General features: G+C 43.5%; 3 protein-coding genes and 2 long non-coding RNA genes across 5 annotated transcripts; 3 read left to right on the top strand and 2 right to left on the bottom strand.

Annotated features, from left to right (window-relative positions):
• Positions 1-64,838: 64,838 nt before the first annotated feature.
• On the top strand, positions 64,839-84,145 carry VSTM2B (V-set and transmembrane domain containing 2B). Its single transcript, XM_065641048.1, has 5 exons — positions 64,839-65,177; positions 65,833-66,017; positions 67,621-67,650; positions 68,591-69,002; positions 83,705-84,145. The coding sequence occupies exons 1-5, from the start codon at positions 65,105-65,107 to the stop codon at positions 83,791-83,793; spliced, it is 789 nt and encodes a 262-aa protein (XP_065497120.1). The 5' UTR covers positions 64,839-65,104; the 3' UTR covers positions 83,794-84,145.
• Positions 84,146-85,761: 1,616 nt separating this feature from the next.
• LOC135992089 (uncharacterized) lies at positions 85,762-91,371 on the bottom strand. The gene is made up of 3 exons (XR_010606684.1): positions 91,111-91,371; positions 87,438-87,570; positions 85,762-85,847 (listed from the first exon to the last, which is right to left on the bottom strand). It is a non-coding gene; the product is annotated as an uncharacterized LOC135992089 (long non-coding RNA).
• Positions 91,372-99,951: 8,580 nt separating this feature from the next.
• Positions 99,952-102,046, bottom strand: LOC135992090 (uncharacterized). Its single transcript, XR_010606685.1, has 2 exons — positions 101,965-102,046; positions 99,952-100,136 (listed from the first exon to the last, which is right to left on the bottom strand). It is a non-coding gene; the product is annotated as an uncharacterized LOC135992090 (long non-coding RNA).
• A 2,365-nt stretch (positions 102,047-104,411) lies between these two features.
• Positions 104,412-107,045, top strand: POP4 (POP4 homolog, ribonuclease P/MRP subunit). Its single transcript, XM_065641120.1, has 7 exons — positions 104,412-104,436; positions 104,534-104,586; positions 104,732-104,955; positions 105,577-105,654; positions 105,855-105,916; positions 106,267-106,368; positions 106,689-107,045. Exons 1-7 carry the CDS (start codon positions 104,430-104,432, stop codon positions 106,823-106,825), a joined length of 663 nt encoding a protein of 220 aa, XP_065497192.1. The 5' UTR covers positions 104,412-104,429; the 3' UTR covers positions 106,826-107,045.
• Positions 107,046-127,071: 20,026 nt separating this feature from the next.
• PLEKHF1 (pleckstrin homology and FYVE domain containing 1) lies at positions 127,072-135,564 on the top strand. The gene is made up of 2 exons (XM_065641247.1): positions 127,072-127,147; positions 132,591-135,564. The coding sequence occupies exon 2, from the start codon at positions 132,603-132,605 to the stop codon at positions 133,422-133,424; it is 822 nt and encodes a 273-aa protein (XP_065497319.1). The 5' UTR covers positions 127,072-127,147; positions 132,591-132,602; the 3' UTR covers positions 133,425-135,564.
• Positions 135,565-144,179: the final 8,615 nt, after the last annotated feature.

Genomic DNA, 144,179 nt, shown 5'->3' with positions numbered 1-144,179 from the left:
TCTGAAAATACTGTATTCAATTCCCTGAGTTCTGGAATAATTACAACAACATGTCACAAATAGATGCCTGGCAACGCGCAGCTTCACTAGACAGAGCGACATCAAGGCTGCCCCTGGTGCATCTCCTGCACCGATGTGTAACGACCAGGGATGAGCTCGACACAGATAAAACAGGAGGAAAGGGTCCTGTGCCTCAATAGGCACAAATACTGGCTCAAATGAAAACTTATCTACTGTTAAGCAAAGGAAATGTAAAATTAAATTATCCCGGTGAGTATGTAATTTAGAAAGTTTTAGTTATACATCAAATGATTATTTGAATAACATCTAAATGTAGGAAAGTCCTCAACAGAGATCTATGTATTGAAATAGAATTTCATATAAAAATGCCATTTCAGGGTAGTGGCAAACAGGGATTTATGAGTTTTTGATGCTGTACATATGTGACTGTGTGTCTCGCATCTGGGGGAACTGAGTGCAATAGGAAGGAAATATTCACCTTCTCAGAGGCTAATGATGAGGGACAGCTGCAGTGCCCCCTTACAATAATGGGGAATGTACTGAAAAAGTACAAGTTTTTTTTAACATTGAGGAAAAGAAAGTACAAGATAAGATGTTGAGAAGTATTAAATGACATTTGCACAGGAGGCTTATCCTCCAGGCTCCTGTACCATTTTTGAAAATGTGCTCAAGTGTTTTTTTCTTTCCTTTTTTTTTTTCCCTCCATTTCTAAATGCATCTATCGTATTTGTTGTTTTTAGAGCACCCATAACCTTAACATTTGGGTGCAAGGTCTGGCAGCAATCAGATGTCATACTCCGCCATTCACTTTCCTACATGATATATTTTATTTTACAATGTTGAAGGAATACAGAGCAAGTTTTCTATTAGCTTTAATTCTTCTCCTTCCCTTGCTGTGTGAGGGCAGTATACCTCTCACAGGATATTTTAAAGTAACTGCAACAGTTTTTTCTGGGTAATTCCATGACTGAATGCCTGCTCACATCCTCCCCACGTTTTTCTTAATATCAGATATTTTTCAAAGACTGGAAGGCAACATTACACAGTAAAAACAGCTGACATCTTTGATTTCTCTCTCCCCATCTCTCAGTGGAGGAGGTAGCATTTGTGATCCCTGGGCAGCGCAGCTGTTACAAAGCTTTATGGTGAATTGTCCTTGTTTACATTACTTCAGAACAGCATTTTTGTAAATCTTTTCCTTAAATTGTTTATTACAGAGTCCTATCTTAAACTCTGGCCCTCCCTACACACTAAACTGAATAGAAGGTCAGGCTCAACACTTACACCTTGCAGTAAGTGGGGTCTGGTCAGAGCGCTGTTGCTGATTGTGGGGCTTTTTCCACTGATCTCAAGGGGCTACTGATCAAATCTCTGTATACTTATGGACTGGAGCTCAGCTTCTCCCAGTGAATAGCTTACAACATCTATAGTATTTAGGAGCGTGACTTTTAACCTAGATGATGTCCTCTGCTCCAAAATATTTTCTGAGAATATTTTTTCTAATGTCTCTGTTTTTCACATTGATGTCAGTCACTCAGATACATTTGTATCTGCTTCTGGCAGAGTTAAAGCTTCATCTCCTGCAGTCTTGCTCAAACAAGATTTTTCTTTTTTCTTTTATTTTGGGAAGGGTAGAGAGGTAAGGTCCTATGCTTTTGTCTCCAATATTCTATTAATGCTCTTGGCCATTTGGGCACTGAGGCATGACTTTGTATTAAGAACTGGATTACAATGCAATGTTCTTTTCTTGGTTTTGGTATTTTTGCCTACCTTTTTCCTTCTTTGTTCCTGCATTTTTCTGATTCCCAGACTACTAAAATGTACTTCTTGTGCAGTGCCATTTTTTTCCTGTTTCTTTCTCTTACCAATAGCACTTTAACTTCAGTGAAGTCAAATTATAAAATAAGTTATGCTTTAACATGATGCAGATACTACTAGCTGGTGGATATTATTTACCTCTGAACTTTAGAATTCTACAACACACCCTCAAATATTTTTCAATTTTCTTGGACTTATTATAAAAGCCTTTTGTTTGGCTAAGCCATATCTGACACATGAGCAGCTCTGTTGGACAGACCTTCCTTAGTCTTGTGAAAATGCAGCATTATTAGGAAATGCCTAAACTGAGACCAGTCTCCTGCAAGAGAGCAGCATCATGGTGGAGCCATATGCTGATGTTTTAGATGAAGATCACACTGAATTGGTTTTCTTTAACTGATTCTAGTTATTTCTTTGGGTGGATCAGGAGCAGCTATCACATTAGATCTCCCTGTTTCTATAATGTTATTTTCCTTTCTTTCTTTGCTCTTTTATTTTCTGGCTTCTACTGGTCGCTGGGTTGCCATCTTCTTAAGTGTGGCTAGCACAGGTGTGTTGATTTTGATCTGTTCAGAGAGGAGAGAAAGGTGAAGGAATGAAGGAGGGTTTCTGAGGAACTTTGATTTCTTCATAGTCCATAGGATGAATGTAGGGAACTGTGGAAGGCAAATGAATTTTCGTCTGCAAGCAATGGCCGTCCCTGACAAGACTCTATGTGGATAAGCAATAAAAGGTTATGGTAAAAAACCACAATGATGAAAGTTCTTGTGACAGTTAGCCAATTTCCACAGCAAAAATTAATGCAAATATATGCAGAAATGCCATCAGTTCAAGCTTGTGCTCTAGATATTGGAGGATCCAACATGGAAAGGTTTCTGCTGGTTTGAGATCATGTGGTGGGATGTCTTCAGATCCCCAGGGTATATTCACAGAATCACACACAATCACAGAATGCTTGGAAGGGACCTCTGCAGATCATCTAGTCCAACCCACCTGCTAAAGCAGGTTCACCAGAGCAGGTCACACAGGATCACATCCAGGCAGGTTTCAATGTCTCCAGAGAAGGAGACTCCACAACCTCTCTGGGCAGCCTGTCCCAGTGCTCTGGAACCCTCAGAATAAAGAAGATTCTCTTTGTGTTTAGATGTAACCTCTTGTGCTTCAGTCTGTGCCCATTGCCCCTCATTCTGTCATTGGGTACCACTGAAGACTCTGGTCCATCCTCTTGACACCCACATTTGAGATATTTATAAGCATTGATAAGATCCCCTCTCAGCCTTCTCCAGGCTGAACAGACCCAGCTCTCTGTCTTTCCTCCTAAGAAAGCTGCTCCAGGCCCCTCATCATCTTTGTAGCCCGCTGCTAGACTTGCTCCAGTAATTCCTTGTTGTTCTTAAACTGAGAAGCCATGAAGTTCAGGATCCCTCCTCTGCTCTTCAAAGATTCAGGAAGGCCTATGGACAGGATGATCTGTTGGCTTGAAGGCCTCTCTTGGATAGCAAATTTCCTTGTAGGATGGCTGTCCTTTCCTGCAAGTTTGCCACAGAATATTTTTCCTTCAGCTTTGTGGTACATATTTCTTTCTTCAAACTGCTCAGAACCAGAGTGAAAATGAAAGCATGAAGCTGCAGGTGGTGCTTTCAGTAGTTTCGAGATACACACTTGTCTGCCTGAGCGTACATTCGCTCTCTGACTCTTCTAAAACCCATCGAGCGCTATACTCAATGCAGTGAAGAAAATGTATGGTCAAGTAAAGCAATCAGTGTTATCTGAAGCCTACTGAGTCTTTGCCTTTATGCAAAACTGTCGCTGTACCATTAACCTTAAATGGCTGGTAACTGCTAAAATGTCTATACTCTTTGCAAACTGGAGACACAGTGAGGTTTCCTGACTTCTCTGCATATTCCAGCATCTCTGCAGTATATAAAAAGCCTCTGTGAACACTCACAAAGGGCTAGTGCCTCAGCTGAGGCCCATTGACTTCACTGGAGCTTTGCCAGCCTCCACTAGCCGAGAACCTTTTTTCTTGTATTTTCTAAAGATACTATTGGGAAAACACTTTTGAAATCCGGTGAACAAAGTTCAGTCAATTAAAAAAAAAAAAAAAAAAGAGAGAGAGAGAAAATAGCATGTGCAGCAATGGAATAAGTGAAATTGAATTCAGAGGTGACTGCTGCTGGTGGATGTTTTTCTATCTGATAATACTGATTTAGTAAAATGGGAACATTTCACAAAAATGCATCCAGTTTTATCAGAACACTATGGGAAATCACTGGAACTTTTTACATCAAAATTAGAACACAGCATTTTGTTTCAGCTGTTATGCAATGAGGATTGAAAAAATCCTTCTGGAAACAAAGCAGTTTGACCCTTCTGAAAGAAAATACTTCTGCAATCTCATTTTGCTGTAAATTGTAACATTTCAATGTGTTACTCAGATCTGGCAAGAAAACAAATGCCAAAATTCTTCATGGAAGGGTGATTTAACACAACTTTAGTAAGAAAGCTGGTTTAATAGGAAGTGTTGCCTTGGAAAACTGTGAAAGAAATAGGCACCCTTGTTGTTAGCAGAGATATGCATTACAAGTGAAACCCTTACAATTGCTTTAGCATAGAAAGTGATATAATATTAAACAGTAGCACAGCATTTCAAAACAACGTGTCAGTTTCCTCTGCCTGTGTTTAACCACCACGAGGTTCACAAGGTCTCAGTCTAACTGCTGGACTCAGGAACAGAGCATCAGCATAAGCATATCTGACTTTTCTTAACAGATTTCTAGATGAAATATAAGAATGCAATAGGCAGTGTAGATTCAGAGGCGAAAGGGTGTCTACATCTGCCAGCCGCACCAAGAGCTGGGACAGGAAGAGGGATTGTTCACTTGACATCCTCTATGGACAAAATTGGTGAGGATCATTATTTGGAGTATTCAGCACTTGAGTTCCTGGTATTTTTGTGCTGTTTCCCCACAGTTCATTTTCCTGTGGGTAAACAGTTGTGGGAGGAGATAATACATCACCTCTGCACAGTTATTGATGCTAGAAATTTGATCTGTTCTCTGAGACAGGCTATGCTGGCAAGGCAGGTATATTTAGAGATCTTATATTGGACAAGATGGGGTTTTTTTCTTTGAATAATGTAAACCATTTATCTTTTTTTCTGCCTCTGGAGAGAATATTTTCTGTAACTTAAAAAAGGCAATAAAAATACTGATCTGAAAATGACACCACACCTTGGAGGTGTGCAAAGTTCTCCTTGTACCAAAGCTCCTTTGGAGTTGTTCCCCTGGGAGATTTCCCTAAAAACTACAGGAGTGGGCCCTCTATTAAGAATAAAGATAAGTCCAAAGTGCACTTGCATGACCTTGTATTTTAAGAGGCTTCATTCACTCAATTTGGGAATTTATTCCTCCCTTCTGTATTGATAAAAAGTCTCTCTTAGTTCAAACGAAATTGATTTGTATTCATGGTACTATTTCAGAGTTCTCAACTCATAAGGATATTTGCATACTGAAGTGGAGCTGATTTTGTTCTAATTCCATTAATTTTATTTCACATTTTTTTTAGATATAAGGACTAAAAACTTTTTTAGATCAGAGGATCATTACAGAGAGAAAGGATCTTAATATTCTTCTTCTATTTCCTACCTGCAGTGTGGTGGGAAGATGAAAGTTAATCTCCAGCCACTCCACTGGGAAGAGTCACTGAAGCATCGTTTGTGTTTGCGAGCCCCACCTGAAACAGTAGGTGATGCATCAGATTCCTTCACTAAGTGAAATTTTCCTAATTAGTTTTAGTTTTGTGCATATTTATTTGGTAGCATCTAAATGTGCCTGGCTTGGTCTGCAAAGGGCATGGAGTTAAACAACAGTACAGCCAAATCTGCTGCAGTGTCCCCGACTCTGCATTCGCATCCCATTCTGTGCTGTTGGTGTTTGTGCTATGGGGTATTTGAGAAAATGCATCTTTCTCTGAGCGGCAGAAAGGTCACAGAAAACCTGCCGAGGCTTTTCTTCTGATAACCTCTAGGTGAGCAGTGGCGTTCTGGAGATAGGGCAGACTCGGAACCTGAGCTCTTCACACACTGTCAGCCCTCAGGACTTGCAGCTTCCACTGTTCAGATAGGATGTTCTGAAAATATCAGGCAGTCGTCGTCTTTGTTATCCTGTGTGTCGAGGCAGGAGGAGTGTTACTCATTTTGCTGTGCTTTCTGTGTGTGCTTATAGTAACTGGAAAAAATTGTGGGCTTCAGTAAATCCTAGTCAAAACACTAATCCTGGCCTCAGTTATAGATATATAATTTCACAACCCATAATGTCAGAGTATGAAAAAATTATGCAGGAAATGAAGGACTTCTTTTGTTTAAGTGTCTGTTCTGACCTCAGGGCCCATCATAACTATGGGAGACAAAGACAACTCTCTTTCTCTATATAAATATGTCTTTTGTTTATATATGTTAACTTACAGAGTTAATTTTAAATGTATATATCTGTAATGATTATGCAAGGAATAGAACTCCCAAATGCTTTTTTTTTTTTTAATTTAGAAGGATGACTCACAATTTCCTGAAAAGTAAACCTAAGCAATAAAACCTATACTTATCCTGAATTTGGAAAAAATTGAGGAATATGCAAGAACTGAAGATTTGCCTTGCTATCTCTTCCTAAACCTCACTGATAAGTATGATACTAGACTAAAAAAAGCAGTAAAGTGACCTCCATTTGCCTCAAAAGCCCACGCTTAGATTGCACTGATGCTTGCCCTCGATTAATGAACTCTTTAGGGATTATGCAAAAATCAAACTCCATAGTCCCCCGCTTCTGTCCCCCTTCGCACATCCTAATCCCAGGTTTAGCTACAGTCAGATTGGCCACATTTACCCATGAATAACAGATGATGGGATCCCTGTGATACCAGGTCGCATAGTAACTCTTGAAGGCTTCTGGCATTCCAGCAGCCATCAAGTTCTTCTGTTGCCCTTCTACCTTGAGCCCAATCCTAAACTAGTTTTTCAGACAGCATTTAGATTTTTACTTCTTTTCCTTTCAAAGTTGCACCCGGTTGGATCAAACACACTGTTTTGTCCCCCAGGTAAATACAGCCTTTTTTAGTGATTCAGTCCACTGAATTCAGTGAAGCTGACCCACATTGGTAGGACCGTGCTCACCTGCAGGTTTCCAGCCCCCCAGAGGACACTTCTGTTTCTCGTGCAGGCTCTGCTTGGTGCTGCTCTGGGTTAATGAAGATGCATTTCCAGCACTGAGTGTGCTGCCAGCCTGGAGGAGCCCATGGGGAAAGGGAACAGCTCAGGGACAAAGGGTCTAAAGAGCATTTTACAGTGGCTCTATATAGTTGCTAGTGCTCTGATACGTGTCTTGTGAAAGTGTCAGAAAGTTGTTCAAGATTGCTGTTAGGTTTGGCATGTCAAACTGCCTTCCAGAAAATATACACTGGTAAGCAAATGCCAGTAAAATTGCAGATGTGGGATGCATTCATGTGTGTGGGAGAAGGAATGCAACCTCAGTAGCTCTAGAGTATTACTGGTTTTGTAATTTCATCCATTTGTGCCATTTAGCTGTTCTTCTTTGGTTTGGGGATTTTTTATCCTGTCTATTTTTTACTGTCTCCTTATTTGATTTTTTGGTCTCTTTAGTACTTGTGAGTTACCTTTGTTAATTAATTGGTGTATAAAATATTAAGGGAAAAATTTCTGTAATACAAGAAGGTGGATACAGGCACAGATACTCTCTATTATAAGAAAAGGGTGGTGTGAGAACAGGGTTGCCTGTTTGGCTTAAATAACATCTCCCTGTTTCTGTAAAATTGTAATGTAGACAGGCTAAATATTGGTTTTGGAGCTGGTACACATACAGACTAGGCTTTCCACAATGCATTGTCTCAGCCAGCAACAACAGCATCAAATTCCCTAAGCATTCGAATTATTTGTCAGCCCAGGGGCTTTACAAGAGAGCTCTCTGGTGAAAAGTGTGCCCTTCTCCCAGGTCCCTTTTCACAGCAAGTTGGACCATTCCGCACGGCATGTGGATCTGGGAGGGCTGTGTGCTCTGGGGAGTAAGGAGTAGGGCTTTGGCAACAGGCTTCTGATTGCAGATTTCTGTGCTGATTCGTTCTGAAGGTCATTGTTCATGGGAAACTGTTGACTAGGGTTTTATTTTGCCTTTTTGAAACTTTATTAAAAAATAGTATTTTATATTTTTAGGAAGTCAATGTGTTTTTTATATCAAGACAGTTATCTCAGTCACCTTCTCTTTGGAGTTGATTTTTCTCCTCTTGTACTCCAGTTTTGTCCTTGACTCTTCTTTCCGTTTGGGTTCTATCACTGGATTTTGAGTAGAATCTGTATTTTGTATCCAGTAAGGCCTATCCATGTTTGCTTTATTTTCTACCGGCAAATGCCTTTTTTCTAATTGCTTTGTGATTAAGTGAAAACTATTAACAGAGCAGTTCTGATGTGAGCAGAGATGTCTCTGAATCTTACAGACCTTAACTAGCGCGTGCTTCAAAAAACAAGCTGACATGTCTCTTTTGAAACTATCAGTGTAGATACTTCTCGTTACTTAGGTCAATCTTGAAGAAGCCCTCTCAAAGGTTGTTGGACATTGTGGTGTTATGAAGATCTGTTGTCTCAGGAGGCTGCACAGGATGGGACAAGAAAGTGTATGTGGAAGTTGCTACAAAATGATGCTTACAGTGAGCTGATACATCTCTGCTAGTTATCTATGGGCTGCTCATTACGCTGCCAACTTCCAGTGTCCATCAGGGCTCTCCAAGGACATTATTAAAGGGGTAGAGAAGCTGGAGCTGTCTCTCTTGGCAGAGTAAATAAATTCCCATCACTTTTGTCAGATAAACCCATTTAAAATGTGAAACTTACCATTTGGTTAGCTTCCCATACTCTTGGCAACTTCAATCTGTGTTAAATTGTTTGATGCCAGGTGTGTCCAAGGGGTGTGCAAATGCACTCTGCCACTCCTCAGGAAATAATCTTTTCATTTTGTTCCTCTGAGGCTGCACGTTGTGTGTCAAAAATAACAGTTTGGTGGTACAGAGCAGTGTGGTATGAAGCAGTTTGAAACTTTGTTGACTTAAGTGCTTTCCATAGGAATTCAAGGGACTGCAACCATCCCCCAAAAAACTGTCTTCATAAGCAAGCAAATAAATTTAGGTCATCATATTTTAAAAAATGCCATGTTTGTTCTGTTTATGAAAGAAAGTAGAATAAAAAGAAAGGAGCATTTTTGTTTCGCTTTACTGCTAAGTAGACTGTCTGACCTCTGGCTGACAGAAAAAGATGCAATTTCACTGCGAAAGAACTTATTTCATTCAAAAGTGATGAAATGTCATTGCTGGAAAATGCAGAAAAGATTGCATAGGACAGATTCTGGATGGCTTGTGTAGGGCAGTGATCCCAGATGGCCCTCGCCATTTTACAGCATCACAGCAGCATTCATGGGGGGGAGCAGGAGTCTTGACGTCTATGTCAGCCGCAGATACAACAACTGCATCTGACAGATGGGTCATTCTCTGCAGGCCTGCAGTAGGTCACTGCCATTTTAAAATTCTTGGGGTGATTTGGAATTGCTTAGCGTCCACCACTTGATAGGCCGGCTGGCTATTAAGTTTAGTTGCAGACACGCTTTGATTGAAATATGTCAGCACTGAGTTGTGAACTGCCAAAGTTTGTAGTTGAGATAGATGATCTCGCATTAATCAGTTTTTTGGCCTGGGCACTGACCCCTCTGCATTTTGAATTGCCTAAGGAGACCCAGCCATTCGCCACAGCCCTCCCAGCTGCTGCAAAATCCTCCGGCTGTTTACAAGACTTTAGCCCTTGTAAACATTTGGGCTGTGGCCTCTCTGCTTTCTCTTCTAAGGACAGCAAAACGAAATAACTTCTTCTCTCCTTTTGTACTTCTGCATGGACAGTGATTAACTTGCTGGCTTTTCTGGGCTTGTGTTTAATGTATTGTAGCAGCTCTTGTGCTGCACGAGTGCAGTTGTTTTGGGCGATTCATGCAAGAATGCTAGAGCAAGCTTTTGTAGATGGTACTCTAGGCTGCTGGTCTGTTATCAAAGCTCAATTTGTAATCAAGTTCTTTGTGCCAGAGCTGAATTTGGCTTCTCCTGCTCATGTTGGTTGTCCCAGTCTTTCTCCCCTGAATGTGAATTTAGGTTTCTTCAGACCCAGTTCTTGTGCCAAAGTTTAAACAGAGAAGAGGATGTCACTGGCACACAGGAGACTTGCTCCTCCAGCCTGGTAAATGCTTCTGTTGCGAGGAGTGGTTGAGAGGTGATGATCAAACATAGAGTGCAGCTGCAACCCTGGTCTCTTAACTGCCTTTCTTTAACCACCAAGATATCTGAAGAAGAAATACATAAGCTCTCCAAGTAGATTAAGTAATAATGCTTGCTTTTTTTTTTCTTTTTTTTCCTCCAAAGCTTATTTACTGTGATGATTAAAGCTAAAACCATTGAGAGGACTTGACCTATGAACTGACTCTATTATTGAATAAGCCAACCGGCTTATTTCTCGCAAAGCCAAAATACAACATTTGCAGATGTTGTGAGTGTTCAAGCAAGCTAGAATGGAAATGGGAAAAGGCTTCCTCTCCAGCACTCTTCAGGATCAGAACTGAGCATTTGCTATTCACACTGACCTATAATAGATTATTGGCTTTGGGTGTCTCTTGCTACATGTCCCGTGATTCACCAATTTTCTTCTTTTGCTGCTCATCAGTTCTCCACATACCTGGTTACCACTGCATTCATTTTCTGCAGTTTGAAAAAGCAGAGTCTGTACCATCACCCAAGGATGTTTTAGCATCACTGCCAAGTCTGAAAAACACCCCACTTTATTAGAAAAGTAGTATATCCAGTACCCTTCTGCTATGCAGTGAGAATTTGAAGCTTGGAGCACCTTCTCTTGTTCTGGTTATTGGCTTGGTTATTGTCTTTTAAGCAATCTCAGAAGGAGATACAAACCTATACAAATTTACAGGAGGCAGTGGAATTGCGTCAATAGAAAAGAAATCTGAATCAGTTCTTGAATGGACAAGAAACATTTTGTAGTAGTTAAGAAGTGCAGTCCTTAATTCATTATTAAATCCAGCTGTGCCGTATAAAGGAACAGATTGCTGGCACCTAACCAGTAAAATAAACACCTATTTTTCATGGCAGTTGTGGATTGATGCCCCATGACATCTTCTAAAAGTCCAGGTCTAGAAGCACATAACCATAAATTGTTCTATTGACACTATTAGTAGCAGTTTTACAGATGTAGTTAAACTGCTGCAAATAAAATCTTAATTGCCTAATTTTGTGGAAATTATGGGCCTAGATCCAGGCATCTACATCTGCAGTACGGTGTTTGGAAAAAGGAACTTATACTTCATTCTGTAGCATTGAGAGTAGTTCGAATTTGAGTGCTCTGCAGTTGCTAAGTCAACAAAGTTAGAAATCATTGAAATTCTTGGGAATGAAGGTTGGGGAAGCCTGGAGAAAAAATGTCTGAGGGAGTGACTAGGGAGTAACAAGCTGAGCTTCCCTGGTTTGCTTCTCGTCCCAGCCGAATAGCAGCTTTGCATCCGTGGCCATGCCTTTGGGTGCTAATGGTGTATGTCTCCTGCTAATGTTGATCAGAGGTAGGGGGAACCTCCTTCTCCCAGGTGGATGTCTAGAAACTCATTTACCTGGCCTTTAAGAGGATTTTACAAAGCAATTGTTTTGTCGATTTGTGTCATAGTAATTTCCAATAATTCATAGCTCATTGTACATGGAGACCAACTGCTTTACTTCAGGTAATTAATTATGTTAAAAAAGAACATTCACCCTTTTACATGGCTTTGTTTTCCCTTCTTTTTTCCCCTTGTCCCCACTACCTGCTCTTGATCTATACTACAACATTTTGATGGATTTGCTACTTTTAGCAGCTTTGTGCAGTCCCCTTGCGTGGGGCTCCTCTGAACCCCATATGGACACTCAAAGGTTATGTTGGGAATGCTTTCCTTAACACTTAGACCTAAATGTTTTCATTTTCTAGAGCATCCACTAGAACAGTTTTCCCTTAGAGGAGTCTCTGGTTATTTGTGCTTGAAGCAAAAGTTAGTGAGAAGTCTATTGACCCTTTAAGGCACCAATATTCTGCTATTTGCTTGTGGTTCTTTACTTGATAAATTGTTAATTTAGGGTGAAATCATACTCTTTAGTGGCTCCCTGTTCATAAATCACAATCTGACGTTTTTCCTCTGGGGAAAGATTGCTGTTTGCAGTATGCTCTGCTACCAGAACAGATGACAATATTAGTTTATCAGGAGAAACCTATATTTTAAAACCAAATCCTGATGCAATAAATTCCCAGCTGTCTGTACTGCTGCTTGAATGTTTTTATTGCCAGACCATCTCTGTGATCTTGAGCTCAGAAGCCTTTGTATAGAAAGCAGAGAAAACCAAAATGGAATGTATGATCAAATGGACAGAAAGGGGAAACCAGTATTTCAATTTGACAATGGTTTACAGTCCGCACAGGTATTGTAGCAGATTACTTACGCTGATGAGAAATCACACACCACTTTCAATTAAGCAGCATTAAATCAATAATTAGATTTTACTAAAGCTGGAATCCAGCATTTTCAAGAATCTGTTAAGCTGTTCTTGTTTTAAATTGCTACCACAAAAATCGAGGCTAGATTTTTAGAGGTGTGTTTAAACCTGGACTCTTCCAGAATTGGAACTTTACGTTGTATATTGATGTATTGCCTTTCTAACTAGCATACAAGGCACATTGAACTTGTGTGAGGTCCCTACACATGTGACTTGCAATTGCTCTTTGCAGGAGGAGTGAGACAGAGAAATTATAGGGTTTGTCCTCTGTCTCTTAGATGACAGAAGTGGAAATCTTAATCTCAAATCCTTGTGCTTAACCGCAGAATGTCCAACCTACCTTGATGCTGCCGAGACAAGAACTAAGAACCTCAGCCTGTGGTTTTTGCTGGGCTGTTGGTGGTGATACATCTGTGTGAAGAACAGTGGAAGAAGCTTCTTTCCCTGCTCCCCCATGCAATACGCTTTCCCCATCTGTGGCTGGGTGGGTTTGTCTCTCCTCCTCTTGGCTTACACCTTGCCAAAATGGCTGGGAGGTTGTGAATGATGGCTCAGCCCACCCAGGTAGCTGAGATGCAGACGTGTTCCTAGCAAGGTCAGCTGATTTTGGGAGGGAGATGTAATGCACTCTCTGCTCCCACATGAGCCTGGGCTCCCATAGGCCACCAAAGTTTGAGCAAGCAGAGAGAGTCTTTGGGATGGAACCCATGAGCATCCCGTGGGACCTCGCCACCCTTTCTTCATTGTAAAACAGGAGCAGTGTGAGAAGCAGTACTCCAAGCTTCATTTTGAGCGGACTTGTGTTCTCTTTTCTCAAACACTGCTTTGGAGAAAGTTGGGGAGAAATGATGAAAAAGCAGGAGGAAGGAAGGAGAGCAGTTCTGCTTCTGACACCAGCAGCTTCTGTGTCCATTCCTGCCCTTGCTGCCCCCCTTCTCTGTCTGCCAGCCAGTCTCAGAGCTCTGTTGCTCATACCTTCTTTCTCTGCCATTATAGATGGTGCTGCTGGTGGGCTTGTCTGCAAATGCGTCTTCAGTGTGTACATCAGGATAGAGAACACTTGGGTGAGGTGCTCTCCACTTTCCCTGTGCCCTGGGCCTGGGAGGGACAGGGACTCGGCAGCTGCAGCAGCAGTGCTGGGCTCTTCAGTCATGCTAAACGCATTTTAAAATAGCAAAAACCACAGGTTCTTTTGTATTCCAGTAGAGTACTGCTGGCGTAAGAACATTGTTCCCATGAGTCTGGAAATGTCTTTACATCCTTAATGTGTCTTTACTTCAGAGAAAACAGGCATGTGCAATTAATTCTTATATGTGTGCTACTTGAGCCTATTCGAAATCACGTGTCTATATGTGCAAGGTAATTAATCTCCATTCTTTAGAAGTAAGAGAGCCAGGGAGGTTTTTTCCTTTTTGCAGTGGCAGAGTAAGGATTCAAACTTAGTATTTTTTTTTCCTCCCAATCCTGCGCTGTTTTTTCCAGATCACACTGCTTGAGAAAGCAAAGTCCTCATATAGAGGACCTTCAAGAAATAAAAACATGAATTATAAAGAAAGATGTATTTTAATGATGACCGGTATATAGCACAAATCAAGGAAAATCAAACAGCAATTTCTGATAATTCACTTATTTCTAGAAGAGAAATTGTCTTTCTGAAGGATGCTGTCATGATGAGAGCAATAAAAAATGGTCGCCTATTGAAACTAAGACTCATGCTCCAGTGCAAGTTGCCTCATGAAAATAGTTTGCAGTACAGTTGATGTGCACTGGGTTTGGTTTTCTCTATGGCTGCCTGTTTAAAGCGTCCTTCAGGATAAGAACTTAAGTGTATAGCTTTAGGGTTTGCAAATTTTATTCACCAGCTAGAACGCTCTTCAGTGTTCAGAAGGAAATATAGGAAAGAGAGAAGGAAGACCAAGTGACAGACTTGGTTTTGTGCAGTATCTTCTTTAACTTTGCTTCCAAAAAATCATTTAGCTCCTGAGAAACAAGGTTAATGTGCCCAGACAGTTTGATACAATTGCTGTTATTTACCACTCATGATGTAACTCATAAAAATGTCTTGCACCATTTATATGGAGTCTGTTGTACTTGATATAAAAAGGTGGCAAGAAGTTGTTCCATGAAGACTGTAGTTTGTTCCTCTGGGAGTCATGAAACTCAATTTGCCCTGAACGTAATTAATATCTTCCCCATTATGAACTCAAGGAAGGTCCATATAGCCTGAAATGGCAGCAGACTAATCATCAGAAGAGACACAGGGCTGAGACAGTCATATGCTGGGTATTCATTTAGAAAATGAACTTCAGGAAAAATGAGAGGCACTAACGTCAAGTTTTGTGGCTGTGCCCTACCACCTATGCAAACAAAAGATGTGACTTTCCCTGACCTACAGCGTTTTTTTTTTCAGTGCAGTGAGTTGTTTCAGCAGCATCGCTATCACATTCCGATTGCACACAAGGGGCCAAAATCCCTCCTTGATGCAATCCCCTTCGCTTAGCTAAAGGAGCACCATAGTCGAATTTGGCTCATGCTTTCTGTGAATTGGGGCTTTTTAAAGGAGATGCAACTATTAAAAGGAGACATCAGCACAGCGTCCCGCCCCATCTCCCCAGAATATTTTTTCTCAATAATTGTGGACCATGGCATTTATCACCAGGAAGCTGTGCCCATATTTTTGCCAAGTGTAATGCGGGCTGGCCAAAGCCTTCAAGAGCACAGTGTCACTGGTGGCTCACTGGCAGGAGCATGGTCTGCAGCAGCTGGGAAATCCAGGAGGGAGCTTTTAACCATTAACAATCAGTGAAAAAGGGCAAAGTGACCAAATGGGCCTGATGTGGTTTGCATTCTGTTTGTGTGACAGTGTGGGGTGACAAAACAGTACATGGCCTTGGAGTGAAGCCTTGATTAGCAGACTCAAGTGATGGTGTAGTTCCAGGGGGGAGATACTGCATGGTCATCTACCAGAGACCTGAGAAGGTTAAACTGTGTTTTGTTCTTGGACATTGAAACATGGCCATGGCAGGCAGGCATAGCAGCAAAAGGCTATCCTGGATTGAGAGTTTCTGCCAGGATATACTGAATCTCTGGGGCATTTTCTTATTTCAGAGTGGGTCTCTCTCCTGGGCAACTTAAGTATCACATTCACTTTCCCAGCAGACAACGCAGGGCTAGATGTTCTCCAGATTTGAGTGCAGTGGAATGGTACAGTTGCAGTCACTCTGGGGCTCATCTGCTATCCCTTGAACATGTCCTGCTTATCAGTTTCCACTTTTATCACCATTTCTGCTCAGGGACATTGAACAAAACATTATTTAGTGTTTCATCAAAATGAGTTCTCTAAAGAGGTTTCAAACTTGTGTCTGATGTCTTCAATTATTAGACTTGACAGTTTTATAAGAGAATCTCTTCTCTATGTTGTTCTGGATGAACCAGTTCAGACTTCTTCATGGTTCTCATCCTGCTGACATCTCTGTGCAAGCACGTGGGAGTGATGTGGTGAGCTAGATGTAGTTAAACCACAGTGGAACACTCCCCCAACCCTGAGAGTCGGTTCAATAATACCCAATGTATTTACCAATGAAGTGAGAAATCAAGGCCTTTCCTGTGTGTTCTGACCAATCATCTGAAATGTTTTAATCCCGTGAAGGGGACTGACCTGTGACTAAGAGTGCTCTGAGGCGAGAGCCGGAAGGAGCCTGTGGTGTGATGTGATCTCTGCTGTCGGAGTTGGGAGCTCATCAGCACACAAAGGGAGCTTTGGGAGGACTGATTTGTGGGGGCAAACCAGGTGGGATGCTGGCACAGGTATGTGCTATTCCTCTCATTATAGCTACCTCTCCCTCCTATGAGTTCATTTTCTAGTTGCTGCAGGCAATGAACTTGTAAAGTGTCAAAACTTTGATAGGTTGTAGCATCTCAATGTGGCATAGGATACTGAACATGCAGACCTCCCATGGAAGCCAAGGAGGGTTCAGCATGCTTTAATTCTGACTGGCTTCAGAAATTAGGACGAAGTCCTTCATTTACCAGTTATCTGCACTTGTCTGGCATTGACCAAGGCTGCTGGTGTTATCCTATTAGTATAGGTCAACAGCATTAATTGGTTGTCGTGCATCTTGCATATTGAGCATGCAAAACATGGACCGTCTTGCCAAGAATAGAAGCAGAGGCAAATTAGAGAGTGCTTATGTTGGGGTAATCATAAGATGCTTCCAGGTAATTTTAATAAATTAGTTGTTCAAGTCACTCAGCACTAAATTAATATGTCTAGAGCAATGTGCTGTATTTTCTATCAATCATTTTTTATTTTTCTTAATTATATTTCCCCTGCTTTAGCTATTGCCTTCTAGCTGTGGAACCGTTATGCTTCAGCTGCAGTAGGTACAAAGATTAGAATACAAGCAGTGCATTTAGCTCTCAGCAGGAGACCGAGCTTAAAAATGGTTCCGTGAGTGAGTGCACAACAATGTTAAATGTGGAGCATACTGCAGATTGAGGAGTGGTTCTGAGAATCCTCTTCAGCTAATGCACGAGGAACACACCCAGGGCTAAAGAGTATGCAGAGGTAATACAAAAGACAGTCCTGGATACCTAGTGGGCTATTTTAGTGCAGAAAATTGAGGCCACTTGGCTTTTACTAAACATCAGAGCTGAAAGTTATTAATAAAATAGGTTAGTTTCAACATAGCACAGTGGTATTATCAGAAGTCTTTGCAGCTAAAGAAGCCATAGGAAATGTCACTTGCATGTTCAAAGGCCACTTTTCCCTTTCCCTGCCACTGGTATGTCGAGAGCAATTCTAGTGAAGTCCAGCCAGTTAGACTGGCAAAGAACCAGTCCAGATTATCACTTCAGAATATAAGGCCCTGATTCTGCAAATCTGTCCTGTCTTCGCAGAGAGCTTCTGAGATTCTGTGCAAACTTACAAATTACCTGCATTGTGCTCTTTACAGAATTATCTTCTCCAGTAACATCTCTCCAAAACTTTATATCTCAACATGCTTAAGCATGGGAAGATAGGATTGCAGGCTAGGGAAACAGGAAGTTCAGCAGAGAGTGCTGAACAATATTGAATGTACGAACACAGCTTTATTAGCTCTTTCTTACTTCTGGAGACAATGACTTGGCAGGGCACATGCAGAGAGATTTGGAAAAAATCTGGGAATGCAATGCAGAAGCCCTGGCTTAGAGCCATCCAAGCCTGCGGTTGGAATACATTTTCCTTGGGTGTGCTCCAAAGGGAGGGGAATGTCTGATGTGCTTGGGGTTGGGGGAGGGATGTAAAAGCACAAAAATTGCAAAATTGGCACAAATGTGCTGAAGATACGAGTGAACAATTCATTCTTAACTGGCACCAATAAAATCTTTATGATGAAATAGCTATATTTAGATTTCTTCCTGCTTCTCAAAGCCTTTTCTGCTTGGTTTTATTTTTTCCCCTTTTCTGAACCTGTGAAATTTTATATGTTTGAATTGGTACTAATGTTAACACTAGGCTAGTGCATCCTTTAAAACAAAACCTACATGTTGGCTGAGCAACAGCAAGTGTCCTAGTTTTTATTGTTTATGCATAATGTCAACTACAGTGTTGCCTCAGTATTAAGGTCCAGCCCTACAGTCTAGATTTACTGTTTGCATTTGCTGAATCACTCTGTATTTACATATGTTCTGTTGGGTAGTACGTATTTAGCAGAATTGTCTTCCTGTTTGTATATTTAATAATCTGGCTAAAGGTAAGATATATAAGCGAACTGTAGCAGTCTCAGTTCTTAAAGAAGTACTGTTTAACAGTGCTTCACTGGCATCTGTTTAATTCAAGTGTTATGTTTTCAGTCAGATTGCATGATGGATGTTTAGGGGAAACACCAACCTGGTTTCAGCCGAAGTGCATCTCAAGTTTGAGTTTTCTTTGCTGTTTTTTCATCTTGCAATGTGTCTTTTTTTTTTTTTTTTCAGTGTGTCACTCCGAAATACATATGAATGCTTCCTATCATGATTTCTGGCCATCTGTGGAGTCTAGTGGGGATTTCATAGGCTATTTCTATTAAAGTTTGTCATTTCTTACACATTTCCTGGAGGACCAAAGTTGTATAGGAGATTCTAGAGAAATGCCTTTGTAGTTCTGAAGTGCTGAAAAGAAGAGCACATAGAGAACAATATGACAAAACAAAAGCTTAAGTGCCAGTAGATTGTCCATAAATAGTTGATAAAGCTGACTATACCTTTCTGGAAAGCAAGGCAGTGTGTGCCTACTATTAAAATGAAGTTGACTATTCAAAAAGTAGATGCAGGTTATCAAGACAAATATTTTAAGAGCAAGAAAGTGAAAAGCCTCTCAAGAGAAAGAGTGGAAGATCCTTCACACAGATCTTTATAAGATGAGATTGGTCAAAAGTAATCAGTCTAGGCTCAGAGCTGCACTGACTAGGTAATGGAAGACAGCCCCAGGTCTTTTCAATGTCTAATTATTATGCCTCCATGAATATTCTCCAAATTCAGGTCACTCAAATCATTAGGTGCTGATCACAGATAACATTTCCTAGCCTATTTGCATTTCGCAGTGTGTGCTCAAAGGGTTAGTGATTGTGGATGCAAATTTAAGAAGACTTGTGGATGGAAGAGCTCAGATAATTCTGCATTTCATTGAAGATCTAAGGCCACCAATTGTCCAATGTGCCCGAAGCTCTTAGAAGCACAAGTCCTAATTTCCCATAAATGAACTATAGATGTTAAATTTTAAAACAATGGTTCCCATCTTTTAATTTTAAAGCTTCTAAAATTTCTATTCACAAATCAAAATCCTTCTTATCCTTCTAGAATTTCTTATGCTTAGCAAGAATAAACGAACTGTTCCCACAGGCACAGTATTTACAGCTCAGCATGTTGGTTGTTTCATGAGCAGTGATGAAACCAATAGATCTGTTGTTAATCTAACCCTATCTGACTGAAAAGAAGTTTTCAAAAGTGGAGTCAACAGACCTGCCATTGCAGTGTGAAGTTCCTAAGAACCAAAAGACTAGTTTAGCATTGTAAATCCTAGCATCCCATTTCAAGAAACACTTTGCTTCTTAAAGATAGTTAGGCATTTGTGATATTTCCGTTACATTTACCTCCAAGGATAACACTGTTGGTGTAAAGTTCTCCTTTATGTGCTCTTTGTCCTGTTCCAGGCTGAATATGGGCTCTGGTAATTCAATGGCAGATGAAAAAGGTGCATGTTATCCTACAGCAGTTTGGTTTCTGTTTCTCATTATTTGACTTAGCATCCAAAACAATTTTTGTACCTATTTGCTATGGTAGTTGATTTTTCATTTCTTCCTTGCTGGTTTTTATTGTGAGAAAAAAATGCTACCACAAGAAAAAACAGCTTTCGTGTATTTCTGGTCTAGCCAAAACCATCTTTCATTTCCATTTAGTGCTGCTAGCTCTTGAAGTTTATAGTGAGGCCCTTGTATGCAGAGCATAAGAGCAGCTTATATCAATTGGAAATACCCAGGGGGCTTTAAGATATGTTTTGAAATGACCTTGAAGTTGTAGTTTTGCTGTTCATCTCAGAAGTCTCTTGTAATGAAGTGAATACAGAGAAAGTTTGCTGTAACAATTAATGGTAATGTGGTCATGCACCAGAGTGAGAAGGTGTCACAGAACTAATATTTACACTGCGGTCCTTGTTGAAGACCTGTGGACAAGGGAAAGCTGTGTAGAAAGTATAGTTGTGAAGCTAAACATTCAGGTGACCTTGAGAGTTTTGGTGTTGAATTTCCATTCACAAGGTGTAGAGAGGTTATACAAGCAGAAGAGGCTTGAAAGGCTCTCGGCTGCTAAGGCCATGAGTGCAGAGCCTCCTCGACACCTATTGCAGTGTGCAATTCCTCACCTTCTTCCTCTGCACTCAACACGAACATGCCAGCCTGTATTTTCTGTTTAGAATAATAACACATAAAATACCACAGGTATCCTATCCAGCTGCTCTGCCAAGCCCAGCTATCTTGTCTGTGGCCCTCACAGGGCATCATTCACTCCAATCGTTTACAGCTTCCCAAAGTTCTTCTTTCTGTTTTGTGACAGGTTTTATGGCTTCATTTCAGACATATGAGACCTCCCCAGGACATACTGACTTATCACTGAATGGTCTGAAAAACAATAGATAGATCCCCCAGCTTGCTCAGCCAGAGGTCCAACATCTAACAATTACAAAATTGCATTATGCAGCAATTCTGCAATTGCAGAGCCAGGTGATGTCATGCACTGAGTTGCTGCCACAGATTGAAAGGATGCTTTGGAAAATTAGGCTCTGTGAAAGTGGGTACTGACGATGCCTTGGGACTGCAAAAGCTCGCACTCCTCTTTCAGATCTAGAAGTGAGAAATGGCATAGTATCTTGAACGATGATCTGAGCTTTAAAAACTAATGCAAAACTTGTGCCGAGTCCATTTTTTAAAACTACTTGAAACATCATGTATCAAAGTAACTGGAAGCTAAGCTGAGGAAAAACCTTTTGTTTTTTGCTAAGCAAATTCATTGCAGCTTAACTGGGAAAAGTTTGCAGGAACATTTTTCAGTGCGAGACTGTTGCCTGAATTTGTCACGTTCCCTGAATGTGCTGTCAAGATGAAAAATGTCACCAACAAATCAGCTACAGAAGTTCAGGAACATGAGAATTGGTTAGTTGGGGGGGGGGGTGCCCCCCTTCCCCCCTCCTATTTTTTTTTTTAATGGGAGAAGAAGCTAGGGTTTCATTCCTCCTGAGGTTTGTGTCAGCTTCTTCATAGTTTGAATTAGGAGTAGCAGGAAGAGCCAAGTCAAACCTGGAGGTGGGCAGTGTACGTACTGTTCTGGCTCTGTTGGAATCAAAGGGGTTTATTTCAGAAGAACCAATATGACTATTTAATAATCTGTCAGTATGTATCACCTAATACATTGTTAAGCTCTTTGTACTCCCAATAGTGTCTGGGGGTGATGGAAACCTGGCTTAAAGTTAGTGCCATTCTTTGGTACTTTCTTGGTGTGTTAGTGTTTGCCTTTGGCTTTTGATGGTTTCACCAGAAAAGAGCTTGGAAATTTGCTCACGAAATCAAAGGAATTTTCATACTGGCTTCAGTGAGGGCAGTGACAATCTGGGTCTGCTGCAAAGTTCTCCTCAGGGAAGAAGCTGCTAGAAATTGCCAAGTCACATAGGATACACTGAAGGGGAACTCTGAGCATTTTTCCCCTCCCTTGCAACTGCTATATAACACTGGAACAGGCTGCCCAGGGAGGTTGTGGAGTCTCCTTCTCTGGAGACATTCAAAACCTGTCTGGACACATTCCTGTGTAACCCCATCTGGGTGTTCCTGCTCTGGCAGGGGGATTGGACTAGATGATCTTCTGAGGTCCCTTCCAATCCCTAACATTCTGTGATTCTGTGATACAAACTTTAGCATTTATAGCCTACATACATGTGTTCTCATTGACAAGACCCACTGAAAGAGAGATTTATTTTAACTGGGTTAAAATGAAAATTAGCATACATTTTTGAAATTGCTGGTGACTATAACAAATGAGAAAGTAACTTGGCAAGGCTTGGGTCTGTGGGATCAGAAATAATATTATTATGTAACTATTGGGATACTTTGCCTTTTTTCTTTTACTGAAAGGCCATTTTCCCATGCAGACCTCTCCCGTCACTGTGAGAGGCATGTCACATTGGGGCTGAGAGGGGCAGAGGACCCCTCAGTGTAGAAGCTGTAAAGCTAATCCTATCAGAAAGAGAAATCTGTCCCTTTTAACAGGGACTTTCATCTGAGTGGAGACAGCTGCATTCTGTAAATTGACTCTGAAAAACCTTCAGAAGAGTATTCTTCAATTATTCACTGGGCAGGAACTTTTCCTATTGCAGTAGCTATCATGTCTTTGACATAAAGTTGTGAGAGAGTCATGTTATAAAGTTCAAGTATCCTATTTATATTAATTTTTTCTGATTTGTTTCCTCTGCCTTCTGATTAAAACTTGTAGCCACTGTGATAGAGGTGCACTGCTGGAGCTGCTTCTTTCATATGAAGGTACCGATAATGTCAGGAAAACAAATGGAAGAGAAAAGCTGTCTGATTGAAAGTAAATACTTGGAGCAGTTTCAGCAGTCCTTTGGGTGGGAACTAATATAAAGTTGCTTAGTAAATCAGTAAACAAGTTAAAATGTGCACCAAAAAGATAAAGAAGTAGAATACCATCTGAAATGAAGTGCTCCCAGGAAATAAATCGAACAATCAAATATGTGAGGAGTTGGACAGAATCTCAATCCCCTGTGCTGCAGAAGGCAGACATGACTTTCCTCTCACACTTCCACATCTCTGAGGTTGTTGGCCTTGATTGTAAATATTTTGTAGTTCTGTCAAGACTTACTTAACCTTTATGGCCCATGTGCCTTGATTACAGTCTTTTCACTGGAAGATTGAAAATAATTTGAATCATCACCATTACCACTGTATCAGTACTGCTATGAAGCTCATGCTTATGTTTGCATAAGTCTACAATAGATGGGGATAATGATAATTTTAAGATTTTCAGAGCTCAGGTTTTCCAAACTTTACCAAATGTATTTGTTTCCACTAAATAAAGCTGCAATAAAATTATGTCTCTAATAGGACTTAGACTTACAAAAAGCAAGAAATTCGTAGCTTAGTTTCTGTGGAAACTGAGCACTCAGAAACCCACTGTGCACCTTTGAGAAATCTGTAATAATGCTTAAGCTGCTCCTGCCCCATTTTTTGCATCCCTGGCAGAGTCTCATAGTTTGGATTTGGCTTATGTATATCTTCTGGGTTGTAGGAGCCATGTAGTGAGTCTTATTTCAATTGTTTGAAGCTAGACGCTATTTCCCATATTTATCTTACTAGAATATTCTCACATTAAAAGTCAAAGCATTAAGATGGAAAAATGTTTCACGCTCATGGTTATGTTTTCAGTACCACAACACAGTTTTACCTGCTCCCGTGGATTGATCCAGCACCATGGGAACAGCAAACGCAGGTTTCAGACAGGTGACCTAGGTGTCCTGTTTGAAGGCTTATAGTCGGCAGTGTTGACCAACAGCTGTTTAAAACGTAGGATTTTTACCTAGAAATTAAGACAGATGAGATAAAAAAAAAAAAAAAAAAGGCACCAAACTCCATGTGTGTATGGTGTTATCCAGTCTGATGCTTCAGTACGTGCTGAATGGGACACGCCTTCCTCTTCAATCAGAGGAAAGGTCTAGGCCAATTGGCAGTCTTCTGGGGCTCACCTGCTTACTAGTAGAAGTTGCACTGGTGAAATATTGCTGCTCAGGAAGGCTGGATAGACACAGTTTTACCAACAGCATTTGGCCTCTTGATATCTCTTTAGACTAGAGAACAGTGTGTCATCCCCATGTTCCCAGGTGCCCCTGACCACACACCAGCTTTGAGGAAACATTGGCAGCATGTACCCTTCCACGCCACCCCCCTGCGCCCGCGTCGTGGCGGCTCTGCTGCAGCATGCAGTATTTCAGATCTGGTCCCTTAAAAATCTCTCTCTGCAAAATTAGTTTAGGTGTCCATTTCCTGCTTTGTGCCTTGTCAAAATATGAGTGTTGTTTTGTTTTTCTTTACTGTTTGTGTACTTCATATATCTTTCACACTCCAAGCAGAAGTTGTTCAGCAGCTTGTCAGAAAATGTTCCGCTTTGCTCTCCTGTATCCTGACCAGCCCGAAGGGGATAGTGCCAGTCCCTGTGCGTGCCGTGCTTGCGTCAGCTCTGGGTAGTGGTTGGTGACCCCCGTGCTCACCATATGCGTCAGAAACTTTTTCTAAACCATAGAATTAAACTTCTGTCAAGCACTATGTGAAGCAATCAGCACCACTGAGCAATTCTGCCTGGTTAGCCCCTGAGAATAGACAAGAATAAATAATGATTTGAGGCCTTTCACTCAGCCATAACCACGCTCTGTGAGCGAGTCAACAAGACTAGGACTATGGCCAAAGCCTTTAACCACTAATCCAAATCAATTTCATCTCTTCCTCAAATGTTCCATGATTTGAAACCTTTTTGAACAGAGAATAAAAGTTTACAAAATACACCCTTTCTAAATAAGTTTAACAAAACTCTCACAGCAAATATGAGTGATACAGTCATGTTTTCTAAGTCAGTATGACTTTGTGCATAAAATTGTATAAGAAATTTAAATCTTCCTGATTTGAGCTGAACTTGAAAATATTATAATTACAAATTATCTTTTAGATGCAGAGATGGGCAAAGGAATTCCTTACCACTTGCTGTCCTTTTTTTTTTTTCTTCTTTCGACAGGCAGCAAGTATCTAGATAAAGTGTTAAAACTATGCATAGGCTATATAGGTGAGCTATATGCTCAACACATCTTGCTTTCAGAGAAGCAGTTAGTATAGGACTGTCTTCCATTTCTACTATTATTAATTGTAGGTCATGAAGTGGTGTGTCTAAGGCTTTGGAAATTTATTCTGAGCATATGTGTATTCTTTAATATTGAGTATGCAGACTGGACTGTTGCAGTTTGTCTTTTCGTTTTTCATGTCCTACTTATTTTGACCTTTAATAAACTGGCAAAAGTTTATTCTTTAATAAGAATTTGGTTCTGTGATTAAGGAGAAAATGATTTTGTCATAAGATAGCTAATTTGTAGAGGATTGTGATCATTTTTACAAATCTTTTTATTTACCTTGAGATGAATGAAATGTTTGTAAACCAGTTCTACATTTTCTGCCTTCAGAAGTATTTAATAAATAGTATAAGGAAGGAAAAAGCTGACAAGCTATGGATTGTTTATGAAGCAAGCTTTGAAATTCAGTTTTCAGACTCTGCATGTTTACTAATGAAAAATAGTTGGTTTTGTAATTAGTTAATGAGATCAATCACATTCTACCTATTAGGCAAAACTTAATCAACGATCACATGGTGAGAGAAAATATGCTCAGTCAGAGAAATCTGCTTGTGCCTGCTGTTGCTTCTGTTCGGAGCTCCAGGCAAGTTTTATAGCACACCCTTATTTCAGTATCATCTGAACATTGAATTATCTACATTTTTATCAGATATTAGCCAAAACACTTGCTAAAATCTTGCAATAATTTAGTAAACATAAACGGAAGAGGAAAATAAATTTCTAGCTAAGTATTGATGTGTTTAAATTGGCAACAGTTTTCTGAATATCACATTTTTTTTAATGGAAATGAAACTTAAAATAGGAATTTGTTCCTATGAGTACCTACTGTTTCATGAATTCCTGCTTTCTTTGCAGATTTTTTTGCTGGCATAAGAGCTCAGCTTATTAAGTCCATCCTGTAATGAGAAAGACAATTCCATTTGATAGTTACTTCTCTGTTTTCATCCTGTCTGTTTCAGAATTAATGTCAGTTCCACAGACCCGGGTACTATGTTCTGACATACAGTGTCTGGGTAATCAACATTCAGAGATAATCCTCTCTGCTTCAGGCCTTCCGTTCAATAATATGCAGAATGACAGAGAGCTTGGTGGCTTTGCCATTGTCGGGTTTTTATGCCTTCCTTTCTGATGACACACTTAACCCTCTTGTTATTTAATGAGTTTTTAATTGTGTGTCCTGCCTCATCTCGCCTGCCCTCTCTGTTCTGGGCTACAGCTCTGCTTGGCTCTGGACCACAGGGCGGTGGAGGTTGGGTGGCCGCGGCCAGAAGAAAGGCAGAGATTGTCACCTCCTCATGGGCCAGGCACCTGGAGAGCTGCTTTGCCTGTTGCACATTAGGCTTTTTGTTTGCATGTCACTATAGCTTAGCTTCATGTTTTAGGTCTTTAGAAATCATAGTGTGTTTAGTGCTGATCAGATTAACGTGACAAAATTAATAAAGTACTTTAATATACAGGGAGAAGAGACTGAAGGGAATTGCAATTAGGGAGGCAGAAGAACAAAGGCAGTCCTTAAATGAACATTTTTAGCAGCAGCTTAACATTATAAAGATTAATAGGAATTAATTTACATATATAATGCAATGTACAGAATACAATTCAAACTGACTACCGATTCTACAAACACTATTATTGTAAAAGAAGAGCTACATAAAATAGGCGTATCTGTTTTCTTCCCCTGGCCCAGTAAACATGCTTGACTAAAACTACAGCAGGTGCCAGTCATTCTCAAATGTTCTTGTGTCATGTGCCTTCACCGTGGACTGTACAGTCACAGCCATCCCACATGTTGAATCTGGTGTGAGTATTCTTATTTTATAGCTGATCGAAGCATACATAGTCATAAATAATGATAATGCAAATAATCAGCATCTATGATAACACTGGGCCAAAACAAGTTGATCAATAACCTACTGGTTGGTTCTTCAGGGAAGTAAGAATAAAAAAGCCTAAGGAAGAACCATGGAGTAAGGCAGTAAGAAAATAACTCATTTTGTGTAAACTGGCTTAACTGAGACAGTCTCCAAGCACGTGAATGTGTAAGCTTGAGCCCAAAACATACAGGTCACACTGAATAGATTCAGCCTCTGTTTTCTCTGTTCCTCTGAGCATTTCCTGCTCATCTTTTCTCAATGTGGTGTGCTGTAGTGATATACCTGTTATCTGCCCAGTCGTAATGTTTATCTGTAGTGCTATACAAAGGCATAAGTCTGGGGAGCACACAGTCTAAATCCAGATTGAGAGCTCTCCTACAGCCCGTCAGCTAGGACTAGGATTACAAAAACTAATATGGGATTTCCTGTACTGTCTGATTGAATTTTATGTATTCAAAATCATCATAATAAATAGGACGGTATTTTCTATATTTCCCCAACATCTGCTGTTTCCTTATGTGCAGACAAACAGCACATCCTCAAGCTGCAAACCTTCCTGACATGTATACATGATAGGAAATGTCACTTCATACCTTGTCTGCTCTGGATGATCACTGGGAAAGGGGAGAGAGAAATGCCTGAGCGTCAGAGATAAGATTAAAGATCTTTAAAATGGAGCAATTGCAATAGATAAGGAACAACACCTTCCCTCATCCCCACGCAAGCTGCGTGCGGTGGGACATGCATTGCTGCCTCAGTCAGCCCAATGTAGCATGTAAATTCGCTCAGTGGGTCGCACTATTCTGCAGCAGCTGCAAGCTGCTCTCACTCTAGGAAGCGGAGGCAGGGATGCTTGTACTGCAGGGCTGCCGTTCGTACACAACACAGTGAGAATTGCCAAGATGGGTGCCCACAGTGTATTTGTATGAAGCACACTGGAGAGCAAGTGGTGGGCCTGCTTTTGTTTGTATCTGGCCATCTGTGAGTGTCCTCGCTTGCAACAACACCCCACTTACAATTAGTCGTTTCCACATGGCTGCCTACTGTTTCCAAATGCTGTCAGATGATACAGTAAAGGAAATTGGTCTTTACAGTTCACTAGGTCTCCCTTGAAACCTATGCTTTGCATGATGTCTGCATGCTGAAACCTGAGACCAGTGGGAAAGCAGGGGAATGCAGACTTGAATTCTGAGATCAAATTTGAGGGAGGGGTTGTATTTTAGAAACATGGAATAAAATTGCATTTCAGAGTTTTCAGAGCTCCTGTTGCTTGTCCTGTCCTGAAAACTGGTGCTTTTAGGGCTGCTTTCCTGAGTGCGGACCAGCTCGGCAGCTGCGAACTCTCATCAAGTACAGTAGTGACAAAACTGTAGAGTTACTCAAGGTCCACTCTGAAGCTCTGCTTTAATTATATTGGTGCATGTTGTCTGGATAAGAATATTAGCCCATTTCAGAATCTGGGGTTTACTGTGCAACGAGCAAAATAATCTAGATAAATTGTTGTGTTTTAAATAATTAGTTGTTGACCTTTTTTCTGTATTCCATATACGTTACCTAATATCCCAGTGGACTCTTGATCAAAGACCTACGTCCTACTCTTGCAGGAAGGTAGATTTACTGGCTTGATGGGTCCTTCTCATTTCTAGCTTCTGTAAGCCTCTGTCTTCAAAGGCTGCTCCAGTGCTTCTGCACTGGCATCAGCTGCCTCATTACCTTGAGGGGAGGGTTGCATAAAGATGTTACACAAAGAGCAGCGGAAGGGAAACTGGGCACAATCTCAGGAAACTTCTGGCTGACAGGCAGGACAGCTCATACAGCAAGAGGCGTGCAGATAACCCTGAAGGAAAGAGGCAATAGTGAAGTGCTGCTTGTAGGTGCTCTTTGTGTCAACAAATGACTGATAAAGGGTTTGGGAGAGTCAATAGATTTTAGCCCAAGGCACAGATAACATGCCAGTATCATGAAGCACTGTTCAGTGGTGTTGGAGTGTCTACAGAGACATTTACTATCTACAAAGACCACAGTGTAGCAAGGCGAAGGCTGCTGCACCTCTTTGGAGTGACTCTGTGTTTTCTTGCTTTTCAACTGTATTCATTGTTCTGTGATGCAGGTCAGTGTTTATAGATAAAAGCTGCTTTGAACAAAATTTCCTTTTGGATCATCAGAGTAAATATGTCCACAAGTCCAGGAGTCCCTTGTCTTCAGCCTCTGTGTATAACAGCACTTGGAGTGGTGGTGCTGTCACACTTGGATGGAATAGCTGTGGGCTCAATTTTAATTTTTTTTGCATTATTTATCATCTTAGACAATGTCTATGGGTTCTTCAGGTAGCATGCTGCCCTCAGCCATTTTCTACTCTGGAATAAGGAATCCCCCAAATCCAGGCAAATACAGAGTCAGTGGATTGATCCAAGTTTGATCACACCATTAAGAATATCCTGTCATTTACAAAAAAGGTTTGAGGTGGTTTGTTTGCTGCAGCTGGAAACCTTCATTTCATTACGCAAATTATTTCTCTGAAAGCTGCTAAGAAGGATTGTGGTCTATAATTAGAATAATACCCCACAGGATTACGTTCACAAATGTAATTATATAATCATTTAGAACTAAATTGTGCTGTGAAACTACAAGGTTTTTCAAAGTGGTACTGGCATTTCTGGAGGGTTGTTTTCAAGATTTTCTGTTGTAAAGTAGTTGCCCAGGCCAATTAGAAAGATTTTCACTTCAATGGAGAGCTCCCCCCACCTACCCCTATTAAAAGTTTGAGATTAATCAAGATTGGGGTTTATGTTCAAATATCTGCTGTAATTCAGAACCAGTTAGCAGCAGTGAAATCAGATGCAGGCGTTTAGCTTTCAGTATTTACAGTGAGACAGTGTAAGTCAGACTGTGTCTGTTGAATGTCCACAGAGGAATGCTGTTTTACACAAGCTCCTTTAGTACAATTGGTACCTTAGTATTTCATTCAGAAACAAACAATCAGTTGGTGAAATTGTTCTTCAGGGACTGTTGAATCACGGCTCTATGGCAGGGAGGCTGTGAGCTGTAGTTGTGTCCGCGATGCTCTTGGAAGTCTGAATACACTGAACTCTCTTTCCTTACTCAAACCTGTGTGAATGTGTCGGTGCAGTTCATGGATGAGCACTGATATAATACAAAACTATTTTGGACTAAATTCATTTCACTGTTCTTCTGCCTGAAATGGTGAAACATAAATATGAAATAGAGCAGTTTTAATGCGTGCTTTTCTTCTTCAGGTTTGCAAAGCCTATTTTAATATCTTTACACTGTTCGTATGGCATCAAGCCACATCCTTTTTTACACTGGTTTATTCGCGGTGCCTTGTCTCTTGCACAGACAAAACAGTACCAGAAACTTTGCTTAGTGTAGCACAGTGTACTGAAACTCCAGAAATAAAAAGCAGTACATTGCCCTGTTTTATTAGGAATTCATCCACTGTCCTCTCAGGTTGCAAACTCCTGCTTACTGAGCCAAGGGATAATAGCAGGGTAAACTAATGAGGAACTGCAATATTTGCAACCTGAGAAAGGCAAATATTTCACTGAGTTCTCCAATTATCTCTGGTAGCCTCACACACTTCTAATGAGTACAAGGTAATCAGCCAATCTCTTCCAGTGTATTAATGAGAGACACTTAAAATTCTCCAGGATTCCTGTGGTGAACTGATACATGGACCGAAATGGATAAATAAAGTAGTTGTGCAGTTGCTAGTCTGATGCCTGCCATACTCCTCTCAGGGCTGGTTGTCTCTGCCTGCAGTGTGTTTTGTTGATGCCTTTATTGTATACAAACTAAAGAGACACTAATTTTGGAATTGCAAGGGTGCTTGAGCAGCAGCATAATCTGTCTGCTGGGAGACTATGAAATCATTCTCCCCCAAGACAGCATCCGTCTCCTAACAAGGACTACTCCGTGTTCAGGTACTAGCTCACGTCTCAAGCAGTGCAACTGGGCAAGAAATAGGATGCCAGAAAATGCAAAGCTGCAAACACCAGCAGTTACTAGCTGTGCTTTTACTGTCCCATCCCATGTCAGGAAGAACAGGAGGATCTCGGAAAGCAGCGAGCATGGCATGACAGCCATCTGCTTTGGGAGGCAGAATCCTTTCCCATAAGCTCCCCTGTGCAGGAGTCTCTGGGAACTGGGACAAGACCTAGAAATAGGAAGCACAAGAGAGGTGTGTAGAGTGGTAGGAAGAGCTAGAGGTATTCTGTTTTATCATGTGCCTTAACACCCTGGGGACTAACGATGAAGAATACAAATAAAGAAGTATTTGCTTCTGATTAGCAACAGCAGCTGTATTTATTCAAGATTTTTTTAAAGCAAGGACAGGAGGAATTGTTACTCAAATGGACTTTTCCTGTGAGGTTGGAATGTACGCAGATTTGTTAATACCCAACAGAAACTTGGAAAGGAAGTAGAATTTGAAAACATTCTCCAATCCAAAAGTCTGTGCCATAATGAAACCCATTTAGAAGCAGATGTTTATAGGAAAAAATATCAGTCATTTTAAAAATGTAAATTGACAGCCAGTATCCTTTCTAATTCCCTAATCTGCAGCTGTGCTAAATTCAAACGTGTACTTCTGGATGCTCGGGAGATTGGTACTGAGAGATGTTCTTCCATGTTTAGTACCTCCTGGCCTTAAAGTTACACCACATGTTTGTATCTGCTTGCAACTCATATTACACAGTTTTGTAGCACAGATCAGTTTAGTATTTTTGTAACGACACTAACACCCTCAGCTGAACTGTAAGTTCAGTTGGGGAACAAAATGGTGAGAGTCTGTTTTTACTGAATGAGAATCAAAGTTGCACAGCTGAGTTTTTAACTGGCGTCTTTGTCTTGTATGTAATTAGCATAGAGGTAGCCTAAAACAACTGTCTTGAACCACGAGACGGAACTGAAATGTCATTGAGGTTTTGCAGTCATTTGGTGGCTGGCGTGGGGTTTGGGTGGCATTGCAGATCTCGGTGGGCAAAGATCTGCACGGCAATGCCAGCCCAGTCACCTCCTCTCTGTCCCTGCTGGCTGAGTGGAGCCCTGGGAGTTTCAGTTCTCACAAAACACCAAGAATGTCAAAATTCTGTCTAATGTGCAAGCAAAAAGCTTCATCCAGCAACGCGGCAGCTCCCGGATTTGCTGCTCAGAAAGCTGAATGCTGAGAAGCAGCCGGAGAGAGCTGGGAGTGCTGTGAGGCACCAGCTCAGAAGGCTGGTGTTGGAGCCAGCAAGGGCAGCAAACTGGGGAAAGTAAGGGGAAAAATAAGTATTAATATGAGTGAAGTGTTGTGCCTGTGTATAAAACCTCAGTTGTAATATTGTAATACCTGTTCCTGTGGTTTATGATGGCATTAGGCTCTCTAAAGGTTTATTATGTGCAGCTGGATGTACATTAGTCTATTTATTAGTCATCACAAGGTTGTTGACATTATTTCCACAGTGCTTTTACATTAAGAGCTTACTGAAATGATAGATTTATGTTAGGGTACTGAAGTAATTTCCTCATATCAAGACAGCTTAGAAATACAGGGACCTAAGCTGTTGCTGTAATGAATTTTCTGCCTCTCACAGGGATATTTATCCAATCTGTTCTGTAAACAGAGAAATTAGTTCAGACTTGTGCAAATGCTTTAATTACACTTAACTGGATTAAATGGCTGAACTCTGAGGAAATGGTGTTTCTTCAGACAAAACAGTTTGACCAGGTCATCAGAGTACATTTTAAATTCAGCCTGACAGCTCTGGACAGAACAGGCCTGTATTAGCTGGGCTGCTGGTGAAGAAGCCACTGGCCCTGGGCAGTTGGGTTGAGACGTGAGGATCTGTGACATGAAGGGCAGTTTGGATTTAGAGTTCACGCCATCTCCTCTCTTCAAGCTCACTCCTCTTGGACAGAAATTAGTCTTTGGAAACTGATCCAAATTGTGGCAGTTTCACAGTCTCTTTCTTCCTCCATGAGTGAATGGTTGGCTCCAAAGGTTTTATGGTGAATATTTGCTCATCAATTTTCTAAAGGTGAATGCAGCAAATCATCTTAAAGGCTTCAGGTCTCATTTCCGTGACTGTGTTGTGTTTGTTTGAGCACCTTGCTCAGAAATGTGATGACTTTTGGAGAAATGCCAGATGTCGTTGTTGCATCTGCCTGCCATTCCCCTTAGAGCAACCTCAGCTATGCCCCGAGTGAAACACACGTCCCCTTGTGCGCTGGGGATGGGCTCCAGGCAGCCAGTCCCAGCCACAGCTTCCCGCATCCTCCAAAAACACTCTTTGGCCCTGAGAAGGATTTGGCTTCTAATCCCACCTTGTGCTAAGCTCCTCATTAATTTGCTACAGCCAGCTCCCTGCTCAGCATGCTCCTTGCAGGATTATGTTGAGGCATTTCTATTTCATTTTTCACCTTATTGAAACCAAATATATCTTAGACAGCGGTGTAGGTCCTGTTGCAAAGCCAGGACCAAACAGCGACGACTCTAGTGCTTGATTCCATTTAACCCCCAGGAGCTCAGCATCCCCCAGCCTCCCTGTGCACCCCTCCGAGCAAGTGCCTGGGTTAGCCCTTGGCAGAAAGTTGCTCATTGGTGCTGACAATGAGCCCTGAGTGTAAAGGAGCCACGTCCTTTCTTCTCAGACTCCAAAATGAGCATAAAAACTAAACCTGATGAGTGTGGTCATGGACATAAGGCAAAATGACACCTTGCACTTACACCCTTTCTCACCTTCTCAGCATTCTTTATAGAGACGGTTTCTGTGCTTTCCACAGATACGCAAAATGGCAACACTGTCACCTCTGTTATTTCTATATGCTCTAAAATTTACTTGTCATATGGTAACGCTCATCTTTACTGTCTTCTCCACTTCTAGCCATTGCAACTCCCACTCTTCCAGTCCTTTAGCCATTTAGAGGTAACAGCTCAGCTTCTGTTTTTAATTGCCACTGTCTGAGCCAGAACTACTGAAGAGCTGTGGAATTTCTCTGGTTTGCTGGGGTTCCTGAGACCAGAATTCCTTCTAAACCACAACTGCAACACGAACATCTTCATGGCGTATTTCAGCAGTGTCTTTGAAATTTATTCTAATTAGCTCTCTCTGATAAAAATGGGTCTCTTATAAGTATTATATACAGAGGTACATTTCAAGCACAGGAAACTGGAAGAATTTAAAAAGTGATTGTATGGCAGAGGACAAAAAAATGTGTGCACACTCTGTACAGACCTTCTATTTCATGCAGTGTCTGAGAAGCTGTGTTGAGTAAAGTATATACAATTTTAGTACATCCATATATCCACTTCCATACAAAGATAAATATTGACTTCAATCATTAAAAAAAAAAAGAGCTTTTATTTTTCTCAATATTGTAAATATACTGTTGCTACAAGGGCAGCTGTGAGCTTTATTCTGTTTAAGGTTTTAAATAGCTTTATGCACATAATGGGCAAAGGCCAGGATTGTCAGATCCTGCCAGAAAGGAAATCAGCTATAATCAAAGTGTGGCACGGCATTACATACCTCACCATGCAGACAGTGCAGGGCTAAACGGAATCCGTAAATTCAGTGTGTGTCAATTCCTTGTAATTTAGAGTTCACTGCAAGTTGGCCTTGAGTCTCTTTTGATTTAAAATATTCCTGATTTGCACTGGTGCACCTCAGGAGAGGGAGACGTCCCCAGCTTTTTAATATTAACAGTGAGTGGAAATGCCATCAGCATTTATCATTCAAACTTTGCTGAATACATTACACTGCAGATCTCATTGCTCCTTTTGCAGAACGGGAGAGGAAGGGAATTGTGTTAAATACTTGGTGGCTGTGCCAGGAAGGCTCTCAGTGCTCCTGCTGCCGGGAGCAGCTCTCCCCAGAGCACAAGTCCTGTCCCCTGCCCCTGCAGTACCACACTTGGCCAGGCAGCCTGGGCCGGTGCTGGGAAGATGCCCAGAGTCACCTCTGTGTGTGAGCTGTGCCACGAAGCAGTGGCTCACACTGCCTGTTGGGAAACAGGCACAGGCCTGTGTTTCCTAGAGCTCCTCTAAGTATTTTGAACAGTATTGTAGCCGGTGGTTTTTTTGTTTGTTTGTTTGTTTTCGGCAGAGGGAGCGGTGGCAGAAGTTGGTTATTCCCACAGCACTCAAGCATAGCCCTGCCACTGCGGGGCACAGAGCAGGTTTGTCCTCCCACCTCCCAGGCTGGAGCAAACTCAATGGTTTGATTATATGAGATTAAGAACATGATGCTTCCCCATTGCTTGATAGCGTTCATTCCATTTATCTCCGTCGGTGCTTACAAGGACATGTCTGACTTCTGATTTGGCTATGTTTCGGTTCAGCTCCCTGACCGTGGTTCCTTTTAATGTTTATTTTCATGAGATAATTAATCCTCTTAGCGTATGGTACCTTCTCACCTCAAAGGTGTTGTTCTCTTTGTTCTCATTGTTGTTCCCAGCCCTGGGAACATCAGTAAATACTAAACCACAGCCCATGGCTTCATTACAGGGAATGGTGACCAGTGGTAGTAGGACACATGGAAATGGAATGAAGCTGCATCAGGGGAAGTTCAGATTGGACGTTAAGGAGAGGCTCTTCACTGAGAGGGTGTCCGGTCACTGGAACAGGCTGCCAGGGAAGTGGTCATGGCACCAAGCCTGCCAGAGTTCAAGGAGTTAGTCCCATGATTCGGTTTTAGGTAGTCCTATGAGAAGCAGGGAGTTGTACTCAATGATCCTTATAGGTCCCTTCCAATTTGAGATACTCTATGATTTTATGATTCTGTGAACAGCTGTATCTCTTCTCTTCTTCAGACCTTTTATTTTCTCTGGGCTATGACAGCTAAACATCAGAGTTTAAACTAGCACAGAGAAAGGACCCAGCTTTTTTTGTGCTGGATAAAGCCCATGTGGACATTACATTAGCAAGAGCTTCTTGGCGTCTCCCAGTTTTGTCAGGGAAGCCTCTCTGGGAATAGCAGAGACAACTAACCATCCTCTGTCATGTACCTGATTGAAAGGGGGGCTCATTCTCCTTTCTTTTATGTCAGCGGTTTGAAACAAATGAAAGGAACTGCACTGGCACTGACCAAGGGCTGTTTAGAAGTCATCTGCATTGGTTCTTGTCCTGGAGCTGGTGTGGGGGGAGAAGGCTTTCAAGTAAAAACTCATTTCGGACAAGTAGAGGACTTTTCAGCACTTGTTTGGGGTTAGAAAGTGTAATCACTTGTATTATTACCATAAAATAAATATCAGGAACGTTTTGAGAGTTTTTAGTGAGCTACTAAAAGCTAAACCAGAAAATGGCATTAATGAGAAATAACACCACAAAAAAATGAAAGTCACTGCTGTCCATTTGCACATAGGCACTGTCAGAAAAAGCTAAATATCAGTCTTCATAGCAAGATTGCTGTTTGTTGGTGAATCATTTTTGTGCATATGAAGAATGCTTTGGGATTTTGCTCCCTTGTATGTTTATTTATGAAATGGAAAGCAGGCAGAAATTTTGAGTAGTCCCATGGTATAACCCAGAACTGAAATGTAAAGATGCAATGAAAAAAACAGTGGTGCTAATAATAGAAATGCAAGGTCTCTGAGGGTGAGCATGATCGGTGGGGGATGCTAGTGCTGTTGTAATCAGGAAGGAAAGGATTCTTCTGCTTCACTTCTTCCCAAGATTTTAGGAAAGCTTTTTCTTTGTTTTAAAGTTGTGCTTCACAAGAATCTGGTGACAGTCACAACCTGAAGGAGCAGGGCAGAAACAAACCACAAATGCAGCAGCGCTGAATGTTTGGGGGCAGAGCGAACAGCCAGTTTTTGGCTTCATGACATTCAGGGGCAGCTGGCAAATTTATTCATTCTAGGTTGGCTTTGACTGTGCCAGCCTGCACAAGGCTGAAGGGTAGCCCTCTGCTACCTCTACGATAGAAAACTGTGACTTCCCTTAACTGGTGATGTGAAGAGTGAGCAAATTTACTGGCCTAAAGCATCTTGCATCTCAGCAGCAGCAAACTAGCACAAACCCAATGAAGCTCCCCTGTGAGGTGCCTTTCACTCTCCCTGTTGGACTGAGATCCTTTTGTCATATTTATTTCAAATTCCAGTAGCTTGTGTGCACTCTTGTGTCATACAGCTTTGCCACTGGAATTGCTTCTGTATTTGTCTTTCTAGCAGTGTTTAATGCCTTTTTTATGTGTAGTTTCCTCTCCTTTCTGCTCTGCTCCTATTAGTTCTTCAAGCAGTCTGCCATGTCTCTCCTCCAAAAGTGGCATAAGCGCCTTAGCACGCTAAGCCTTCATGGATGGTTGCTCCTGTTTCACTGAGTGGAGGCGGAGATGATCGGGCCCCTCTTCCAATCCTATTACCTCCTTGTACTCTTCTTATAAAAAGTGGGCAATGAGGGTGAGCTGGCCACAAGCACTGTTGTGCAGGACATCAGTACAGTCATGATTTAACACTATCATTCAGCAGATATAAGTCACTAAAGCTTTCAGCAAAGCTGTAGGGCTTAACCCAAAGCACTCGGAAACAAGATAAAAGCTTAAGCATTTCCTCATCTCACATTCGCACCTGAAGATATGTGTGTACTGACCTTTCATATTGCTGGAATCAGCGTGCAGTGAAAATCCCTCTGTAATTTAGTGCTACAAGGCGTGCAGTCTGACTCATCTCTGAAAGAACATTTTGTCTGCCACTCAGGGTCCAGAGTGGCTAAGTGTATTATTTGTCTATAAATAAAAACACCTTATGAAAAGTGCGTTCTAGTCAGGGAAAGCAGGCATATTTGATTCACATGGTTATTTTGTCCACAAAATACAGAAACTGAGGAACTGTGAAGTTGCTCTCAGTTATCCAGGTCTATACTTCACCAACTTCTGCTGGTGCTTCAGTCGTGTTGAGGTGAAGAGAAGGGGTCTGTGCCACTCCATGAATATTTCACACTGATTATTTCACTTTTGGGGCAACTCTGGAGCATGTTGAAGCACACTTTGTTGGGAGATGTTGACCTGTTATTCCACCAAGAAATCGTGGCTGTGCAAAATTGCCCATCTCTCTCCTTGGGTCCTTTTGCCAGGGTTACAGCTGTATCCATGTTCTGAGAGAAAATTAAAGTCTCTCATCTTTTACAAAGGATGGTATGCTACTAAATCAGGGTTTTTAAATAAACCTTGGATAGTTTTTGTTCTCTTGCCTGTATCCTCACTAAGCACTAAATTTTATGCCTAATGGGGCTATTATACATCTCCGTCTAAGCAGGACTAGTAAAACAATCTAAAATTATTTCAAACACTTTCAAGTGTCCTGATGACATGTATCTTCATACAGTTACTGACGTTTAGTCTCACCAAGAGATGGAAAATCTTTTTGAAATTAGCCAGCATCCATGTGGAAGGTAATGAACTGGCTGATTAGATTCTGTTCTCATTATCGGGGTATGAACATTGGCAGGAGAAGCAGAACCGGGGCCAGACTGGGCTGTCTTCTGTAACTCTCACTTCAGGTAACTGCACTGCATCTGAGATCAGTGTGGCAGGCGTATGGTGTTCTTGGCGTTAGACAGTCTGCAAGGGGCTTAAGAACAGCAGGGCAGAAAATACGGGATGATGTCCCATTATGTAGGCAGTGGCAGGTTCAGCATTGAGCTCTGGTGTCATTTGCTCTCTATAGCCAGAACTTTTATTTACTATCTAGGTTAAATAATTTTTGGTAGCAGCATCCATGATCATCTGTTGCCTGCAAGTCCTTGGCTTTTCTAGCAGGGGATATATATTGGACTAGTCAGGTTGTCTTCTGTGATACCTGTCAGTTTAAATCGTATGACCTTTTAGCGAGCTCTGGACCTCACCTGTCTAAGTCAATTGAATCATGTGTCTTTGTAAGGCTTCACGATGTCAGAGTTCTTTCAGCTGAGAAAACTAACTGAAAAAAGCTGGCAAATACTTCACTTAAGAGTAGGTAAAATTGGAGGATAAATATATCTTCTTCTGCATGGATTTTCCTATATTGTTCAACTTCCTTTAGATGCCTTTTGCTGAAAACGTTCACCCTTAAAGCAGCCCTTTATCTGCATTTGACTGGTTCTCAGACACCAAGATCTGTGGAAAGTAATTAAATTAAATCTTTTTTCCTAATTGAATTGAGTCAGCGCAGTTGTTGTCCATTTCCTTTAGGCTTCACAACATAGAATCAACAATTTCCTCTTGGATTTCAGGTCTCCAATTTTCAGCCGCAGCTCCAACGTGCTATATTTCACCTTTTCATCCCAGGAGTTCCTGTTTGCTTTTTCCAAACCATGGTAGTATCCATATTTCTCATTCTGAGGAGAAATGGTCTTTCACTGTGTTGCCTTTTGTATATGAACTTCAAAAAACCCTCTTCAGGTCCTGTTTTACTTACTATAACCATGTCTCGCTCTTCTCTGGGGCTTTTGGCTTGTTACTAGCTGTAGTGGCGGCACAGAGGGGAGTATCTGCCACCCCCTGCCTTTGCACAGCACCCAGTGGCTGTTGCACTCTGCTGTTCCCACCAAGGGTGAAGGTTTGGTGTGCTTTGGTTTGGTTCGGTTCCTCCATGGCATATGCAACACCTAGCTCGGCATTGGGGTGGCATAAGTGGGGCCAAGGAATTTGCAGTGTCTTATGATCCACCTAATGCAGTGCAAATGGGTGCCAGGGGAGATGCAGCTTCTTTTGCTCCCTTTCACCACTCCAGCTTCCTCAGGGAATCCTCCTGCCCTATGTGCAGTCTGAGCTGCCAGTCCTAGTACAGGTTACTGAGAGTCACTGCACATTTATCAAAGGTGAATGGTGACAAGTTAAGTTCAGCATAATTGAGACAAGAAGAGTTTAGTCTTCAGTTGCTAATGGTATCACCAGGCCAACAAGACCCCCTGGATATTTCTTTTATTGGAAAGAGGTAATGCTTACCAAATCATTTGCCACCTTCAGGGGTTGGAAAATTTCTAATCCTAAAGAAAGGGCCTGAGAATATAAATCCACTCGTAATGCAATCTGAATCTCTGAGTCCTTGTTTCATAATGTATTAGATCACATTTTGACTTGTAAGAAGTGTCCACATGGGTGAGACTGGGAGAGCTGCGGCTGTAATGGCGTGCAGCACTCGTGATTTCACTCCATCAGCAATCACTCAGTGGCTGCTCAGCAAAGTGAATAAGAAAAGGTCTAATGTAATTGACAGTAAAAGGCCTCTGAATTGAGTTACTCCTGCTTTTCCTTTTAAAGTTTCTGATTACAGTGTAATTGCTACTCAGTAGCAGTCTTCAACAAAACTTCCATTTTTCTTCATCCATGTATTTTTGGTTTTCTAATGCCAAGGTTACTCAGGAGCAGCTCGGTAATTCCATGCTTGTGGACTCAGTGTTGTATAGGCCCCTCCTGTTTGTAATGAAGCTGTTATTTCACCATTCCTGGTACTCACCTGGCTTACTTTAGCAGAAAATACGGCTGTTGACTTAGAATTCATTGATAGCAACAAATAGGATGAGGTTATAATTTGTCAACTGTGTTCACTGGGCACAGGATTTGTTTCAAGTGTCTGATAGATTTCACACAAAGTTCGGGGGACAAATGCTCGATGAGCAGTGCCCCAGGTAGGCAGCACATCACCTGCCAGTGCCCCAGCAAAAAGACTGGATGCAATGAAGAAGAGGCTGCGGTGCAGCAGGGTGGCAGGGAAGGACTAAGACACAACAGGCTGGGAGAAATGCTGTCTGCAACTCTGGCAGTTCACCGTGCAGTTGCAACATATGCACTTAAATGAACTTCAGACAAAGCACAGTAAAAGTTTCTTTCTCTACAAAGGCATCCAAGTGCAATGAATAAATAAGATAAATTGTCTTTTAGAAGGATGGGAGTGTTTCCAATATGCCTAACAACCATTATGGTCTTATGTCAAGCACAAGTGGGGGGAAGAGGAAGAGTTCTCTTCTACGAGGTCTTTTCTTAAAGGATATGATAGATGATTAAGGTGCACAGAAAGCTTCAACAGTATATATGTGAAAGTTCTCCCTGCAAGGGTTCATCGTAAAACAAATGCGCTGCTTTAAGGATAATGACATGGTATTATTTATGTAGACAGTTTCAGCAGTTCCCAAAGAGGAGTAAATGCTGTAATCATACCCATAAAGGCCTGCCTGCTTGCTTGCACATTATTTGGCATTAATTTTAGTACAGAATAATTATCAAAGGAACATTTGGATTTATTATCTGTAAAGGCAATTTTAAATGAGGTATGAATTCAATATAGTAAGTGTTCTCTCAGCAGTGTGAATCCAAAATAGAGTCGTCGTCTTTCACCGATAAGTCAAGCTGTGCCTCAGCATATGGAGATTTTCATAATATATTCTATTCAAGAATTAGAAAGCAGTAAATATTTGTGAAAGCGATAGTCAGCAACTGCTTCTGAGGGTGGCGATGATGTACTGTAAGATTTAGAAATTAGTCCCTAAAGTCCCCAATCCTGCATTGGATGCTGAAAGCTCGGCTTGGTTTTAAGGTCTTTTTGAGGAGAGAATGAGACAGGAGAGTGAGGTGTTAAATGTTAAGAAGACAGTTTTAAGATGAGAACCTGAGTTAACACAGCTCAGTAGTATGATCACCTGCAGTGAAACGTTCACCTAAAATTCCAGTGCTGCCATTTTTCAGCTTCTAAAAGTAAATGGATTAGGAGATGGTACAAGTCATCTGTACTGCTGCAGACCGTAGGTTTTATTGGGCTATTTTTGATCTCACTGGACTAAACTCTGCTCCTGGTTTGCTAGATAGTGGAGAAAGGAAGTGTCCTTTTCCATCTGCCCAAGCCAAGTAATTCATTTTGCTCTTCAGGATCGAAATGTGCTTTATGCCCTCATCACCTCCAGGCTTGACAGTGCTGTAATGGGCCTTACACAGTGCTAACCAGGAAAGCCACGTTCAAGAATCAATTCAGATCACCCCACTTTTTGATTAGAGTAAGCCAGCAAAAGTGTAACACAGCTTTGCTTCATGTACTAGCGTTTGCTAGTGCTTGCACAGGAACCCATGTCACTAGGAAAATACTGCAAGTATTTCCAAGTGCCTTTCAGCAATTGCCTCTCCTTCAGTGGTCCTCTGGGGTTTGGGAAGAGTTCCCTGGAGGGAGCCAGTGATGCTCACTCTGGTCTTTCTCCTGCCACTGTCTGTCAGGTCATGAAGTTGCCTGGTTTTGAACAAGACCAGATATTCTTCTGTCTGTACAACTGCTTTATCTATTTACTTATCTATATATTTATTTAATAGGAGTGGTAGTAGTCTGGGCTGGCAAATGTTTCTCCATCAGGGTGAAAAGGGCCTGCACACATGTGAAGTTAAAGAATGGGGCTGAGCAAATTAAAACTGGCAAGTGCTCAGGACTCAAACTCCATTTGGGACTTTTTCTAGTACTAAAATTAACTTTAAAACCGCATGGGGCATCATAACTTTTTAAGTAGGAGGAGAACAGGGGTATAGTGATCACAATTCTAGAAGCAGCCATGGCAAAGTGATTGATAGAGGATCAGTTAACTCATTTATCTCTTTTCTCTGTTCATGATTTTCCTATGAGTGGTGAAGTATTTCCCAAGTGGGTGATCCTCACCCGCTTGTGGAGCTACAGGTGAACGTCTGCTCACTTGGGGGTCATTGTTGACCTCCAGGAGGCAAGAGGCTACAGAAGTAGCTATAACAAAGAAAAGTCAGCACGCACCCTTCTGTAGATGGTGCTGTCGTGAGCAAGATATTGGCATTTGCCCCTAAAAAGCAGAGCCAACAAATGGATTTGGTCAAGCCAGCACAGAAGATGATGTCACCATGAAAGAGGAAGGGCCCTGGGGGCAGTTTGCAAAGAGGATGGGGAAAACTGGTAGTTGGACACCTAGCTGGGATGGAAAGATAAGAGCAACAGGAAAGTTTAGGAGAGATGGATGAGGCAGAGAACAAATGACAACAACACTGCTTCAGTGAACAGGATTCATGGCATCATAAAAAAAGAAAGTAACAGACCAGATTTTAATGTGGTGTAGCAAGGTGCTGTGACCACGCTGATTTTCACCAGGGGAGGATCTGTCTCGCTCCTTGTAAAGGGGCTGGTGGGCTCATCCAGCTAAAAATGTCCTGCTGCTCAGTGAGCAGCGGTGGCCCTGACGCAGGAGTTACAGGGGGGTGTCCAGTCACCAGCACTGTGCTGGAGGTCCGAATTAGATGATCATAATTTTCCCCTCTGGCTTTAAAATCTATTAACAGCTATTTTATGCTGCTGATCATTTATCAGCACACCACAGACTGCAAGACCAGGACCACCATGATATACTTCATAGTTAATTTATTTCCATTAGTTCACAGTTAAGCTTAATTTAAAAGAATTTCTAAAAATTGGATTGGAAAAGAGAAAACCTGGAGACCTTTCAGTGTAGAACTAGGGGGTGGAGACGGGAAGGAGAATTTCTAGAGTTGTGAGCTAGTGTGAGGTCTCAGATGCAGATGTTTGTCGCTTATTTGTGGCACTCATATCAGCCTGTTCCAGGAATGCCCCACATTTCCAAGCACGTGCTAAGGAAGATTAACACATGTTCCCAGAGAGATGGATGCTCAAGGCTCCTTCAGCATGGCCCCTTCATGGCTGAAGCTTTGCTAATGAAACACCTTTTGCAACAAGGGCTGATATACAGCTTAATTACTTCTCTTCGTCCTTCTGGTGGGTTATATTAACTGTTCCTGAAAACAAAGCATGTCCTGCCACTTCTGCAAACCTGTCAGAGCTGAAACACACAGAATCCCTTGGTCCATGTCATCCCTGGTTTGTGGAGACAGTAAAATGGGTTCTGCAGATGAAAATGAGAAAGGTGACTTGCCCTGTAACTGGTACCAAGAGGGAATGGAGACAGGCTTGGTGCAGGACAAAAGGAGTAACTGGTTGTACCATTTTCCTCTCTGTTTTGCAGAATTGCTCTCTTTCTTCACTTTTTACCTTTTCTCCTGTCATGACCTTGCTGCAATGTGGGGGAAAAAGGATCCTTGAGGAAGTGGCCTGGTCACTTCTCCAGTGTAGCCGTTCTTCTCCTAGTGCTTCTTCAAGCACACAAGCTTCCAGGAACAAGGTGGTTTTAGCTCCAGGTTAAATCTCACTGCACACCACACGGCAGGATTGTCTCATAGAAGGGTAGGGAAGTTCTTCTGATGATATAGGGAAAAGTAAACTTTTTTTTTCACTTGCGTACTTTACAGCAATTTTTTTTTCTGAGAACTTAATCTTCTATATTCAATTAAGTCAAATAATCCTCTTGTCACTATAAAAATAATTACCATAGCTTTTTGAAAAGAACATAGGAAATAAAAGTTTTTCTTTCCAGAATTATTTTAATGAGCAGAACAGTGTTAGATTTAAAGCTGCAATTAAGATGAGAGTACAGAAATGACCAGCTTTATTTTTGACCATATCTGCTGTTGTTGATGCTGTTAATAGGTTCCACAGGCACTAGTACTAATTGGCCTAACACCAGATAAATAGAGATTTTCTTTTAGGCAGATATTTAACAAAAGAAAAAAGAAATCTAGAGAGAGTAAAATCTCCTTGTTTTTCAAGTATAAGAACTCCAGACACAAGGAATCAGCTCCTTCAGGTCTCATCTCAGTATTGAATGTTTTCTCCTAATTTCTGTCATCAGTCCAAGCTCTGTCTCCTCCAGCCCAGGCTGCCCTGCGGATGCACCAAGCACAGAAATACTCCCAGTGGGAGAGGAAGCAAAGACTCTTAATCAATAATATCACTTTGCATCTCTTAGAAGAAGTAGCACTATTCTTAGTAGTTTTCCTTGTAAGTATTACTTATATTCCTGTGCTCTTTGGCACAGATCCATTAACCAAATGTACTTTAATGTCAGATTTATGACCATTACAAAATACAAACTGAATGAACATGACAAGGTTACTGATTGCTAAGACATGCAGGACCAGAGTTTTAATCCCCTCTAGATGAATGCCTCTATTCCCTGTGCTCAGGCATTTTCTGCATTGGGACCATAAGCCCCTAACAGAGCTTCCCAGTGCAGTCCCCAAAGGGGAACAGATAAAGCTGAAATAACTGACTGGCACCAGAGCACTCGCCCTGGCTACAGGCAGGGTTACCCTTCAGGTTTGCCAAGGCCAGAGTGTTTGCGTAAATCAGGGCAGCAGGAATTGACCCAGTATTTATAGAGTGCATTTTGAATTGTAAAGTTTATTTTCTTCTATAAATGCTCATTTACCACTGTTAAACTACAAGGACTTTATTGCACTGTTACTAATTTCACAATAGTCCTGAAAAGTATCCTGAGATCAGTTCATTTTGTTTATAGAGCCCTTGCTGCCTTGCTTTGCAAAATGGCTTGAGCGAACAGGTTTGAACAATGACTCAACTCGCGTGTTGCTTCCCAGCGTCAGGACGTCTTGGTTCATTCCCCAGCTATGGCTAATGATGTCTCCAGCATTGTCTGTGCAGCTCTGGGGTTTGTTTGTTTGCTTGTTTGTTTACAGGAACAGCTTCAGCATCACACAGCTGATGTGAAGAGAGCAAGAGTCTTTTGTAATTCCTTGTAGCTCTTTCAAGTACATCCATTTGTTTGACACTAATGCTGTTGTATATTTTAACAAAACACACATGAACAAAGAGCCCAGTCTTGAAACCTTTGCTTATTCAGTGTCTGAGAAAGAACTTCCAGATGTTCCTTGTAGATATTTAAGCTCTTTTAATCTAAATTTGAATTTTGGATCTAAAATCAGTGAGTGTAGCTCCCTACCAGAATCTGAAGCCCTGGAGCCTGATCTGGAAGAGAAAGTTTCATGATCATGTTGTTGCCCACTAGTAGAAACTCTCCTGAGATATTTTCCCATCCAGGAGAGGATGCCAGCTTTGTACTCCAATTACTTTTAAGATATTCCTAAGCCTCGTCCTGCAGATTTATTAAAGTGAAGGATAAGTGACAGTATTCACATCAGTTTTGTGGAGAAAAGTCTCTAAATGTAGAAGCAAATTTCCCTGCTTCTCATGCCATCATCTAGCATCTCCCATCATTTTCTCTCTGCGTGGTATCACTAATTTACTGATATGACACCCTTTCTATCATTCCAGTCCATCACAAACTCTAAACATTATGCTTGTGTGTATGTTTTGCTCCTTTGTTTTTTAACTAGATGTACACAAATGAATACTGACTTCAGGTCTAATACCCCATTTACACAGATGCAAATGGGTTATTGTGCCTTTGATTTGCAAGCATGGTTACTATAATTAAAGGCATTTGTGCTTTTTAGCCACACCATTGCATATGGCTTTAAAAAAATTATCTTCCTGAAGGATTTTTCCTTACTAATGAACATAATGATCGAACATGAGGTATAGAGCCACTCTGCAGGCCAGAAAGAGATATTCTTGTAAAATGAGGTATCTCATATGGGTTGGTAGTTTCATGGTCTGAATGTAGCATTATTACCAAACAGACATGATTTTTGCTGGCCGTTCTGACATACAGTCCTTTCTTTTGGGTGATAGAGGGGAATCTACAGGAGGACAAACATACAACATTCCATAAATATAACATTCCTCATTTAAGTGATATTTCCAAAAAGTAAAAACTTGGCCTAAAAATGCTTTAATACCATATAATCTATCCCACTTCCTATGTAAAAGTAGAAACAGCTTAAAAATTTCAATAATTTTGTGTAAAATATTCCTGAGCTAGTCATTTGTATGCTGGATTTCCACTTGATGCAATATGAAACCGTGGAGATACCTTATCATACTCTGAAAGCTGACATTATAAGGCACTACTGAAAATATTGCAGAGCTTCGCATAGCAAAGAACATTCAGCCAAGTAGCTAGTGAGTGCCTTATGTTTTTAAACACAGACACCTTTGCTGCTTCAATACTATTAGAAGTTTGGGAGAAGAGCATCTAGCCCATAATATTTATATCATTTTTAAGTGTCAAGGGAAAAGAAAAAATCAAAAATGGAAAGGAAAGAAGGAAAAAATAAAAAGAGAGAAAAAGCAATCTAGCTGGGAAAGCTTCAGGGCCCCAGCTCTTGCATACTGTCACTTTTACCAGGGTCAAAGTCTCTTTCAATGAAGGGCTGAGCGAACAGACAGAAATATGTCCCCACTTTGGAGAGACTACAGAGTAACTGGATCTACCAGGTGTCTTTTCTTGGTACAGGAGAGCACTTGCACAGCGTGACAGCAGAGATGGTGTCCCCAGCACATCACAGCGGTGGAGCCGGGGCTGTGCCCACGGCTGTGCCGCACAGGCTGCTCCCCAGCTCACACCCCACTGCACCCCTTTGCCCATGGGGCAGCTCAGCCCGGGGTCCCACTGCACAGAACGTGCCCACGTGTGAGACACCGGCCCGGCTACCACAGAACGTGAAGCACAAGGGGATGCCTGGTCCTGCACACAGCGGGGCTGGCTGAGCTTGTGTGGTCTCCTGCCATGGGGGATGGCTTGTGACTCGGTACCTTGCTCAAAATTGCGTTTATAACACTGCTAAATATCAGAAGTGCAGCCTGCCAGTAGCTCAGCTAATGCAGGGTGCTGACTTCTCCCCACATCCACTGCTGGCACAAGAACTGACAAAAAACACAGTAATAAAAAATGAGGCATCATCTTTAAAAACAGCTGGGTTTCCTACAAGATGTGGGTTGGAGTTTTTATCTTTCTGCTTTGTGTAAAACTTGATATTTAAACTGTGGCTTCATTAGGAAATGCTATACCTTCAGATACCTCTTGTTTTCAAACAAGATCTCAGGCTTTCCTGCCTGTTTTTTCCGAAGCCTTTGGAACTGGGTCTGAATTTCACATGGAATCAGAAAGAGTGTTTATGTAGATTAAAAAAAAAAAAGGTTTTAAAATATCTCCTAGTGGCTAAATCTTTTGCTTGCTGATGATAAGGAAGCGCTTTTTTGCTACCAGTTTACCGCTGTTTTCATGGCTTTGTAAATCTAAGCTTTAATTTTTCTTCCCATTTGTGCTTACGTCCAAAGGTGTTAAAGTTGAACTATTGTAAAATTAATTGCTTCAGGAAACGCAACATTATTTTTCTCCCATCTCTGATGTTCATATTGCCACTGAGGGAGGGAGAGAGATGGAAGGGGAGGTTTCTGAATGTTGTAGTAGACAAACTGCTCGTTTTCTTCACTGATAAAAGGAGTGATTCCTTCGAAGTGGAGTTGAAAGATGGTTTGGGACTTTGGCTGTGAATAACATCACATGCGGCTGCACTAGGAGCGGAGTCGATATCACGCTTTGTGGGCCACCGAGTGCCTGGGAATGAATGCTTGATGATCATGTTTAGAGAAGGCTGAACCAAATCGAAACAAGCAAAAGAGTTTTATATTCTGAAAACTCAAACCTTGGGAGAACGTCTTGTATATTCTGTGCTAATAAGAAGTGTAGTAAAAAATTACTCTGAAGAATTACACAGACACATAAACACATGGAGATGCAAAGTTGTATAAAACACAATGGAAGAGGGGAGGTGGATTCAGATGTGAGTGCAAGAAGGAAAAGCTAAAACAGTCGGACTGTTGTAGCCAGAAAATGAATTAGTACTGCATTTTTCTGCCAAACACAGAACATGCATCTCATTTTTAATTGTCTCCTGAGCCATGGATATATAGCTCAATAGATGTGATAAAAGGTCAGGGGTGTTCTAAGCTCCACACTGAAACAATAAAAAAGACAAAATTAATTGTCCTGAGACCTTTTGCATCTTGTAAGAGGGACAAATAAGGTAACTTCATTGTGGTAATTTAGACTTAACCCTGTCTCATGGAGTTCAGGGGCATATTGTCCTTTCCATGTCCCACAGAGGACCATATTCCTTCCTCTCCTAAACATTTATTAACTCTTTGCTCAAACCCTTCCCGGGCAGGGCAGGAGATTAGAGCACGCCAGAGCTGGCAATGATGGTGGTGAACTTCAAACTGTTTACAAATCTATCTGTCTTAATTATCAGAGTCTCCAGACTTTTCTTTGTCTCTTGATACCTGCTGTTTTCTCAAAATCTGAATCTAATAAATCGCACTCCTCTGCCAGTAATGGTGAAACAACAAGGAAAAAAAGCAGTGCTTTCAAAAAAGTGGAGGACCAAAGCCCACATCAGCATCTGAGACTGTAAGAATTTCCTCTCTCTGCAGACAGACTTACCCACATCTGCAGAAGCTCCAGAGGTGATCTGCGAAAACTGTCATCTGATTCTTCCAGTTCCTTGTCGAGGGCCCCATCTGTCCTTGTCCTGATGGCCATCTCAGAGGGCAAGTCTCCCGCTGGCTGCCTCGTGCTAGCCTGTGCAGTGGCCTTCTCCCTTCTCCATGGCCTTCCTCCCTCACATTAAGCTCTCCCCTTTCTACTGCCTCCTCAAGAGGGCTTACTACCTTTCTCCTTCCTCCTCCAACTTGTGCCCATCCTTCTTCATCCACAGGTGATTACTGGTTTCATCTTTGGCAGTGGTGGTGACAGCAAATATCTTTCTGTGTTTCACCTTCCTGGCACTGGAGGTAGCTCGTTGCTGTCCTGCTGGGCTGTAACCCGTTTGGATGTGCTGCCAAGGAAGAGTAAGTTTTGGTAGACTCTGTGTCAGCTGCATGGCAGCACTCAGGGCTCATTCTGCTCCAAACTACTCCCAATAAAAATGATTTATGAGGGGCATCTTTCCCGAGATGCTTTTGAAGAAATATCTATATCTATGTGTTTATGGACACACAAACGCACCTAAAGCAGTGTTGAGATTTTTTTTTCAGACATTTCTGTGCAATCAATACACATTTTTTTTTAATTTCATTTTTCTAACTGTGGTCAGATTCCTTGGATTAAATTTCAGCATTACCATACAGCATTTCACTTATCCTGTTTACTCTTGGAGTGGTGTAATGCTGAAATAAAGTTACAGAAATCTGAAATCAAGAAGTTTTTTATCCGTTTTCAGACCTGCCCAGAGTCATCCTGAAGTCAGGAATCGTGCAGAAGGCATATCCTCTGGAAAAGGAGCAGACATCTCACTCCAGTCTGTTTATTCCTCTATGTTTGCAAAATAGTCTTCCTTTCACCTTAACAAATAGAAGAATTAATGAAAGCTTTTTTTGGCACTCTGGCTATTACTTTTATATAGCCATCAAAAGGAAATGTGAATAGGATTGACAATTTCATTTATCTTCACGATAGAAATGCAAAGTAAAGAATTTGTAGCAAGTTGTGTGCACATCATAATAAAAGGGCAGCAAGAATCCCTTTTCCAGCCAGTACAATTTATTTACCTCTTTTCAAAATCAACTTCTCATTGTGTGCCTACAAATCTGTCTGCTCCGAATATGCATTCGAAGAGAAAGAAAACAGGACAACTTTGAAAGGGTATTACATAGGAAATTGCAAAAAGTGCTTTATAATTACTTGGAAGTTTTGTCAAATTGGACAGTGTATTTTTGTGTGTTTCAATAGGGTATAAAAACGCACTCGTCTGATGACCGTGGAAAAGTAAAGGCTGTGTGAAGCTGGTGTGGTGCATAGGTCCATTCCTCCTTGTAGCACCATCAGTGGGTGTGTGCCTGTCCCCTGGGAAGGTGCGACTGCCTGCACAGGCAGGCAGAGGGTAAAGAACAGAGGAAATGGTGATCCTGAGACAGGATTGATTTGTGTATGCTGTGATTAGACACTGTTATGTGGAAAGGAGCTTAAGATGAAGGGGCTGAAATTAAGACTTGGAAGAGCTTGTTTTCCTCTATCACAGGAGCTTCTCCATTGTGCTTGTGGGATGGAGTTTATTAGCTGTCTAATGTGAGTGGCTCCGTAGATTCTAAACCACTGTTTAAAAATATCCAATTTTTGTAGAGCAATTTGGAAGAAATGCTCCGAATCTATCTACCCCAACCATCTCTGTCCCACTCACTCATACACAGGTGTGTTGGCCCTCGGTCACACACGCACCTGTGCCGCACTCCTGGCTCATCCCAGGTTGGAAGAAGACCAGTGGAGTTGTCAAACACCAGGTGTCCTGAGAGCCCTTTCCTGCTACGATTGTTGGGTAAAGAAGCCACTCAATTCCATTAGCAGGCCTCACACCCTTTGCATTTACTAATCATAACAAATGTAAATAATAACATTTATATAAAAAGTAGCCAGGGTTTGTTACAGGAATGGAAGAGAAACTTACTCCTTGGGTTGAGGGGAGAAGCATCCCCAAAGGTGAAGAAAGAATTACTCATGGGCACAAGCAAGCCAGTTGTTTTAAACACAAATGCTATAGTGCTCACCAAGCACCTGCCAGAAAATTTCTGATAATCAGCCATGAGTTCATGAATATGAACATGAATATGAACAGCTAGGTGAAAAAACCAGGCTCTCCATGGCACTCCAAGCTGGTATTTCCATAACATCCTACTCAAGGAACAGATTGCCACCATTACTGTTTACCTAAACAAAAGGTTTATGTGGTTCTTTGTCCTGCAGATAAGATACAGTCTCCGCACAGAAGATTGTTAAACTAGAGACTCACAAAACCTCCAGTCCAAAGGCAGAGAAAAAAGCAAAACATCGTTGAGTTCAAGATAAAAAGGATTTTTGGCATTCAGTTTGGCAGCATTAGCATGCAGCATCAGGAACACCTTTGTCATTCCCTCTGTCTCTCAACACCAGCACAAGTCAAATGTGGAAATAACAATAATGCTTTAGTAGAAACAATGCTGTGTTTCATGTGCTTTCTCTGTCTGGCATTTCATTGAATTTGCAACAATCTGACGAATCTAACCAACCATTAAAATGTGTAATAACAATGACAACAAAATAAACGTGCTTTGAGGGAACATACATGTGTAAATGCAGATGATGAAGAAACAGAAGTAGAATTTCTGACTCATGATGAAGAGATTAAATAATGTGGTCAGACATTTTTAGTAATTTGACATTTATTCATTAATTTGTACTGTAGCATACTCCTATTCATTTTGAGTGCAATGGCAAAGTACAGCTGCACAGAATGAAGGCAGAGAGCTAGCTACAGGATAGTTTTAGGACAGATGGTATCCTAGATTTGTAAGAAGGCCTTTCTATAATTAACAGTGGATTCACCCCATCCAAAACATTTGTTCGTGTAATGTGCCTCCATGTATTATCAGGGTTATACTAAAGCCTATCAATTACTTTGCAGATTTCATAAAAATGCAGGCATGTAATATATTTGGAAAGTAAAAGGTGAGTCATTAGCTGCATTTTTAATTTAAACAAATTTAACTTTATAAATAAGATTTTATCCCTAGGCTATCATTTCTAATTATGCATCTATATAAATTCATGCTATAGTATTAACATTTCATAAACTAGAAAGGCGGTTTTCAGCCGGTGTGGAATATTGCAGAAAAATTTCTGTGCAATATAATTCAATAGCATATAAAGTTATAGCCCAAATACTTGTTCAATGTTTTTGGAAGCAGCTCTATGTCAGAAGTGCAGCTTTTTTTTCTACCTGGGTAAGACACAAGTTCAAGTGCAATCAGGTGAACATTTTAGTCTTAGCTTAACCTCTGCCATTAGACAAAGAGTCTGGAAAGCTATCAGCTACTGCTCAAGAAAAGGTCAAAAATAACTGCCAAAAAGACTGAATTTTTTGTTGCTGGATATATAGGTTCACCCAAGTACAGCCAAAAAAACAACAACAAAAATAATCTTGCAAGAAAAGCTAAATAAGCATGATAGTGTCTCAAAAACATAAATGATTATAGCAGTTACATTGGAGAGAGAAATCTACCTGCCTTTTTTAATTATCTCTGCTATTAACTTTACCCCTGAGGAGGTGAGACCTTTTGGAGGCTCCCTGAGGGTGGTGCCCATGGGCTGCAGCTGCCCCATGTTCACCACGGCCTCACTGCCTGTGCCCTCACGTCCCCATGTCCCATCTGTCACTTCTCCCAGCTGCTTCCCAGGATGGTTGAGCACAATGAAAAATTTCCCAGAGAGCAAATATCTTCTGCTCTCCAGGGCCTCATTCTTCCTCTGTGAGCCCTGGTGATTCTCTGGGGTAACAAAGACCTTCCTTGTTTGGGTTGGGTTGGGTTGGGTTGGGTTGGGTTGGGTTTTTTGGGGTATTTTTTTTGGTTTTTTTGGTCTTCTGAACAAGTTCTGTTGTCCGTCCCTCCCCTGCATCATTTTAGTTAGTGGTAACTTTCCCACACATGCAGAAAGCCACAGATTATTCCGGCAGATCCTTCTTGCTTCCCACAGCACCTCTCTCCTTTCTGTACAGCCATGCTGTAACATGGGAATTATTTTAAAAAGGAATTAATATGATTTCTTTTAGCCATTGCTACCATCATGAACTTCAGGCCTCTGTTTTCCAGAAATCTGCTTTTGGCTTGATGGTATCACGTTGACAGAGAAACAATAGACAACAGAAGAGCTTCCTAATGCAAAAAATGTTGCTTGCTATAGTCAGGATTTTCAATAATTATTAGCTAATGATTCACTGTGATGCACTTCACCAGAGTCTCATTAGCAAAGCAATCCTGCCTATTTGACTTGGCATTTCTCATCCACAAAACAAGGCCATGAAGTTGGACTTTAAAAGACACCTTCCATGACAGTAGAAGGTATTTGGTGCAAAATCATAAGAAGCAGTGAGGAATCATCACCCATAAGATAAAATGATACTCTATCAAGCAGATAATGTACTGCTGATAATCAATATAAGATGAAGCATGGTAAGGTTAGGATTTTGAAAGCCAATTAGGAGTTTCCCATTCAAAGCTATCTTTGACATTTCGGGGGAAGTGTTCATAGCCAAAGCCGCGTGTGCCATCGGGGAAGCAAACACAGAAAACATTTTGGTGAGGATTTGGCTTTCGGGACGAGGTCTCAGAGACACAGCTAGATAGCTCAGGCAGTGCTGAGCAGCCTCTCCCCAGTGCAGGGGTCGTCCCCGGAGGGCTGGTCCTTGCCCTGTGCCTGTTGCCCTCGTGCCGAGAAGCGAGGCGCGCTCGGCTCCGGTGTGCGGTGGCCGGTGCTGGCAGCGAGGAGCAGGACTAGTGCGCCTCACTGCCCAGCTATGCAAAAATGCTTCTGACATTTCTCCCCATTTGTTAGAGCAGCCATCTGGCCAACAGACTTGTTCTGAGGTGTAAAGCACAGCTCAGAGAGACTTTATTGCTAAGAAAGATGCAATAAAAATAGATAAGCAGAAAACATCATATGTAGAGCTTTCATACACAGAATAATAATGCTGTGAAAACAGACTGAACTTCCACATACGGTGGCTTAAATTGGAAGCACTAGAATAGACCGTGAGTACACGTGCAGCTGTAAGAAAAATACTGATTTTGCTGGGATAGAAAACTTTAATCAGTGCTTAGAGTTTTCCTCACAGTGTTCATCTGCTAACAGTATTGTGGCTGGATTCATTCTGGTTATCACTGCAGTTAACATCTTCATAACGGCTTCCCGGTTTCCTCCTGAAAACCTAAACTCCACAGTAGCAGAAGCTAGTGAGAGGTGGCAGGATCACTGCTGTATGCAAAGAGCTCAAAGGGAGAACCCATATTATAGTCAACTTTATACAGGATTATGCGGATTACCTCCTAAAAAAGATCAAAATGAAGCAGACCTTCTGAACACTGGAAATCACTATCTCTAACTAGCAGAGTAGTCAATTTATTTAAAAAAATATCTATTTTTACATGGTGGATTAATTTCAGATTAGTGAAGTAAAAGCCTTAATGTTAAAGTAGCTGTAAATATCTGAAATCTAGCAGTTTTATAGAGTTGTTACTGTTTCTTTCAAATACCTTTCTGCTTAGTGATATGATTTTTCTGTGGTTAATCAAACACGTACCTTCATCTTCTTCCTGTCGGTTGCAATATCCTTAAGGTGGGCGTTGATGTGAGCAGGCAGCGGGTCCCTGGGGTTGGGACAGAATGTGCCTGGGCACAGCTGGGCTGGGCTGCCCACCGGTGGGTACCCTGCCCGCCAGCTGAAATACCTCACAAATGTCATCAATACAGCCCGAGTCCCAGAAACACAAATTAATTCCGAGCATGCTATGGAGCCTGTCCTTTCCAATTCACCTGGATACCTGCTTCTGTGTTTGACTGCCTGCCTGCAGTGAACTGGACATGACTGAATTACAGCTTGAGAAAAAATCATTCTGCTCAAAAATTTTCACCGTGCAGAAGGCTTAAATCGGAGCAAAGTCACATCTGAGCATCAGGAGTCTTACCTACGTAGGAGACAAGGAAAGGAGAAACATATTTATGCGTCCAGGTTTTGTTATCTACATCTTATTGCCTAAATTAGCCTCCTGACAGTCAATAGAGCTTTCAGAGGGAAGCATCTGAAGTGAAACGCATGCTTATCCCTAAAAAAACCACTTTGAACAAATGTATGTTGTAATTTTTTTCTAAAACTCTGCAAATAGAATTATTTCTCCATGAAACACTTTGTTAGAACTATTTGGTCACCTCTAAGGATTCATTTCATGAACATCTTTTGTCTCAGACTCTTTTCCAGGATGCTTTTGCAGATTAATTGCTGGAACTTGTGTATTTCTACAGTGCTCATTACCATTATTTTAAGCTAGCAGAACACTATTTATTTTTTTGCAAAAGTCAAACTCTCCTGTGCGTTTTCTTGACTCTGTCTTCCCATATGTTCAATACTTCATCTGTGTATTGGGCTTTGTCTATAGCCAGTGTTTTCTGCCCACCCTCTTTCCACATGACAAGTTCCTGTCTGCTGAAAACTGATTATTAGTTACCACTCTGTTATGCACAACTTCTAGTCCACACCTACCAAATGTGTTGCTTAGATTAGGTTTTGGTGTCCCCTATCAGAATCTGTACAAAGGGCTGACACAGAAAACCCCTGTCAGAAGTTAACCAGTTCAGATCTTGGGAGAAGGGAGGTGAGAAAGGATTCTTTTTAATCTCATTTCCTGAGAACACTGAGAAAAACATCAGGGTTCACACGCAAAGGATGTGAAATCGAGAGCGATCTGCCTTTCAGTTCCCATCTCTCCTTTGCTTGTTGCAGCCTCTCCCCAGGTCTTTGGTGCCACATTCTCTTTGGAGGATGGGGAGAGGCTCCTATTCCTGGGCCATTTGTGACCAAGCAAGTGACTTAAATCCCATAAATTCTTCAAGTGTTGTTGGTCCTTTAGGGCTGTGCAACTCTTTCTCTTTTGGGAAAAATTGCTTTAGGCTTATAGGCTGCCAGGAAAATTACCCAAGAGAAATTTCATCCTGGCTAGGAGTGGATTCTGACCTTCCCAGCCAGAAGCTGAGAAGCAGAGGGAGGCGTCACTCATGTTTATCAGTTTCTCAGGTCACTCGCTGGAGAGATCCCTATTTCCAAGCCCTTCACAAGTGACTGCCAGCATCTGCCTGATACACCCTCTGACTGGTTTCTTTTGGTTTTGGGGGTAAGCCGTTCCATTTTCTGGATGGATTTTTCTTCAGTCTGGGTGCTTTCTACTATGGCCGTAAAATGTTGATGTATCAACAGGCCACGGCCAAACTTCCAGAGTGTCACCTCCCAGATCAGCACTAACTCCTCCACGTGCATCAGCCCTGCAGCTTTCTAGCTACAAGGAGCACTGAGGAAACACTAGCAAGTAATTGATCCTGCTTGAACAAAATAGTCATTTCAATTCTAATTTAGGAGCCATAGTCTCTTAACAGTCTTTCTGAAACCGTATGTAGCGGGTTGATTCGCGAACAGACTGAAGAGATCCATTATTGATGAGAGGGTTATCTGCTAACTGAAAAATATATGTTCTTGCACATCCCTGTTCCACAAACGCATGCTCGATGAGAGGGGTGCGGAGGTGACCCCTCTCAGTTTGGCTGCTGCAGGGATGCTCTGCTGGCATCTCCATCCAGGCTGCTTTCTCCTGGTGCCAGCATTGCTGGGAGGAATGGGAACAGCGTAGCGAGTCTGGCCCAAAGTTTCTGTTTATTTCATATAAAGAAAAGTAATATAAATTATTAAGTCAGAGCATCTGATTCATCTGTACAGCATGAGGTCAGGTGTTTCAGCTGATAAATGAAGACATCAACTTATTAGCCTAGTTTTGGCAGAATTATTAAGAGCATGTTTGCATTCAAGCTCATTAAGGGAGACATCTAAAACCAGAAGCATCCAAAATTAATGGATGCTTTTTGAAACTGTTGGCTTCAATGAGTTGTGTTGCATTCTTTTATTAAAAGTGGATAGGTTTTTGTGGTTGAGGCAGAGAGCAGCTGCAGACAGTTCCTTAGAAAATAAAAATACAGTCTCGAGCTGTAAAGGAAAATTAATTGAATACTTAGAAGCCTTTCTGCATGTCAGCCCAAATATGGTGTGTTTAATACAAGATGTTTGTGCCTAATCTGATTTTCCATGTTGTGTGTTTTATATATAGCATAAAATTCTTGTTCTACTTGAACTTTTCTTTTTCTTGCACTCTCATCTTTTATGCTCTAGTATTTATTAGAAAAATGGGGTTTCTGTACATTTTCTGATTGAACTGGTGTAACAAAGGTCATGATTTTGGTTTTATCAACTTGACAGATTCACACTGCCAACACCTTTTCTCTTGCTGTCTCACTCACTCATGATTCAAAAATGTAGCACATTGGCATGCTATGTACTTAAATCCCTAACTGACAGTTGCAGCAACTCGCATCTATTTGGGGTATTCCCCTATGTTCTTTCAGCTTAAGTGGCATTTATAAAGGTATTTAATATCGAAAAATCGTATAAATCATTTTAAGCACAACAACTCTGAATACTGAGTATCTATATATGTATGCTGTATAAATAGAGAAATATAGATCTATATAAAATAGAATGTATTTTATGTTAAACTGTTATTAAAACAATTGGTCATGCTGAAAGGCCCACAGGTGAGCACAGGCAGGGTGCCCCTCGTACCTGGGTGATCCCTGTGGTGAGGCCATGGTGCTGCAGAGGATGCTGCAGGTGCTGCTGGCTCAGCTTTCCTCCTCACTTCTCCTGCACGAGCAGCATCCCTTGTGCCAGAGCCGCTTGTCTCTGTGAGCGGCCCAGCAGACAGATCAGGAAACCTCCTGCAACAGTGTTTAATCACAAATGTTTTCATACCAGCTTTAGCTTCAGCTCTTGACCAGAGGAATGCAAGACGTGACTTTTTAAGAGCAATGTTTTTTCTTCCAATAGTTTATTAAGTATTTATTTTTAATAAACAAACAGACAAATCAAAATGCAGTCTAAGCAAATAAAATTATTTTTCCCACCTCTGGTTAATCAGGCCTTATTTGCTTAGTATCCGTGATGTTGCAGTAATGATACTAATTCTCCAGTCATCCATTGAGTCTCTTGAAAAACTGGATAGATGTGACTTGAATTTCTAAATCTTTTTATTTTCTAGCTTTGTACCAGTGGAAAGCCTAGCATGATGTGATCCTGGCAATGCAAATAATAAAAAGGAGGAACAATCTTAGCTTTTTAAAAAAGTAAAGCAAACCCTTCAGTTTTACACATGGAAAACATGTATCCTTCTTTAAAATCTTGCACAGTAGCTTCATCTCCTCACCCTTTACGCTGGGAGCTGGCAGATCTGAGGCACTTACATTGCAGCTCACACAGAAACCCTTGCAGAACTGAGGCCTCAGCATTTAAGAGGCTGCTGCAGATCTTGTCTGATCTGTTGGTTTCTTAAGTGCATTTTTTTCCATAGGAGGTGCTGGGAGTTCTTTGAGGTCAAATCAATGTCAATTTTCTGCACGGGAGATGTTACTAGTTTCTGTGAGCCCAGTGGGAAGTACAAGGTACTGCCTAACTCAGTGGTGTTCTCTCTTGGATTTAATGTTCTTTTTCTTAGTAACATTTTTAGTAGTGTTCTTTTTTCAGTCTTTATTAATAATATTTTTCTTTTAATTCCCTATTACTTATACTACTTTAAGAATGTGATGAATCAGGATGTTGGTAAACAATTGTTAAAAATATTTTGTAGACCCAAATGTGGAGTATTCTGAGTTTTATCAACACGTTTCTCTTTCAAAGGATGATTATATTATTTTTGCCACAGAAGAGGGACAAATGTTAATTTATAAACGATAAAATATTACTTTATAATAATTATCTTTGAAATGTAAGGTATTACAAAATGGTGAGCTAATATAGTTTATAAACATCCTGTTGTAAGTTAGACAAAAACATGTTACTCAGGAAATAACCACAGTATGTAGGTAGAGACACTTCAGAGACAAACAATACTCGCCTCCAAACCATCAGGCACTGCCAGAACATCTTGGAGTCAGAGCTCCTCATGGTAATGTTGAAGCCTGGCTGCTTCCCTGGGTTTAGTATACTTCTGAAAAGCACGGGATTTTTTCTAATCCCCAAGACTGAGCTGAGTTGTCTTTTACTCTATCTCTGGGTGATCCACCTCGTTCCAGCTCTTCCCAGTAAATTTACCAGATCCCTTTTCCTATGCAGGGGTTGCAGTGGGGGTGCAGCAGCTCCCACCTGCTGCAGGGTGAGCTGCTGAATGGCAGCCCCGCGTGCTGATGGACCTGACAGATGACAATTTTTATTTGTTGTCTATTCTTGCCATCTTATACTATTATCTAAGTGCTGGGCAGCCAGCATCATGTCTTTTATTAAAATGGGCTTGTACACCTTAAATTTGAGATAAATATGTTGCGATTGGGACGGACAAACAACATAGACAAAGTTGTTCTAAAGTACAAACAGCAGTCTCCATTTATTGCCACAAACGCTTTCTTATATAGTCTTTACTAGCTCAAGTGTCTTTTTGCTATTCATTACAGGCTGCAATAGTAACATACCATTGGCTAATTTTGCTGTCGTCAATATTACTCTTTGACTCCCTTCTTTCTCATGGGTACACCTTAATATCTTCAAGGCCAATCTCTGTTCCCATACCCTCCATCAGGGAATCCAAGGACCCACCGTAGTCCCCCACATAAATATTACAGTGTAATATTTCTAACTGCTTTTGACTTTATTGTAAGCACAGTGAGTGTACTAGAAGATGAGCTATTGTTGCATTATTATGAATATATATTGCCTCCCCTTTCTGTATGTTCTTGCATAAGTGTCTCATACTGTTAGATCATTTAACAAAGAATACCAGATAAGAAAGCTAGATAAAGTAGAAACTAAAGGCAATTAAAAATTCTGCTGCTGCATAAAGTGAGAGCAGCCATTGGAATAATCTCCCTGGGGAAACCACTGATGGATTCCCCAGCATTGGACACTTTTAAGATTCAGCTGGACAGGGTGCTGGGCCATCTTGTCTAGACTGTGCTTTTGCCAAGAAAGATTGGACCAGGTGATCCCTGTGGTCCCTTCCAACCTGGTATTCTATGATTCTGTGAACTGTGCCTAGCTAGAACGCAGAAGTGTGCTTTCTACCTTAATCAGTTTCATGGAAAGTAAAATGAAGCTTTTTGGTGGAAATGTCACTTGTCCAGAGTAAGGATGAATAAACCAAAGAGACAGCACAGTCTGACAGTTTAAACCTCGGATTTCCTAATATAAGACCAATCAAGTCTTTCTCAAACACCGGGTTAGACTCCTGCCTATCACCTGGATCCTGGAATAACTTCAAGGCAGTGCAGCCCATTGCTTGCAGATGGGAAACAGGAAAGTCATCATATACAGTGAAAACAATCCAGATGTTTGAACTTGCAGCTTTTATGACCTTTTACAGACTTCTTATGGGAACACAACACACTGTCAGTTTGGTTTGGGCCTGATCAGGACTGGAATTTGGGAGGTGGGGAGAAGGAAAGAAAGATGCAATTATACCTCTTGATGTGATGTTAAACCAGTGACATTTTAAAGACAACTGGGCTGGCAGTTGCCAGTGCGTCGTTATGAGCTACTCTGAGGCAGAAGCTCCGCAGTGAAGGTCACTGTGCTGGGAGCAGAGATGTGAACATTTCAGCATCTCTCTCTTTTGCTTTTTGTTTGTTTGTTTGCATCCAAGATTCACTTCTGCCCCCAACCCATTTTCCAAAGGCAATCCAGTTTCAGCAGCAGTCAGCATGCCAGGAGCATATTCTGGTTCCTGGGGGGGCACCCAGAGCCCCAGAGTTTGCTTGAACGCTGCGGCAGCGCTGGCTGCTCCACCGCGGGGGCAGAGGGCCAGGGCTGCCCTCCAAGTTCACAGGAGTCATTTGCAAAAGCATTTATTTTCCATCAGTAGGAGCAAAACTGGCCTCTGTGACTATGAAAACATGTCAGTCTAATGAGGAAAATGAGAAGGAAAAAAAATGAAAAACAAAAATCTAAGAACAGAGTGCTGAACAAGACCTATTTTTTGCCAGATGATTTAGGGCAGAGATGAACGTTGCTTAAATGTGGTAAGAATACCACGTCACATCAAGTATGTTACAGCATTTTTACACCAACTCAAAGTAAATGTCTCCTCACATATGCTTTGTGTGTATAAAATGGGATATTTTTGCAGCTTTCTCCTTTTCAAAGGTGACCTGCACTGTTTTAATTTCTGAATGGATTAACTCCAAACAGCAGGGTATGAATTAAAGGCTCCTCAAGCAGCCATTAGAAAGTATTTTGGTTATTCAAATAATGGAGTTGCTAGTCATTTAAAAAAATTACAGGGAGAAATGTTCTTAAATGTCATCAGACACACAGTGCTGGAGCCGCTTATGGGATTTCATGAGTTGCTATAAAACATGGTCCAGCAATGGCGAAAGCACTCGCCCATTACCAGTCCTGTGAGTCTGTGCCTGCTTAAAGCACCAGATACTCATCTGCTGGTAATCACCGTCACCTCCTGAGGTCAGTGATGCTCCTGCATTTCATCTCAAAGGAGGATTTGGGCCAAAAGTGAAATAAGAGGATGGGAGTAGGAGATGACAAAGATGACTGTCCCTCCAGGGGGAATTCTGCTGGTTTCATCCAACGGCCCTTCCAGATTCCTCCCGGCTTCCCTGGAAAGGTGCTTCTCCCTGCCACCATCTCCTTGGGGATGGCCTAGGGATGAAGTCACGTGGACAAAGTGGCGAAGACTCCCGTTGACAGAACAAATGCCACTGTGTTTTGGCATATCCTAGAGCAGAAGGAATCTTCTCTACTAAAAGCTGATTCAGAAGTGGAAAGCTATGGAAATCCAGTAGGATTTCTCCATAAAAACAACCACTTTCAGCTTGCCTAGGTGTAAAATATTGTTACCTATCTGCCAGTCAGCTTAATGTAATATCTGAGTGACAGTTACAGAAAAAAAGAATATGTTCCTCAACAGAATACAGCCTTCACTTTAAGCACCTGAATACTTTCCCCGATTTCACTGCAAATTACTGGTGTGGATGATGCTGCAGGATCAGCAACTGCAAAGGGAGCTGCTCCCTGTGACATTCCTGCCGTTTGTCACCCGTTCAGAGTCTGAGTGCAGGCTGGTGAGAGCTTCTGTGCTGTAGAAGTCCCTTTTGCTGGCAGGACTGAATCAATAAATGGCTTCAAATGTTGTTATGATCTTAAGAGCAAAATGATTTGCACAGAGTACTCGCTAGTCAGAGCGGAGCACAATAGCCTGCCATTATAATTTTAGTAGAAGAGGAGAACATAAAGAGTCTTGTTATTACTCTAACTTGAGATGGTGAAACACAGTTGTGTTTCTAATTCCTTACTTTAATTGAATACAAAGATATCAGTGCTTTGGTGTTCAGCTGTTACATATAAAATCAAATTAGGTGGGTAGTAAATACAGTAGAACTGAAAGTTTAATGTTATAAATCGAGGGACACATTCAAGATAAAACTGTCTTCACTTCAGCAACACTATTACAATAACAACCTTAGATTTATTAAAATGGAACTAAGTTTAAATGCATTTGCTTTTCCTCTTCATTTTTATGACCTTTTTTTTATATCTAAGAAACAAAACTCAACACGAACTGGGTATCTTTACATTCAAAGCCTTTAAAAAATTTCCCAATGCTTCAATTTCAGAAGAAATTTTTAAACATCAATTTTAATAAAATCTTAAGTAAAAGTTTTTCAAATACGATTTGTCGCTAGTAATTTGACATGAAAATTACTTCTGTTTTGATTCTGTTTATCCATTAGGAGATTTCTAATCAGTTCTGCTACAGAGGGCACAAAGTTGAGGAACTGCCTCGCTGGCAGAGGACCCAGCGAACCCATTCTTGGGATTTGACCGAAAGTTCTGCTGCTCAGCAGGGTGGCTGCTGGATTTACTTCCTCAGGTATGTCTGTCATGATTGCACCACACGGGGACTCTGGCAAGGGGGTAATAAAACTTGCTGCAGTGCTATATGGCTTCAGGCCATATGTGAAAAGAAATAATGATGCTTACTTACTGCCTGGAACACACTGAGCTTTTGGGTGGAAAAGCAAAGCGTGATTATTAGACTATTTGATTAAATGGTGTTTAATAGAACTATAAAAGCTTTTATGATTGGTGGGGGCTGACTCCACCTGCCTGGGGAACTGGCCTCTGCCTGCTGGCAGGATTTAGGCTCCAGGTAAAGATTATGGAGAAAGGCAAGGAGGTGATCTTCAGGCGAGTTGTCATAGACCTACCAGAGGACTCTCGCAGGATTTAAATCATGATGTGATTCGTAGGAATGGCTGAAAATGCTCTGAAGAAAAAAATTTCTAATAGGGAATATTGATTTGATGCAGTTGCAGTATTTTTCAGGATCGTGTAAATTTAATTGAAACTTTCTGGTGGAAACCATGTGGGTGGGTTTTCCCAGCACGGAGCCAGCAGCTGGAAGGGCCCAACCGCTTAAGCCTCCCGCAGTCTAGCTGGCTGGACAGGGAGTGAGCTGGGAAGCTGGATACTAGCACCCATTTAAAAAGTGGTTTGATTTAGTTATTCCAAAAGTGAGTGTTTCTAAATAATTTGTTTCATAGGAATCTTTGTGTATCCAGCTTTGCATTCTGGTACAGAATTAAACCATTAAAAATATAAAGGAAATTTTCTGTGGATCATAAAACACACTTCCCATGCCATCCCAGTGATTAAATGAAGTTGCAGCTGAATAAAGTGGCGACTTTTAATGGAATTTCATGGGGGGAAAAAGGCAAATATTTTAGAAAGGCCTCTCAAATTTATTAAAATACAGCTCCCTCACATTACTTGCTGCAAAAATCAAACTCTGCTTGTCATTGTAACTCACTGTAATGCCTTTACTAACTTGACTTTTGAGTGCTTGTGTTTTCTAATTGGGACATTTGCCTGAGAAACAGATGATCCACAGAAACATTTTCTTTTTATGATACTGTATTCTAAACCAATAGCAGGGTTTTTTTTTTTTCTTAATGTGTTTTTAACAAATAATAAATATAGCGACTTTGGAAGCCTGGCGGTAACTGAACACTCAGCTCTGGGCACGCACCCCAAGAGGAGACCCAGGCCTGGATCGGGAGCCAGCAAAAAGCAGCCGGTTTATTGCTCTTCATTCAAGTACTTTAATTACGTCTAGAGCGAGCCCGGGATGTTGAGACGAGCGGGAGGCAACACGTCGAGGGTGCCGCCGAGACTGGGTTGAACGGCAGAGCTCCGGGGCGGCGGGGATGGAGGGCGGCGGGGATGGAGGGCGGCGGGGATGGAGGGCGGCGGGGATGGAGGGCGGCGGGGATGCAGGGCGGCGGGGATGCAGGGCGGCGGGGATGCAGGGCGGCGGGGATGCAGGGCGGCGGGGATGCAGGGCGGCGGGCAGGGCCGGGGCCGCGCTGCGGGCGGGCGTCAGGCGGGGGCTCCCCGCTGTGGGCGGAGCGGTGCGCGGCCGCGGAGGCGGGATCCGGCCCCGCAGCTGCGGCCGGGGCCGCTCGTCGCCCGGGAGGGGAGAGGCGGGCTCGGACGTGCCGCCGCGCCTCCTCTGTGCAGGGGCAGAGCACAAGCCACGACGGGAACACGCCGGGCGCTCCCCAGGCTCAGGGAGAGGAGGCTTGTCCCCGGCCGCCTCGCTGGACCTTGCTGCGAGCTCCGAGAGCAGACTTGTGAGTGTGATGGGGCTCGGAGGGGAGCCCAGAGTCGCTTCCTCGCTTGCGGGCAGCAGGAGCCCCCATTCGGCGCAGGGCAGTTGAATCCCGCTGGCGGCGGAGCACCAACGAGTGCCGGAGCAAAGAACCGGGACGAGATTTATTGCTTCATTCCCAGGAACGTCGCTTCTACCTGCGAGCGAGTTTGAGCAGCCGGCTGTGGATTTTATATTTGCTTCCCCACAAACCAACGTTAGTCGGGTGGCTTTGGCTTTTTGGGAAGGAGCCCTGACCCGGCCCCGCTGTGTGCGATGGATTGAGGCGCGCCCGGCTGCGCCCCGAGCCCGGCCACCGCCCGCAGCCCACATAGATGAGATGGAAAATCGGAGGCTCTTCTGCACCTTCTGTTACCTGATGTTCAACGCACCTCTGCTGTTCATAGTCACCGGTGAGTAGAAAACTTCTGCCTCTTCCCGCGGGGAGCCGCCGCTCCGGACACTACTCAGTGGCGGGAGGCAGCGGGGCTCGGGGCCGGCGGGGATCGCCGCCCTGCCCGCAGCCGAGCTCCGGCCGCTTCGCTCCTGCCGGCAACCGCTCCAAGTCCCGTCCTCCCCGCCGCTTTTTCCTGTGGAAGTGTTGCTGGCTGGGGGCAGGGAGCGCTGCCCGGGGAGGGCTCTTGCAGAACAAGGTGGCTCTGTTGCGGCCGCAGCTGCCGGCAGCGCGGGCTCGGTGCCTCGCAGCTACTGGTGCGGAGGGGAGCGCAGCCCGGGACAGTCCCCAGGCCGGATCGGGGGCAGAAGGACACTGGTGCCCCGGTATCCAGCCGAGAAATGGAAGGACTGAGGGGTTTTAAGGTCCTCTTCAAACTTTCCCTTTCCGCTGGAGCCGCGGCTGCAGGGTGGCGGGGACCAGCTCGGCCCGGCCCCGGGTGCGCGGTCCTGGATGCTCCGCTTATCCTGCGGTCACCAGACGAGGGGAAACCTGTGTCTCGGTCAGCGCTTAGCTCTTGAGCTGAAGCAGCTCACGTTACACTGAAAAGCACTGATCTTGTCTTTTAATCTTTTCCGTTAACCAGCCCTTGTAACTCTGTCTTCCCCTCCCAGCTACCTTTACTGAAGTTCCCAAAGATGTGACTGTTAGGGAGGGCGATGATATTGAGATGCCTTGTGCTTTCCGAGCCAGCGGATCCACCTCTTACTCCTTGGAAATCCAGTGGTGGTACCTTAAAGAACCAGCCAGAGAAATTGCCCACGAATTTGCCATCAGTGTCCCCGGCAGCAGGAGCAAGGTAATACAGTGCTATGGAGATATGTCTGTTCATCTGGTGCAATACGCTCAGAGGGTGATCGAAATAAACTCGGCAGTCCCAGAGAGGAGGGTGCTTCCTCTACCCAGTGCCAGCGAGTGGATGGAAGCACTGGTGTCCCCAGGCCCTCCCTGGGACAGAGGAAGACAGGGCATGCACCATGGGGGACTTCATCTCAGGAAAAAACATCACTGCTTTAAGGATTGTACATAGAAAATTATAAATGTCCCACTGCAAAATCAGCAACAAGGATTGAAGAGAGGCAGTCAAAAATAGCTGCAGCATGAATTGGGAACAAGCAAAAAGCAGTGCTTCTGTGAGCTGGGCTAGGAATCGTAAAAGGTGGAAGAGCCTCTGTTTGCTCACCGATAGAGCAGAGACAGGCACGAGGGGTACACCTCTCTCTGTTGGTATGTTAAGTACAAATCGGTCTGCATATACAAAAGCACACAGTTTCTTGGGGTGCATGTATACACCTGTGTCCGTATCTGGAGCTCAGCAAGGCGTTTTCACACAGTCAGATGTAGTAATTAAAATGCATGAAGCAGAGTTAAATCTTGCGTGTCCTTTCCCTTCCCCCTAGGAAGCCACCTGGCATGAGGGTGGGATCTAATCTAAATTTTTCAGCTGCATTTCCCCAACATGAGCCAGTTCATTCTGCAGCCTCCTCCCAGCACAAGACACCTTGCTGGTGCCAAACGGTGCTGTACAAAGAGTGAGGTAAAGCAGGATTTCCAGGCCGTGTTGCCTGACTTTGCAGGGCACGTCATCCTCTCCAGCCCTGCGGCCCCTGCACCGGCAGGGTGCCCCGCGGCAGCCTCCGTGCCTGTGCCAGATCCCCTCTCTGTGGCACGCTTGTTTTCCTGCAGAGCTCAAATAGAGATGCAAAGCATATAGACACTGAGCTAATGCGCTGCCGCCTAGCTGGGAAAAGTGTAAGTCAGTTGTCAGACAGCGAAATAAATCGCTTGGATTTAAATGTCTTCTTTAACCTTATATAAAACCGTGAGTTGCTTTTACAATAAATGATGACAGGGCATGCCTGGAGAATGATGACCGTCTCCCTGGGAGGCGCATCAGTGGGATCTGAGGCATCACTTAGGTTTACAGTAGTTGGCTGGAGACAAAAAAATAACCAAGGATGAAACCTGCTGAGCAGCACCTGCTCCCAGGATGTTTCCAGACCAAAACTCTGCCGTGAGCACTGCGGACCCAGCCTGCTCAAGCACTTCACTGCTGCGCTAATACTGCTGGTAAAGCATCTTCCCCAGTGACTGTTAGTGACAGAGCAGCACAAGATGCAACAGACATTTCTTTGGCTGCTGTTTGCACCTGTGGTAAAGGCAGTGCTGCTTTGGACACCACAGGAGCTTTACCAAAACAGTGCCCCCAGCTGAGCACTGGTTTGCTGCCTTCCCCATCGCGTGGGGAACTCCCCCCCTCAGGCACACATGAGCTGTATGAAAGGCAAACAGAGAAACTTGCATCTGTCCATGTCCTATCCTTGCACTGGGGTGGGAAGATGAGCATCTTCTTGATGTGCTGGCAGAGTTGAGTCTAATCTCCCTTTTCTCTGTTCTTTTAGGTATCAAATAAGGATGCAACCAAAATCAGTGTAAGTGCAGCTCGAGCTGGGTGGTGCACACCCCTCCTCCCATACACCTGGGATTTACCGCATGCCCCCTCCTTTCCCGACACGAATGCAGCTGGTCTCGCTGGCAGCCCCGCTCCTGCAGCACAGCAGGAGTGTGGCACTTTTCCCCTCCTCGATGTGTCCTGGCTTGGTCAAAACGTTACCATCTGTTGCTGATGTAGCGGTCACGTCTCATTCCTCACAAATCAAGAGGAGGTGATGCTTGCCTTCCAGCCCTTAGCCACGTTTGGAAAGGACTGTGGGCCGGATCGGGAGAGAAGTTTACTTTTTTCCTTGCCATCTGCAAACCCCAGTCGCCGTGGGGACCCCCTTCTCTCCTTGTCCTGCAGGAAACGAGCCCCTTCCCTGTGGTCGCGGGCCCGGGGTTGCCTCTGCCCCGGCGAGGCGGCCGCTGGCGGGGCCGGCCCCTCTCCGCGGTGCTGAGCCGTGCGGGGCTGCCGGGCACCGCCTCGGGCTGGGCTTTCCCCACGGGTCGGGGCCCGGGCGGTTCGTGCGGGACCGGGCGGGGGGAGAGGGGACCCCCCAGGCTTGGGGTGGGCACGCAGGCGGGAGTGGCAGAGCGCTAGTGGTGAGGGGGCCGCAGTGGCGTGGGGATGATGGGGAGCAGGGCCTGATTGTGGATGGTCCCTTGGGACCGCGAAGTGGGACTTTAACGGAGAAGTGCTGGGCTTTAGTGTCGGGTGCATTCGCTTTTGGGGGGTATTAGCCCGGGTTCGGTGCTCTGGACAGCAAAAGCCGCGTATCTGGGGCGGGAGCGAGTTCTGCCGGGGCTGCACTGAGGAGCGCGGGGTCGCTGCTGGGGAAGGGGAGGGCGGCGGCGCCGGGTGTCCGGGGCGGGTCGGGGGGAACCGGGGCCGGCGGCCGCTGCTGAGGCGGCGCCCCGCGGCGTGCTCTCTTGCAGACTGTCCGCGTCCAGGGCAACGACATCTCGCACCGGCTGCGGCTCTCGGGCGTGCGGCGGCAGGACGAGGGCGTCTACGAGTGCCGCGTGGCGGACTACAGCGACGACGAGACGCAGGAGCACAAGGCCCAGGCGCTGCTGCGCGTCCTGTCCCGCTTCGCGCCCGCCGACGTGCAGGCGGCCGAGGCGGTCTCGCACATCCAGAGCGGGGTGGCCCCGCGCCGCCACGGCCCTGCCGCCCGGCCCACGCCGCCGCCCGGCCCCGGCAAGCGCCTGCCGCCGCCACCGCCCCCGGCCGACGGGCGCGACTCCGCCGCCAGCGCCGCTGCCACCACCTCGGCGGCCGCCGCTGCCTCCTCGGCCTCGCCGCCGCCCGGGCAGGCTGCCATCCTCCGCCAGCAGCACGGGTCAGGTAGGGCCAGGAGCCCCTTTTTCCCCCTCTTCCCCCCGGGCCGTGCCGCCCTGAGTCCCACCCTTCTGTTTCGGGCCCCTCTGTCATCGACGGGCGTGTTGCTCCAATGATGAAGCTAAAACTAAGTGATTACACCTGAGTCTATAGGCAAATGTACTTAAATTATCCCGAAAGCCAGGGCTCCCTGCAGCACAGAGGCATGGGGCCAGGGAGATGGGTGTGAGTGCAGCTGGGACCTGCTGCCTCTGGGTAGATGCTGTGGGAGGCCCCACTTTCAGAGCCCCCCGGCAGCTTTTCGGATGGGGTAGCTGCAGCTTCAAGTGAGTAAAATGCCGTGGCTGTTCTGCAGAGAATTCCAATTGGCGAATGGTTACGGGGGCAGGCGTGGGGCCCATGTGGAGCAGGGTGCAGGTTCGGAAGGGAAATGTCAATTGCTGTGTAATGAGCTCCACGTTGGAATTACTGGGAGGATAAGAATTGGAGATACTACACTCTATAATGGTTTGCAAATGTAAACATTGTGTTAATACTGATTGTCTATCAGTTAATACTGTATTAAGTTATTAATGCCACATTACCATATTACGGCTAGTCAGAGAAGGCTGTTGTAGGACTAAGAACACAGAGTCTTAAATCTACAGTGCAAAGGTATTTCAAGCCGTGTGGTGCTGCTCTGGCGGGGCTTTAGCTCCTTTCTCAGCCACTGTCACTTGGTTAATGTTGAACAAATGCCCCTGTCAAGTTATCTGTGGAAGAAGGGAAACAATTTAATGCCACTGACTGTGCAGGGAAACCCCTGAGCTCTCCTCTCTGCTGGGTCTCTTGTGATGCAGCTTCATAATCCTCACACAGGAATGTTCACACATCGCCCTGCTACCTCTTCACACTCTCAGGGCAAACAGTTGCAGGTCTGGCTCACAGTAAAGGAAATCAGTTGTATGTGGGTCACTGTGACCCGCTAATGCTTTACAGCTGCTGGGTTTTCTCTGGCTACTCAGCTTTTGCTGTTTTCTGAATAATTTACTTTCTTTCTCATGGAGAAATATGTGTGAAAACTAGGGTTTCTTGATTATCATTTCTAAAACTAGGCTGGGTGTTCATTTGTATTTAGTAGAAGACAAAGTGATAATTCCTGAAGTCTAATTACAGGAGCCTGTGGGCATATAAAAAAGTTCAGTTTGCTTTTGCTGAATTCACTGACCACAAGAAATTAACCTGAATGCTGTAATGCTTGGAATTGGTTGTTTTCCTATTGGAAAGGTCTGCTTTCCTCCTAGGAACCCAGAGCTGGTGGTTGTTTTAGTGTTTCCTCTTTCCACTCACCCATGGTGAGAATTCCTGCTGTGTTTTCCATGCTGACAATAGAAGTTCAGTTTAGGGTTTGCAGCACTGTGCATCCTGCCTACTGAACCCAGAGCTTATGTATGTTGTGCCTGTGAACCAAACCCAGGATGATGGAAGTGCAAATGGGCTCAGTTCCATCTCAACAGATGGATGTGACTTTGTGCCGCCGAGAGAGCATGTCACAGATGTCTGTTAGAGCAAGACCCCCTGCCCAGATCATCTAAACTGCTGTCTGTTCTGATTTTTTACAAGCCTATGGTTTGGGAATGTGGCACTGCTGCATCGTTTCTAGGCTGGATTAAATTCTGAAAATAAAATATACGTGTTGTGGCCAGCAGCGGAGAAAATGGAATGATTTAAATCAGTGAAAAAGGTAGTGGAATGCAGAAAAATACTTTGTGGGCTTCTCCAGATGAAGGCTGATACTAAAGGGGTTACAAAATAGGCTGAACCAAAATTTCCTGCTGTGACATTTCTCCTGTGCACGGCGGTGTCTGCGAACAGTGCCACGCCGTGGCAGTTTCCATCCTGCGAGAAAGCTGAAGGCAGTGGAGAGAGCACAGGACTCCTGTTCTGGGTCATAGTACTGACTGAATCAGCTATAGCCCAGCAACTGCTGTTGTCTCCATACAAGGGAGGCAACTAATTTTGTATTTTGCTATGTTCCTCCGTAAAAATAACGTAATTTTACTCTGCCTTAATCAAGACCTCCTGAACAACAGGCTTCTACTTGGTTTATTGCAATTTCCATACCTGTGGTGGTTTGGAGCTGCCTGTAATTACTTATCAATAGAACACCAGCCACAGCATGGCTCAGGAGACGAGCAGCTGAATCACTTGGCCCTCAAAGTTCCTGATTCAGGTGCCTTCTGGAGCAGAACTGTCTGAGACTCATGACCACGCGATGTCACTTTGGTTGCTTTGTGAAGCAGATGGTTGCCATCCCAGTCCCCATCACCGCTGTGTTTTAGAAAGACTGTCTGGGCCAGGCTCTTAGTTTGAAGCAGAAAGAGAGAAGCCTGGTGAAGAGAAAAAAAAATGGATTTATCTCCCCTAGATGTGAAGTGTTGCTCCCTACCCAGAATAAAGGTATATGGATAAAGTACTAATGTGGAAGCCAGCGTGATGAGGACGTGCAGGGATATCACCTGCTTTTGTCAGGAAATCAAAGACTCGGGTGCCGTCACTTGGGTTGGATAAGCACTAAACTTCCTTCAAAATGTTTTAAAAGAAAATGGCATCCTTGAGCTTCAGAGTGCCCTATTTGTATGTTAAAGTGGTGTTTTTCAGAGCTGTTTTAGGCACAGTAATTATTTTTCTCTGTAAATAGTGCAATCTCTTTATAAGAAATACTTCTTGTTTTTTCCCCTCTGTAAACTAGACGTCCTGTTTCAAGTCCACCCCCTCAAGGCAGTGTCATAGCTGATTTTCCACAGAGTAGGGCCATCAAATCAAACCAAATCTTTGCTCACATAGGAAGTATAACACTGCAGGACCCAACCCTGTGTTGCTGTATGAATTACATATATGCATAGTAGCATAATACATATACTTTATCATCCTATTTCGAGCTCTGTAACACACACAGATAAGTACTTACACCAAATCAGTGTGCAATAATTGAATCATCTAATACATTTACTCTCAAAAGTCTGTAGCATTTGTAAGTCTTTTCATTGTACACGGGGATATTTCGTCTGTATAAAAGCAGAAATGTCCTCAAACAATGGACTTGCCATAAGTGATTAAGAAACACCCTCATTTAATGCACTGGAGAGCTCTGCCTACAAGCTGATGGCATGACACTAACCAGTGTCCTGCATGAATTGGGTTCTAATCCGATTTTCCTTGCAATAGAGATCTTCCCAATATGTTCACTGTATTAAGACAGGGCCTCTATGTGCTTGTATTCCAATAAATGTGATTACAGATCAAATGCTGCGTTCAGATGTGCCTGCAGGGCTCTTGTTGACTTCAGTTGGAGTCCCAGTCATGCACCATGGAAAAATAGGATTCTCTACCTCTTCTAGTTGAACTGAAAAATGAACTTATTAGAATAAATGTGCCTGTTACTCTAAAGAGCACAGAGTCTCATCTGGTATCTCAAGCAGATATAAATAGAAAATCCATAGTTTTGGACATGTTACCTGAAATTGTATTTGGTAGGAATTTGTGATCAACATCATAGTATATAAGGGAATAGATCCAATGTTACAGAAAAATTGCCCCAAATGCCAGAAATATTAGCTACTCAAACAGAATTGTATCTGTAATGGTTAAATTACCATATAAAAACTTGGTGCTGCGGTCTCACAAGAGATTACTACTTGTCTGCTGGTAAGGTAGGAAAGTGAGAACACGTTACTGAGGCTACCAGGAGGAAAAGATCTGCCAGTAACATCATTTGGTTTAGCGCTATCAGAGGAGTTGCTGTCCATATTGTTCTAAATGAAAATAATATTTGGCTTTCCATTTAAATACTTGTGCGCAACTAGAATCTTTTGCTGTAGGAAAAAATCAGGGTGAACAAGTGAAGGAGTGCATATGGTGTGAATGTGTTTGGAAGTGTTCCTTGTTTGTGCTGAGTAAGCAGGGGGGATACAGGAGCATCCCTGAGCAAGACACATGGTGTCTGCGTCCCAGAAAGTTCGTAGTCCAAATGGATGAGATGGACGAATGGCAGGGAGAGCTATGACTGCCTTTGTTGAGTCTGTGGCAGCTGTTGAATTAAATGTGAAAACTTAATTTCAGATCTCTTAAATCCAGTGCCTTAGTCATGAGACTAACTTTGTTATATGATAGGTGAAGTAATAACCAAGGATCTTCATACTGACCTTCTGGGAGGGAACTTGGCTGTATTATCTCCTATCAAACGGTCTCCAAAGTGAGTGCCTGTGTATTAGCTTGGGGACAGATTTTAGTTTAAGTTCTGAGCAGAATGTAGATCAGACATTGCAGCTTCCAAAATCCCTTTTATTTGTTTGATCTCTAGCCTCACAGCTCTGAAGTGAAAGCTTTAAATAAAATAAACAAAGATGGGAGTGTGAAACAAGGAACTGTGCTTCATTACGCTTAGAGTGCTCTAGGAAGGACACAGAGAGACTCATGTGTTATGCAGAGATGAAGTGTTCACAGCAAGGAAGAAAATAAGTCTTCACTTCACACCAATCCCCCTCTCCCCCCCACAAAGCTTTTATGTCTGAGGCAGGAGATCTGCTTGTGGGCTACGTGGCCTGAGATGATAAAGCACCAGGGCTGAGTTCTGCAGTCCCCGGGCATGTGCAGCTCCCGGTGATGCTCGTAAGACCAGCACATCCACAAAGTCAAGCTGTGGCAACCTACCTTGAGGCAGGAGACCGTGTGGCAGAGTGTCAGATCCCCGTGGTGCACTGAGAGGCAAAAGGTATTTTTTTTGCAGCTTAGAGACAGGAAAGTAAATGAACATGCTGTTTTCTGGAGTGTAACGAGCTGTCGCTGGTTGGAGGGGCCCTGTTTGGAGTGGCTGTGGTTGAGTCTGGATTAACTTTGGGTAAGGGTTTGAGGCTAGGGCTCTCCTGGCGGTGTCAGAATTTGAGTGACCCCGCATGCTAGTTTGAGAAACAGCCTGTGGAGCTTGTTTGCCTTTGATAGATGAACGTTACACAAAACAGCAAGAAAGGAAAGTCTCTCTGTGTTGCTGTTCAGCTTAGGCTCCCTGCCTTTCCTACTCGATCTGGTCTGGGTCCGCTTCACTCGCCCTGTGCTTTTTATGAGACCAGGTATGAGCTCACATTCTGTTGTTGTTTGTAGTTAAATGTGACCTGGGTCTCATCACATTTTCCTTTACATTAAATAAAGTAGCAAGACAGAGACCGTAACTGAATTATCAGGCTGACCTCCTAAATGTCACTGGATAATAAACACGCAAAAAGAAGTCTCATTAAAAACACATCACTAGCACTTTATTATCTAGGCAAATTAGACTGCTTTGGGGACAAGTGAGGTCAAATATCTTCTTTTGTGCGTGTGTAATATGGACTAATTCTCGAAGTGGACAAAAGCACGAACTGCAGTACTGTGTCACCTCATTACCTAGGGCAGAAACAAGCTGTGCCAGGGTGGTTTTGTACTGTGGAAATGCAATTTATTTGAGTAACCTCCTTTCAGTGGTTCTTGCTTGTTCCCCAGAGGACACACAAAACTGTAGTAACCTATTCTGCTAAATCCTGTGCAGTGTCCTTGAAGAAATCTGAATATTATTTGAACTTCTTTACTATCTTTAAGTTACAGATGAAAAAATGTTTTAAAAAATATTGCTGAACACAATGAAAGGAGTATTCCTGGTCTTTCTAATGAATGTGGAAGCTGTACCTAGCATTGGTCTAGATTTCTATATGAGATTGATTGATTGATTAGTGAGGGAAAATTAGAAATTTGCATAAGGGAAGGCTGAGTGCATCCATGTGTTTTTGTGCATGAACATTTTGGGCAGGAATATACGCACGCCGCTAGTTCTTTATGTACCGATTCAACAGATACTTTGCAAAATGGAGCCTTAGTTTGCAGTACTAGCTGACTTAGCCTGTGTATTTTACAGGAGGCAGGTAATTGTGAGTATTTCCCACTTCTGCTACATTGATGCAGCTTTTCTGATGTATAAAGTAACAGTCGAACTGTGCTGTGGATGAGGCAGTTCCCTAACCCGTGAGGTGAAGTACTTAGCAGTCAGCAGAAAGAAATCTCAAGACAATCTTAGTGCTGGTACTAGTTTGGAGGAGGACAGTGATGGTGCTGGTCTCAAGGTGGAAAGCAAACATGAAGTAGGATCTGCTGGGAAATGAATCTTACAGTTGTTATGTGAAGGTGTTTGTTCTGTACATGACAGAGCCTGACAGGACTGTGCTGGTAATAACAGAGGTTTGGGCTGGGTTTTGATGTGGCTTTGCTAAGGCAGTGAGGATGCTGACAGATTCACTATTGCTGTTTACTATGTGGGGTTTTTTTAATTAGATAATGGCAGAGCAGTCCCGTATGTCAATAATAAACAGTTCAAGTAGGTTTGTATTGGAAAAAATAGGGTTGTCAGGAGAATGGTGTTATTTGTCACAACAGCAGTTAACAACCGTGTATTTTATATTGCAAGGCTGTTATCAGTTGGGAGGCAATTTTATTAGCTGGAAAGAGGAGCAGTTTGGCAGAGCAGCAACTGTGCTCCGTGGAGAAGTCAGTGTGATCGCAGCGCGCGGATCGTTGCGCCGCGGCTGGGGCAGGAGCTGCGCTAACGAAGCTTGCCCAGGGTGCAGGTGGTTGCCGAAATATCTGGTCTGACCTGGCGCTGGCCCGGCCGTGGTGGGAAGCTGAGCACCCTCGCGGCGTGTGCGGCTGCTCCCTGCAGAAGGGGGCAGAGCACAGCGGGTCACTCCTCTAATGGACATCGTCTTCTGGGTCTGTCATGTTATTGGTCACGCGTAAAATTCAGCGAACTGGTATAATTAGAACTACTTTACTACTTTATACATTTTAAAATCGGCGTTCTGATCTGAATCCCCCTCACTCTGGGAAGCTGGAGATTTCACAGGTAAAGAGGGCACTGAGGAACATCCCCTGTCCAGGGTTTTTTCCAAATAGCCCCTTTCTGGCTTATTCTGTGAAGTTTGGCCTCCCTTAGATCTAGGGCATGCCAATGTCTGTAGTTAGCGAATATCTAGCACATATCAATCACTGGAAAGGTTTGGAAGGTCTTTGTGGGTTGCTCCCAAAATGCCGTTGTTTCTTTATAGCAAAAAGGTGAGCCTTTCTTTATGAAATCACAGCCTCTCCTTTCTTTCAGGCACTTGCTCTCAATACAGCCATTTTCCTTGTGTCGTTGTGTATTCTTCTAGTGCACTTAGCTCTGTTCTTTAAGTATGAACAGGATAGAGTTATTTTTCAAAAAAATCCTCAAATAATCTGCACTCGGATCTGCTTAACTTTAGTAACTCTGATTGGAGTGATAATTACAACTGCATTGGCAGTTTACTCCTAATCCTGATCAAGTCTAAAAGACAGTCAAGTGAGAACTGCAGTGTCTTATTCTTTACTTCTGGGTTGCAAATATTTACAACTTGTATCAATTACAGAATGTGAAATCTGTGGTTCTATCCAGTGTGACTTTTATTGCAAGTCTTTTCCTAAAGTGTTGACTTAAGGAATTGTGTGACCATATTTGGCTTGCCAGCTTTCTGCAACGTGGCTTTTTAGTCCTCCTGCTTATAATGAAAAACTGAGACCGTGGCCCAGACTCGCTTCAGAGCTCAGTAACTGAAACCCCACTACCATTATTCTTCAGTGCCTCATGATTTGGGTAGTTTGAGTTGTGCCTTTTGCTATTTGTGTGTATCAGTATGCTGGGGACTTGCACACGTAGTACTGAGGAAGGACGTGTAGGGCTGGATGATCATTTACCACCTGAACTACCATTAATGTAGTTAGCTATTTTTATATATGTTTTAGTTCAAAATTCATTTTCCAGCAAATCACATTACAAATAATTTTGTATCTCTCATTATTCAAGTGTCAAAGAGTGAATTAATGGTGCCTGGTTTTGTTAAGTTAGTTTTAGATCATGGAACTGCAGAAAATTCTGGAAATGAAACAAATCCATACTTGCATGTTTTGTTTCCTTTTAATAAGATATTTGGTGAGGAGAGATCATCTCACAGATACCAAAGCAGAAATCTGTTTATGGGAATGTACTACAAAGGAAAGAACAGCTGCAGGTCTCAAAAGAGGAAAGTTACCGGCTTATTTAAATGCAGAACAATATAAAGTATTTAAGCTGTATAATCTATATAGAATGAATGACTCTTTTTAAGTATTCAGGATATGTTCCTATTCTACATTGACCCTGCCTATAGCGGTGTTTCGGAGGTTGTTATAAATTAGTGTTGGTGTTTCCTTGAAGTTTTTCCAAGAGCGGGTATTCGGAGTGGCTGGGAGGTTGGTTTGGCTGTCTCCAGGTGAGGACAGATCCCAAGAGCAGCCCCTCAAGGGCCCAGCTCCGTGCGACTCGGCTCAGCTGCTGCTCTGCTGGGCGTTGTTGGGGCGCAACTTTCTCTCCATACAGCAGTTTTCCCAGCCAGATGTGATGTCTTGGAGTGAGGCTCTCAGTAAGGCTGCAACTGCTCCCTACGTGTTTGCCTACCACAGAAGGCAAGCGGGTATATTGAGGGAAAATGTACCAACTGTTCCCCATATTTTGTGTCCCTACTTCTTGTAACTTTAGTAGGAGATGAGTATTTACCAGCCTCTTGACAATGCAACTGCGTATTTTTCTGATAACCTAAAGAATAGAAATATTTTTTATAAAGGTGGAAGTATTTCTTGCTCTCTATGGACCTCCCCACATTAATCAAATCCACTGGTTTAACTGCCCCTCTTTCTGTTAGGAGCTGTGTTTAATACAAAAACGTTTTGCCGTGCAGAGCTGCAGCAACTGTCGAACTGGATCAGATCAGTTGTCCATCTAATCCTGTAGCTTATGTCTAATAATGTCCTTATGATTTCGGAGAAAAAGGGAAGAGCCTCCACAGAGGGTAACTGAGCACTTGACTGACCTGTGTACCATATGCATGTTTGGAAGGGATTGTTAGTTTAGTTGAAACACTAAAACCTGTTGAGTTTCTAAAATTAGGATAGGAGTGGCTTTCAATTACCCTCGTTACAGGGTATTTTCGCAATTCACTTCTAAATATAGGCCTGAACATAGCAGCGGGTATCTCAAGGGAGAAGGCAGACAAATGGTGAACCTCAGGTGTAACTGAGAAGACCTAAAATGATAACACAGTTTCACAAAAATCTGGCCAGTGTCTTCTGGCCAGTAAAACTGGTTTCAGTTTCCCGGAGAGTTTGAGGTTACAGTGTGGATCAGGAAAGTGGAACATCAGCATTTTCAAGAAGAAGGGTGTGGAGGGTAATTCTGATAGTTTCACCCCGCTTGACCTTAAAAACCTTGATAGCGTGGACAAAGGAAGAGAAAGCAGGATCACTAGCTGATACCTGCATGGCTGTGTAGAAATAAATACATGTGCCGACTTCTGTGAGGCGTTTTTCTTGAGTTATGGAAATCTGTTCCAAAATTCAGTGAATCATGAATAAAAATGCATAGTGGGTAGAAAACTAATTTTGGCCTTGTGCCTTGTAGGCAGGTTCAGTGGTGAGCAGATCCTGTGCAGGTGCTTATAAATACATGGGAAGCCACCATTGCCAAACTTAGCAACTCCAAAAGGCAGGTCGGGAGCTGTTTTCAGTTGCGCCAGGCATGATGATCCACAGCCAGCTGAAAGGAGCAACGGGGACCCCATTATTTAGTGGTTTTGCATAGATTTCTGTAGTGCCACATAACTTCTTTTAACAAGAGCACCTCACCTTACAGACATCACTCTAGGGTTTAGCTGGGAGAATGTGCTGAAGTTCGCAGAGGCTCTGGCTACGCTTCCATACACCACCCTGGAGAATTAGCCCTTGGTGGGGAGTAGGAAGTTGAAGGCACCAGTTACAAACCTTTAGGAAAAATCCTGATAGCAAAACTGCAGTGTGTGGATTGTGCTGGAAGTATTTAAGAGTGGAAGATGGATATATGCAGCTTATAAGCTCATGTCTCAGACTGTGGAGTAATTCTAATGTGGTGTAACTTATTATCTCTTTGGTTCAGTGAGTGTATAGTGACTTTAGTAATGGTGTCTTTTTAATTAAAAACTTTGAAGGAGCTCTTAGATCTGAAGTTTGGTAAATTCCCTTCAATTCAGTGGAAGTGCTCCAAATGTGTGTCAATGAGAGAAAATTTGTTTTATCTAGGAGGTTATTGCCTGTAATGATCCTTGACCAACAGCCCATATAAACCCCTATGTTTTCCATAGATACAAGATTGTAGGAGCGGTTTCTCCAAGAATATGTCTCAAGCGCAGTCTAAAGTTTCTGGACTGAGGGAATGAAACAATGTATATGGTCAGTTTTATCCCTCACCTTTTAACGAAATGCCAGGTTTGAGAGTTTTAATTGAACGATGTTCTGGAAGAAAAGAGGCTGAGGCTGACAGGGCGCTGCATAAAGCTGGGATGGGGGAAACATCTCGTGACCCTGCCAGCCAGGGTCCTGCTCCAGCATGAACAGGCAGGCAGATTTTAGGTGTTATCTCATCTTTCAAGGAAAATAGGCTACTGATGTCTTTCAGCTTTTTATTATATGGGCCACCGCATTTTGCCACTATCTCAGAGACATCAAGGGACTTTTCACATTCTTTTTAGGAAGAAAAATGGGAAACTGCTGGAAACTCTGTTAAATATAGCTTGTAAAAGAACCATCCCATTTTTTTCATGTGTCACAAGTCACTTGGTTAATTAATATTTGTTTTCAATTAGATTAACTGTTTTAAATCAAACTTTGAATGCTGGCACAAAACAAATTATTAAGTAGAAAAGTACAGCAAAACATTATTATGTTGTAAATTGAAAAGGATGAGTGATGCCAGAGAGCAATTCACCATACACGAACAGAACAATTTGTTATTGTTCTGCTCAGTCGTAGACTTTCCCTTTAAGCCATGTGCATGTAAATAATCTAAAAGAAAAATTGTAAATCTACATAATGATAAATAAGCTTTCAATAACAAAACATCAAATGAATATTCAAAATATAAATGAAATGTTTCCTTGTAAGTGTCTGCAGTTTGTAAGTAACTGTGTACTCCTGATTTAAAGTCTCTGGCTAGAAAATCTGTTCTCAAATCTGGGTTGATCGCATGTCCAGATCCTAATGGTCAAGACCACATTCTGTTTAAATTTACAAATGTAGCAATTTATGAAGTAAAAGTCAAGACTTCCACTACTGCAGTAAAAGCAGAATTGAGGACATTAAGTCCAGCTTGTTTATAAACAACACTACCCATAATGAAAAGGATTTGGGTTATCTAAACAGGGAGAAATTACTGGAAATCATATTTCTGGTCTGCTTGTGTTCAGAGGGAGAAGTCTGACACTCTGTGTATCTGCTTCTACTGCCTGAAGTCTTAGAGCAGAGTAACATCGAATCGGTATGAAAAAAAAGACGTTTGTATTTGGGGTTCAGTAAGAATAACTGCTTTAAAATATTTTTTAAAATAGATTTTATTTAACTGCTGAGATTCTGTTAACAGACTCTGAACTTAGATTCTCTTAGATTTGACAGCAGAACATAAAAACAATGGCAATTTTTACAAGAGGAAAAGACAAAAAAAATTTGACTTTTGCATTAATTCACAGTCCTGCAGTGAGATTAAAACTAGTACGTAAAGGTAAAAGTGGCAGAAGAATGATTTTTGTAAGCAGACACACAGCTACTGCATGGAGTTGTGAGACATACTGCTTTCTGTTCAAACCAGAAACAATCTTCACCTGGTGTCCTTTGCAGCTCTTCAGTATGATGGCTCTAAGAGCTCTTGAGCTACAAGAGCTCATTTCTCTGGGCTGAGTTCCTCACCATTTCCAGGGGCATTCCGCCTTTAACAGGTGCAGGTTTCTTTTTGGTAAGTGCCAGCATGTCATCAAACTTCAGTCCTGTTCATTGGAAGAACAAGTTCAGTCCTGGCAGGGAAAAAGGGAGTTCTCAGTACCCTCAGGTTTGAGCATAAAAAAACCACCCATGGCCAGATCTTCCCTGCAGTGGTGGGCAGGTGTGGAATTGGCACAAATCTGGCACCAGTGAACTGCATCCAGCTGCCAGCAGTGTCGGCGGCTGCCCTTGCCATCCCCAGGGGACAGTGATGGCACATGGAGACCATTCTGGGCTGGTGTTCTTGCAGCTCTGCTGTGTCCTGGGAGTGAGAAGAGCCACCTGACAGCTTGGAAACAGGGATGTGCTGACTGGAAGTGTGGGTCCGTTGTGCCAGTGACTGCAATTTGTGAATAAGCACTCTGTCTTCAGGTACCATATAGCATGTCAGGCTTGGTGATGGAGAGAAAAATGGGGGTTTACCTTCAGCATTCCCAGTTAGCAAGCTGTTTTCTCTTGCTCATGTAGGTAGATTTGTTCTTAGGGTATTATCCTTACTAAAACTGTAGGATATAATGTATTTGTGAATTGACTGTATATTTTGAAGGGGACAGCAGGACCTGCAGGAGGAAGGAGGTGTCTGAGGCTGAGCAGTGGCTGTCACAGCCCTGTTTGCTCCCAGGCTGGCATCCAGAGCTCCTGCTGCCCTCACCCTCTCAGCGCAGCGGGGCCATCGCTTACCCTGCCCGCAGCTCCCCGGGGCAGAGCAGACCCTCTGCTCCTCGGCTCTGCAGGGAAGGCGAGTCCCAGCTTGTGAGCTCCTGCGTCGCTGCCTCAGAGCAGCAGGAACGTTTGGAGCTGGTGATTGTCCGTTCCATGCGCTGGCCGGGAACCAGAGCTTCAGCAGGTGTTGTGCACTTTCTGCACACACTTCTAGTGTATTTTTGCAAGAATTTTACAAGTTACTCCTTTAGTTACCTGAGTTGTGTTTGTTAATGATTTTCAGCTTTAAAAAGAAAAATCCTGTATTCATCTTAATGCCTTTCTGTTGCTACATAGGAAGTCTTAGCCATGTGTTTGTGCATGCACAGATTTAATTAAAACCTTAATAACTAAATAATCTCCACACAGTCTAGGTGTCTGAGATAGCACTATGGGGATATTTCTTGAGTTCCTCAGTTGCACATAACACATTACTATGAACTATTTTTTTATATTAGATAATAATACTCTAGCTTTGCTGGTGAGGTATTATATAGATTACGAGGCAGCCTTAACAGTGAGCCCAAGAGCAGTGGTTTACTCAGGAACTGTTCAAGGTATTTCCTTTGATCATGCCACAGCTGACAGGGACTCACATCTCCTAGAGACCAAGACTAAAGTATTCACATTAGGGTGCCTGAAGTGAGTTTCCTAAATAGATGTGGCCTGATTCCTTTTTCAGAGATACTGAACACAAAAACTTTTTTTTTTTTAAAGCCTTCACACTTTGCAAAGTGGCTCTGACAGTCACTTTTTTTGGTGACTGTCAGTGTTTTGAGCATCGATTACTCCTTTATGTAGGGTGTTCAGCACTGATGAAGCCTCTCCCCAGGTGCCTCTGTGCACTCCAGCTGCAGGTCAAAGCTCCGGCTGGGCTCCTGCGATTGCATTCAACCCCGTGGAAATGTCCCACGGCCCCGTGAGACATCAGTCAGGGCCATGCTGTCGTGTGACAAGGTTGGTGACAACTGCATACGCTAGTCCATGTAATGGCTTTAGAAAGGTGTCACTCATTGGCACTTGGGACCCAAACAGCTGCTGCTGCAGCCCAGTCCAGCCTTGTTTGCGTGGGCCTGGGCAGAGACAGGCAGCAACCCCTCGTCCGGCAGCCGAGTGGGACCTGTCCCAGAGATGGAGCAGCCCCAGTGCCCCACACCATGCTGGTGGGTCCTGCATTCTTGGCAGAGCATGGCCAGCAAACCTCAATCCTACCACACAAGGCAGAGGGGCTGCACCATGGTGGCATGCAGTAAATTCCTCTCTTTTTGGAGCAGGTAACTAGAAAATAAAAGAACTGAACAAGTATCTTAGTGTAAGTGGATACGAGGCAGGGACAGCCTTGCTAGCTGCAATATGGATGTGGATGCCACAGCTTGCTGTGTGCAAAGGCATCAGTGTGTGCCCCTACCCTGGGAGAGTTGCATCCTCCACCTACAGCCGTAAGGTCGCAGGCACCAGCATTCCTGTGGTGGCACATACATAACTCCCCTCCGCCCTATATTGTGCTGCATACGCTTACCTCATAGGAGCAGGAGCAGTCTTGCCCTCCCCGGGTTTGGACGAAATGACTGTAACAGATGTGTTCCACATCCGACCTCTGTTTTTCTATAGCTCCCATGCACATTTTTTTAATTTAAAATTCTGCTCTTTCCTATAAAAGGTAAAGAAGATGTCAAGGTCTTGCTGTTCCCATTCCAAATGAAATGGGTTCATGTCCTGTTAATCAAGGAGAACAGCCGCAGCATTTGTCATTTCCCTTTAAAGTAATGGGTGGTTGATACCTGTCATTTCTCAAGAAACTATATACCAGATTAAGGTGTATTTATAGAAATCTCAATTGCTGGTAACTTGGCTGAAGCCAAGTTTAGGCATGCCATTAGTAATGCATAATGAAATGACCTAAGTGGAGTTAGATTTGGGAGGGGGAAGAGAAAGCTATCTGAGTTGAATAGCTTGAGGATGCTGTTTTACTATTAAAATTAAGCTTCTGACCCCTGGCTCTGAAGTGATAAAAATAAATCTTCCCGTATTTCTCTTCTGCATTTAATCTTCTATATTGGAAAAGATAAAGAATAAAATCTCTTTCTCTCCCATGTCTCTTTCTTTTCTAGGTACAGGACCTATTTATGCTACAGATCCGTTCCTATATATGTCCCTGTTAATACTGCATAAGCTTGTACATTTATTAGTAAACCACTGACGGACTACTTCCTCCACTCCTCAGCCAAACAGAAAGGAACCTATTTAAAAACAGAACAAACCCCTGACAAAAAAAAATACCTACAGTTTTAAAGATGGACAGAAAGAGACTGAAAGAAGCATGATAAATTCTACGTGGGGGGAAAACCTTATTTTTGGGGATGCCACAGAAAGTAAACCACATAGAATAATGCATCTAGTTTCCAGACTCTATGGTGGAAAGCCCTGCTCTGTGCATGGCACTTATGATTTCTCTATTTTAATGTAATATTTTTTTCTTTTCTAAACCTTTCCTCTGACTCTTCATTTTGCACGAACTGTTGAGCAGTTATCTTTATGACAATATGTAAAGATGTTGGGTCAAAGCCCTTCCTAAGAAAGGAAATATTTTTAGTAGATTATTGTGTTTAGGTTTTTTGGATTTCCTTTTTCTTTTTTAATTAAATTATTTCTTTTGGAGACATTTTAATTAAAAAGGTACATCTTACCATAATTAATATTCACTGTCAATAATATTTATTTTTAAATGAAGATTGGAAACAAGGTAAGACATTTGTTTATAAACTGTATTGTATATTGCTGAATAACAGTTGAATAAAAAGATTTTGAAATAAAGTTTTTACAGATGTGTTTGCTTTTCCCTGTGTCCTGAAACACCCTGAGAAGGCTTCGTAGCTGTGTTTGTTCCCCACCTTGTCACAGCACAGAGAACTGAGGAAAGGTGCATCACAAAATTTAAATCAGTTACTTAATACACACCCCCATGTATTGCCAAACCCCACAGCAGAAGATACTGACAGCTCGTCATAAGCTATACCTGCATTTTCCTGTGGTTTCTCTGGGCAGTTAATGCAAGATCTGGTCAGATGGACAGTGTGACAGTGAGAAGCATTCAAGGTCAGTTGCTTTGTTTTCTTCAGGCCTCTTGGGAAAAAAGATGAATCAGCCAGGAATGTTGTATTCCCTAGAGCTGCTTCTAATGTTTGTTTAAAATATATTCAGATTTTTTTTTTAAATTACATAATTGTGTCACCTGTCTTACCAAGTGAGCTTTCCTCTAATGAAGCAAAAGCCTTTTTTACAGTAAATACAGCAGTTATTTTTCTGTTCCAAAATGCTTGGATTTTAAGTGAGCTAATAGGATGACTCGGTAAAGAAACACGACCTTCTTTAGCTGAATTTAGTGCTTTGAAATTTCCTGTGTCTGACTGTGATTCTTACCCTTTCATTTGCATAGCATTTTAGAAAGGACCTTAATTGTGCAAATGGTAAAGTGACAGCTGCAGCGCCGGCAGGACTGGGCACAAACTGTGGAGCAAAAGCAGGATGTGCTGTTGCCTCACCTCGTACCCAAGTCCTCTTCTAGAAGGAGGGTAGGAAGGGATTTTTCAATTTCTCAGAAGGTCAGAATTTTCTTTTTCTAGAACTGCCAGTAATATTGAGGGATTTGTGCCACTCACTTGTCACTAGGTGTGAGACCAAACCACATCTGTGTTTCATACATGCTACTGCATTATAGTAATAAAATCCCACTTGCACTGGGGTAAACTCACCATGGGGATCCAAAGGTGTTAACATCTTCACAAGAATATTCATCCCCTTAATGCCAGCTGTAGTATCCCATAGATTGGAGCATAATCCTTAATCATCCCACAAAAAGCAGAACTGCTCTTCCGAAGAACTCAGGGGAGATGGTTGTTGCAAACCTGGAAGTGCATCAGCGTGAGACACAGAAGAGCACGGTACTTGGCTTCCATACACACATGGGAGGGAGCGTCTTTTGTAACCTGAAAGGAAAAGACAGGTGGAAAAAAATATACTAATGTTGGACCGTGCCTAAATTAATCCCGGCATTCATGTCTGGGAACTTTTTGAAGGACAATGCAGAGGTACACGTGGCGTCCATAATATCACGAGAGCTTTAATCCTTCACATTGTGAAGCTGGTTGTGAAAGTGAAACCTGCCTGGGTTTGAACTGTGGGTCCTCTGATGAGCTCTTCATCACTGCTGCTTTTTCTGAAGGGCAGTGAATGTTCCAGTGACTTGTCTTCCTTCTAAGGGAGAGAAAAAAATTTTTCCACAAGAGGAAGAAGAAAAGTCTGCCTAAATTTATCTAAACAGCTGATGCCTGAAGCAGTGGAGCATGTCTATCTAGGAGTAGTTATACTTCTATTTCAATGTCAGGCATAGCTCAGCACAGTCTCTTAGTAAACACATCATCTGCTTTGCTAATACTTTTGTTTCATCACTCACGGAGTACATTATGTCTTGAATTGCATACTGTGTGGTTTGCAGAAAACATGGGAGGAAATACACCATCTTGCATTTGTCCTTCCCTTTGTAATGTAGCCTGTTACCTGTAGCAGCAACTGACGTTTTGCGTGCAGTGGCAGGAGTAGAATTATCAAGGTCTTTTAGACTTCAGTCACATTAAAGGTGAAAAAATATTAAAGCTGCAACTAAAAATAACTTTTTTTATCCTTTCTGAGATCAGAATTAAGTGTGCCGCAGTAGGAATAACAATTCTTACATTCCAATTCACTATAAAACCTCAGAACTACTAAACAATAACCTGAGGATTTGATGAAAAATCTTGTCTAACAAGAGCAACAGGCATCTTTTATTTCCAGTGAAGACCTGCACACATGCAGAGATAATTCATTCCCAGCACACAGGATAACCTCAACAAGGGAGCAGGTTGCTGAGATAACCTGGCTCTACTTTTACCTTGGCTATATTTCTGCCTTCAAAAATGTGCAGAATGAGTCCTCTAGGTTTTGGGGGCATTTTTGCAAAATGCACAGCCTGTGTTTGGCCCAGTATTTGGGTAGTGCAGGGAAAATAACTGGCTAGAGAGAAGGCTCCAGCTTTCAGTACAGTATTTAGTCTTTAAAAAGCACCTAAAGGAATGCGAAACATTTTGATGGAAAAATGTATAGAACGTGGAGCCTTATTGCTTGTGAGCGTGTTAAGGACTTCTGCTAAAACATCTGTCCTTTGAGAGAGCTCTTTCTTCTGAAAAGGGCAACTGCCTCACTTCTGCTGATTGTATTTACAAAGGGCAAAGTAAGGTTCTGCAGTACCCTTAATGGACAGAGGCTAGTGGCAAATCTTGCTCTTTCATAAATCTCAGCATTCCTGGTGGTGTTTGCTGTCAGAATCCATTAGGAATAAGTGCTTGGACTGCAGGGCCGTGGAGAGGCAGCGCGTCTCCTGCAGTGCCACGCAGAGAAAGTGGGGTGGGGACAGTCCCTGGCCCTGCACTGCGGGACAGCACAGGCAGCAGCTCCCCCTCGCAGAGCCAACAAGCAGCAGAGCTGGGAAACATGAGGGATGGCTGTTAGGGACCAGAGCTGAGCCATCTATAATACAATCATAAGGAAACACACATTTTTTCCTGAGAGAAAATCAATAGAACTGCACTTTTCCTTGTAATATTTCCAGTCTGCGCCATCAGCCATAGTTTGCTCACAGTTATACAGCTATAAATTCACTACGAGTTAATGGATTTCTACAAATATGAATGGATTTACAAGAGTGTAACAGCTGATGCTGGAGCCATGCACATGTAAAAATACATGGAACAAAAGTAGTCTTATAGCACACAGGTGACTTTCAAAGTACCAAGTAAAAAGCAAAATTACCTTGTTCCTGGTATGGTCCTATTCTGGCAGAACTCCCAAGGGAAATAACATGTGCAGTCCTGAAACCATCGCTGTGTGGGCAAGAGGGCCAGAGACCCACCAAAGGGAAGACAGGCGAGCAAGCAGCTTCACGCTGTGATGGAGAATGCAAAAGACAGTCTGAACATGTCATTTTTCATTTCCTGCATAAAACATTTTGGAGTCCCGTCTCAGTAAGTAAATAATGTGCTCCCAAACTTTTGTGTCAAAACTAGGTTGGTTAATGTATGAGCTGCCGCTATTCCATTTGTTACTACACAGTAAATTTCATGCTTAGCCAGAGGCTAGCAAAGTTCATTTATTCATTATCCCCAAACTTTGGGCAGTTATTATTCAAACTCCCCTAGTACATCTATTTAATAAGAAAAGAACAGAAAATTGATGGGATCAAAAATGTTAAAGTCTTAATTAATGCTTTTAGCAAAGACTGATTGAGGGGGTGGGGGGAAGTTGTTGTGAGAATATTAATTGGTAGCGTGAGTGCGCTGCCTGGTGTTGCTGGAAGTGGGAAGGGCTCTCGGCCAAGGGCACTCGGCACCTGCAGCCTGGTGACCTGCCGGCCCATGGGGACACCAGCCTTGTCACCCCAGGGCTCTCTGCCACCAGGTAAAGGAAAGCCAGTGCTACAAGCTGTGAGAGAGTGCTAAAATACCAACCAACGTGTATGAATTATTGCTCATTAATAAAGAGAGTTATTAGATGGTAAAACATTGTCTTACAGCAAAGGCGTGGGATTTTTTTTTCTTCACTGCTTTTTGGGCTTTCATGATGTGTTTGTCCCCCAGCAGCCTTGTAGCACTGCAGACCACGGCTGTGGCGCACGGGGCTGGGGGCTGTACTCTCCAGTGGGATGCGCTGGGCTGTGTGTGCGCATGGGACAAATCTGGGTTTTGTCCATGCCGGAGAAGTTATAGTTATTCCATAGGAAAATTAAGGGGGCTTTAAACCAAAGAGGATGAGATCAAGGCTGGAAGAAGCCCAGCAAGGCAGGAGGGCGGCCGTGAGGGATTCCTGCATCCCCCTGTCCTGCCCCAGAGCAGCAGCAGCGCCTGTTCTCGGTGCAGCCATGGGGTTTGGCAGGGGATAGGGAAGAGGAAGGGAGGGGGGGTTTGTCGTTTTTAGGCCATATTTCTAAAACCTAGCAGTCTCTGCTGAGTAAAAAAGTGATATTATAATAAATGGAGCCAGGCAGGGAAACTATGCAGTTCAGACCTGCATCAATGACAATTCAAAATAGAGCACTGAACAAGATGGCTTTTTTAGGGCTCCATGCTGATGTCAATGAATGGACTGAAATCTCCTATTTTTCCTCTAGTGACTGACAGCCTTTTAATTGTAGCAATTATGGATATTCCAAGCAAATCAGAGTTATATTAAGAGTCAAATCAAAGAGGACTGTGCTGTAGCATTAGCTAATGGATTTCCCTATTTGTTGCCTATAGATTTGATTTCCTGTTATTGTTTAAATGTTTCTTAAATCTCGTATGGATAATCATCTGTAGTTAAGGGACCAACGTCTTGATAAATAACTCAAAAATGCTTACAGTTCAACTGAGGATTCTACTTTTCCAATGAACAGTTTCCAAATTTACTCTGGGGAAGATGGGAAAGAGGACGTTAAGCTATTTTTTTTTTCTATGCTATGACCAGATCTGTCCAAAACTTTCATTTATCTCGGTGTAAATACCCCTGAAATAGGAATCAACAGGTAAAACTTTGGGAATGTTAAGCAGGATGAAAAACCAGATGCCCACATAAGATGGGCTCTTATTTTGGGATTTTTGTGTCTTGAAAATCTGAAGTAATTGATTGGGTTTTTTAATAACTAGAACAGGAATTCTGCATTACGAGCCCGAAAAATATTTAGAATCATAGAATCACAGAATCACAGACTTTAGTAAGTTGCTCTGACAATTGAGTGAGGATCATGACTCATTTGGGGGTTTAGAGTGACCTATGTAGTATCTAGGCAGGTGTTGATATTTAGGCTGTCAGTTGAAGTCAGCTGTTTAGGCAAAAATTAGTAGGATACTTTTGATTTCCAAGTGCTATGTTTTTAATAATAGTTTTTAATTTCATTTTTTAACGGTACTTCTGTATTCATAATCTATGGTAAACATGAAATTTAACTCTAAATTTCCATGGCAGAGCCTCTTTTTAATACATATGCTATAATTTATTTACACTGGTATTTTAGCGCTTCCAGAGTTGTCAGAGTTCATCCAAGTGACTGACGCCTGTCAGTACGTCATTAATCAACTGTCTTTGCAGTTTTAAAAACGTGTCATCAGCCCCACAGGGAAAGCTGCTCCGCTGTTAGGATGGGTAGGAGGAAGGTTGGTGTCAGGACTTTGACACTCACCCTCGGTTTGTCTCATCCTTCCCTCCCAAGAAGAGCAACATGGTGGGTTGCTGTGACCTAGATATGAGCAGCTTGGCCAAACAATAGCAAAGGATCTGATCACTGAATTACCGAATTACCCCTTGGGACACGTGCCCTCTCATGGTCTGTGCTCCGAGACCTGCTCTCAGAGAGTCAGCTCTCTAGGGCCTCCAGAGCCTCACAAACATGCTGGTGGAGACTATTTTTATTTCTCAGCTTCCTGGCATCCCTGCAAAAGCCCCGAAAGCAGGACGGCAGGGGCTGGGCTGCCAGGCTCTCGGAGCCATGGCCAGTGCAGCTCAGGAAACCTCTTGCCCAGCATCCCAGTGCACAGCTCAGCCTCGGGCACTCTGCCCCGGCTCCAAGCCAGCAAGGACAGCGGCAGCACAAGGAAAAGCCACCCGGCGGCTCCTGAAGGGACTCTCAAGTGCCTCAGGATTTAAAAGCCTGCTCTCCCTAGTTAGTCCTGTGTCTCTGACAGGAATTAGGATGTTGTTGAAACACCCCACATTGTTACACCGAACGTGCATTGCTCTGAGCTCTGGAAAGCTGCGAGTACCTAGTCAGTGTGCCTGGTCGCGACTAAGCCAAGCAGTGCGTGAGCTTGGGAGCTGCGCTTGCTCAGGAACATTGATAAATCTTTGGACAAGGACATGGTGCGCACATGTAAATCTGAGTCAGGCCAAGGCATAGCTGTACTGAGTGATGACCTAGACTGACCCATGTCTGTCAGTGGTACCTGATACCCTGAAGAGGATGCAGCACTCAAGAAAGTGCACAGGAGAAGCTAAAGGCAACAAATTCAAATGAGAGAATGAAAAGGTACAGTTTGATTAAGGAAACATCAGCTACTTTATGATCTTTACCAAATACACTCACATTTGTGATTCATTTATGCTAATTCAGTGCAAGACAGTAAAAATACAATCATTCAGTGCTACAAATGATGATAATAGTGTAATCCATTTATAGAGGCCTTGGATATAATTTCAACTTTTATAGTGGTATGAAAGTCTCAAGTTAGTTAAATGCACAGCAAGGTGCTAATTGCAACCCTGGTTAAAATGAACCTCAGTTTATGGTTAAGTCCCTTGAGCTAATCACTGTATCCGAGCTAGCTGAGTCCCACTGACGTCAGCAGCAGACTCCTTCCATAGTGACATCTTTTAATAATTAATAACACTGGCATTTCAGTCTCCAGGGAAGTAAGCAGGGTTTGACAAGACAGGAAAACCAAAACTGAGTACATACCGGTGCGTTGATGCTGTCGTGGGTTTGTTGATGTAGCCACCTTGCAGTTTTTTTAGCACGTAGAGTCAGTCAGAAGGAAGGCACACCTCACTGCTGCCGGGACCAGGGGAGCTCAAACGCCAGCAAATAGTAGTTAGTAACGCACAGCAGGCACCTGTCAAAATCTGAACTGTAACATGATTTAATATCAAGACTGAGTAAATGGAACTAAATCCAGCTCGCTGCAGTGTCACATGTGAGAAGTTGAACTTTTTTGCAATATTTTTCAAGAACATAAAATCTCATTATTAACCCAAGGGTTGATTTTTAAGACCAGAGAGGTCTTATGCTACTTGTACTACCAAAGCATTCCACTAAAGCAAACCATCTCAAAATCAAATGCTTGGAGCTTTGCTGGCTTCAGAAAGTATTTGACAACCCTGTCATAAATGCGCATGGAAAAGGCAGCCTTGTTTAGGCTCATTACCCAGGGTAATTCAAACCTTGCCACTGCAGGTTTGGAGCAGAGCAGCATGAGGGAAAGCATGGCTCATGTTCGATGCCATGAAAATGCCACGTGTTCACACAGCGCATTTCCCTTCATTCAGCGATCATCTGTTGCTGCTGGCATTTACAGGGCTTGGGGAAAATACCCCTCGCAGTGGTTGCTTATAGCTGAGAGTGTGACTGCAGCATGGTGAGGGAGGAGGCTGGAGAAGCTGCAGGGGCCATTTGCTTGGGGACACTAAAACTCACCTGCCGTGGGGTCTGGGGAGCAGGAGATTGTCATGCTGCACAGCCTGCGCAGGGAAATGTGCTCAGTCAGTTCTGCCGTCTGGCTGAAGCCATTTATTTTTATTTGAGCAACACTGTGTTCCCAAAACAGCTGGATAGAGCTCAAGGAGACAGGTGAATAAGCAGGAGCAGCACCATTCGCCACAGTTCAAATTTTCACTCTGCTCTAAAACAAGCTTTTCTCAGTGGAGAAAAAGTGTTTGTTTTTTTTCTTCGCATGCTGAACCAAGTAGCAAAATAAGGTGTTTTCCCAAATAAACTCACTGATAATGATTTTCACCATGCATCCCTAGCTAATTGGGGTGTGATGAAGTGCATAACTCAAATGCTATCTAGCCTGAGGGCTTAAAGAAAAGCTTAACTCTGCCTGCAAACCAGAGTGAAGACAGCTGATCTGACAGCTGCCTATCAGTAGGCTGCAGGCTTCAAACGAACGGGGAACAGAGGTGCGCTGATTGCAGTTTAATTCTGCCCACAATTGTGCCCGCTTGGTTCAGTGTAGTTACTCGATGGCCAATAAGGCATTAAATAGTCACCATGTACAGCTTATTTCAGGAGAAAGTATTTTAACAGCACAGGTGACTGCTGTGCATGCATTAAGAAAACCAGGACACAGCATACCAAATTTAGTTTAGCTACAGTAAAATAATTGTAATAGAGCAATGCTGACCTCAACTACTGAACGGTGACACTTAGCTTTTGCTGCACAGGAGAGATTAGGTTTTTCTGGTTTGTTTTCCTCCCTCTCTCTTTACATATATATTTCATGTATATAGCATATATTTAGTATTCAGATGTTTGAGACAAAACCCCAACATTTTAGAGACAGAAGTGCCCTTCAAGCCCAGCAGCACAAACCACTGTCTCATGGAAATAGCAATTGCAAGTGGAAAATAGCCCCTGCTGTGCAACACCTCCACTTTGTTATATTGCAATATATTTTCTTGTTTTTCATGTGCCTCATTCGTGTGACCCTGCCAGTATGTAAAATGGTTATTGACAGTGTCTTTGTTTTTGTTTTATTATAATGTAATTTATGGGATGCTGAAAGTCTGCAAGTTACTTGTACTTGACTGACGTTTCTCTGAGAGTCGAAAAATTGCTATGTATACTTGACTGAGATTAAAATGGGTAGACTGTGTACAGCTGTATCCTGCTTTCAAAGCGCAGGATTGGAAGGCTTCCATTAAATTGTTATTTTCAGTTATTATTAGCTCCTAAATCAGTTAATATAATTTCTTTCCCATAATGAATGCATAGCATTGTAAGCCTAAATTCCATATTTTCTATTGATCTATTTCCACAACCTGTTTAGTGAAATAATTAAAATGATTTACAAGGCTGACCCAATATCTTAGTGGTTTAGTAAATCATGTTGCTGTGTGAGAGACTCAGCCAGTTTTAAACTCACAGCTGTTGGCAGCACCGGGACCTCGGAGTGGAGCTGCAGCGAGTGCCGCGCTGCGTCTGACGGTGCGCTCAACACTGGCCTGTGGAAACGCCTCCTCTGATGCTCAGGGAGAACAAGCGCTCCAACTGGTTTGTTTGTTCATCACCTCTGTTCAAAGCACAAAAATATTTTGGTGCTACCAAGCCAGAGCAGAATTTGAGCTGCAATCTGCAGGTAATACATCTTCACTGGCAACTTTAACATCCCTGGTTTCTACCCCCAGAACTGACCCCACATGCCTGTGCAGGCAGCAAAAATGGGGGCAACTGTGGAGCCTGGTATTTTTATATGCAAGACAATGTGGGAAATGATTATTTCTATTTTTTTTGGTTGTTTTAACTCATAAGAAGAGGACAACTATAAACACAATTTCTGTTTAAATGCCAGGGTTATGGAAGGGCTCAGTCGGATTCAGTGCTGTCAAGACAGATACACTAAGACATGCCCCAAAGTCTCTTAAATCTCTGGCAGTCCCCTAGGCAATCTCCAGTGACTCCTCAGGCGGGAGGGAGGGCTTCACTAAGACAAACTCCCTGGCACAGGAGCCCTTCCTGCAATGATATGGGCTTTCCTGAGTCCTCTGTGTCTCCCACAGCTCTCACAGGCAAACACACAGGGCTGATACAGGCAGGATTTACGAAATATTCCCAGGTTTGTTTCTGGCTCACTTCCCTAACAAGGAGCCCTCGAAGCAGTGCCAGAAGGACATTACAGCAATGCCTGGGAGGAGACGTAGCAGCCAGTCTCTGTAGCAAGAGTGCTAAGAACAAACGACATTTAAAGTGCTATTACAAAAAGCCGGTAGCAACCCTCTTTCCCATGAAAAATGTACATTTTGACAGCTGCAGTCTGGAACAAAAGGGACTGAGGTGGCTTCTGTGTGACCAGGGCACTGGCTACAAAGCAAGGGGTGTGCAGCCAGGGCCAGCCCCCGTGGGGATCGCGGCCCGGGGGGTCCTGCCCTGGCCAGCCACACAGGGAGGACATCCCCTGGGGACACACGCGCAGGCAGGAAGGCCACAGACCTCTGTCCTGGTGAACAACAGCAAGGACAGGGCCCATAGCTCTGAAATCAGTCAGCGTTTGAGACACCATTTATAATGTCTCCACTTGCAATCCTGAGCAAGCCTTGAGCTTGCTTTCAGCATCTAGCACATTTTTTTTAGTTCTATTATTTTGCATAATTATACAAAGAAAAGAAAAATGTCCTATAAAAACTTAAAAATTTGAAGACAGTTGTTGGATGCACTTTGTAGCAGATGTCATTATCTTCCTTCCTGACCCTAACCTGCCACCATTTCCTTTTTGCTTTAAATGGACCTGTAATTTCACAATGTGAATTCAGCTGGAACTATTATTTTTGTTAAATAAACTTTACCTTTGCCCTGACTGCTCCAGGCTCTGAAAAGAAACACTCCTTGCTTGTGACTGTTCCAAAACGTAGGTCTGAAATTAAAAAAGAAGTGTTGGTAAATGGGCTGTAATCACACTGAAGGGCAAGTGAGTATTCCTCCTCTAAGGCAGAAGAAAATAAAGGAAAATCTGCTTTGCCTTCTGCTGCATCAATGCTGATAATTTTACAGATCAGAGGATTTTTTTAGTAAGAAGCCTGCTGTGCTCACTATGTGTTTCAGAGATGAAATACCTATAGTCATGCCCTCAATGCCACACTTGGAAGTGTAAATCAGGGGCTCATTTCTACAAGCACCCTGTGCCCAGCAGAACCTGGCGCTGCAGCAGCGGACGGCCTGTGCTGTGGCACACACCACAAGCCAGACCTGGCAACTCTGGATTCACCACAGGGCAGAGCACGCAATGTTAATGGTATATCTATCCTCTAATGTGAGCACAAGAGCTGTGGGGATGTTTTCTAAGAGCTTGATTGTGATGATACGATTGAAATGGGTTGCGAGAGTCAAAACGCCCTCAGAGAGGGACCATAACACACAAACACACCCTGCTGTGCACACAGCGGGGTCACAGGCCCCTCTTCTGCATCAGATGAACATCCCACCCACTTCCATGTCTGTCTGGCCTCAGAATTAGTTTTCTTCCAGAACAGGACAACCACAAACCAGGAAGAGCTGGGCAGCTCTGTCAATGGTAAGTGCACGTCACTAACGCTGCCAAGATCCTGAGCAGAAAAGCACTTGTTGCCCCGAGCCCAGACATGCAGTTCTGTCAGTGACTACCAACCACTTTACAGACAAGTCAGTCCCTTCCTGTACCTACCAAAGATCCTCGAGCTTTCTGCACTCTCGAATAACTGCTGTTCTTCCCGTAGGTGTGATCTGCCACTGCAGCACTCCTAATTTCACACTCCTGTAACTCTTAGAAATCCTTTTAAACCACACCAAGACAGAGAGACTCAAGCTATTTGCTAACCGGGGCTCTGTGCTTGCTGAGCTGTGGCAAAGCAAAAGATCCCCCAGCAGCTGTCTGCAAATGTAGTTCGGGTCAGTTATAAGCCTGTGATTAGTTAATTCTGTTTAGAGGATCTGCTTAAATTAAACATTTTCTCTTTCCCATTCTCACCCACCGTTCTGTTTTTAAGAAGTATAAGGTGCTTATAATCTCTACCACCTGAAATAATCACTGACAGGATGAAAGCTCTCTCCCTCCCACCCCCACCATTTTTCCCATTGCAAAAATGTATGAATTAATCTCATGCTAAAATTAACATATATTGCTGAGGCAAATGAACTGGCATCTCCATGTATATCTATTAGCTTCCAGCATTTCCTGAGAGGGGCTTTCATTTAATTACCAGCCTGACAGGCTAGCTCACTCCAGAACTGCAGACGCATTTATTACTTTTATCTCCTTGGACACCTGCCTCTCTCCAGGGTTTAACAGATTTCTACCGAAGAGATGCACAAAATATTTTCTATTCCACCAGGTTATTGTTTCTTTTAAAGGCACTTACTAGAACAGTGGCCTCAAACAGGGGATTTTTGGTTGGCTTTGGATGGACTTTTTTTTTTTTTTTTTCCAATTACCAAAGTGATGCAGCATTAACCTCCTCACTGCCCCACCACACACCAGCAGTTCAGAAGAAATCAGATTACAGATAGGGAGCTGCTCTGTGCAGGCAGCTGACCACCCTGACTACTGCTCGTTAAGACCCTGCCTGCAGTGGGAGCCAAGACCCTCATGTGCTGTCACCGCTCTTCCTCCTGCCGTGTATGAAAACATCAAGTGGAATTTCCAGGAGACTCCTGAGCACAGGGTCAGTGCCCTTCATTGCAGTCTTGTGAGAGGATCAACCTGAATTCCTCTTGAAGCTTTGGGCCGCACTTTATATTGTCATCAGCTCCTCTATAACTGGTTGATAAAAAGCCAATGTGGATACAGGGAACGTTAAAAAGAAAAAATGCTGCCTACATGCATCACCAGCCCAGTGCGATGGGTTATATGTAACCTGTGTGACTATGCACCACTCCCAAACAGCTGGGCAAAGACACCGTCACCTCACTGCCTCGGGCAGCAGCGCAGGACACTGTGAGTTCAGGTGCTGACTGCGGAAAAAGGGACAACATAAGGTTTGTTGAGCCCAGTTTCAACAGACAAATACTTTCTACTTGTTTCTCTCTGAGTTGCACTATCTGAATTCATGAAGACACACATGTCCTACAGGCAGGATTCACACGTCCTGGGTGTTGTGACAGACACTTCAAACCAGCAGGACCTAAAGCTACTCAGAGCCTCAGTAGTTGAAGCCTTCACGTGTGTGGACTCAGCAATGCATCCCTTTGGAGGGGTGCAAGCTGACCCACTTTATTAAAAAGAATGGTTTGTTCCTGACAGCCTAATTGTGTTACTTTGAAATGGTCTGGCAGGAACAGGGCCTTGCTGATAGTGATGCCTTTGAGAAAGACGCCTCATTACAGAGGAAAAATGAGAAATTTTTATCTGTTTAATTAATGAACCTTTTCAGCTTTCTGGGGATTTCATCCCAGTTCCTAACTCCAGGCATTGGCTGGTCCAAGCTGTGCTGCAGACGCTGCCCTGCACAGCCAGAGCCTCTTGCTCCTCTGCGGGCTGGGGCAGCAGGAGCAGCCCCTGGGCTGGGGGGTGCCCTTGTCTGGACTCTGACTCCAACAGTTCGCACTTAAACGCTTTCTGGAAATGCAGCAAAAGATGCTTCAGTGAAACATAAATTATTTTATCATAAGCCTTGTGAGAAAAGTGCCTCTTCCTTCCTGTCACCTTAGTCCTAATAAAAACTGCTTCATCTCACTCCAGGGCCCCGAGGCTGAGTTACACACAGTGTATGTAAAACCCTTCTCTGTGTTTAGGAGCTCACTGCATGTGGTCATAGAACCATAGAACAGTTTGGGTTGGAAGGGACCTTCAGAGCTCATCCAGTCCAGCCTCTGCCATGAGCAGGGACATCTTCACCAGCTCAGGTTGCTCAGAGCCCTGTCCAGCCTGGCCTGGGATGTCTCCAGGGATGGGGCATCCACCACCTCTCTGGGCAACCTGGGCCAGTGTTTCACCACCCTCAGTGTAAAAAATTTCTTCCTCATGTCTAGCCTGGATCTCCCTTCTTCTAGTTTAAAACCATCACCCCTTGTCCTGTCGTAACATGCCCTTCTAAAAAGTCTGTCCCCATCTTTCTTATAGATGCCTTTTAAGTACTGGTCCTTGAGCAGGTAGGTGTCCTGGCCCTGCCAGGAGCTTTGGAGGTGACCAGAGGAAGTGCCCTGGCTGCAGGGGAACACAAACACGGCAGTAGCCACAGTGCTGCAGCATGAAGCGCTCAGAGGTATCGCTTTTCTCTTGCACTCTATGACAAACAGTAACATACAGTACACAGGAACACATTTGTGGCCAAAACCTACTTACCACGGGTAAAAGTGCCAAGTCAAGACAACCAAACCATGTCACACAGGCTTGCAAAATGTGACAAACCTTTTTTTGAAAAAAGCCTAAACATTTTTAATTAAAATCCAATATAATTGATTTTTGAGCCTAAAACCTTTTTATTTGTATTCCTTTTAAATTTTAATGAATTATGTTAATTTTATAGAGTTTAACCAAACCCAAATGAAATATATTAAACTATTCAATCTGCAATAAGTCCAATTACTATTATTACTTTATCATTTTAGTACCCATTTTGCATCATACATACCTATCGCATATGAGCCAATGTTAATTATTTTTAAAATAAAATATTCAACAAGATCTAAATGAAACTCAAAGAACAGCAAAAGTAATGACTCTAAGACAGACTGTCATGGAATAATACATGAATGCAGAATGCTGGTATTAATTAGCAAATACAAGCTGTTCGGCAGCAGCAGTGGTGTCTGTCATCCTGGTGTGTGTTTGGATCGTACATGATGTCAGAAAGCACAGAAACCAAACAGCTGCTGCCGAAGCCTCAGTTCTCTGAGTCGTTTCTGTTTTGGGGAGCAAGTGCTACTTTTTCAGTGTTGCTCTGTGAGGCAGGGCTGGGTAGCTCTAGTTTGCAGTAGTTATCTCCAGGTATTCTAGGGTTGCTCATATTTTAATATTTCAAGAAGGATATAGCTTCTTATTTTGATATAAGAACATATTGGTGTTTTAAAAAGTGGCTTCCTTAATTTGTGGTGAAATTGAATGCCTTCAAAATCTTCTTTCCACTGATAATTTTACTGTGAGGCAGAAGAGGTTGGTGTCTAGGAAAGCTGGAATCTTGTATGCTAAAAAAAGCTGCAAACAGGGAAATGCCTTCCAAAAGAGGAAACAATTTTTAAATTTAGACTTGAAATAGTTGAATTATAACCACGTGCAGCAATATGCACAGAAAACTCTCAGCAGAGAGTATCAATAAGCCCCTGGCAGGCGGCAGGGCTGGGCACGGGCAGCCCACCCCGGTCTCAGTCTGCCCTCTGGTGCCAACAGCCTCAGCGACAGGGCCTGGGTTCTGCAGCCAGCCTGCCAAAAAGACCTGCTTCTTTCTTGGCATTCACTTTGAAACCTGGCTTTTAAATCATTGAATCATTTGGGCATTATTATTTGCCTTCTGATTTCTGTGCTATTAAGTTACATGGGATTTTGTTTCCAAGCTTTTTCTTATTTTCCTCACATGCACAAAAACTAGTCTCTTTTATTTACCCTTATGTGGTGTCCCAATTTGAGATGACAAGGAACCAGGACTGTAAGGAAATAATAAACCTTCAGCCAGAAAGAACAGTTTAGCAGATGGGCAGGGGGGCACAGCTCTTCCTAATCCATGACTCAAAAGATGAGATGACAAACCAGAAAAAATTACGGAAAATATATGGAAAAGAAACATTTGTGAGATACAGGGCACATCAAAACATGACGCTCATCAACCAACCACAGCCACCTAAAATCAGTCAACCAAACCCATAATGCAAGAGTTTGGGCTGCCACACACAAAACTTACAAACTTTCTTCTAGCAAACCTACACTGACATTAAATGAAAATTCAGGCCACTAATGCCAAATACTCTGTCCACCCAGCTGGTGAATGGCAGGTCTCACCCTGCCTGCCCCACTGTTACCCCCAGACATGACCCTTTCCTAGACGGGTTTTTCCATGGCACCATGAGTACGGAACCCCTGGAATCGCACGGCGCAGGCTTACCAGCACAGGTGGGGCGAGGAGAGAGCAGGGTACACAGAGCAAGGGTCAGCCCAGGCACCCAAAACCTCTGGCAGGGCTCAGCTCTGGGTCCCCCCCAGGGCCATAGGCGATGTCAGCGGGAGAAGGACCAGGCAGCCACCCAGGACAGTGGGACAGTGGCAGGACCTCCGCAGGCCAGCAGCATGATGCTTCAGCAAAGCCCTGGGAAAGGGGGGAAATGGCATCAGAGAGAGGAAATCAGATCAGAGGGTTCTACACGGAAATTCTTTTCACCAGTACACATGTCCCTAGGGACCAAATTCAACTGCTAATATGATTTGGTCAAGAGGAATAAATGATACCGAGAGCTCAAACGTTTGCTGAGACAGTCCTAGAGAATTATGGTATTTATTTCTTGTAGCAATGACAATCAGCTGAAGTATAACAGTGGTTATGGCCGAGTCACTTTTTACACACATCAGTTAACATACTTCTGCTCATCTCTCACTTTAGCTCATAATTACTCTCTTAAAAAAACAAAAACAAACTCCCAAAAAAACACAAACAAACAAAAAAAAATCAAACACGCAAACAAAAAAACCCAAACAACCAACCAAAAAACCCCAGCCCACCAAATAACAACATTGATCTTCTATTCTTGTGTCATACAAATATCTTTAATTAACATCTTTGGTCACTCCGCATCTTAAGTTTCAGCTTCCTGTGACTGTCAATATAAAGCTCTTTCTAGAATTGCTCCCTCATTCACTCAGCTTTCCCCAGGACACTTACCTAGCCTGGCCTCACCAATTTTTTTCCCCATCGCTGTAATTCAGCAGTACCTACAGGTGCAGCAATATGGCCCCCTAGTGCACACAGTTAGATTGCTTCAATTTTGGGGTCTTGCATAGTTATATTTTTTATTATTATTTCTAGAGAGCAACAAAGCCATACATAGATTTACTAGAATAAGAAATGCCAATCCTGGTACCTATAACTTGGTATTAATAAAATATATTAGGGATCTATATCACTATAAACCTCTTCCAAGGTGATTTACTTGAAGTAAAAAGCTTCAGAAGTCTAAGACACTAAGGCAGAATGGGTGATGCTGTGCATTCAGAAACATGCATTATAATAATTTTGTTGGCGTATTTCTGCTTCATTTTATATTCACATTATACCCATCTTTCCTCATGTCTCTGAGCCTTCTCTTTCTTATCTACAAACTGTCTTTGCATATTCCATGTTTCTCAGTTTCTTCACCCATTCTTTTTCATGTTTATGTGATGAGAGTCCCAACTCCTGATGCGGAGCGTTCTTGCTGGGACACACGCTAATGCACTCATCTCACTCCCTCAGACATCATATCTGAAGATAAATTGGGAAATGAAGATGTAGAGCTGTTGGAAGAGACTGGCTTCCCCAGGCACCAGTTTAGCCTGGATCATTGGATTTACAACACCAGCGCCGCCAAAACTGATTTGACTATTAATCCCTGAAGTGCCCTAGGAATTGCAGCATAAATCCAGTGAAGGAGCACTCATATGGCCCTAAAGACCCATAGCGCTTATCCCAGTACTCCATTCATGAAAACTGATCTTTTCATAGTAACAATGACAACTCAAGGAATCCGTGCTTTGTAAATCCAAGAGATCTGCTTGCTGTGGCAATGTACTTAACTGCCAGGAGGCCTGTGACACAAACCAACTGGTGCTCACACTTCATACTCTGCAGAGATGGGACCTTTGTTCTTTACACACATACAGAGATCTACAATTTCATTCCCTGTTAGGGATCACTTTAGTGCCTTTGTGCTCCACAGCAGCACTCAACAAAAACATCATATTTCCTATACCCTGTCTCAGTAACTTGCTCCCTAAGTATCCTTTACCAAGCAGTGTTTAATTATCTGCTAAGCCATTATCCCCCATGACTAGAATATAAACCTCTTCTGTATTTGGAGCACGATCATGTCTGTGCAGAGGGCAGCATGAGCTGGGACTAAGCTGGCAAGGAAAAGTAATTAGCTGCTCTGGTTTCAAAGTACCTCCGTATTGTCCAGCAAGCAAGACACTGTCCTGTCCCGGGAGGAGAGAGGCTGCGACGTATCAGAGGAGGCAAACCCCACATTTGTAAATCCTGAGCAGGGGAGATCTGCAGAACAAACAAGGAAACAAAAGGTGGAAGGTGAGGGGGCTGCAGGATGGAAAGGTGGAAATGGGTCTCCCAACATCCCTGGTGGGCACAATCGCAGGATAAGGGAGAAGAAATGAGGGTTGACGTGTCCAGGCTGCCGGTCACAATGGGTGTCCAGATTCTAAAGCAGTGCTGTTACTATGGGGAGGACACCAATATTCAAACAACAGAGTTGTCTACTCCAAGCATACATGATCATACTGAAGTGGTGGATGACTAGAGAAAATGAAGTGACCTGCATTACAGAGGTACAACTGACAAGATTTTTTTCTAAAAGAAATTTCCCCATGATAGTAACCAAAATATCTGGTGCTCAAATTACTCTCCCAAGTCAGATAATCTGTTACTATAAAAGAGATTAAAATAGTCAGATTTAATTTTGTTGGACAGTTTCTTTGACTCTGGCTAGAAATAATATTAATTTTGCATCCTGATCTCTGCTGAAATAAACCTGTGACTTGCATAATAATAGTAACACAACTGCTCAGACATCTAACAGAAGTTAAAGGTATTAAATGGTCCCTACCTAGCTTAATCTAAATAGCTAATCTACCTACCCTGGCCACAGTTTCCACCTTTGTAGAACATCATGGTTGTGATAAGCAATGTCCCTTCCCTGTTTTACATTCCTTTCTTTGCATTTTGATCGTAGCAATAGCTTCCCCCCGAACCAGAGTCCAGCACAGTTTGTGATTTATGATGGACACCAAGCTCTTTGGGACTCCAGTGCCAGCCACGTTAGACAATAACCCAGAAACGCTGGTATGTGCAGGGAGGCTCCTCCTCCCAGGACACACAGGGGTCTTGGTTACCTCTGGCAGTGCAGCCTGTGAGATCTGAGGTTAAGGCTGGGATTTACTACTCTAACCACCAGCAGGGGAGGTGGTAACAAGATGGTCTTTCTTTTGATATGCTGAGTAGTATAAAGTCTCTATAAAAGCTTTTTAGCAAGCAGACTCTAATGATTCCACTTCCTTTTTTTGGCTCCTATTTGCCAAAAACAAGGTTTTACACCCCTTTCCTTTTGTCCCTTATGACTTTGTTGTGCAAACACCAGACAAGGCCAGAGGGACAGGGCTGGGCTTCCCCTTACCACACAATCACAGAATGGTTGGGGTTGGAAGGGACCTCTGGAGATCATCTAGTCCAACCCACCTGCTAAAGCAGGTTCACCAGAGCAGATCACACAGGAATGTGTCCAGGTGGGTTTGAATGTCTCCAGAGAAGGAGACTCCACAACCTCTCTGGGCAGCCTGTTCCGGGGCTCTGGCACCCTCAAAGTAGTTTCTCCTCATATTCAGATGGAACCTCCTGTGCTTCAGTCTATGCCCGCTGCCCCTCATCCTGTCGTTGGGCAGCACTGAAAGGAGTCTGTTCCCATCCTCTTGACACCCACCCTTGAGATATTTATAAACATTGATGAGATCCCCTCTCAGCCTGCTCTCCTCTAGGCTGAACAGACCCGGCTCTCTGAGTCTCTCCCCATAAGAAAGCTCTTCTTACCATGGCCTACTGCGCTGCTGACAGCTCAAACGGGTAGCCAAGGCTGGTGTGCTGAGCATCTGACTTGTGCAAGGGTTAGTTCTGAGTAAGTTTCTTTGGGGCTGAACTCAGCCTGAGCTCAAACAGTGCCCGGGCTCCTGCTCCCCTGGGCTGGATGGGCCATGGCAGCACTGTCCCCACGGGCCTGCACCCGGCTGCAGCACCTCGGGGAAGCCCTGCAAGCTTTACACACTATTTTCAGCACATAACTGAAGAAAAGCTGCTAAATTAATGTATACTGTGTTTAAGTTACAAAAGACATACCCATCATTAACCAATTGACATGATAAATGCTTTCTGACCACCTGCAAAATAAGGGGATATTTTTCAAGTTTTAGAAGCACGACAAGAGGGAGACAGAAGATTAAGTAATACATTGTTTAGAAGCAGAGTGCTTAGTTTATATCTAATTAATAATTAATAGACGTATTGTAGGTAAGAAACCAAACTCTTCTAACATCATCAATTATTTTTTAGTATATATTGTATTTTAAAAATTTCTAAAATTTAAATTAATATATAATAATCGTGTGAATATAAGCAACGCAAGAGCATCCAGTCGTTGGAGCACTTATGGAGGATGACCCCAGCGCTAACAGAATAAAGAATGCCTGCTTAACAGTATAATTGACTCTGCTGGTAAGTTTATTTCTTTGTTTCATAACGATTTTAGGCAAAACCGAAACAACCCACCAAAACAACCACACACCACCACGCACGGACGTCGCCTCCGCTGTCGTCACAGCTGCGCCGGATGTGCCGGCGGCCGCCGCGATGGAGGGTGAGTGTGGGCGCCGGTGGGCGCGGGGTGCCGCGGCGCGGCCGCCCCGCCTGACGCCCGTTCCCTTCGCGCTGTGCCTGTGCCTTGTCCCTTGCAGGGGAGCTGTACCGCCGCCTGCCGCACCGCCGGACCGGCCCGCAGTGCCGCCAGGTACCGCCCGCGGGACAGCCGGAGCGGGGTTGGGGGCGGGGGGGGCGGGGGTCATTTTGCCAACCTGATAAAACTCCTACTCAGCAGCAAACTCCTGATATAAATAAAATTTAATTTTTTAAAACGTCTTTAAAAATATCTTTAGCCTCAAGGATCAGAAGAGGCCAAGGCGTTTGTAAATGCCTTCCTGAAGCGCAGCATGCCGAAAATGAAAGATGAAGCTATCCAGGACATGTTGACTCGGAAAGCGGTGGTTCTGGAGCATCACTCCAAAAAAAAGATAAAGCCACAGAGGAAGAAAACAAAAGGTTTCACTGCCAAGCAAAGGCGAGAAATGCGGCTTTTTGAAATTGAACCTGAACAGCAAAGGTAAGATCTTAAATATTTTCTTAGTGTAGTAAAGTGGGAAGTACATCAGAAGTCTGTACAAGCAGCAGCACGTACACACAGGTACAGTACACACACTCAGTACAGAACAGCTGTTTGGGGCGTTTCACCACGAGAAAACAAACATTTTGTCTGTATAGCCAGAAAATTCATTTGTCTGTTACTGGTTCTCTTTCCTTCTCTGTAGCTAAATATAACAAGGAATTAAACCCAAATACAGTCACCTCTGATTTCAGCTTTTAAAGTTAAACTGCCTGTGACCAGAGTCAAAACTGCATCAGGTTCCTTGCACTAATGCATGTTGAATAAAGCCCTGGCTGTTGCTAATGTGAAGTGAGGAGGAGAAATCTCCTTCATCTGAGACACGGCCCGATCCTCTAAAACACATCATCGTTTTGGGTTGAGAGAGAGAAACGTACTTATTTGGTGGTTTTTTAATAAAGCAGACCTGTTATTTGGAGCAGGTTACCTCATGGGCTGAGTTATGAGAGCAGCCTACAAAACCTATGGTAGTCTTAACTCTGTTGTAAATATGGCTTACTTCAGTAATCAATAGATTTTTTTAATAATTCTTGTATAATGCTTTTTGTCTTTTTACTGCAGATACGCACTCTTTCTACCACTACATGAGCTCTGGAAACAGTATATTAGAGACCTTTGTCATGGGCTTAAACCAGATGCGTAAGTTGAGATATTTTAAAATTAGTGTTGTTTTGATGTAGTAAGTATTTCCAGTTTTACTGAGATACTGCTAGAAACATCATAGTTACTCGGTAAGGATGTAAGTATTATTTCTGTAAGCTTTGGCCATGATTTCAATAGTCATGGTGACATTTTGTAAACCTAACTTTCCATATAATTTTCTTTCACTCTTCTCCAAGGCAACCACAGATGGTTCAGAGCAAACTGCTAAAAGCTGATCTCCATGGAGCTATCGTTACAGGTATTCTGCTTGGTTTTTTTTACAAAATCATCTGAAGTTCAGTAGACATTCCTATATTTCAGGTGTTTTTTAAAATTCCTTTCAGTACCATCAACTCTCGTGTCACATAGTTGAGATCATATGTTGATAGATTCTTTCTCTAGTGACCAATGCTAATTACTTTTCAGCCACTCATTAGAAACCTGCTGGTAGTTGCAAAGATTAGCTGCAAGTTTTACCTGTGATTAATGTAATTGCATTATTTCAGAATATTGCAAATGTGTTTTTAAAATCATGAGGCAACTGTAGAAGAGCAAATAAACTGCCAGAATCTGAAATTTTCTAATACGTACACACTTCTGTTCTTTCAGTCACAAAATCAAAGTGCCCCTCTTACGTTGGGATAACAGGAATCATTCTACAGGAATTTAAACATGTCTTCAAAATTATCACTAAGGAGGACAAATTAAAAGGTATAAAAGATTTTTTTTTTCAGTGCTTTCAAAACTTGAATAATCAGAAATTTCTTAAACACACTATTCATCTTACACCTCTGACTACATTGTTTTAAATAAGTGCCTTTAGTTCTTTGCATAGAAGTCAGTCTTTACTGACCACATAACAGTCCAATGTCTTACCAAAAACTATCTCATTAGAAATAAGCAATTAAAAAAAAAAAAGTGGCAAAACCTGAAATCTATGTGACTAATATCCCCTGGTATGTCAGTGTATTTTCATAACAGGGATTTATGTTAGTCCACTTTTGTTAATTTCTTTCCTTTTGCATTTTCAGTTGTTCCCAAACTTAACAATGTATTTAGCTTGGAGATTGATGGATTCATTTCCTACATCTATGGAAGCAAGTTCCAGCTTAGAGCAAGCGAGCGATCTGCAAAAAAGTTCAAGTTGAAAGGAACTATTGACCTATGATTTCATGGAAAATCAGAAATATTAATAGAAATATCTGCTGTTATCTTGCAGTTTAAAGACCAGGTTTTCTGGCAGCTCCAAAATGGAATATTTCTAAAGCATTTCTTCTTACTGAAGAATGACTTGTATTTGTTTTCTTTAAAGCAGTCTCTCAGACTGTTGAAGTTTATTGTATCTGATTTGTTATTTGTATATAACAGTCTGGCTTTTATTAAAACTTACGTGATTAGTATTGATTACATAGCTTCTGTTTCAATTTATAATCATAAATTTGCACAATGAAAATTACATCTTGGAACTCTGGGATAAACGTTATTGTTGCCTGCTGTATAAACTGGCTTTATCTGTCTATTATATGCTTATAACAAGACTGTAGGTGATGACAACCGCTCTTTTATAATCCTTGTTCCTGGGCCAAAATCAACATCTCTGCCTGGTGCAAGCATGTGCAAGTTGTTTCAGCTGATAGGTTTACCTTTAATATCCCTTTCCCTGCAGTTAATAGTTGCAGATAACATGTATATGTGTGAAAATATAAATATACTAAATATGTAATGCAGCTCTGCAAGCTGTTTGCCTACCAGCAACATACTACTTTAAGATTAAAATTGTAGAATTATTTTGGTTGGAAGAGACCTTCAAGATCATACTGTCCAACTGTAAACAGTCACTAAACCATATCCCTAAGAACCAGAATCAGATGTGTCTATCTTAATATATATTTGTCATGCCAGAGTGCAGGGAACACAGCACAGTACATAAGAGGGAAGCACTCAAAGCTAGACATTCCACAATGGAAATGATCCCCATTCAATCTTGTACTTAAATTACCCCCAAAAAATGCTTTATGAATACTTAATGTGTATTTGTAGAGCTTTACTCTCACCTCTTTTTATATATTTAGACATGGTGTCTATGTTCTTCACTTTAAAAAATACCTTTATTATTAAAATATACATGTTACACAGTTTTTAAAAAGGCTAGTGGGGATGGCATGTGGGTTTTGTCACTTGTTTGCAAGCACAGTATCAGTAAAACACAAGAAGTCAGTTTCACAGTGTAAATCTGTCCTGCTTTTATTAAAAACAAGACAAAATCTAAACTCACAAAGCACCCTTAATACAGAAACACTTGTGAAGAAGCTTCTAGTGTTTAAACCTTCTACATTTGCTTTTTGCAGCAGTCTGCATCAGTGGTTGTAATGGAGAACCCATACTTGCACCAGTGGAGACTGGTTCAACTTTGAATGCATATGCCTCCTGTGTCTCAGCACCTTTGTCTCTTTTTTTTTTTCCTTACTATATACTTCAAGGATCCTTTTTTTACTGCCCAGACTACAATCTCTTATCAACTAGGCAGGTTTGACTTGTTTGGGAGGTGGTAGTGACCCCTTTTTCTATTATAATCATAGAATCATTTCAGTTGGAAGAGACCCTCAAGATCATCAAGTTCAGCCATAACCTAACTCTGGCACTAAACCATGTCCCTAAGAACCTTGTCTAAGTGCCTTTAAAACCCCACCAGGGATGGCGACTCCACCACTGCCCTGGGCAGCCTGTTTCCACTGCTTCACCACCCTTTCCGTTAAGAATTTTTTTCTAATAAAAGAGTTTCTACGGTGTTTGTATTACAAAGGTAGCTTTCAGAAGCTTTCAAGGTAAATTATGAAGTCACTTTCAGGATCAAATGAAAGACCCATATCTAGGAAGAGGAGTTTTTCCCTGCCACCATGCATAGGAAAACAGGGTCACTTCAGACACAAACCAGATTCAGCAGCCCTGAACCAGACTCTGAGCAGTAGAAATCAGAGTGTGGGCAATACTGGTTTTCGAGAAGAACAGACTGCCTTTCTGCCCCTTTGAAGTTGGGAAATAAAGTAGTTAGCATGGAAATAAATCTTTGTTGCACTTATACGAAGTACTGCCCTTGAGATGGGGAAAACAGTGTTTTTTCTAGAGATGTATATTTTATACAGGAAAATACAGTAATTTCACACCAATAGGGAACTAGGAGAAAGAAACACTGGAAAAGCTTTTCAAAATACAGATAAACACTTGAAAGTGTCTAAGAGTAGAAGCTTTTTCCAATTAATTTATATCCATGAAGTAAGAACAAGATGTGTTAAAGTTGTTAGACCCAAGTTATTCCACCTAGTAATCCTCTCTGTTCTCTGTAATTAAATCCCTTGGTTTCCTGTGAGACATCGGAAGGGAAAACAAACAAAGTGATGAAAAGCATAAATCATAGCAGAAACTTTCCTTTCAGGACAATTACCTAATTTTAATTTTGCTCATAGTCTTCAGTGTAACATCTAATTAAGACATCTGTTAAATGCCTATAATATTAAATTAATAGGGGGAAGCTAATAGAACTTTATTGGCATAGTCCGGTTAATTAACATTAAGGGTCTTTAATGGATGTCTTAAATAGACATCATTGATGGGAATGCCATACAAATTGGAATTAGGCACAATCATGTTTCATTGTGCTGTGAAGGACACACCATATGGACACATAGATGAACACGATACAACTTCCCATAGCTACTGGCATCTCCATTTTTTAAACTATTTCAGCAACCTAAAAAGACAAACGCTGCCTAGCATTCCCCTTTGATAAATAATAGCAAGGCATTCATTATTTACAGTAAGGAGTGCTGAAGAGATGTTCAAAGGTCTCCGGAAGGTAATCACGTGCTACCAGCACATAAAGATGGCTGACAAACGAAGAATAACAAGAGAGCTGAACAGCCAACGTGTTCAAAACCCCTTTACTGCAGTTGGTAAATCACCTGAAGAGGCCTTTTTGTAATGACTGTGAGGTGTTCCAAACAGCCCCATAAATCACTGAAGCTAAATTGCTCCCACACACTGTTGGTATCACTGTCTAACCATCAGCTCCTTGAACCAAACCCCCATTCCATCTGCTTTCTCCAGCACATGGCCCTGTGTTCACTTTTCACTAGAACACATTAAGTCCCCCATTGCCTGTGAAGGAGCTTCCGTAGAAACTGGGTAACATCAAAACCACCACTCACCAGACCCCCCCGGCTGATTCATGGCCTCCCCGTCTCCTCATTAGTTGAGGCAGTAAATACTTAATAGATTTAATATTAGAAAACTGGAGATCTAATCACAGCTGTCTCTAATATGTCTCTTCCTTCATATGTTCAGTTCTGAACTGCATGCAGCGAAGACACATTTTTCATTATTTTTATACATGAACTCTCACTAAAGAAAAAGCTAACCAGCAAATAATGAACAACAATCAAGAATATACTGTCTCACTATGTTACCCGCATTTCCGCTTTCCTATTACTATGTATATATATTTATAACCAATCCAAACTGAAACAATTGTAAACAATCTAGCTACTGGATTTGGAACATTTAAGCAATGGGAAAACAAACAAACAATTTCATTTGAAACCTCAAAATAATTCATTGTAGGAAATGCCTGAAATTAAAGCCAAGTCATATCCAAGAAAAGACAGAATTTTCTATTTGAGGTTTTTTTAATACTTCCTCTAAAAGATGGATTACGTAGCAATACAATGGAAATCCCCAAACACCTCCCAAGAAAGTCATATTAAATCACTGAAACCACAGCAGCATGTAGGTGACGTTAACTCTATATATTGAAGCCATCCAATGTTTTAGAGAAGCACAGAGAGAACATAAAATTCTGATTCGGACCAGAGCCTTTTAAAATGAATTCTCGAGTCCTGGACAAGGTCATCCCTCCAGCAGACTTTGTCTATTTTAGTGTTTCAGATCCGGGAAGACTCGTGTCAATGCAACAGGTTAGAAATAATTTCTAAGACTCTTGCAACATTTGACCAAGTACCTCTTTTTAAACAAACCTTAAAATGATTTGGAACAGTAACACATAGTCCTTAATAAGTAGCTACATTTTGCAAAGGAGAAGTCCCAGCAAGGGTGAATAGTATTTTTTACTAAAACAACATCCCTATTGAACTGCAAAAGAAAGGGCAGGATATGGCTACGCCAGGCTGGTATGGTCTGAAAAAGGAAGCTGCTTGTTACAAGGTGTGTACATAAAAGGTATGCAAACCTGGCTTACCTATTTTCAACATAATTTGCAAATCTCAGGTTTAGAAACCTCAACTGGAAACACTGGTGGTGTTTTCTAATAGAAAAAGACCAAAAAATGGCACGGGGTGAGAACAAGTACAGAAGGAGAAAAAAAGAGTGAGTCAGAGTTCAGACTGAATAACAAAAGGAAGGAGAAGTAATTTGGGAGAGGAAACAAATCCTGCAGAGAAAAGCTGCAGGTAGTCATGGGCATTATGCTAGTAAATCTCTGTGTTATCTGCAAGATTCCACTTTTCTAGGAAAAGATACTCCAGTTTTGCTACAGACTGCATGTGTCACACACTAACCAACTGGGGGCTACCGGTCCTTCTCCACGTCAGCACTTTTTCTTTACTTCTAGTATTTACAAAGCTTTTATAAAAGGTATTGATATATGCTGTAACATTCTACAAATAAATATGCAGCAGTCCTTGAGAAGTGAACAAAGCCACAGCATGCCATCTAAAAATTACCAAAACTTTTAACTTTCCAAGGAAAATTATGCCCTTAAGCATTCAACAGCGTGGATGGGAAACACTGAGCTTGCGACAGAGCTGTTACAGCAGCCCAGGCCCATGCTCTGCCAGGTGTTTCTGTCGGTGTGTAGGTGCCAAAGAACCAGCACAGACCACAGAGCTACCAAGAGGTTTGCCATCAAATAACTTACATATTCACTTATAACTCCTTTCTTAAATAGCATCCTTTGCCTCATATAACCAGAGCACTTCACTTTTTTTTTCCTACACCTCATTCCACTCCTTTTAAAATTCACTTAAAACACAGTTGTGATGTCTGGCAGAACCCACTGGACTGCATTAAACCTGAGACACCATCTTGTTCCTCTACATCAGCAGCACATTTTCAGGAAACAGGAGCAGTGTCTCCTCAAAACCAGGGCAGCATTGCTTCTATTTAAACAGGGTGATTCCTCAGCCTCTTACCTGAGCAGCTACACATGCCCATTCCCCAGGTACAAGTCCCAAAAACAAACACAGAAAGGTTTTCTAACTAACAAAAAGTTCTGGTCACCTTATCATTCCTGCTGCAGTCACAGACACCTTTGCACTGAAGGCCCCTGGATGGCTAATTCCCAGCTCCTGCTGGTCACACTCTCCTTCAGCACACACTACAATTTCCCTAATCTCCCTTTGCCTCCGCAGTGACCTTACCATATGTGATGCAAGTACAAGGCTTCAGCGATCCACAAGCTCTCCTTTCTGGCTCCAACAGCCTACACACGACATGAGGTTTGAGCAAGTACCAGCAGGATAGAAGGTCCCCAAGAGCCGATAACAGCTGTATCAGGCCCGTCTCCTGCACCATCACAGCTGAGGCAAATAACCAAATGGCCTCTTTAGCAATGCAAAAACTCCAAACGAGCTCTCTTGATCTGGAAAACACATGAATACTTTGAAAGGCCAAGCCTCTTACCCCAGCTGAACTGCCTTCTTGCACACAAGGTGAGCTCGTTAGCACGCGGGGCCCTGGGGAGTAAAGCACATTAGTTGACCCATATAACGAATGTTCATCTTCATTCATCATCTTAGACAAACAAAAACTGTATTTACAAAGCTTGTTGTGCTACAACATTCACCAGACCATGGTCCTACGCACCAGGTCAAACTATACGTCAACAACAGCCAATTCCGTGGAATTTCACAGAGGTTTGACCCACCTTTATCTCACACTCCCCTTCCTTAATTCTGTCATTCCTATGGTAACTAACCACAATTCTGAGTCACCTTCCCTCCAGCGTGTGACGAAAATGGATTCTTTTGGTAAGGCAGAAATCCCCCTCAGTGTGCGGGTTTAATTAAATTAACAAGCAAATGTGACAAATAGAGGATCGAGCATCCACTTCTACTGAGAGGAGCAGTTACATTTGGCAGACACAAACCTCCTGGACTGCAGAACAAACAGAACCTGGCACTCTACCTGCAGATGGTTTTTAACACCAAGTTCTGCACACTCTGCCTGTTGGACAGGGATTACGGAGAAATACAGAGAACCCACCAACTTTTAATATTAAATTAAGGGTTCTCCCTGTTAAGAGGGCTCTCCGCTGCTTTCTATTATTGTATTTGTCAGAGGAAGTGCAGTACCTTATAACCATTAAGAGAAAAAAACACAGTGACTATAATAACATAACTGATAGCTTTGAACCAGGATGCTGAAGGAGAAAGCACAACCTAAACTTTACAGTCTATCCTGCCCTACTCCCCAGCCTATTTTTAGTTTTTTTTAATTACTTTTTTTTTTTCCCCTCCATTCTGCTAGGAACTATTCTCATAGCATCCAACTATTGCCAAACAACACTGATTTAAAATATGTTATCTTCATATACTCTCAGGCACTGACCAATTTTCTAATAACCATCACCTTCTATAGGCAGCTGAACAGCACATTAAAGATTTGCAGTACAGGCCTGTTAATAGAAATCTCTTCCTGGTGTATTAATAAATTCAGTCTTATTTCTTTCAAGTCTCAGAATGAGCTCCTGGAGTCATGACATATGTGCATACTTTTGACTGAGACACTAATCTTAAAATATACAAAAATATATAATAATACATTATAGTTAGAACATTTATTATAATGTTCATGTAATAGTTTCTGGGAAGTATGCTATTACCAGAAATGCCAAAGGACTTTGGCTTGACCTCACAAATTTTAAATCAATAACCAAAATTGAATATAAACGCTGAAGTCCTCATATGCTTGTCAAAGGCAAAAGTTAAGACTTCAAAACCAAAACCTCAAGCATGACTGCACTCACTTGTCTGAGTCAGGGCTTCTCAGCTGAGCCACGTGGCTCCAGGAGTCCCAGGCTTGTAACACAATGCTTAGGGAAATGTGCTCCCTGTGTATGTGGGTCCAGCTGCCAACGCAGACCTGTGACCACAATCTTTGGCCATACTCTAGTGTACACACACTATCAGCCCCAAAATGGACTCTGCTTCATAGCACTGTTATTCTGGGAAGGAGGGAAAAACAGGATTATGCACTTCTCACATTTGTTAAAATAATCGCATAAATCTGAATAAAATTACTTTTTTTGGTGAAATTGTCTGCAACACTCTGCCATGCATATTCTTCCTCTAAAGGATTATTTCAAAATTATGGACTCGGAAATGTTCAGCTGGATAGTTCTTGGGTGGCTGAGGTGCTCACTGAAGAATTTAAATGATGTAATAGCGATTGAACACCCCATTATATGGCTGCCTAATTAATGTAAATGATAGTTATGTCTCACTCACAGAGGATTATTTTACACAGAGGAAAATCTACTCACTGCCACAGTAGCCATTTTGATAGTTTTTACAGGAGCAGTTGCATTATGGCTTCATTGAGTAAAAGGTAAGTAGCCGTCCTAAATAATGAAGATTGAAGGTTTAATAGTCCCAATAAAGAATCCTGCAGGTTTTTTATTTCAAAAATTAGAGTTTGATTGCAAGCGTATGATAATGAGAGGGAAAAGAGCACTGGCACGTGGAATCCTTCTGCAGCCCAGGCTCCTTGGGAACTTTCATTTGTTCTGCACAGAAAGATAGAAGAACAAGGACATTAAAAAAGAAAATAAGCTCTTCATGACAGCATGTCCAAGCTCCAAGCCTCTCCCTGTGACAACATTTCAGAGGATAAGGATATGCTGGATTGTGCCTGTAATATTTAGAAGGCTGACATTACTGGAACAGCTGCCTTCAGCTGATCACGTACACAAATATCCTCAAATAATGTGAAGAGCCCAACTTAGACCCATTTTAGTGATGATATGCAGACATAAGCCAGCCTTGCGAACTTGTCTCAGAACTGTAGCCTATTACAGCAACTCTTTTTTTGTGAGGCAATAGTCAAGGGACTCGGCATTTCTGTTACAAGACCCTATTTCCAAGGCTATATATCAGAGATTATAACAGCTATAAAAATTCAAATGAGATTTAAAACTTGGCATGAGCATTCTCACTTGGGATCTAGTATTTTTTAAGCAAATCTTTACCAGAAAAGCTAAAAGTTTACTTGTTCCACTTGTTATTTTAGGTCTCTGTTGCTATATAATTCTCAGTCTAGATTCTTAAGCACTCCCCATCGCAGTGCCCAAGTAATCTCTTTTCACAGCTGCATTTTCGGAATGGCAGTTCAGAGCTAGGACAATTGATTTGACATTTGTTTCTTCAAACAGCAAACTTCCAAGAAGGGTTTTAAAAGAACTTCTGTTCCAAGGCAGCCACTTTTTTTCAGCAGTAAAGCACCACATGTGTTTTAGCAAATAAAAAGTGGCAACAACATTAACCTGAATTATGGTGCCAATGACTACAAAACAAGCTGGCTGGGGATTTGCAAACACAATCTCCAGATGTCTGCAAGAGGTCTGATTTATCAAACACACTCTGAGCAGGATTTGCTGTGGGTTTGTATAATACTTCCTAATAAAAGAAGTCTGTAGTATTTCTTTACTGTCATTGTCGGTGAAAGGTGCTACCCTTATGAACGTCTTCCAGAAAGGTGAGTAGATCCCTTCGGAATAATTCACAGGATAAGGAGAGAGCCATAGACCCTAGAAATCAAAGCTTGGAATCACCACTGAGCAGGATGAAGCTGAAGGTTAAATATAGGGAGGAGAAAAAAAAGACTAGGAATTGGAGGCAGCCTCAAGAGGAAAACTCAGATAGTGCCAAGGAGAAGGCCAATGCACTCTGGCTGCAGGGGCAGGTTAGACTAAACACTAAAACTAAACACTAAATGCAAGCCATGGAGGTTGCAGTCGTATCAACACAGCCCGTGCCTATTTAAAATGCTTCCTCTGTGTGGGGCTTGAAAAGGACCACATTGAAGAGTAAAGGCCAGTTCTATCTCTGGTTTTGATCCTCAGCCTCGCTGCTGATGTGATGATGAGAAACTCTGGCTAGGCTTAGTTTAGAGATTATTTTTGTGATTATGATTCCCTGCCACACAGGAGCTGGACTGACACGAACACATCCTTTCCAAGCAGGTCTTCACACAACCCTCCCCACGGATAAGCCCTGCATACAAGTAATTCACCACTCATGTTAGTGGAAGAGTGGCAGAAGTACAGGCAGAAGCAGTGAGGCCATTAAATTTGTGTTCCCTCACCATTCTCACAGTTCTGCCATGCTGTAGTTTGGACTGAAAACTAATGCTTCATACAAAGAATATAGCGTCCCTTATATCATAGGCTCAATATCTGCGGGGGGAAGAAAAAAAGAGAGACATACTTATATAGGTGCACAGGAGTAAAATAAGTGAAACACATGATCCATACTTTAATTTTGCGCTTATAGTGCAATACCTCCTATTTGCAATGACTTGTAACAATCACTTTAGGACAGCACTGCATCCAGATAATTACCTCTGTTTCTGATTTGCTGCAGTGTTGGTTTTTTTTAGAAAAAAAAAAAAAGCAAAGTTGGGGCAATTCTTTAGGATTACTTAGAAAACCCAAGGCTTACCCAGAGAGTGATAATATCTTCTAGTTTTGAACAATGGCTTCTGTTTAAAACAAAATTAGTTACTAAGGTGAACAGATTGAGTAATCAAGCTCAATTAAGCATGCGCAATATGCACTGTAACAACATTCACTGGTGAAGTGATAAAACAGCTTTATTTTCTTTTGACTTCTGGCAGTCTACCTCAACCACCCATTCATTCCTACTTCTACCCAGCTAGTGTTTCCATGAAAATGTATCATGAATTTTAGCTACTTTGCCAAAGATATTGTTGGAGAAGGGGAAACAAAGAAAAACATCCTACAGCTACAAGCAGGAGACAACATTAGCGCCTACACAGGCATCGAGTTTTGATGGTACAGTCCATGCTCTGATCAAACATTGTGTTTGTGTAGGAGAGTGGTGGTGTGCTTTGGAAGACAAGCCACTTCTGGGGACATACATAAGCATGTTTCAAAAGACACTTTTCTTCCTATGCAGCAGAATGGTTTGTAGCTTCACGAAAACTACATTAACATCTTGTGACTTGGCTCTGAGGCACAGGTATTATTTTAATTCATTATTTTTGTTGTTGCTTTTGTTGCAGCTAACATAAAAACTCTATAGAATTCTCCTCACCTCCTTCTGTGCCCAGAGCAACACATTTTGCTTTGGTACCAGAAGATGGAGCCACATGCTCACAGTTCTAAAGTGATTTTTTTTTTCCTGTTGCAACAGAAAAACCACCCGAGAAGCAGATAGTGCCTAGAAACTGCTCCCTCACCTTAAATGAACTTGCCTTTTTACTGCGGCTGTGTGTACTGCTAATCTGGCGCATGCCTTACCGTATGTCAACTGCCTTTCTCAGATGTCTCCATAACAACTGAATCTCCCTTACTGAAAATATATTTTCTGAATTGCCTACCGTGTCAAAATGAAATCAAGAAAAACAGAACTAAACTAAGGCAGGCATTTCCAGCTGCTACAATATCACACTTTTCATCTCTTTCACGACAGGATATACTCTTAAAGGAAGTTATACATGTCCCAAAACCTTCAATGTAAGACACACAACTTCTCATCTTGTTAACAAGGTCAAACAAATGCAGATATGTTTTCCTCTGTGCCCTAAAGCTTAAAAGTATGTGCTCAGATGAGAGAATAGGCTAGGTTTGTACTCTGCAAACCCTTCAGCAGTCACTCAGAGCAGGCCACACATTTGATATGACTGAGACATGCCTTTGCCAGCAGTACGCTGCTGCCCAGTGTGACTAGTTGCCACAGGGTAGGGCATGGTTGGTTTTTCTCACTCTGTTGAAGGCAAATAAACCCCTGGTTCTGCTTCAAAACCTACTTGTCAAAAAAACCAAAACAAACCAAAACAACAAAAATTTTTTTTAAAAAAAAAACAAACTAAAAAAAAAAAAAAAACACAAAACAAAACACCAAAAGAACCAAAAAAAATCCAAACAGCAGCAGCTGCTGTACTACAGCTGCTCCCTCAGACCACGCTCTGGGCAGTTCCCACCTGCTGCCCTGCGGATACATCCAGGGTGTAGCAGTGGCAGGAGCATCTCTGACCCCCCGCAGCTCCACACTGAGCAGTGGGACAGTGAGTTTGCTAAATCTGCCCCTCAGCTGGCAGCGTGTGCTTGTCCCACTGCATAGAGCCACCTCCATGATACATTAAGATGAAAGGAGCCTTTGTAAAACGACATCCATCTGAGAAGAGAAACCCTTCACTAAATGTATTAAAGCCTATTAGGGCTTTTCTTTGTTGGCTACTTGCTCCATGTCAGCTGTATGCACAGCCAGTCTGAGAGAGATCAAAGCAAAATAACGGCATTCCTAATAAAGCCAGCAGAGATTTCTCAGGTAAAAATGTTTATTGTTGAAGAACACTGTCAGGTCATTCCACGTCCTTTCCTGACCTGGCAATGTCCCAAGTTACTACAGAACTGTTTTAAATACACAGACTTAACTATTCTTTCTGCCACTCTTTCAGACTGATTTCAGGCAGCAGAAGCAGGCCACTATTTTTAATCTCATACATACAACACCGAAAACTCTTTATAACAAATCCTCCACCACAACAGTTAACATTTCTCTAGTGGGACATTAAAAATGAAGTCAGCAAAACATTCTAGCAAAGTGGCTCACCAAACAAAAAAACATTTATTTTTTACAAAATTTAAATACAAGACAAAGCATGCTGCCTCTATAACCCTGAATTCTGCAACCTGCTATCGGCAGTAGATATTCACAAGTGGCTTCGGCTCTCACCAGCCCTTGGGGAGCCAACATTTGATGAGGGGAAAAAAAAAAAGGGTGTATGTAACACTGAGTGGAGGCCACAGCAGGTGGGATTGACACAAGTGTCATCCTCTAACCCAAAGCTTGTAGGTACCACAAAAAGGCTTCAGCATGTGGAAAAACTAGAGTAACAGTTACTACCTATTCTCAGATTTAATTTTAAAAATTGTACTTGCAAGCTTACGTCTAACAATTATTTAAAGGCATCCTGAGTGACAAATCTGAAGAAAAATGTCATACCAACCCTTTTTCTCCCACCATTTACTTCAGTGCTGCAGCCAAAAGCCCAATTACAGCTTTGGATGCCAGGATTTCTGACCAGTGTCTATATCACCCCCTGTATGATTTTTGGATAATAACTTAAAAACTTGCATTTGCTTCCTTTGCCTGTAATATATGAACAGTACTCAAAGTCCTCAGGGGAGTGCTGCATTTGGGAATCACTTTGTGGCTAGAAAAGCAGCCTGTAAAGGCATAAGAGAGCTGCGGGTTGGGAGGCTGCAGCAGGACAACCCCTCAACATGAAAAAAATGGACTTTCATACTCTTGCCATCTGCAATCTGGGTCCCTTGCAGAGCAGCCACAGCTGTAGCAGTGGTCCCACTCAAACTGCAGGAGGTGGAGACATCTCAGCCATGCACCCGGTGCACTCAGAGGTCAGGTGTGCAGCAAAACCACCTAAGGTGCCTGTACCATGCATCTACCAGGCTTAATTCACATTAGACTACAAAACCTACACAGGACACCCAGGCAGGACTTGCGTAGCACGCTAGATGTATCCCAAATACGTCACCTGCACTGTTTGTGCTCTCTCTACTCAGAGAAAGATGGAAATCCCAGACAGAAATACGGGATTTCTATTGTAGTTCTGCACTGAAATGAGGGCAAGCTGAGGAAGCAGAACAGGCCACACTCACACTGCTGATTGACTGCCATGTCTGCAAGATGGACAAGGCTTTGAAATCCTTTGTAAGGAGACCAAACATATCACTTAATAAAAACAAGGCATCCTACAATGAACCTCCCTTCCCCATATTTATTCCTCTCTAAACACAGCAGTGCACAGATTATAGGAAATGGTTTTACATTTAACTTCAACCCCAAGTGGTAAAGAAACGGATTGTATCTCACAATGTAAATTTGCATCTACCATCATTTAATGGATGTTTTATACATGCTATGTACTACTGTGTTTTTATGGAAAGGCAAAAAAATTACTTGGGAATTTGTTTTTAATTAAGCAATAAGGCTCAATGGAGTACTGCTATCATGCAATAAAACCACTCCTGGGGTGTTGTGAGGCATTTGGTCCAGATGAGTGCTTCAAATCACCCCCAGATTGTGATTAGATGATTACTCCCTGGAGTTAATATTAGATGGTTCTCTCTAGAGTTGTCTTACTGCTATTATAAAAAGTCTTCAACATGGGGAAACTAAGTAGCTTTTGTGCTTGAAGAAGATGAAGTTCGCAGTTTCGACTGTTGAGTGGCTGTCTGAACTGTGTGGGTCCCATAGATCAATTCACCTATTTAGCATGCGTGAAAGATCATCTCAGTGCATTTCCTTGACCCAAACAGTTTTACAATTAAGTGGCTTGCTTTCTTTCTTCTAGGAGAGGGAAGGATATAAAGAGCAAATAACACCAAAATAAAGCAATCCCAAGACAAGACGCTCAGGAATTTGATTCTGAGATATGTATTACTGGCTTTATCTGTTTGTAGGGAATAATAAGTCCTAATTGCTATTATGCTAATTGTATTAATGAAGGCTAATGCATGCAGTAGCAGTAAGATATTCTCCCAAGTTGGGTGCATGAGGAGGTACACAGCCTGAGGCACTTGTGGGGGTTCCCAAGCTAATGAATTCAAACAGCTCAAACGGTACAGTGCCAAACTGTGATGCCCTCCCCTGCCTCCCCCTGATCCTCTTCAGGGTTGAGGTTAGAAATATTCCATTCTAAGACAAACACACACAAAACCAACCAACCAACCAACAACAAAAAAAAACCCCACAGAAAACAAGAAACAAAGCTTCCTGCATATTTCAGTATATCAGTAAGAGGGAAATCTCAGGAAGACATTAACTCTTGCAGGTTCCTTCTACTCCCAAAAAGGCAGAATGGTGGCACATGTACATGGACAATTTTTGCACAGCTTGAGATGAAATACAGAGCAGAATCCTCAACTTCTCCTTCAGATGTCCCTCTACAGCCCACCACACACCTCTTATTACACAAAATCCCTCTGGTTTCTCAAGCAGGCAACAATTTTTACACTTCGCAAATTAAGATGTGATCTTTCACACATCCTCTGCGCCCTAGCCTGTACCACATCTCATACCCTGCACAGCCCAGGCAGCAATATACTCTCTAAAAGCCAACCAACCTCTCCTACCTGGTAAGAAAACCCCATGGCTTCTCCTTCAGCTCAGCACCTCTCCATTTAAAGATCCAGCCTGCCAATGGATGGCAATCCAGCCAAGCTGAGGCTTCCTCTCCTGGTTTCCAGGATGTCAGCAGAACACCTTGAAAAAAAACACTGCCTTTCTGTTTTCCCTTATATTTGAAGAACATGAAAGGAAACATGGATTTTCTTTTTTTTTTCCTTTCCCCTTTCACAGAGCTCTCTGCAATATGCACTTGATGCATAAAACTTCCCCACGCAATCACAGTAGATGCCTTCCTACAGAAAAGACATTGATGTGGGGCAAGGTGTGGGTCCTTTACAAAGAGATGATTTTTCTTTTCTGAGTGACACACACTCTCAGCCCGGGCAGCAGTTCCAAAGAAAAGAGACCAAAGGATGTTCTTCACATAAATAGAAGCTATATCCATGGGTAAAGCAGGGCTTATGAATGAAACACTTTTAGATGTCTTTGACTAAACAGTCAATCATAGGTGAACGCATTTACATCTTTTTAAATTAACTGATGATTATCATGCTCTTGTTCCTGTGCTTTTTTCCCTCCACTTAAATATTTGAAATGCCTTATCTACCTAAGTTTAGTGTTTGAAATACCTAATTGTTCACCATGATTTATACTCTGAATACGAGATCACTGTTTAAATAGAATAGCAATGATAGGAAAAGAGTTCAGATGAAGAACATGCACAGAATGATGTTATTCTGAAAGGAAGGCTGAGCCCAAAAGATGCAATACTCCCTTACAGCATGGTGCAAAATGCTTTCAGTAGCCTTTTTAGACACATTTCTTTTTTCACATTAATTTCATTCTTTTTTTTCCTCTAATATTACACTCCTCTCTGCACTGGATACCTGCATGTTTTCACAGTTCTGAAATTTCATACTTTCTTACCTCTTTCTCACCTCCCCCTTTCATATTTCAACCAGAACCTGCTCCCATTACCGGGGAACACTACTCAGAACTAGCGGTCTGGCAGCATGCCAAACCTACTGCTCGTTTGTCAGTGCATACTCACCTGTCCTCCTTCTCTGAAGATAACAAACTTCTGAGCTTTCCCTGTTGTACGCCCCTGTACTGGGCAGCTCTTGGGTGCAACCTGGAGACTCAGGGCAACTGACCCACTTGATCAATCCACTCAGAAAATGAACATGAAGCTCTTGCTGTTAAAGATGAAAGAAAGCATGGGTTAGTGACACAACCTGAGAAAACTGAGACTACGTAACCTGGATTTTAAATAAAGCCTTTTCCACTGAAACAATGCAACTCCTTCCTTGCTTGGACCCACTCACTTTTCAGCTAAAAAATACCTTTCAAACCAACAACCACATGGGAGAAGCCACAGAGCTGTCACAGGACATGTGGCGCTGGTGCTCTGGGAGGCACGGAAAGGGCTGCCGGTGTGGGATGCTCGGGGTGTTTCTGCACTGCGAGGCACATCCATGGGCCTGGCAGCAGCAGCTTCCCACTCACCACCGCACATGCCCAGCGCCAGAGGTCCAGCGAGCCCTCCTAACATCCACCACACTCCTGCACACTCTCCACTTGACCCCACAGGCATAAATCAGTGTATTTGCTTTGCCCACGGTTTTAAGTTTCAGGTTTTATCATGTCTCCTGCTCACAGTATACTCTATCACGCAGAATGGTACACACAGATGACATCGGATAAAGAACACTTCAGTGACAAAATATCCTGAGTATTTTACAGTTAAGAGGGGGGATATAAATGGAACTACATATTACATGCTGATCCAAAACAGAAATTAAAACTCTTGCCAAGCTTTACATCAGATCTTCTAACCACTTCTGTGATTACAGTTACAGACCACTGTGAAGAGAACAAGTTATTAAAACTGAAATCGGCTTAGCAGGGAAACCCCTAGCATTCTTCTCTCCCACTGTATGTTTCACCACTGCTATTTATCACTTAAAATTAAGAAGGAACAAGCAAAATACCTTATGCCTTCACAGCACAGAGATCTACAGACAACTGCCAAAGCTTAACACAAACACCAGCCCACAGCCTAAAGACAGCATGGGTTTGAAACCCTTCTCATAGTGCTGACAAACACGTGTCTTCTTTTACTGGGGAGAACACACCCCCTTCTTTCTTTTTCCTAGGACCCATCCAAGAGTAAATTATTACACAGCATTTAGATTTATCATCTGCTGTTTACCTGCTTGGTCATTATTTGTTGTTCAAGATTTCAGATTCAACTCTACCTAAAGGCCAAGCACAGCACTGCACACGTGATCAGCAGAATGGGCCGAAGGTTTGAGCAGGGAAGGGCAAAGCACAGCAAACACAAAGGCTCTTGTGATGCAAACTTGCAACTTTAGAATCTGCAAGGCTGAGTGGTTTTGTGTTCCTTGCACACGACAGCTTTTGCAATTATCACTGAGATTTCTGAGCTGGGACATGACCCTGCGGTGAGGCACACGGGGCCATGAGTCAGGAGCTCTGGGGGATGTTCCTCGGCCTTCCAAGTGATTCACTCTGAGCCAGAGCCTGTTGCTGCTGAAAACAATAGCAAATAACCCTTTATTCCTGTTTCAGCAATCACACGGCATATGACCATACGTAACTCTCCAAGTTTTTAGTTTTACTTCATTTAAGGAGGGTACAAAACCTCAAACGGTTCTTAGAATTTATGCCGCACTTCAAAATCCTTAAAGTGCTGCATACATGCAAAGCACAGTAGCGCCATTGTAAAAACAAAAGCACATTAATTGTGTATCACTTCCTTACGCAAAGGGCAGAGGAGCAAGCAGGTTTCAAGGTTGATTTCAGGAATATACCCATCATACTGACAATTGTTTTGCAGCCAGGCTCCCAGGAACAACTCAGGAAGTGGCACCTTCCCACCAAGAGAGGCCGTGAGGACACAATGACCTTCTGAAACAGGTTGTCTGGCAGCAGTTCCAGCGCGTGTGGACTAGTGATACATGGGAAAATGATGCTCTGAAGTTTCAGTCTGAGTGGGGCTGCAATTTCTGCACCGTCAGACTTGTAAGAACCTCATTTCTAAAGCACACAAGTGATGTTGGTAGTGCTTCAGACACAAATCAATCACGGCAATTCATACATTTCCAAAATAGGCTGATTAGTTGAATCCACCAGGAGCCAGATCACACAAACATTCATCCCTCCGTGCACACCGCAGTCTCACAGAGCATAGGACAGAGATTATTCATGCTTACAAGTAACCCGTATAATGAACACACGTTGATTTATTCACTCATTAAGTAATAGGAGTATTCCAAGCTCAATTCAATAAAATTTCCATAGCTAAAAGCTGTCTTGTCTGCTGATGAAATGCCCCATGTAGTCAATTAGTTAAAAACACTGCCTATCCTTTGATCGCAGAGGGTTTCTAACATCCCAAACTGAATCTCAATATTGAATTTTATTCAAAATAATTTTATCAAATGCGTTTTGTTTTCGTTTTTTAACATGCACTAACCATACACTGAGCTCAAAATTAAACAGATGTCTTTGTTACTATTATAATCTAATCTTTTCCTGCAGGCTGTTGTAGTAATTTTGCCACTAGAAGAGAATAAAAAGCCATTTTCTCCCCTGCAGAGCTTACCTTTGGCTGACTCAGCTAAGCAGCTGCAGTTTCCTTACTTGCTTTGAAATTATTGCATCCCAGTTAAGCAAGATATTTCTGCTACTGAGAAACAAGTGGTTTTGGAGAAAATGACAGAGGCAATAGTTCAGATCATGCAACTGGAGCAAGGTAAAGAGACTGTAAAAGCCAGTAATTTGGGCTGCAGCTTTTTCAAGCGGTCTCACAAATGTTTCACTTTTACAGCCAGGGAAAAAAAGAGCTCCTGAGCCTGCCTATCAAATAGCTCTTAAGATTATGGGTTAAACTCTGAGTTTGTATCTCAATAAGACATTAAAACAAGGATGTAGCAGCTTCCAAAACAACCAACAGATAGTCAGCTCTCAAGTGCAACTGGTTAATACTGACCAAATGCCCAGCGCACACCTAGGGCTTCCTTTGCCTTGTGCAGCCGCTGCCTGAACACACCTCCACTTCTGACCCAAGAAGAGGAAAGCAGAAACAACCTTCAAATCCCAGGCTGTTTGGTTAACCCAGTGCTACGTTTGGCTGACACGTAATGATCACGGCCCGAGTGACCTCACTGAGAAACAAGAAGAAAAATAAATCAAAGTACTACATCTCAGTGATAAAGACTATGAATAGGATAACATGCAAGCAATTTCAGAATAATTTTAGCACACAGGAAAACAAAACAAAACCAAACCCACACACAAAACAAACAAAAAACCCAACTAAACAAACAAACAGAAAGACACTTTAAGAGTAATAATCTATGTCTGGTTAGATGTGAATTATCCTGGCAGCTAAGACAAATTCTGACATATTTAGTTCAGCACATTGTATATTTACAGTTAGCTTTATGTAAAAAAGCATTTTGTTGGGAATTTATTTCTAGGCTGGGCAGATCTGCCCAGGTCTAGCAGATTGCTCGCAAGGCAGCCAGAACAGAGATAGCTGGTGTCTGGGCTCAACACTGAATGGCTCTGTAGTGAGAAATGGTCTGCAAGGGCTCTGCCCTTCCTTCAACTGACAGACCACTCAGTCCTGCTTTCCCACAAGGACAGAAGACTCCAAAGCCCTAGAAAAAAATGGAAAATCAGTGCTCAGCCCAGCAGCCTGCCCTGAGTAGCGAGCTCTCTTCTCTCAGGTTTTCATAAGTCTGTTAACAACCCCACAGTCCTCTCTAACTCTCTCACCACCAGGGAGCCACGTACTGCAATTAGCTTAGTCCATGTCCACACTCATCTGATCATCGGATACAAAGCATGAAGAAATAAGGTCTCTTGGAAACTCTTCTGACTGCCCAAGCACTTTAGCTCTGAAGTGCACCACAAGCTTCCCAGCCCACATTATTACCAAAGAAAACGAAAACCTGGGAAAAAAAAAAACGTTTCTAATACCTTGACAGCTCCATCAGTTCCGATTAAAAATAGAAAAGCTATTACAGAAAGTGAACAAGCACCTGAATTATAGATCAGCACAGGCCTGGGTAGCCAGGAGTTGTTTTACAGCACCAAACAAGGACCAGAGCTCGGGTCACTCACATCTCCAGCCCAGGCCGCCTGCAGCGGGTGCTGAGGGACAACCAGAGCCTGCGGACTCAGGGACAACCAGAGCCTGTGCTCTCAGGGACAACCAGAGCCTGTGGACTCAGGGACAACCAGAGCCTGCGGACTCAGGGACAACCAGAGCCTGCGGACTCAGGGACAACCAGAGCCTGTGCTCTCAGGGACAACCAGAGCCTGTGGACTCAGGGACAACCAGAGCCTGCGGACTCAGGGACAACCAGAGCCTGTGGACTCAGGGACAACCAGAGCCTGTGCTCTCAGGGACAACCCAGAGCCTGTGCTCTCAGGCAGCGACAGCAGGGACAGAGGGACGGGCGCTCGGCTGCCCGTGGCACACGCAGCCACCGAGGAGGCACAGCCACGGCAAGAGACCCCCCTGGGGAGCCCCCGAGAGCACCAGCCCCAGCGTTGACCGGGCATGGGCTGAGGAGAAAAGGCAGGCAAGGCCTAAAGGCGCCTGAAGGGCCGCACGCCCTGGGCCAGCCCGCGGACAAGTGCTGAAGGGCGCGGGCGCCCCGAGGCAGCGCCGGGGAGCGGCTCCGGCCCAGGGAGGGACTAACGGGGAACTGGCCCATGGAGCGACTACCAGACAGCGGCCCCGGCCCGCGGAGTGTCCGGCAGCTCCCGGCTCTGAACAGAGGACCACAGCGGCTCGCGCCCGTTCCCGCCCCACGGCGGGGAGGCCCCGCTCGCGCGCCCCCTGGCGGCGTTTCGCCCCGCCCGTCGCCGCTTGCTCCGCTCCGCCATTGGCCGCCACCCAGCGAGGGGGCGTGGCCCCCCGCGGCGCACGGTGCCCGAGCGGCGCCCATTGGCCGTCAGGCGCGGGGGTGGGCGGGGCCGCGGGAGCGCAGGCCGGCCCGGCGGCGGAGCGGCCGGGGAGCGGCGGCTGGGGCTGATCCGCGGAGGTACGGGACCGAGTGGGGCGGCGGGGGGGACCCAGCGCGGCGGCCGGGCTGGCGGGCAGCTCGTGCGGAGGGGGAGAGTTTTGGGAGAGTCGAGGCTTTCCGCCGCCGGGCCGGTGCGGCGGGAGGGGAGCGGTCTGGCGGTTGCGCTCCGTTGCTCGGACCGCTGTAGGAGGGGCTGGGGGGGCAGTGCTCGCCGGCGGGAGGACTCGGCCCTGCGGGGTTCGCCGTGCGCCCTGCCCGCTTGGGAGCGGTGCACACCCGCAGGTTTCCCGTCACGCGTGTGCCGTGTCCCGCCCGCGGGGGAGCCGCTCTGCAGCGCCCTGCTCCGTGCATGGCCCGAGCACCGGGCCGAGTGACAGCTTAGTTTTTTTTTTTGGAAAGGACTCAAGTTGCCAAGTTTGACCATGTGCCAAAACCACAGAAACTGATCCCGTTGCAGGGTTGTAAGAGGAATCCCCCACCTTTGGCCACACGTGTCCTCTAAACGGCACATGGGCTCTCAGGCATTGGGAGCAATCAACAATTCGTCTCTTGCCTTGGTGATCACCCACCCTCGCTGGCACTCCTGCGTATGTCATCTGTCGCGAGCTCTTGTCCAGCCAGAGCCTGTAATGCGTGGCCTGACCAAATGCTATGACCTTAGTCCTACCACCTCCAGCTCCAAAACCCAAGAGTTCCTTATGGGGGTCTCTGGAGAGTGGCCAGTCACCAGGTTGACACTGATGAGTAGTGGAGCGGGGAGCAGGAGCTGCCCATGGAGCGCTGCCTCGCTGCACTGCTGAGCATCTGTGTGTGGACAGGGAGCAGGGGAGGGGGGATGAGGCTCTTCCTTGAGTTTCAGGTTTTCCTTCTCCCCATACAAAGCTGGATGCCTCTGAGCCTGGGTGGCAGGTACAAGAACCAACTGCTGGTTTTTGTAGCGTCACTCTGAGCCCCTCAAAAGCCACTGGTCAGCTGTCCCCTCACTCTGGCCCTGCATGCCCTAAGTCCTGGGCATGCTGAGAAACAGCAGCAAGCAGCTCAGTAACTTGACTAGTCCAAATTCCACTGTGATTGGCAGCATTTCTCAATCAAAAGCCTGATATGGCAGTCATTCCCCAAACCTACGTGTACTGAATCAGGTTCCTCATGAGCACAGCTGGAAAGGGGTTGCCTCAGCCTGAACCCCTTGCCCCCAGTGGCCCAGTGGCTACAGCGTGCCAGGAAGGAGGGAAAGGCAAGCCGAAATCCCCTCGGGCAGGAAAAGGAGAGGAAGTGGGTTTTTCTTGCTCTAAATGCCTGCTCTGGCCAAAAAAATGGCTGCATCCTGCTTACTGTGCTTGGTGAGGAATAGCTTATGCCAGCCCTAACTCCAGGAGAGACTTCTCAGCTGAGCAAAGCAGAAAGAGGGAGTAAGAGAGAGCTGCAGAGAAATGAGGCTCGGGGGATTTTCTGCCGGCAGACCGCAGCAGTCAGATCTGCTGTCAGCGCACTAATACTCATGGACCATCCCTTGCCTGTGGTATGCATTAGGTATGCAATGAATACCAAGACTGTCAGTTCTGTTTGACAGCAGGAACTGAAGAATCAGGTAGAACTGCTCACTGCATTGCTGCACTGAAGCCTTAGATACATACAGACTTGAAAAACATACCCCAGACTCGCTGACCCAGGAGCTTAAGTTGAAATGCTCTGGCTGGCATGCATCAACATGGCTGTTTATAATCACAAGTGAACAAGTGCTCATTGTTAAAAAACATGGCTTGCTTACTTCTGGAGCAGACTGCCAAATAGTATTTTTTTTCCTTTGAATATCAGTTGTATGCACTGAGTTATATATTCACCGCATAACATTTGATCACATGCAGAACCAACAGATTGTGACAAAAAAAAAAAATCTCAAACTTTGCTATACCAAAATCTCCCGTGAAAAGTAGCACATCAGTAAAGTGCATCTTCCCACTCTCATTTCAACTGTGCAAGCTGCTGCCGCACATGGTGCATGTGCATATCACTTGGTAATAAGCACTGTGATCCTGCTGACCTGACAGGACAAACTTGAACAAACAGGAAGAAAAAAAAACAAAATGGATCAAATAGGTTAGAATTTATATCCTCATTTTTATACCTTATCACTGTTGTTCCGAAGGGAGAGGCTCCCAGTAAAGGGGAATTTACCAAATTCACGTAGAAGTTCCATTCCAAAGCCAAACTGAGTATTCTTTGCAGTGAGTCACTATATTAGCATGAAATCGGTTTCTATGTGATTACTCAAGCTGAGTGCTATCTGAAACTTGGGGCAGGATTGATCTCGCATGCGGTGGGATGAGGCGAGTCACCCTCTGCAGACAGCTGTTTCTCCCCACTAACTGAAAAGGGAGCCTGTAGACAGATGGAGTTACTTGTCCAAGTCTAAAGACAGGCAGTGTGAATCCCATTCCTCCCATTTTTTTACTGCTTTGTGTGTGTTTGTGCTGTTCTCCAGGCATTTACGCCGGAGGGGAGAGAGATGGAAGAAAAATGCTGTGCTTTTGCTTCCCTGGGAAAACTCCTTTGGGAAATACCCAGGGCTGGAGCAGCAGCTGACAGTCTTAGCAGGGAAGATTTTCCCAGAACAGAGTTAGCTTCTCTTTGGTTAACTCATGGCATTTTAAGTACGTAACAAACCAGAAGGTAGAAGAATAAGGAGATGCCCTGCAGGTGGAAGCGTGATGTGTGATAAGATCTGGCTTTCATTTGTTTCACGTTGCAGGACTGTGTCGATCCCCTGTCCACCCTCTTCTCCCATTGCTCCATGCAGCAAGTCCAAGAGCTTTCTGGTCCGTGTAGGGGCCCAAATCAATACAACAGCTAAAGCTGTCACAGCAGCAGCGCTTGCACTCCTCTGAAAATGAGCTTATGTTTCCTGGCTCTTTGCAGACACGGTCTTTATATCTGACAAGATATTTTAATTTCCACTGGGATCGAGTACACAGAGACCCCTGGAAATAGAGTTGTCTCAAGTACCATACTCACTGCAGAGATCAGACCATGCTTCTAAAACACATAAAATAAAAGTAAGCGACACAGGCTAAGAGCTGGGGCTCCGTAACCCAGAAACACAAGGAAGCGACACCGGTGGGAGCAGGATTAACTGCTTGGTTTATCCCACTTCGTGTTGCTGGTGCCAGAAATTCTTGACAGTATTTTCTTGCATTTGCGGCCTTTCCACACCAAACTTCCCAAGCTGTAATTTCAGTTTTTCTTTTTTTCCTTTATTATTTTGTGTGCATATCTTGCTGTTTCACTCAAAAGCTCCTCATCCAAGGATTTGTTTGCAAGGGACCTCAAGAGACCACATCCCAGGGTAGGGATAACTCCAGATATTCAAAGTGAGGGAGTTTAGTGTTCGGTTCTGGACTGTAGTTTGCCCAGTTTGTTTGTTCTTCAGGCTGATTTGTGTATTTAAGAGGGAGAAAAAACACATTCTGCATCGTTGTAATATAGAATAGGTTTGAATGTATATCCTGCGGCAGAGCAGCTCCTTCGGTGTGCAGGTCCACTCGGGCTGACAGATCAAGGAGGGGAATGGAGCCTTTCTCCTCTCTTGAGGGCAAGTAATAAATCCTTTCACGCAACTTCTGCGTGTCCGTACTGAAACGGCAGGCTGGTTGGGACATCACTCCAGCCACTGCTCATGTCATAACACCCCATCTAGCTGCAGCATAGCCCTGGTCAGAGCATTGCAGTTAATTGTAAATTGCCCTCCACACTGGAGAACGTGCACATGAGTGGATGTGCTTGATATTGTCCAACTCCGTCAAATCCATTCTGGTGCTTCAAGGCCCTGAAGATCCATGTCCTTCCAGAAGGAAATTGGAGGCCTTGGGAGACCCCGGAGAAGCCAGCTCTTCAGGAGCACCGGCCACACAACACTTCTCTATGAAAGCTATTTCTGCAGGGTAAGTCACTTCATTCAGGTCCCCTGGGGCTAAAACAATGCCTTAGCTTTGTGCAGGACGTCCCAACCTGCTCTGTAGAAGAAAATTCTGGGAACTCAGAGGAGTTGACTGGTCTGTCTGCCAGATAGCTCAGGCAAGAGGTAAATGGCACGTTGCAGCCTTGAGCGGAGGCTCTGTGGTTTCCATCTGGCATACCGAAAGGGCGATTTGAGGTGAAGGGTAAGGAAGAATGTGAATCAGCATTGTCCCAAACACACAGGACCAGGTGTGTTGTCCTCCTCCTCTTCTGTTTCTCCTCCAGCCTCTATGGCTACAGGGACTCTGGCCAAGGAGGACAGGGACAGTGGTGGAGAGCAGCTCTGCAGCAGTGATTCTATGAACCGCTAACCAGGGCGACACACGTCCCTGTGATCTCGCAGCCGCCTCGTGACGGCTGAGCTACCTCTCTGGAGGAGGAAATGACTCACGTTCCTGTGGCCGGCCGGCCTCGGGCAGCAGCTTTCAGTGCTGGAGAGGCTACGTGCAATGAAAAATGGGACTTAACAGCATAGAGCACTTTCCTTACGGCAAACTACCAACAGCGAACATTGGCTTTCACTTCAAAGTTACCCTTACCTAGGTTTTTCTATTAAAAAAACCAAAACAAAACGAAACACCAGGTTATCGAAACCCCAGATGGTATGAGAAGGAGGGTGCAGAGGTGTGGGAAGGGATGAGCGTGTTGCCTGCCACTTCCCCTTCAGCAGAGATCAGACTATTTTCACAATGATGTGTCTTGTAGCTGGAAGCGCTGGAAGCACCAGCAGCCCTGGCGTAACTGGGGTAATGGAGGAAGGGCTTGACTTGTGTGGGTTTATCCACATAGCGAGTGCTTTTTTCTTTTTTTTTCCTCCCCTTTTTGTCACGCAGGAAGAAGCAGTGGGAACAAGTGATACTGCACTGTTTGTTCCTGCCTCAGCTCTGGCCCAAAATGGTGTGGGGTGCGTGTGTCTGTAACTAATCCTCAAGAAAGCAGGTGTGCCGTCAGAAACGGGAGGCTTGCTCCCAAGGCCACGGATCTCATCCCTGAGCCCCTGTCCCGCTCAGCATCACTTAGCTCCCAGCACCAACAGGGATAGAAAGGGGGGATCCTGGTACCCTTCAGCTGTCACAGTATGGTAATCCCTGAGCACGTACTTCTACTTGCAGAAGAGCGGGTTCAGACCAACTGGCCTCCTTTACTATGGGCACACAGTTATACTGGGAAAAAGTACAGCTATAATGGAAGAGCTGGCTCTGCCTTCAAGGGCTTCCGTTGCTGCAAACTGAACTCTCACAATATAGACTGTTGCAAAGTAGGGTCAGAAAGTTTGAAGATTTAATTTAGAAAGGTAATGAACTAAAGTGAGGAGTGGTAAGGGGATTACTCGTAACCTTGGGTTGCATTAGGAGCGTCTTACCTGTGCATACATTTGCTGCTCAGCCTCACCCCGGTGCAGATGTTCGCAGCTTCACCACTTCCCTCTTTATTTTCCCCTCCTCAGAGCAAGCTGGAGATGGTGGACCATCTTGCAAACACTGAGATCAACAGCCAGCGCATTGCTGCGGTGGAAAACTGCTTTGGGGCTTCCGGGCAGCCCTTAGCTGTGCCAGGACGGGTCCTTCTAGGAGAAGGGATTTTAACCAAAGAATGCCGCAAGAAACCAAAGCCTCGCATTTTCTTCCTTTTCAACGACATCCTCGTTTACGGCAGCATAGTCATCAACAAAAGGAAGTACAATTCCCAGCACATCATTCCCCTTGAAGATGTCACTTTGGAGACGCTGCCAGACACCTTGCAGATGAAGAACCGCTGGATGATTAAAACCTCCAAGAAGTCCTTTGTGGTTTCCGCGGCCTCCCTCACGGAGAGGAAGGAGTGGATCAGCCATCTGGAGGAGTGCATCAGGCACCTGCTGACGAAGACGGGCCGGCAGCCCTCCACGGAGCACGCAGCCCCCTGGATCCCCGACAAGGCGACGGACATCTGCATGCGCTGCACGCAGACCAAGTTCTCCACGCTCACCCGAAGGCACCACTGCCGCAAGTGCGGCTTTGTTGTCTGCGCAGACTGCTCCAGGCAGAGGTTCCTGATGCCCCGGCTGTCCCCCAAGCCCCTGAGGGTCTGCAACCTGTGCTACAGGCAGCTGCTGGCAGAAGAGAAGAAGGAGGCGGAGGCAGATCGCAGGCAGCCGGAGCCTATCGGCTCTGCCATCCCGGCCTACGAACCCTCCAGTGGCGATGACAGCGACAAGTCTGACGATGACAAAGCTGACCAGTGGCCAGCAGACACAGAGTTTTATACCTCAGAAGTATCCTGGTCATCTTTCCATAGCTGACCTTGGGAGTTGGTGGCATTTAGACATCAGGAAGCCAGCTTCTGGCCTCCAGTGCATGTCCTTCTTGATGTTTTCTCTGGAGGGAAGGTGGATCTTGGCCCCTGTGCATGGTGTCTGTGTGAGGAGCAGAGATGGGGTTACCCCTCTCAGAACGTGTCCCATACGACACACGCACAGAGAACAACAGCTCGGTGAAGAGCAGGGACTGCAGCAGAGACCTGTGGATCAGCCTTGGCCAAATGAACTCACCCTTCAGTGCCTTAGTCTTCCCGTCTGCAAAAATAGAGCAATACTAACTTCTTTTCTCAAATGATCTTTGAGATCGGCTCTCGGGAGAAAAAGGAGCAAGAAATCCTGGACTTAAACGCGCTTACCTGCTAGTGGTGTGTTCCTGTCGTGGTGAGGGGCACACTGGATGCCATTTTCCATGAGCATTGCATCCACATCAGAAATCCTCATTGCAAACCTGCCAGCCTGAGGGGATGGCCTCTCATCCCCACATGGCAAGGTCTGCACAGGCTTCCATGTCTGCACCCAGGTCTCTCAGCTTCATAAGCACTAAGGAAATGGTGCTTCGATTGCAGGGAGCTCATATGAGGCTCAGTGTGAGCAGCCTCAGCGAAGTGCTGGAGCATCCAGCTCTCTCACGTGGAAAGAAGCCATTGCGGTGGTACTGGGTCAGGAGGAGGAAGGAGAGGGGAAAGGGACAGGTACAATTAGACAGAGGAGTAAAATAAGGAGGGAGAGGCTTAACCGCAGTTGACTCAACTAACTGCAGAGCCCCAGATCTCAAAACCAGGCAGTTCCAACAGATTACCAGCAATGTGATGAACTCAAGCCTATCAGGCAAAAGGATAGCCCAGGGAGGACTTGTTAAAAGTCTTTAAAAATCTAGGCAAATGCCCCAAGTTGAGATCCTATGAAACACAGCACTTCCACTTCCCTCCCAAGACATTGAGTGTTCATTTGTGGGCTCACCTCACATCTACCAGTCTCATGAGTCCAAAGTTAAGGTCATTTATATATTTCCAGGATTGGAGCCTGAGACTTTACAGTTAACTCGAGATCAACTTTAAAGTTCAAATTAAGTTAGCAAGAAACTGCGTCTATTCAAGTATTCTGTCATAGTATAGTGTGGGGGTAAATATACTGAAAATCAGACAACAGCAATTGTTTTGCAGCAGACATTTCTACAAACTCCGTTATTACTTTTAGTATATTTTTGTATTATGTATTCTATGCTCTGGAAAAGGAGCATGGCTGAGAGTACACTGCCAATTGTACAAGCTTTTTCCTTACCGTGACCTGTTCCAAACAGTGAATTGCCTGCCAGACGTAGGGGGTTTTAAATTTCAATTCAAAGTAATCATTCTTACTGCCTTTTGTAAACTGCCACTGTTCCAATGAATTTGTATCACTTGCCTGTGTGTGAATAAAATCTGGCCAACAGGAAGAAGCCAAGAAAATACAACAAGAAGGCATCTTGTTATTTAACAAGAGTCTTAATCAAGAGCTGGGATGCGTGCTCCGGTTCAGGCCCAGCCAGCCAGCACGAGTTCTGACTCCTCAGCTGTGGGGTGAATGCTCTGGGTTTCTCTTTGCTGCTTAAAGGTAAGCGTGAGTGAAAACATTGCCCAATCTGATGCTGCCTTTTTATTTATACCGTGTTATCACCCAGCCAGGTTTCCCCAAGTGTTTTGCAATCCCCTGCAGTAGTCTGTATCAATCGAAACAGTATTTTTCTGGTGGGGGCACAGCTTAGAGCAGGTCAACAAACCTTATGACCTAAGCAGATGGTTCTGGGTTTTAAAGCAATAAGTACACAGAGTTCTGTTTTTTCCATCCCTCTCCAAACTTAGTTCATAACTCCGCACGGCGGCGATTGTTTTTATAATGCCTCCCTCCCACCGGAAGGGTGTACATGCTATGCAAACAGAAAATGACCTTAAAAACAAACAGCCGTTAGAACAGTTCACAAGCCAAAAATAGCCCAGCTGCTAAACCCACGTCCATAGCTGACATTCCAGTTCCCTGCTCCAGAGGCAAAGCTCCCATTTTCTTCCTAGTAGCTGGCTCCAGAAATGTATTCCAGTTTTGAACCTACTAACCTACTCCTTAATTCTCTTGGAGATCACTTTTCTTTATCTTATGCGTCCAAAGGTCCTACTGTTATCAGCCCCAAAAGAGCTATGAACTGTTTTTATCCACTAATGAAGGACAGGCACGCCTCTAACAAATGTCTTCTTGTTGAGAAAGAGTTTTTCTTAATCACAGCAGGAAAAAAAAACAAAAAAAACCCCACCACACAAAACCCAAACAAACCAATTCCCCCAAAGCCAACCCAGCCTCTTTTTTCTGTGCATGCTGTGGTTGATGGCCTCTCTAGAAACACACATACCTTCCAGCAATGGGTACGTCCCTGTTCCTTACAGGAGGTGGGTATGGAGAAGAGTCAGGGTGGAAAAGCCATGACACTCTTGTGAATAATGGAGAACAAGGGGGATTCACGTCACATACACACACTGCTGTTTTGAAACGTGGTGTTTTGGATCCAAGGAGGTGCACATGAGCATTTGCGCTTCCAGAGGATTTTTACCTGTGTGTGTTGCGGTGCCTTCTCCCAGAGCCCTCCCCATCACTCCGTGTAGCTCCCAGCCGTGCCGGCAGCATCGGGGAATCGCGCTGCAGCCGATCAGGGAGGTCTGCTGAGGCGAGCACGAGTTCAAGATGACATTTCACATGGAAGCCCCAAGTAACCTAGTGATTCTTAAACTGTTAATGCATATGGTGAAAGAAGCCTGCCCAGGAAAACATGGGGAAATTTAAACAAAGCCTCTCCCCACCTCTCCTGTTGTTTTATTAGCAAAGCTGGGGAGCTCAGCACTGGGATTAGAGCCCAGTGCTCCTGGCTTCTGGCCTGCTGAACACATGGGTTTTACATCATGGGCTGTGCTGTTACAGTTCAGCCTGGAGTTTTCCAGCATGATTCTGTCTCCAGTGTATTAATGGGGCATTTCCTGAAGGTTTGGGTTTTGTTCTTTTCTGAACTAAATAAATGCCTTACCAGGGACTCATTATAAGTTTGCAAACCCATGCGACTACAAAGAGCGGTAGCTTGAATGCTCGCTTTGGAAAAACATCTGCAGGCTGGGGATTTTGTGGGGTCACATCCTCTTCTGCAAGGCTCCCAGACACAACGCGTGGGGAACCGTTGCCAGAAGGGCTTCCTTGCTCAGCCCCTGCCTGCAGGGGTCACAGCCCAAAGGCCACAGCACCCAGCGGCCATCCCTGCTGCACAGCAGCCCTGGCACTGCCTGGCCCTGGGGTGCACTGGTTCAGGAAATCAGATGGCTGAAAACTGCTCCTTCTACTCCCCCAAGTGGAAACCGGAGCCCAGGCGCTTTTAGAAAAATGCAAGTTTTTTGGCTCTCAGCAAAATGGTTACTTTTCAGCTGGGCATGCAAGAGCTGGAGGACAGTCCCCAAAGCTGTCAGGAGCAGGACTAGTGCACTGAGCACGGAAAGCAAAACCTGGATGTCAGTTAACATCAGACCTGCTGAAATTGGTGGGGGTTCTCCAGCAAAGACACAGGAACACAGAGTTAGGGGCCATGCGGTGAGGCAACCCTCTCCTCTCCAAAGTCGGGAAGAAGAGCACAGCACTGCTGCAGCAGCTAGTCACAAAAGCAGGAGGAAAGGTAATGGGGAGATTTGCTGTAAAGTCTTTAAAAGCCAATTGCAGCTTGTGTAATCTGTCAACAAAACTGAACAAAGACTGACTTCAGACTTGGCATTATGACAGGGTGAGGAGTGTCCACTTACCGCTCACTTCCATCTGTCTTCCATGTCACTGGAAAAGTGTTTTCAAGTGATGAGAACAACCACTGCCTGGCACTCCAGGCACATGTGTACACTGAATTCATTAATGGCAACTTGCACCTGCAGTAAATTTCTCAACTGTAAGCAATAGCAACATCTAAGTTTAAAGCATCACCATTTAAAGCTCAACTTCTAGAAACCTCACAACGCACAGAGAGATTAATCTTTATTTTAGGGGAAAACTGAAACTACCAGAGCAGTTTCACTTGTTTTTATATACAAAAGAAGGCACATCTGCACATTGTTCTATTTACAAACTTGTCTTGCAATCATGAGCAACTGGTTGGGCTATTTGGCAACACGGCCCTCGGAGCTCACGGTGCCACCTGCAGCCGGTGTCACCCCACAGCAGCGCCAGCTGAGCAGCCCAAGGCTGCCCCCTCCTCACATTTCAGCACCAGGTCTTAGAGTTCAGCTGCCCTACAGCAAAACGCAGGCTGCTATGATGCTTCTTATCAATATGTTAATGAAAACAGAGGACCAGCTGTTTGGATTCAGTCAAGAAGCCAATGCTGAAATGACCACCCTAGTCCTTGGGACAGCACAACAGGGGCAGAATCAAGGTCCCCATTTTTAAATTTTTTTAAAAGAGTATTCTTGCCAGGCCTTCCCGTTCTAGGACACCATGAGCTACTACTCATGCACAGGTTGTTTACCTGTTGCTTTATGTCCTCCTTAGGTATTGGCTTTGCTTCTACAGAAAGGAGTAAATAACTTCAGAATTAGCATAAAAATGTGACAAAGAAGTGAGGATTGAGATCTTCGAGTTCACAGCAGAATAATCTACTTTCTTAAAGCTTTCTTTTGAAGGACTGAAGCAGACAGTAGGTAAAATTCTTCCAAGTGCCCTGGCTGCTTTGGCACCTACATGTCATTTACAGAAGAAACTTAAAGCACTTTCATAAACAGGATGAAATCTCCTAAACAAAACACAATTACTTTGGAAATTGTAACTAGTGATACATTAGCGTAAGAGAAGCGTAATGCCCTTCAGTGATTTTTCATTCCTTCCTAGTGCAGTGTCAGGACAACTAAGTAATCTAATTCTATCATGATAAAACAAACACCTGACCCCATAACACTATTTGGACCTGCCTGTATTCATAATTAGTATTCATAACTAAGAATTGCTATGTTGAAGAATCACAATTGTCAGAGTAAAACTTCTTATACTGCAAAAAGCCTGCTCTGGAAAGGTTTATTCTCAAGGCTTTATAGGTAATCTTAGTTCTCTGGAGAAGTAATCTCTCAGCAATGCTATCAACTTCTGCTGGAGACTGGCATTTCTCTCGACAAGAGCAATCAGCTCAGGTAAACCATTCCACTCAAAGGGGCAGAGAATAACCATGGCTTCAGCACACAATTTCTTCTTCTTAGCTGGAGGCAATTCCGATAAAATCTGAGAGACGGGCCTTGGCGGTCTACTAGCCATCCAAGTACCGTACAATCCACCAAGTGCTCCTCCTAGAAACGAGAGAGAGATGTTACTCTTCACCAGTTAATGTTAAAATCTAAAATTCTAACTACAGCCTTCACCAACATTCCCACCTTTATGAGAAATCAATGCAGAGTTGCATATGCTTCTAAGTAGGTTTATGTTCAAAGCACCAAAAAGGAACCACAGCAATCAGAAAGCAACTCTTGACACAATCCAAGCTAATAGCTTTATGCTAGATAGAAATCAGAAACAAAATAACATTCCTTAGGGCCCTGGGTTTTTTTAGGATAAGCTCTACAACTAAATAAAACCATGCCCAAGGAAAACTCCTGACCAACAACTGCATTACCAGTGCCCTTAACCCATCACCTCTTACAAGAGATTCCCAGAACCACCCAGCTCTCTGTTTCTGTGCAGCTGCACACCACAGCCTCCCCCTCCCATGAACCCATCCTGCAAAAGGTGTCACAGAGACCAAACCCATCAGCTCCTGGGGCTGGACACATCCCTGCTCTCATCTGCCAAACCAATACCCCCTGCACCACCCATCCCAGCTGGGCAGAAAAGTGACCCAGCTGCTCAAGGTGACAGCAGGGACACCCTCTGCAGCTGACATGGGGTTTATGGGGCTGACCCCACTGCCCAGAGACATGGACACCATGAGGAAGGGAGGAAGGGAGGGAGAACCCTCCCAATGGATGGGTCTCAGAACTGACTCTGTCCCCAAAATTCCAACCCACAGCCACTGCTCCAGAAGAGTCATTTATGCAAGAATTCCTTAATTTGCACACTTTACTCAGTTGGCAATTTTTCCCATGATACCACAGAAATACTTGAAAGCCCATGATGGCTGAATTCATCTTCACGGAACTTTTATGAGAACATCAGTATCTGATTCAGGGGCACTTAATGCAAAAGCCACTACGAGTATCGATGTCCAACTTCCTTGTTTCTTGAGACACAATTTGTTACATGATCACATTTCCCACCCCACAAACACCACATCCACAACCCATTCTTCTCAGAGCAAGCAGTCCTTAGAAAGCACCATGTACTGCAAGATTCTCCAGTGACCACTGCAAATGGAAGGTAATTCATTCTCTGATTGTTGGTGCATGGCAGCAATAAGGACAATCCCGGCTGTCCAGTCCCACACCTGTCCCAGCTCTTTGTGTCAGTGAAAGTGCACTTGATTGCAAATTCACCTGGAACTGCCCTGAAACCCACTGAAGACCCAGGGTCATTTACCTTTGTGATTTGAAAAGTTAAATCAGGGTCTTCTGGTTCGGTTGCACTGTAATCGGGACAGAGCTTTTGGTAGACTTAGTAGTAGATTCTATGTACTTATTAGATTTATTAGTGTATGCATTTTGTATACAGTAATAAGTATACTTGTTCCAGTGCCACCGTGACCTCTTGTGCTCCTTCGCCCCTGGCTGCCCCCTCTCCTCCTCCCTCCCCACCGCAGCGCTGGAGCAGCCCCTGCGCCAACCAGCTCAGAGCCTTTCCCTTGGCTCTGCTTGTCCCACACCTGGGGCACTGCTCTACCTCAGCAGGCGGGAACCCAGGCTCTACCCACCAAAAGCAGACAGTTTGTTAACAGCCTGTGCAAGGGGTTTCAGAGCCACCACTCTCTCCACCTCCCACCTCTGCATGGGTTCCCCTCTGCAGCACAGGAGCCAAAGTCAGCAAGGTCACTGTCGCCCTAGAAGGAAACACTGATACGCCTTCCCGACGCACACCTCATTTCTGAAGAGCTAACATGAAACAGCACCTTGTACAGCCCCATTACATGAAACCTCAATGTTGCAAACCCCTTGCCTTCAACCCATACCTGCTATACAGACTTGTTAGGGAGTTAACCGTGCTTCTTTTTCTAAGGCAAAACACATTTACCTGCAGTCATTCCAGGTCCACCTCCCAACAGAGCCCCAATAAGTGCTCCTGCAGTCACCAGCAGTGCTGCTGAACCATAGCGTTTGGCACCTGCTTTCATCCCCTTCTGCTCCGAGAGATGGCAGAACAGCAGAATCAGTTCATCATCAGCAGACCTCATGGCGAGTTGAGATCCTGGAAAAGACGTTTTAAGTTATCTTTGGATCACTGCAACAGGGACTAAATCTTACTGCTGAATGAACAGAGTTCAGGATTCTGTGAGACTAAGAGGACCAAGGTACAGCTGAAACAGGGGAAAAAAACCCCCATTTGCTTTCTCTTTCGTTTCTGGGAAAGCCCAATCTGCTTGGAAATGACAGTTACTGAATCTGAAAATGAAACCACAATGTAGACCAGAACAATCTGGTTTTATGACAAATTCAGAAGACTAATCGAGGACAAGTACCAGCAATGAGAGACCTCAGACAGTTTCTGTCCAGTTCTACAGTATATTGGCTGTGCCTCAAGCAATTGCTGTTTGCGTTTGGCATCACACACAACTCTGAGAAAAAGACAAAGCAGAGCCTCACTCCACTGCAACCAGCAGATTAAAACTAACAAATCTGTCTGGTATTTTCTCCTTGTCTTAAATGTTGCCACAAACCAGTTGTTTGTTTTCACATATCAGTTCTTCTCCCTGTTTTGTTACACACTTAAATACTTCCAGACTGATTTCTGAAGGCGGAAGGGCACAGATTTCAGAACGAGTCAGAAGAGAGACCTGGGACTGGGAATCGATGGGGGGCTCTGGAGTCAGGGCATCAGAACTTCTATGGTGTTTCCTGGGATGCCTTTATGAGCCAGGCAGCCCAGCAAGCTTTCACTCTGCATGGCTTCCTTAGTCCAAAGCTCTTTTGTACAGTCCTGTAAGACTTTGCACACCCTTTGCATCCCACCCCTGCTCCCCAACGGCACCCGGAGCAAGCCCACCGGTCCAGACTTTGTGGCTGGGGCTACAGAAGTGGAGGAGCCTCCCAAGAATCTTTCCCCAGCACAGCTCGGAGGGGAGGAGGGAGCCTCACAGCACTTGCAGGGGTGTCTCCTCTCCCATGAGAGGCTGTTTTTACTGGCTTGGCAGGACCCGGCTGCTCTTCCTGACACACTCATAACACAGCTGGCCTTATGGAATCACTCCAGCGGAGCAGAGAGAGGAGCAGTGCTGTGCATTAACCCTGCAAGGGCCTCTGCGGCACAGCTCTCTGCTGCAGCTCATGCAGGGGAGACGTCTTACCCCCCAAACCTCAACGAGACAGGCTGGTGTCAGTCACACCCACCCTGTGGCCAGGGGACGACTTGTCTCGCTGGGTATCCTGCTTCAGCCACGTATCTCCATTCTGCCAACACCACAGCCGAGACAGATACAACGCCAGCAGGCCGAGCAAGCCTCTGCATCCGTGCCGGGTCCCAACAGGCACTCGGGACGTCGCACGCTGCAGCCACCTGTTTGCAAGGGAACAGCCTTAATGATGAGAGGTTCTACATAATCCACTAGTAAAGAGCTACAATGTTAATCAGAGGAGGATGACAAGTAGCCTGTCACACTTCTCTGTTTCAAGACTTCAGCAGTACCAGTGCCATTCCCCTAATACAGCTGGCAGAGGTATAAAACGGGGTCTGAAGTGCAGCTGGTGTAGCCCCCGAGCGAGGGCAGAAATGGTGTGCTGTGTGTGGTTGGGGTAACACATGAAAACAGTATTAATGAACCAGAGCCAGAGTTCACCTACCCCAAAATCATGAGGGACGGCATGTAAGAGGCACCTCTAGAGCAATCCTTCGCTGGTTTAGTCTCTCGTCAGCCCACAGTGACAAGCTTCTCAAGGCAGTGGTTGATTCTGGACCAGTGTGTTTAATAGTCCTTGCTGCCATCATTCTGCCTAGTTGCTCTCTGAACGCACTTTTGTTTCGGCACCCAGAGCATCTTCTGCCAAGCAGTTCCACAATTCCCAGCTCAGTGGGTGCACCCTGCCTTCTGTGCCATGCTATTGCTCCTCCTGTTCACCTCTGTGCCATTCACAGCCGCAACCAAAACTCTCTCCATTAGTGTCTTTTCCAGGTTGAGCAGTTTTAAAGTAGCCCATCTCCCTTTACACGGATGCCCTCCCATACCGTGTTATCTTTCTCCGTATCCTTCCTAGCTCTGCAACATCCCTTTTGGCTCAAGAAGGACTAACCAGACTGGATCGAGCAGACTGCACAGACTATTCAAGTTATAGCTGTGACCTGGATTTATTCAGCAGCCTAACAACATCTACTGCCCTGTTCTTGGTTTTCTTCCCTGTCCGTCCTAACCTTCTCGTTCCCTTCTGACCTGCTGCTGAGCACTGGGCTTGTATTGTCAGAAATCTGTCCACAGTGACCTCAAGCTCTTTCCTTAGAGAAAATAGGTCACTCAGAGCCCAGCGCTGTGACCGTACAGTCAGTGTTATCTTTCTTCTGGGGGTATTTACCGACACGAACCAACACCTACCGTTCCACTAACCGCTGGCTCGTGTCAATGCCGGCAGCTGACGGCAGGCAGAGCAGTGCTGCGGGCAGGTGGCTTCACAGCCCAGAAAGGCTTTGGAACCCTCAGTTACAGTCGAGCATTGTCTCTCTTCCTTGACATGTTAGCACAGCACATGCACACAGTGCAAACTTGATTTAGTTTGAGACCAGTGCGCACCAGTATGGTATTGTAGGTACAACATGGCACCAGCAGCACAGGAGCTGGGGCTCTTCAGTTAAGCACAGCAGTGCTGGGGTTTAAGGTGGTGGCACTGGGACCACATCCTCTGGGCAGAGTTAGGAGACAGTGGAGGCCGTATGCATGGATGGGAAGTGAGCTGCTGCAAACCACTGGAGCCACTTTGTTAAAAACACTTGGCATCGTGCTGCTTTGCATGAATGTTGGAGGTTCCCAAAGATGCGCCAGGGCTAACCAAAAAACATGGGGCAGCTTTGAAGCTGGCTCAGCTGTTGGGGCATGAGCAGCCTGTAGTTGGTTAATTGATTTCCTGGTTGCTATCTGAAGGTACCATCCAATTTTGGTTTATTGCATAACAATACAGTAAATTACGCACAGTAGAAATACATACCTTTGTCGCAAGGCTGCGTGGCAGCCTAATTATTTAGTATAAGCAGAGCACTTTGAAGACATAAAGTGCTTCAAGAGCGCTCCTTATTATCCTCATGGCTACTTATCATTAGTGGCACGATGTGAAGGCCCAGCTTCGCCCTGTACTCGTGGGGATGTGCTACTGCCATTGTCAGCAGCCCCAGTCACACAGGGCCAGGCTGGGGACATGAAAGCCTGAAATTAGGATTAGACTCAGCAGCAGCGTAGGTTCCTGCAGAGTTAAACTTCAGAGACAGCAGAAAGCCTCAAGTATGCAGGCGGCTGCCAGACAATGGGAGGCTGTTCGCTGTGGTTATGGAACAAGTATTTTTATACACAGATTCCTGGAGAGAATGGCTGGGAAAAAGCAAGCAAGCCCCTTTTATGGAAACCAACAAAAATCAGATCCA

Source organism: Caloenas nicobarica, chromosome 9, assembly GCF_036013445.1.
Source record: "Caloenas nicobarica isolate bCalNic1 chromosome 9, bCalNic1.hap1, whole genome shotgun sequence".
NCBI lineage: Eukaryota > Metazoa > Chordata > Aves > Columbiformes > Columbidae > Caloenas > Caloenas nicobarica.
Note: the sequence above shows the minus strand (reverse complement) of the source record. Positions and strands in the feature narration are given on the sequence as shown.

Coding starts and splice junctions, on each gene's coding strand:
- POP4 (XM_065641120.1), top strand. Junction 104,956..105,576: donor ATTGAACCTGAACAGCAAAG/GTAAGATCTTAA, acceptor TTTTTACTGCAG/ATACGCACTCTTTCTACCAC. Junction 105,917..106,266: donor CCATGGAGCTATCGTTACAG/GTATTCTGCTTG, acceptor CTGTTCTTTCAG/TCACAAAATCAAAGTGCCCC.
- VSTM2B (XM_065641048.1), top strand. CDS start 65,105: ATGGAAAATCGGAGGCTCTTCTGCACCTTCTGTTACCTGATGTTCAAC. Junction 67,651..68,590: donor AGGATGCAACCAAAATCAGT/GTAAGTGCAGCT, acceptor GCTCTCTTGCAG/ACTGTCCGCGTCCAGGGCAA. Junction 69,003..83,704: donor CCGCCAGCAGCACGGGTCAG/GTAGGGCCAGGA, acceptor TTTCTTTTCTAG/GTACAGGACCTATTTATGCT.
- PLEKHF1 (XM_065641247.1), top strand. CDS start 132,603: ATGGTGGACCATCTTGCAAACACTGAGATCAACAGCCAGCGCATTGCT.